General features: G+C 38.9%; 4 protein-coding genes across 4 annotated transcripts; 1 reads left to right on the top strand and 3 right to left on the bottom strand.

Moving 5' to 3' along the window:
• Positions 1-22,400: 22,400 nt before the first annotated feature.
• LOC139734041 (uncharacterized) lies at positions 22,401-33,984 on the bottom strand. Its single transcript, XM_071644848.1, has 4 exons — positions 28,500-33,984; positions 27,122-27,412; positions 23,882-24,049; positions 22,401-23,066 (listed from the first exon to the last, which is right to left on the bottom strand). The coding sequence occupies exons 1-4, from the start codon at positions 33,910-33,912 to the stop codon at positions 22,891-22,893; spliced, it is 6,048 nt and encodes a 2,015-aa protein (XP_071500949.1). The 5' UTR covers positions 33,913-33,984; the 3' UTR covers positions 22,401-22,890.
• Positions 33,985-43,945: 9,961 nt separating this feature from the next.
• On the bottom strand, positions 43,946-46,763 carry LOC139734007 (uncharacterized). Its single transcript, XM_071644814.1, has 2 exons — positions 44,921-46,763; positions 43,946-44,243 (listed from the first exon to the last, which is right to left on the bottom strand). The coding sequence occupies exons 1-2, from the start codon at positions 46,687-46,689 to the stop codon at positions 43,946-43,948; spliced, it is 2,067 nt and encodes a 688-aa protein (XP_071500915.1). The 5' UTR covers positions 46,690-46,763.
• Positions 46,764-46,780: 17 nt separating this feature from the next.
• LOC139734005 (serine protease inhibitor dipetalogastin-like) lies at positions 46,781-69,007 on the bottom strand. The gene is given in 10 exon segments (XM_071644812.1): positions 46,781-46,793; positions 46,832-46,988; positions 47,741-47,911; positions 48,585-48,627; positions 48,629-48,759; positions 49,318-49,476; positions 50,097-50,264; positions 50,713-50,805; positions 53,977-54,041; positions 68,616-69,007. Coding segments are annotated over 8 exon segments (930 nt in total). The 5' UTR covers positions 50,801-50,805; positions 53,977-54,041; positions 68,616-69,007.
• Positions 69,008-100,197: 31,190 nt separating this feature from the next.
• On the top strand, positions 100,198-129,662 carry LOC139734004 (uncharacterized). The gene is made up of 10 exons (XM_071644811.1): positions 100,198-100,318; positions 102,552-102,690; positions 114,974-115,137; positions 115,439-115,584; positions 117,802-119,878; positions 120,375-120,437; positions 125,002-125,040; positions 125,590-125,640; positions 127,999-128,094; positions 129,538-129,662. Exons 1-10 carry the CDS (start codon positions 100,198-100,200, stop codon positions 129,660-129,662), a joined length of 3,021 nt encoding a protein of 1,006 aa, XP_071500912.1.
• Positions 129,663-139,903: the final 10,241 nt, after the last annotated feature.

The raw sequence follows: 139,903 nt of genomic DNA, 5'->3' as shown, positions 1-139,903 counted from the left end.
GTTTGCGAGAGTAATACCCCCTGCATATGTAGTGCATTGCTATTAAGAGTTAGCACATCTGGAAGCCTTACTGCTGTGTTTACTAGTATAATGAATCACTGATATCCTACTACTGTAAAAGTGGTTTCTTTCGCGTTGGTTTTATTTTCGCGCTTTGAAGTTGAACCACGAATTTAACATCACGCGAAAATGTTTTGAACTCGTCGCTTGTACAATGCTATCATTACCGACCGCGAATTTAAACACACGTGAAAAAGTCCGCACCGATGGAAACCGCGAAAGTTTCTGTACGCGAAAGAAACCACTTTTACAGTATGGAGCTCCATGATCATACCTAAGTATCACAGCAAAAGTTTAACAGAGAGTTACATGACTAAGGACATTTCATATGCTGCAAACACATGTAGCTCCTTTAACTATACTGTATTGGCACTTGACTCGGTGACTATGTAATGGGCATATTAGACAACCCTACCTTGACACAAATGTCCCATCTGCAGAAGTTTTGATAACTTTCCCCCTGGTTTTTATGCCTCCGCAACGAAGTGGCCGGAGGCATTATGTTTTCGGGTCGTCCGTCCATCCGTCCGTCCGTCTGTCCGTCCGTCCCGTTTTGTTTTTGTCGATATCTCAAGAACCGTGTGGTGGTTTTACATCAAACTTGGTATGAGGGTATATCCTTGGGGGATAATACTTTGTGTGGATTTTAGGGTCACAGGGTCAAAGGTCAAAGGTCACAGGTTATCTTGTGAAAAAAAATTTGAAATTTCATGTTTTTCTCCATATCTCGCAAATGGTTCAAGGTATCTTCATGGAACTTACAGTGTAGTATATATGCTTGTACCGATGGGCATTGATTATCTAGGGAAGTTGGGGGTCATAGGTCAAAGGTCAAGGTCAACTCCTCAAAATATCACTACTTTCCTTATATTTACGCAATGAATGAAGGTTTTTTTTTTTTTTTTAACTTGATGTATACATGTATTACCCAATATATATTCTGTGGGAAGTTTCTTGCCAAAAGGTCAAAGGTCAAGTGAAAGTGCTGAATTGCCCTTTTTCCTCCATATCTCAAAAGTAACTCAAGGTATCATCACGAAACGTACATATTTATGCATGTTCAACCTAACAGTGATTCTCTTTGGAACTGTGAGGTCAAAGGTCAAAGGCCAGGTTTAGATAATGCTATTTTCCCATTTGATACTGAAATTATACTTTTTCTCAATACCTTGAAAAATTACTCAATGCATAAACTTATAAAAGGGTCAAAAGTCAAGTAAAAATCATCAGTTCCCCAAATACCTGCACTCTGACATTTTAATCATTCATCCAATTGAACCTAGTTCTAGGAAAGTGAACATTCAGCACATTTGTGTCAAACCTATCATTTTAATATTTTGCCAATTGTTTGAAACTGTCATCACACATTGTCAAGACATTGTACTATAGACCTATTAGGAGAACCATGCATTATGGCGGAGGCATATCAGTCGCCGTAACGATATATCTAGTTTATTCCCTCTGTCATGAACAGAAATTTATTCTTTTCACATGGCCCATTCCCTATAATAGATTGAAATTCCTGTACAGACCCTTCATGTTCCCATGGTCAGCAAGCAGCATGTTAATCCTTCACTTGAATGCAAAGTGTGAAAACAACCCACCTCATAAAAAAATATACAACATGTCAAACTGATGTAGCAGGGCTTTGAATGGTGGGATTGCTTAGTTCCTCTTCCCTAATACAGGCAGTTTGGTTCATCAGTGCTGATTGAAAAGAAAACTAGCCACTGGATGTGCAAAGTAGTGTTGTGAGTAGGTGTGTTCACTATTTTTTTTTTTTTTTTTTTTTTTTTGGGGGGGGGGGGGGGGGGAGGCTTCCTGTATCTTAACCCTAAAAAGACTGGGCTATTTTGGTAGCTCGAAAGACTGGGGGGGGGGGGGGGGGGCCTAAAGGGCCCCCCCTTAAGATCTCGACCGCAGATCGCGCGATAGCCGCGGAAATTTGCACAATGGTAGTGTGCGATGTAATCTACAAGAATGTATATTTGAATTTTCCAAAATAGTCTTCCTTTATTTTATTTTGATTAATTATGCTAATTTATGCGAGAAATCAGACTCTTTGATCTAAATCAGTAAATAAAGCTCCAAAAGTGCTCATTTTTGGTCTAATCATTCTTTGTGGCATTCTTGGCAAATGCACTCGAAAAAAAATTCGGTATCAAAATCAATTTCTTATTTATTTTATTGTTTTATGAATTTCTTATGTATTTCTTTTTTTTGACCTTGTGTTTTTGTTGTTTTTTTAAGCAAAATTTGTGGCAGACACTTTTTGAAGCATGATACTCCTAAAACAAATTAATTTTAGCCATTGAGAGTAAAAATAAGCATATTTATATGAACCATGTGAAAAAACTCAATTTGCATTGACTTTATACACAAAATCACATTTTTGAGCCATTTTCGGCCTCACGTGCATGTACAAAAAGTTATGTAACTTCAGAACCGTACCCTGGGGCGTCACAAATTTGGTGTCAAAATATGCGCGAAACTCGAAAGAAAAAAGTCATAGAGCATCGTGGCGAGAGCATTGCGTGTTGCAGAGTAATCGCGCGAAATGTTGAGGGGGGGGCCTTTTAGGCCCCCCCCAGTCTTTTTAGGGTTAAAGCATACCTGAGTCATCCTAGGTTGTATGAGATTGTGTGTGTGTGTGTGCGTGCGTGTGTGTGTGAGTGAGATAACACTTTTTTTTTGTAGTTGCTATGATGATGCATGTATTTTGAGGAAATCTTTAGTGTGTACCAGGTATATTGTTTTTGTTCACTTTGTGCAATACCAGATTGTGATCTGGATCAGAACATTTATGTTAAGTTAATTTTCTGCAGATGTGCATATCATTTTAACATATATGTGTGGCGCTGCGACAAAATGAGTCATAAGTCGCACGGGGAGTTTTCCCGTAATGAGCCGAAAATGAAGGGGAAGCACTGCTCGGGTGGAATTTTTTTTATGACGGATTTTGATTCCTTTATGTTTTATCTGTTTGTACAGAAAATTTCAGCGTGTAAAAATGGGTACAAGTGTCCCAAATCACCGTTTTTCTGAGACAAATTTTTTTGGTTACAATTTTTTCGAACGCTCGCCTTTGCGTTGCGTTTTGCACCTATTGTTCTTGCCAGATCGAGACTCCGCCTCCGTTGCTAGGGTGTATGCTAATGAGGCATTGCTCTTGACCCCATTGAAGACAAAACAAAGCATGTGTGCGTGGCGGCGTCGGCGGCCAAGCGGCGAGGGCTATAGAATTACGCAATAATAGTGGGCTGACCAAAGCTATTGATTGCATGACCAGCGAGTTTCGTTTGATACATGCACTCCATTTCAATGAGTGGTGATTGACATGACGCACAAATCGCACTGAAAAAATTAATTCCAATGAACGATCACGCAAAATTTATGATACTTTATCTATGAGCTAATACAATGATCACATATCGAACTCGAAACCTTTTTATGCGTGTGTGTACTTTTACAACGGTTATTAATTGGCCTCATTAATGAATTTATTCAAATAATCATAACTTTCGTTCCCTGGTATGTGGTTGCTGTTTAAAGTTCATCTCTGGAGATATAGTAGGGCCTAAGTTGTCAATTATTCTCGTTTTTATAAAGTCGACAATTTGTGTGATAATTCGCCAAATGTATGTAATGCGTACTATTATTTCCCTGGTTAATGAAACTTATTGCCTTATTTCTTATGATGGTTTGGGCCGTGACGGCATGGAGAGAAATCGGAAGACAAACATTATTAATGCCCAGATAGCTCGTGTTCCCTTTGGAGGATATTCTGACTCTTGTCATCTGTGTATTTTTTAAAAGTAGGACCTATGTGAGAAAGGGACAGAAAGCTGTGTCACTACTCAAAAGTGTGCTTCTTCATTTTGTTTTGTTTTTTAATCAGAATGTTTGTAATGATAGCTGTTTGCCGTGTATTGCGTGTAGCTGACATGTGAGAGGTCAAGTCTGCAAAGAATTAGGTTGGCTAACAGCTTTGCCAAGTAGCAGCGCTAATTGCCCATTGAATTGCGTATTCTGAGGAATTTCGAATGAAAGAATTCGGACGGCAATGTTCACGCCTTGTATCCTAGTAAACCCCGCATCAACGAAGCCTTAAACAATGAAAGGTAAACTTCCTGCTATCAAGGGGTGGATATTCACGCAACCAGTATTCTTTCTTCGCCATTGATAGCAGAATCAGTGACGGAATGGAGCAACAGTGTTGGAGGATCGCCATTATGTCTGCTAATTTGTAAAGGAATTTTTCAGTCTCTTTTTGTGTTCAGAACCACAGTCAGTGACGCTAACTTACTCTATCTCCCACAAGCTATCGTTACCATCTAAAAACGTGAATTTTATGAAAGGTTAAAAGTGATCACGGAATCAGTTCTTCCGCGTGACACATATGCAGGCTTTTATAATAGCATACCAAGCTTAAATCGTTTACCTGTATAGAAAGGGCGGGGATACACACTTATCGCAATCATCCGGATTTGAGAGTGATACACTCTACTACTTTTCTTCATCTTTCCCCCGACAAAGACCATGGTAATTCAAAACAAACAAACAAACAAACAAACAAGCAGTTGATTTATATCAGAACGTAGAGATTTTTTGTGTTTCATGTATGTATAGGTCATCTCTTGACGTATAGTAGGCATTTGTTGTCGTTTTTACAGCGTTTCCTAATAAATGCCTATAGCGAAAACCCAACAAAACTTCTATCAAGGAGGGAAGGGAACTAATAAATATCACATAGTTTACAGAAATCAGACATGTAAATAAGGCAATCATTATACATCCGCACGGCCGATTGTAATCTCTTACTTTGATTATCAAACATGATCGCCTGCATTTATGTGCTTTTTTTCTAATTTCTTGAACTTTGCCTCATTTTCTCTCTTTTTTTTAAACAATTGCTCGAAACATTTAAAAATCGTAACACAGTCTGCTATCCCACAACATAATATTCCATTTGATTTGTCACTTATTGTTGGTCGGGTGACGCAAAATGTTGGAATCTCGAGCGATGATACACGGCATTTTGTTTGTTGGTTTTCGTCTCATCGCTCAAAAGAATTTTGACTACGATTACAAGACACAACTGATGGTTTACAGAAGTGATCATCAATTCAGTAAGGATTAATCAATTCAGTAAGGATTAGTCAAGTCATGAATTCACTTTACCCATCATGTCTAATCGAACTACGACATTGTTTGGGTAACCGCGCCTTTTTATTCTCATAGTTCAAACTAATTCTTGACATAATCAAAACAAATAATTCTTTTTATAATTTCTCAAAATACTCAAAAGACGGCCTAAGTCAAAACTTTCTACAAAGATTGCCTATACGGCAATCTTTACTAGCCTAAACAAGTTTTCTAGAGCTATCAGTTCCCCCTATGACAATGACTTCGATCGCGTTTTGAACTTGTATCGAACTACTTTCAAAACAGCTATTACCTTTGTAGTTCGATTAATAAACCAGTCTTTTGAATTCATAACCAACATTCGTAATCGTAACAATACAGTAACATAGTACTGCACGTCAATAAAACTTGGAAAATGTAAATGCTATAATAGTAGCGCAAAAAAATGAGTAACGATTATCTTCATACATTCTAATTCGTAGTGATGTCGCTACGAAAATGACACATGGTTTGGTTCAAGCAAATAAAAGTAAAAAGGAATGGGATATACTTCTGATACCACGCCACGCCGTACAATGCATTTCACTGTATTTTGTAACATTTGGTTACGTTTCTGTGCGCTTTACGTACGGAAAATAAAAGGCAGATTGGTGCTATTAACATGCTAACACGCAACACATTCAAAATGTTTTTTGAAATACACCGTATACAATATAATGTTTTAGTATACGGTTTGAAACTTTGAATTTGCGAGTCCTTTATGAAATTATAAGCAGGGTTATTACATTATCAAGCAAAAATTGAAGTATTTAGGGATTCGGATTTGCGCAGGAGACTAACAGTGCTATATATGGCGATCGTTCGCAACAGAGACAATCCTCTTCAATAGATATACAATGTAATTCTGTTTTCATGAATTGAAAGAGAAACGAAAAGAAGTCAACTTTTTAACTTCATTTAGCTTTCTCACCAATTGAACTTGATTTGATCTGCCATGCATGATATCGCTGTGTGCTCTACTAATTATATCAAATCATTAAAAATCGGCGTGCTTGTTTTTTTATGCAGAATATCACAGGTAAGTTTAATTCATTGAAGTTCATAATGTTTGTACATAATGGCGTGTTCGTTGTTTTGTATTCTCATTTTTATGATATATCACGTGTCCATTATCTGATTCTGACCACGAAAATATGGCGACTGTTTAAATGCGGAGCATGTACTGGAAAACTGTAATGTCTCCTGCCAGTATAGACAAACTAATTTCTAATCTATCCCCGCTTAAAATTGAAATGAAATGAAAAAAAAAAAACGAAGTTCGACTTTCAGTAGATTTCAACCGTTTTGTATAGTGCCTGATTCATGTAATGGACACAATTCTTTAACACATAAGCAATCACACAACTTTCGTGAATAGATGTGTCTTAATGATTGCATCTCATGGAAGAAAACTCGTCTCCTTGCCTGAATTTTAGCTTCTTCCTGTTCAAGCTCGCGTGAAAGAAATAGTTGAACATCAATTGCAATCATTAAGAGAGGCACATCCTTAGAAATAAGCACAGGAGTACTGAGACACACTACGAAATAAAAACGGGCCTTTTATCACTATTGACAACGCATGACATTGAAATGCTTTTTTTCCCTTGGGGGAGGGGGGGTAATACAATTGATTATTCTGAAGGTTCGTTAATCACACAATGAAATATGGTTCGCTATTAGCTTAGGTTCGTTAACAAGAAAATTACATGCGGTTCCTTTCCGGTAGTTCCTTTACCCGAAAGTAATCAAGCAATCATTTTTTTCTGATAAGGTTTGTGAATACAAAACGAAGTGAAGAAGGCCTAAGTATTAATTCCGAATATTTTTCAGTATTATTATTTATGATCCACTTCTCAAACGCAGAAAGATTGTAACTGCACATGTGATGTAAAAAAAATAATAATAATTCCGCTTAAGCTACAAGTTAATTGTTTTTTATATGCTATGCTATTAGAAAGGTGACTGAGAATCATTGTAAACCCAACGTGAAGCTGTCAAGCCTACATCAACCTTTGCTTCTGATAATATGTGCAGCATTGGCAAGCGTGATAAGCGATAATTACTATGCACGCAACGCCTATAAAGGAAATGTGCCTTTAATATGGCGGGAATTCATAATGTTACGGCTGTATACAGCTGCAGCAGAAAAGACGCGAAAGCAGTTTTTGATGCTCTGCAACATTACGACCATGTGCATAATTTGAGGGTTTTAAGTACACGCAAAGAACACGATCTCAAAAGACGACTATCGTTAATCAACTTCATTGACTTTTTCTACCGATGCTGTCTTTTGAACCCCCGCCTAGAATAGGTTCCCAGGTTCTATTTAATAGGTATTGGTACTTGCTAAACGCATCCTCTTTAGTTTCCATTGACAACAACATGGGAAGAGACTGGAAGCGATGAACGCCCTCGCTAAAAGACGCTTCTCGTAAGACGCATTGCGTGCCCGCCTACAATAGGTTCTCAGGTTCTATAGGTATTGGTACTTGCTAAACGCATCCTCTTTAGTTTCCATTGACAACAACATGGGAGGAGAATGGAAGCGATCAACGCCCTCGCTAAAAGACGCTTCTCGTAAGACGCATTGCGTGCCTTCTTTTCTTTCTACTGTTTCCTATTGTTTGTGAGTTAAAAACTTGCGGCAAACCACAACGCGTACCGACTCATTCATGCGGCGGTAGCGGCACGGACACAAACGCGCCGAAGTTTACATTCGGGCTGCCGTATTGGTCAGAATCGTTAATGATAGACCTGTCCTGCGATTGGTTGATTATCTTACATACCCAAGCTATCGCCTTATACGGCAGTGCGTGCGATGGAGCGTAAACGCCGTCGCTAAGCAGGACAGTTGTATTGTTTCGTCCCGTGAAAGAAACAGGTTGTGAGCTTGAACATAGCCTGAACTTTGAGAGCGATTTTCTCCGTTATTTAGAAAATCAACTGACATAACAAACGTGGTTAATATTCGTTTTTATGATCTATAGGGATGTCGAAATGAGTTGTATTACATATCAGTGTAAAGCTTAGAGTCTGTAGAATTCACTTATAGGCATAACTACGATTTCATTTTTTGCGACTTTTGACTCATTCCGACGGAGCGCCACACATATGTGCTGTTTAGCAAATGTGTCCCTGTATCCATAATGTGAGATCTGATACTTCTAAAGACACCTTTCTTCATTATGAGGAAGTACACGAACTTTCAGACTGTACTTTCGATGGGTGATAACTGTGTTTAGTCATCATGGGTATCTGTTCGTAAGACACGCATGGAGCTTTCAAATGTAAATCGAGGTATGAAATGAGATTGCAACTCATAAAGTATGGTGAAGAAACATTCACTGTCACTTGAAGCCACATTGTAAAAAGGATTCGGGATGTTTAGATAGGAGACTAGAGGGTGTCCAAATGATGACATGGAACAAACGGCATCAAGAACATTTGACATTGGCAGTCAATGCTTTTCATCTCATAGACAAATGAAAGTGGCCATGTGCACGTACTATGAAAGTATGGAGGCATCTCGATTCCATATTCTCCGCCCAGATGGCAGGTTTACTAGAAGTCAGCAAATCAATCACCAGATGTTTGTGCGAGAGAGTTCATAGGATTTAGGGAGATTTGCACATATTTTCAAATATACTTCAGAGACAAAGTCTCATGTAGTTAGCAGTAATGTATATTAAAATCAGATAACAAGCATTATGATTCGATCTTTCCCTTGTGTATTATGTAATTGCACAGCTGCTCATTGTAGTCTAATACTATGGATGCACAATACTTTGTGTGTACTGCATGAATATGTCACACATGACATGGTTAGAAATAGAATGTACTGCTGGATTCTACGAGCTAAGACGTACACTGTGCCAGTATTGAATCTTTGATTTAGCACTGGGGGTTTTGCATCATTCATGGTGTTTCAAGACAAGTAATCAATTGAATGCACAATCTGAGAAGTCATACATATCTGATGTGTTTTGCCCTAAGAGGGTAAGCTGTGTAAAGTTACTATTACTATATGTTAAGACACTATGTGAATGTCCTGTTTTTGTTTTGTTCTTTTAATCAGTGCTCCTAATTTTGTATAGCATCAATGGTTTGTAGTCTTTTCTTTCTGACCGCAGTATGACATTGCTTAGCTATAGCGTGTTCAAGACTGTACAGTTTCAAGATCATTATCTGTTTTCTCTTCATCGGAATTTATACTTAGGTTAAAACATGCAGCATTATTCCCCAGAGCAGCCATTCCATGTAACTAGACACCAGGACCTTAAAATTTCAAGTTCAAGCAATCATGACAGAGTATTTGTATTTGGGTAGGTATATGTTCAAAGGGTGTAAATCTAATTTTTCACGGCTTTTCACTTTCTAACAGCTGAGTTACACCTCCCAGAACAAAGATCAAATTTACTACAAAAATTATGCCTCTTTGGTACTTTTTTTGATTTCCCTATTTAAGACATGTTCTATTATCTATAGATTCATATTTTTTCACAAAAGGCCTTATTTCATACCAATTTTACCACATCAAGTTGTTCTTTTCATTTATATGTAATGAGCTTGACAATATTTTCAATTGAAAACACCCTCGAAATGTGTCACGCGAGTCACAAATATATGTCTATATTTTAGATTGCTTAAAAAGTAGTAGACTGTATGAATTGTAGCTGATAAATAATGAGAATCTTAGAGTGCTCAATCATGCTAGAAAATAAGGTTTCCATTTGTAAACCCCTTCATTGTGAAAAACGCCAGAACAATTGTGTCACGCGAGTCACGCAAGGATTTCTTAGGGTTGTCACGCGAGTCACAGTCTACAAGTTCGACAAAATTAAAGACCAGAATGATTGAGATTTTTTTTTTTAAATGAATTCTGCCTTGATACTAAATCATGTAAAATGTTTAATTTGCCCAATTAAGGTAAATGTTTTATGTTAATTGGTGAATAAGTAGTTTTGTAATAAGTAATAAATAGCTACTAATAACTGGATTGTCAACTTCCGTTTGGTTGGTCATTTGATAGAAAAAATGATAGGAGGTGGGTGGCTGCCTCGTCAACAAAGGAACTCTTCATGAAATTTACAACTACTTGTACTGTATGTCAGCTCCACTTCTGTGAGATTCTTGGAACATTGCTTCATAAAGTGACAACAATCAGCAAGTTACATTGTATGAAGATGGCAAGAAATGGCTTCATTAATCTTCCCTCAGATTTTGCTCTCCTCCAAATTGACTTCGCTGATAATAATTCCTGCTCCAGTTAAGATAAGTCCAATCTGCCATTTGGAATCAGGTGCAAATAGCTCTCTATACATCAATAATGTGGCCCAAGGAGAAAATTATCATCATCAATGATGAGGCCTACTCAGACCATGACAAAACAGTATGATGTTGTACACTGTAGTTTTTGTGGATGAGCTTCTGTCAATGGTCATGACGGTCAGCAGTGAAGTGAATTCGACAAAATATGGTTAGATGGTCCTGCAAGCCAATTCAAAATAGATTTGTTATCAGTACCCTACCTATGCTGATGGAGAAACACAACATTGACCTACAATGTAGTGTGGAACTTCAGCGCCACAAGTCATGGAAAAGATCCAGTTGACACAGACATTGGGGCAGAGCTTCAATAAATGTGAAAAATCAAAACTTGTGCTCTATCTCCACTCCTGAGGAATTTTGTCTTGCTGTAATTTTTATTTTTTTATTTTTATTTTTTTTTACTGTTCCTCCAACTTTCATCACAAACAAAGGGAAGTTGAAGATTGTATAGAGGGTTTTTACCTGCCTATCATCTTTGGAGTATAGGTGCACCACATTATATTTGATCATCACTTCAATTGCCTACAAAGAGTGAATATCTTGTCGCAAAAAGGTTCACTTCTCAGAGAAGCAGTGTGATCTATCTGATAATGGTGATAGTGATGGTGGACATTGGGCCTGCAAGTGCAGGCCCAAAAGTCAATTGGCTGATGGTGGCAGTTGCATTCAGCAGAAAGCATCCCCAGCATCTGTATGGCACAAGCCTTCCAAGTGGTCAGAAGTGACATTTACCTTAAGTCACCTAGAGAAAAAGGAAATTATATTCCACTGGCAGGATAAAAGAGCCATGGCAGCCTGAATCAGACATCTTGACAACTATAGGAAACTTAGTTTAAGCTCATGACTGAAGAGATTGAGTCTTTAAAAAAAAATAAAACGGTCCCAACAAAGTAGGCATGAAAACTGTCTCCACGAAGCAGTGAAAAACATTCTCAAACTACAGAAAAGACACTTTGGCAAAGAAAATTGAATTATCTAGTATATATCATGTAGTTTACTAGAAAAATGAGCAAAATATGGCAATCATTCTTTACATCAGACTCAGTAATGGTATATAAGAAAGAAAAAGAGTACTAGTATCAGTATGTGTGAGCATTATTTATTATAAGAAGAAGTGAGGATTCTTTGTGCATCAAAGTAACTTTAAAGTTTTGAAAAGAGCTTGAATGGATTCAGGACTATAAATCCATAAGAAAATGTGCAAGTTAACCTGAAGAAAGTTTGAATTTGGTTCATTTTGAATAGAAGACTTGTTCATACAATTATATCAAATAAGAAAGAAAAAGAAAATTCACTGAAAAAGAATGATTTCCCGAACTCTTGATTTGACGAGGGAAAAAAAGAGGTTCAAGTGAATTTTTGCTGGATGTTTTATGTATTAAATGTGCTATGAGCTCCCATGATCCCATTGGAGAATGGAGTTAGATGCTTTCTTTGTTTTAAAGATATGTGTGATGAAACTAACCATAAATAACATGTTAGGTTAAACATTTGGCTCATTTTACTCAATAAAATCATTATAGAAGGCTCGACTTTTGGTCCTGAATGACACTTGTCACGCGAGTCACGCTCATGTGTCACGCGAGTCACATTTTTATATGCCAACTGAGTTGAGATGAAAAGTCAAGGGATGATGAAATTTTGACTTCTTGTTGCCTAATGTCTCAAAATTGAATGCAGAAAATTTTGTGTACATAGGGCAAGTACTTTCTTATGGAAATCCAGTCAAGTACAGTAAGGTCAGAAATCTTCAATAGTGTCGCGTCACGCGAGTCACAACAAAAAAAGTGAAGTATCTCTAATTAGAATGACTTCACATCAAAAATTTCTGTGTAGCAATGTGAAGGGTCGATACCTTGATTAAAATATGTAAAATAAACAGGTCTGCAAAATACATTTTTCAAGTACTCAACCATAACAAGTTGAAATTTTGTATAAATGTCACGCGAGTCACAATGGAATGGCTGAGAGGAGAGGCTATTGTTGAAGTCACAATTCAAATGGCATTAACTTTAGAAATTACCACAGGGTAAGTCAAACAATGATAGGAAATAAGGAACCACGTACATACACTGCATATCAGTGGTAGAGTTTTCATAGAAATAGTGCCATGTACATGTTAGATTAGCACTGATTGCGTATTGGTGGGTTGATTTTTTTCATGATTAGCACTAGATGCTCTTGAAAACTTATTATGTTAGGTATACCTTTACTTTGTTTTGTGAAAATCCTGCATTTTGTGAAGCCTGTTTAATTAAATCCATTTGTTTATTTCACTGTGTCCACAGATAAACTGTATGCTTAACCACTCTTCTTAACAAGTTTGTGCTTGGAGCTGTTGCATGTATAAAAGAAAAAAAAAAGGTATTGTGAAGTTGAATTCTTCAATAAATTATTATATTTTTTGTCACCACTTTATCATGTGTCTCGTATTATGTTTTATTACAAAGTCATCAATATCTGGTGGGAAAGCAGAGCTTCCAATTATAGTTACAAAATATCTCCATTTCTAGGCATTATATTTAGCGAAACTTGGTAGGAACATATTTTATGTGATTTTGTAAGCATCCATAGCACACACACACACACAGATACGAAAAAAAAAAAATGCCCTGATGTGCATTTATGTGCTTGTCAAAATTTCAAAATGCTCCAATTGACCTAGAAATCATTTTCTGTGCATTGTGGACCATATTGAACATTTAAAACTGTGCACAGAAGCCCATTGATGGGTCCTCTTTTGCACCCATGTCGCATACATAAAGCAAAATTGCATGGAATTGGTTTAGAATATCATAAGAGATTATTTTCAGCAAATTTCAGGCCTGTCAGGCTATATGTCGTACATTGCTGTCAAAGGTGAAATTCCACAAGTGCATAAATGGTGATGAATAGTGCAACTGTGTGGAAAATGTGCATTTATAATATCTGTTATAGCTAATTGTTAGAATGGATGATGACCCCCTTTTTTTGTACGTAGATTCAGAAATGTGTTATAGATGTTATTCAATGGTTCATCAGGACTGGAAAAACAAAGTATGAAATCTTTATATGAAATGAAGAACATGATATTTCAAAATGAGATCAAATTTCAAATTTGAGCATATTTCACTTATCCTTTACCAATTTCCACCCAATATTCCGTTATAGTTTCTCAAATTGGTGTTCCTTCTGGGAGCAATCGGTAGAAATATATTATTAACATTAATTTTGGGATTGTTTGTGGCAGAAAGTGATAGATAGGTTTAAGATGATACCGGTAGATCTTCGAAATTTAGAGTGGAAAGATAATCACATTGGAGGGGAGGGACAGGAGGGGATTTGTGTTTGGATTCAGAGTGGGTGCTTGCATGCAGACATGCTGTTTTTATGCCTCCGCCACGAAGTGGTGCCGGAGGCATTATGTTTTCGGGTTGTCCGTCCGTCCGTCCGTCCGTCCGTCCTTCCGTCCGTCCGTCCGTCCTTCCGTCCTTGCGTCCGTCCGTCCTTGCGTCCGTCCGTAATAAATTTTGTGGACAGGGTAACTATCAAAACCTTTTAAGGTATCCTAATGAAACTTGGCATGTATGTGTATAAGGGGGTGAAGTTGTGCCTATCAACTTTTGGGTGCACATGGTCAAGGTCAAAGGTCAAAAGGTCAAGGTCAAATACGTAAAATTTCACTATTTCCTCCATATCTATGCAATGCCCGAAGATATTTTCTTGAAACTTAGTGTATACATGTATTACCCAATTAAGATTCTCTGGTGAAAGTTTTGGGTCATGAGGTCAAAGTCAAAGGTCAAAAGGTCAAGTTAGAATATTAAAACTTCTCTTTTTTCTCCGTACCTTGGAAATTGTTCAAGGTATCTTCATGGAACATAGTATATATACACGTACTGACTGGCAGTTATTATTTAGAGAATCTAGGGTTCATAGGTCAACGGTCAGGGGTCAAAGGTCAAGTGCAACACTTCAAATTTTTACTATTTCCCTCATACATGTATTTATGTAATGCCAGCAATTTTTTTTTTTTTTTTTTTTTACACTTGGTGTATGCATGTATAACCTAGATTATCTGGAAATTTTCTTTTTCTCTTTTTCTCTTTTTTTTTTTTGGGGGGGGGGGTTTGCCTCAAAGGTCAAAAGGTCAAAGATCAAGGGAAAGTGCTGAACTAACTTTTTCCTCCATATCTCAGAAGTTGCTCAAGTTATCTTGAAACTTACTACGTATTTATGCATGTTCTGCCTGACAGTGATTATCCTATGAATTTTAAGGTCAAAGGCCAAAAGAAAATGGTAACAGTGTACTTTTCAACACAGAAATTACACTTTTTCTCCATACCTTGAAAATTACAGTATTCATACACTTATGAATGGGTCAAAGTCAAGTTAAAGTCCTTGAATCCCCAAATACATGCTCTCCTATTCATCTAATTAAGCCTAGGTAAAGGAAGGTGAACATTCAACACATTTGTGACAAACATGTAATTTCGATATTTTGCCAATATTGTGAAAATGTAATTATACATTGTCCACATGTACTATAGACCTATTAGGAGAATCATGCATTATGGCGGAGGCATAGCAGTCGCCTAAGCGACATTTCTAGTTATTCATACGGTCCATTATGTCTTATGTAATATTTGGAAGACGCTTCTTCAGGAAGGAAGGTGGTATCAGTTCGTGTGTGTGTGTGTGTGTGTGTGTATGTGGGTTCGTGGTTGTGGGTGTGTTTTTGGTTTTGGTGAGTGAGGGGGTTGGTGGGATTGGTGGGATAGAGATTTGAAGGATACACTTGTAGTTGTATATTATATGACAGATATTGGTAGGATTAAATTTTTAGGACAGATGAAGATTTGTTTTTGTTGGGAGGGGAAGAGCTGGTTGGGTTTTTATGAACGATTTCATTCTAATGGAAGAGAGATTATTTGCAGTATAAATTGAAAAATGGATTTGTTTGTGTTTTGAATTGTATTTGTATTGCTTTTGTTTATGTTACACCCAGAATGGGTTAATTCATGAATGATTTGAATGAAAACAATAAATATCAAGGATATTTATTATGTATATAATGTGTGTGTGTGTGTCAGCATGTGATTTTTTTTTCTCTGCATCGGTATATTATGTGATCTACAGACATCACAATTGGGTGTGTAGACGACAGTTGTTGCCATGGTAATGTTTACTACAAGCAACACTACTTTGACAGGGAAATATTAAAGACCAGAGGCATATTTTCAATTTTTGTCAAATCATGAATACTCTCTTTTGGAAACAAAAATATGTAGAGGCTTTGATGTGACAGTGTAATTCTAAATTTTGGTTTTGTGTTAGACAATTTTAGTGACCACATTGCAGCAGATTGTATGACCACGTGAAAATAATGTATTGATATGCATTGAGTTAATATACTGTGTTCAAATCAATCAAATGTTCAGAAAGATTATGGTTTTGTGAAATGCCAGGAGCCCATGGTAATTGCTAACATTTTGACTTGAAAGGAAGTAAGTTATTGTTCAGAATGACATCATTTCGGTATTGCCAAAAGATATGGAAGATAAAACACAGCTTTGATGATACATTACAGGCCCGTAGCCAGGATTTTTCAAGGGGGGGTGCGGTCACTAAAAAAACGGACCTTCGGTACCAATACCAATGATTACACACACACACACACACACACACACACACAATTATATATATATATATATATATATATTCTTTGGACGACCGAACTACAAAAGTTGTATAAGAATTTGCGCGCGAAGCGCGCCGCAAATTGTGAATTTTGACTGTTTTAATGACGTTTTAAGTCTCGAGGAAATTTGTATTTTTGTCTGTTGCATGCAATCGCGTTACGGTATTTCATCTAGGAAATAGTAAAAACTCATTTTGCCAGGAAGTTGCAAAGTTTAATTGTGTTCGAGACTCTGCGCGCGTAGCGCGCCGCAAAATTGAGAATAGTGATTTTCCTGGTGTTGTTTTAACTGTTATTTTTTCTATTATATACCCGCGTTAGCAGGCCTGAAGCCAGGATTTTTAAAGGAAGGGGGGATTGCGTTAATTAACAAAACGGTCCTTTGATACTGTCCCGGGAGGGGTAGCGACAATTAAAAGGTGGACACCATGCTCATACATGGACTTTCAAAATGGCCCCTAAACGAGTAATGATCATATGATTTTTTCGGGCCTTAAAAACAAGTATTCCTTAAATGTTTCCTGCACCCTAAAGAAGTACTTCATCATGATTGAACAATATACCATTTTCCCAAATTTCGGCCTTTTTGATACCCTTTGATTATTATTATACGCTCGTACATCACACTTTCCATCTAATCCGTGAGAAAAAACGACCCCTATTACGCGTTTTCTTTAGCGAGTATGGTCACGGTGTCCACCTTTCAGTTGGAGTTTTCCATCCCATTGGATGCTGTTTGGAAGATGAAACATTCACTTTACTATACAGTATATCAGCCGTTGGTATGCGAGTTTGTCAAAAACGAAAATAAATAAGAAAATTTTTAAAACAAAATGAATTGTAAATGTGAACCATTTATATCTTGCCTCCTTGTGGTAGGATATTTCCAGCATTTCCGAACTTTCAAATAATCATTTTAGATTTGATAATATTAAAGGTAGTAGATCCGATTCGCAAACATCTCCAATATCAGTCAAATGTCATATTAACCATCATGCTAAGAAGGTTTTCTTTGTGAAATTTGGAGGTCAGTGAAATTCAAAAATTAAACATCCGTTAGCCATTGGAAGAAGTTGAGTGCAAATTCAGACCTCAGGTTTAGTGCTCAGATGTTTTCCTATTTGATTTGATCTGTCTTACTGTGCACACTAAGATACATACTGGAATGGTTATTTCTTATTTATTAAATTATAGTAGCATATTTGGTTACTAGCTGTCTCTAGGCATTTTCGAATTTGGGCTGCAAAGAGATCCACTACCTTTAAGTTAGAAGAGAGATAAGTAAATAATGATAAAATAAACAAACAAAAAAGAATGAGTTTCTTTTGTAATACTATCTGACAAACTTTTTACTTTACCATTTTACTTCATAGCTCAGCACTTTCCAATCTCTCTCATACCCTCTTACCCATTACATTTAAATGAAATACAACTAAAATGAGTTTGCGTGCCTGCATAATACTCTTTGGAAATTATAAGTGAGAATGTTCTTAGGTTTTGGCTCACTTTAAAATGAGAACCAATAGAACGGTCACAACATGAGAAAATGTATAAGTAATAATCAACAGTACATTTCCGAATTTGGCCTGCAAAGAAATCCGCTACCTGTAAGTTAGAAAAGAGATTAGTAAATAATGATAAAATAAACAACAAAAAAGAATGAGTTTCTACCGCCGTATCCAGAACAGAGCCTGAAACGGTGCAGGCTCAAGAAATCGTTTGTACTAATACGTCTTGAAGTACTGTGTGATACTGTTGACTCAGACTTCTACAAAGCTGTAAGTGAGAATTTTAACCCAATCCGGCTCATTACCTGTGTTTTTTATGAAAAATATGAATAAAGAATGTAAATTAAATAACGACGCGTCACAATGCAGTCTAACGCTCTCACAATGTTATCATACATAGGGTTTTTCCCTGACTTTTTTTACTCCGGAGCTCTTGCAATATTCAGGCTTTTGTAATACTATCTGACAAACTTTTTACTTTACCATTTTACTTCATAGCTCAGCATTCTCTCTCATACCCTCTTACCCATTACATTTAAATGAAATACAACTAAAATGAGTTTGCGTGCCTGCATAATACTCTTTGGAAATTATAAGTGAGAATGTTCTTAGGTTTTGGCTCACTTTAAAATGAGAACCAATAGAACGGTCACAACATGAGAAAATGTATAAGTAATAATCAACAGTACATTTCCGAATTTGGCCTGCAAAGAAATCCGCTACCTGTAAGTTAGAAAAGAGATTAGTAAATAATGATAAAATAAACAACAAAAAAGAATGAGTTTCTACCGCCGTATCCAGAACAGAGCCTGAAACGGTGCAGGCTCAAGAAATCGTTTGTACTAATACGTCTTGAAGTACTGTGTGATACTGTTGACTCAGACTTCTACAAAGCTGTAAGTGAGAATTTTAACCCAATCCGGCTCATTACCTGTGTTTTTTATGAAAAATATGAATAAAGAATGTAAATTAAATAACGACGCGTCACAATGCAGTCTAACGCTCTCACAATGTTATCATACATAGGGTTTTTCCCTGACTTTTTTTACTCCGGAGCTCTTGCAATATTCAGGCTTTTGTAATACTATCTGACAAACTTTTTACTTTACCATTTTACTTCATAGCTCAGCATTCTCTCTCATACCCTCTTACCCATTACATTTAAATGAAATACAACTAAATTGAGTTTGCGTGCCTGCATAATACTCTTGGAAATTATAAGTGAGAATGTTCTTAGGTTTTGGCTCACTTCAAAATGAGAACCAATCGAACTGTCACAACATGAGAAAATGTATAACTAATAGAGAACTGGAGTAAGACAGGCCTTTCATTTTGTTTTGTCTCTCCTGATCGTTCGTAAGAAATGCTAATTCATGACCACCTTTTCACAATTTGATTGGAGCATGCATTCATAATGGAAAATAGTTGACATAATAATCTATCCCCAGGCATTATCATGCCAACATGTACTTATGTACTATATCTTTGTGAGACCCAGATATAAAATGTCTCAGGTTTTCGATTATAGTAATTTCGAGGAAATTTCTTTAATTTTTATCATATATGTAAACTTGAGGCTATTAGATTTTCATCCACTTACCTCTGTTCCTGTGAAAAAATGCAAGTGTCAACCTCAATGTCATCCACGAATCGCACGTACTCGGGCCGCCAGTGGAAAAAAAAAAACACCGGTCACACGCGCCAAGGGCCATGGCATGCAGTGCCAATATAATAATAGCTCGCACAAATTGATACATAACATTTGTGTTTGTGTGCATGGGGACGATCCGATGGTTCATACAACAAAAGGGTTTCGTACAATTATTTTTAACATCGTTAAACGTACTCTTCCACATTTACGTAGCATATAATGTGTCTTTATATTTATTTGGATTGTCATCTTGAGAATTGCTAAAAACCGTTATTATGAAAAAGTGGACCTTTCAGAATTGGGGGGGGGGGGGGGGGGGGGGGGGGCGTACGCTCCCGACGCACCCCCCTGGCTACGGGCCTGCATTATGTCTGCTGAAGGAGAAAAAATGTTACCTTATCAGTGACTATCTTCATACATGTATTCTATTTGTGTATTTTGTGCAGTGTGTAGGTGTGTGTGTGAGTGTGTGTAGTGTTTAACATTATTACTGTGGAGAATATAGGAAAGTAGAAAAGTAGAAAACTTATGTGTGCTGAAAAACACACCCAAAAAGTGTGTGTGTGTGTGTGTGTGTGCTCGTGTGGTGTTTAAAGGGATCATATAGATTTGGTTGAGACCTAATTTCAGGTTTGTAACATTTTTTTGTGAGATAATGAGAAACCTCTTATGAATTATGAAAGAGTATGTAATTCTATGAGGAATTCAATGTTTATTTGATGAAAATTGGTCTTGAAATGGCTAAGATATCCAAAAAGAGCAATTCTAATAAAGTGTGGGACCCACATTTTATTACAATCGCTTTGTTTTTCTTTGTTTTTGGATGTTTCAGTCATTCCAAACCCGATTTTCATAAGATAAACTTTGAATTCCTCCTAAAATGGTATGCTCTGTTCTAATATCATAAGTGTTTTCTTGGTATCTCGTAAAAAGTTAAAAGCCAAATCCCTTTAAGATTATTGCTGTGGAGAACACAGGAAAGCAGAAAGGAACTGAGATTCAAGTACTATTTCAGTAAAGATAGTTTAATCACATAAAACTTATTGAATATTATTTACATAGCTTCAAAAAAACAACACATTTTTTTTTTAGAAAAGTTTTGCCATGTGTTAGTACAAATTATTACATTCAAATAGATAAGGCACCTAACATCTCTTCATGGAGCTTAAGTCCGTTGTAGCTCCGTGGTCTCTAATTCAGAGAGAAAATCTACGGCAGTTGTGAATGATTTCATCCACAGTTAATTGTTACACAATCCAGTATTTTGGGTAACATTTTTTTTCCAGAACATTCTCCTGATACAGCTGTCATAATTCGCTTTGATTCTAAATTGTACATCTTGACAAACAAACAAGAGAACATTTGCCAAGCATTGTGAAGTGCAATGCTCCTCGCATGGTGGACTGTACGTTTGAGTGGCCTGTCAGCAAGGAAGCCTTTGATTCTTTTAAGAAAAGAAAGCAATTCACTCTCAAACTTTGCAGTTTCATTTTGACTAATTGACTCAAATAAAATCATGCCTTTCTGATTCAAAGATTGTGATGTTTCAAACTTACAGAACTTCCATTATTCGATGTATATCAGCAGAACATTTACTCAAGGTAATCATGAACATATTCAATCTGTTTTTTGAAGAGCAACATATCTCTAGCATTCATAATTTTTACAGTCTCTTTACTCCTGTCAACATTATTCAACTGACCTTGCACATACCGTGCAGATTAACATGCCTAAACGATTAGCAAAACAAATAAATAAATAATGCGCATATAATCTTAATCTACTACATTACTATCAATGACTTAAGAGGCTAGGAACATACATATGACCTGCATGAGTTTTATAAGAAGGATTTGCTATTGCAGTAGTGTTGGTTTTTTTATACTGATTTCATACATGACCAATGTGGCACATTCTTGTCATTCAATGCAGTAAAGAGTAACTTTATCATTTTGATTACTTATAGTAATTTAATCACTTTGTTCCATAATGTATGTTGCAGTTCATCACAAACCTACATTTGTAACAAGATATGATTTGTTAAGCGCAAACAAGACATTGACAATTGTCCTGTCTACTTTATCTATGTAAGTTTTTGTTTTCAGATATGAGTATTAAAGATGATAGTCTGATGATTAAAGAAACAAAACCTCTGCATATTTTTCTAATTTGTAAACATTTTGGATAGACGTCTCACCTACAAATCATGTGCCATGAGAATGGCTTCAGCGTTTTTTTTTCTGTCTTTTATCATTTCAAAAGTTATAATGAATTGTGTGCTTATCCAGCAGATACTAATCCAGCATAGTCTAATATTCCAGGCATGACTTAAGCATGAGATCATATATCAGACATAAATAGCATCATCAATGGCAGCAATTATATACAAAGATCACATACTCTTGCATAGAACATTGACTGCAGCATAGCAATCTGTTAAAAAAATATGGCAGCATCAGATCTGTGTTTTGCCTTTCTGTTTGCGTCATTTTTTTTCTTCCTTGCAATAGCTTGGCAGCAATTCAGTTTATGTAACAGTTTTTGCTTGTCCTTCTTTATTTGTTTCTTAGAAAGCCTTGTACTATAGCATGGTCTTAATTTTACAGCCATCACATTGTCATGCTGTCCATACATTGTAACATCCATTGGCACTTGTGCAGGAATGTTTACACAAGTGTAGACATGCATCTAGAAATTCATCTATCTTGTTTGATTGATGTGCCCATGAAGAAAGGGCCCTAGCTCTTGTTTGTTTTTTTGTTTTTTCTTTTTGTTACATACTCCAAATCAAATCATTTGATTTCATGGATGTAGATGAATGGATAACATTGTTTGATAAATGAGTTTTCAGTAGTTTCTATGTCTTTCTTTTGCGAGCTTGTTCAATTACTATTCAATCTCTCACTGTTCCTTCACCAGCTAGCTGATCTCGTGACCTGTCAATCATAAAATGCCTGTCAGCCATGATTGGTCACTTCTGGTTCCTTGAGTGCGTTTCCATATAGAAGCATGTGAAAGAAACTTCCTTCGTTTTTCCATAGCACAGTCGATCCAACACTACATTTCACTCAAGGACAGATGCATTGATCATTTACAGCAGCAGTAGACTAAGAAGACACACACACATTGCACTTAAACGAGATGGCGCCCTCAAGGTTGAGGTACAAAGGCAGAAGGCGAGTCTGACCTGGAGGCACTTCCATCATCTACTCATCCTCATTGGCCCTATTCCACAAAGGTAGTTTAAGTCTTATGCAAATTTCAACTGGGTAAATGCAAATGACATCACATACAACTAGAGGCATCCAACAATGAACTTGCACTAATAGGTGCACGTGAAAGGTACATCTCATATTCACGCCTTATATCATAAATAGTCCACAGACCAAATCTTACACCATCTATTTGAATTAAACTACCTTTGTATTTCCAGGCCACGAAGTACAAATTCAGACATAGCACAACTGTCTTGGTTGTCTTCATGTGTTCATGTTGCATACACCACTTGACTGCTTTTTTAGTTGGTAACCAAGATCGGAGCATAAGTTGGCTTTCTGTAGCTCGCAGCTGTTGTGGTACGTTTGATTATTGCTGCCACATACTGGGTTGTAGACCTTGGGGCAAAAGAACTCTTCACAACTGATTTCACCTCGCACTGTAATAAAGTGAGAGAGAGAGAGAAGAGGAAATCTTTTAAAAAGACAAGAATAAAAGATGGAAAGCTAATATGTTTCATGCATGATTGTAAACAAGAATACTTTTGTTATTTTGTCCATTGTTATCACTGTTTTTATGCTGTCAGAAGTATGATAATTATCTATTTGGGTATACATAATGATGTAACATGTAAACTATGTCATATGCTATATGACTGCAATACCACAATTGCACGAGTAATGACTGAATAGCATAATCAGTATGATAATGTGCTGAGGAATATGAACCTTCATACTGATGCTTGTTGAATATGAATAATCATCACTACCATATTTATATGGTGACAATCTCCCCATTGTGTTGTATTAGATCATTAATTCTTGGGTTTATTTCTGCACCACATTTAGATATCAGTTATAGTCCTCATATTAAATGCATTTATGGAGAAAGATATATATTCCTCCTCATCAGTAGGTTTCATTTGCATTTGTGTTAAATGAGTACCGTAAGGAAGATTCACATCAGTATCCATTGGTGTTTCACGTCTGTGCTGCATGCATGATAGCAGAATGTCCAGTGTTTTCCCAAGAGATTAGAGAGAGGGCTATACTCTGATAACTAGAATTATTATACAATGGGAAAGTATTGTAGAAACACCAGTGCTTAGAAAAACATATTCTTCTATCATCATCTATCCTTGCCTCCTAAGACTGGATATAATCATGCAAATGGATATTAACACAACTCATATTCATGTTCTTATCATTATCAAGTACAAGTAACAGACATGAAAAAAGTTTTCAAACATCTCACCAAGTTCGATGTATCCTGGTATACACTCCCCATCATAAAGCTTGGTCAGGTCCTCCTTCTGTCGAATACAAGCAGTCCGATTCAGGTCACACTCAGAGGAATAAGTGTATCCGTTGGATCCGCACACAGGGCATATTTCATTTCCACACTTTCCACACGCCTCCATGCCTGTGTGACAGAAAGTGGGTATAATCAAGAGTCATTATGGATGTTGATTTCACTTGTTAGCTTCTCCAAAAGCAGCTGACATGTGATAAAAAGAAGGGTACAAGTAATGACATTGTTCATGTACATTATGTATTATATGTGCTACATGACAGGCCTACATGCAGGGCTCATAACAACACAGACTTTTCTGTTTAAATCTGAAATTATAGTGATCTGATCGAGCCACCGCTAATGTCGAGCCCTGCCTGATGTATGTATATGTAGCATATACACATATGTATGTATATACAAACACACTTATATATAATGTACAATATATGTATAATCATATATCTATATATATTTAAACAGTGTTACATATATGTTTATATAATAATATATGAGTGGGAACTTGAACATGATATGATATAATAGAGTATGTAAATGCATGCCAGTGTATTTCCTGTGTAGAAGTGTAATTTGATTTCTTGTTTAAAATGTTAAAATAAAGTACCAGGTACCTGTCTGCTCTTTTTTCAACCACACTTGGGAATAAAGACAAAAAACAAAACAATCAGAGTTAATGTTGTTCAGAATTTGACAAAGTAATCATGAATACAGAGAGCATTGCCAATTTTCATTAATCATTCGAAAGTTAGGTAGATTATCTTTGTGTTTATGAGTGCATGTGAATTAGCTTTTCTGATATATTTACATTAAGATCATGTGGAAAATATTCACACCATTTTATTGTCTACAGAATCATGTAAACCTTGCCTGGTATACATGAATTTGTTCTAAGCTGCAGTGCTCTTTAAAAGATACAGGTATAGTATCATGTACGGTAATATGTTGCATGACTTGATAAGCAGTCTAGTGTGACCTTTATCTTCCTATAATATTATGCTTGAGAGGAATCATTTTTGTGAAAATTCAATGATCCATCTATGATGATAAGAGTTACACAAGGGCACTTAAATGTCTCTATCGCTGAGTTTTTGGAATGGCGGTCCTTACAGAAACCTTGCAAACACTCTCAATTTTTATCAAGATGGAGGAGTTTCTTCTTTGCAAGATGTATATCTGTCTGTGTGATAACACAGAGATAGCACAGGCTTATTCATACAACAATTTAGTTACCTCTCTCATGAACTTGTAACCAGTTAACTCTGGAGAAGGTCTGTTTTAATAATGACATCTCAGTTATGCGGGGAAACAGTCAAAGGAATATTTTGAATATAGCACATCATTTTCATAGAAACAAATATCTTAACTTCCACATCATCAGAAACTCTTAAAAGAGTCTTGAAGTGTGTGCTATGAAGAGCAAAAATAGTAATCTCTCTATGGCTTCCAAAACAATGAAACTGCAGGGGGAAAGCCATTAAAATGTCTTGTTCAGTAACCTATATAGAGGAGATAACAGTGTCCCATTAAAAGCGGTGTATGCATCATTGCACATTATTGAAGTTAGCAAGTATAGCCTGCTGTAGCAAGTGGTAAAACAACATTAATTTCATTTAAGCTTGTGTGGAGTATGACTGTCATAAAATAATTAAAAAAAAGAATTGTTTTGCGAAAGAAGTAATATTCAACATCATTCAATTAATTAACAAGTGAACTTGTGCTTTGACAAAAAAAGAAATATAATTTTCTTGATAACAGCATTGAATCTTGGACAAAATATTATCTATAAGCTGGCCTCAAATTTACGTCTTCATTCCGTGTGAAAGGTATTCTGTTGTTTTTGTTTTTTTTATTGGCCCTTAGTATCTCATAGGGTTTCTGAATTCTGGAGATTGGAAAGCTTTTTGTACATACTGGTAATACCTAAGCAGCAGCAAAGAGCACATTATAGGTATGAGCGTGTCCCACCAGTTACACACTTTTATAACGTTGAATCTATTTTGTTGACATACTGGTATATACTATACTATCATTTTGATCTTTGTCTGCATAATACAGACGTAATCATGAGAAGTAACGGAATCTGGCTTAAATTGACTGATAGGATATAAATCAAGACCATTACATAACAGGGACGAGTATTTGCTACAATGCAAAGTTCCTGTATTTTATGTTTTTCTGTGTTTGATATGTGAGTCGTACAGATTCTGAACACACAATCTTTAACGACGTGATAGACTTCGAGATCTTTTTTTTTTTTTTTAAACTTGTCTGTTTCTTACAAACAGGCCTATTACTTACTCATTGTTTAGACAGAACTGGTGAGCAGCCATTTGATCAGAAATACACACACGATGATGAGGATGATCATGATGATGACTATGGTAAATGATGATGATGATAGTCACGGGTATTGATGGTGGTGGAGGTGTTGTTGATGGGGATGATGATTTAATAAAGAAATAATTTTCATATAGTGGTATTAACATCCTATGTAAGAAACATAGTCCTCTTTTAAAATCACGATGCAATCGGTCCCTTTCAAGATCTATGGCATGACTTATTGTTTTGGAACAGAATAGAGGAAATTCAGGCAAAGGTACTAGAACATGCCAACTGGTTGTTTTTTTTTTATTATTATCATTATTATTTGTGCATATTCACCCATTTTCCATGAAATCTAGTTATACACACAGTCAAACAGTAAAAACAGAAATCTTATTTGAACAAAGGGACAATCACTAGGCGTTTTCACATCAGCCCGATGTTTCGAAATAGCGCGCTATTTTCTGACTTGGTAAGTTAAAAAATATCTCGAGCTTGGATTTTTATCGGGCTGATGTGAAAATGCCTAATGTGTGAAATATTTCAAACCGTCCAAATTACAATAACAGTTTAATACCCCTGACAACAGATCCATTGACAGCAGATACTGTAGATTCACATGCAATGTTGAGTGCCCAATAGTATCACTTTTCAATTTTCTTTGCAAAATTATAGTTCACGCACACCAACCCCCGAACAGTTAATAGCGAAATAGTCTTATGCGTAGTTTCCTTCATCTTTTTGCAATGGATCTGAGTTTTTTTGTGTGTTGTTTTTTAAGTCATGAAGATGTTAATTCAACAGAAGCTTTCTTGTCCTCCACTTCCCCGCGATGTTGCTCATGCAGATAGGCGTACTTACGGGCTAATATGCCTTGATTGAAGGGGAGAACAGAACCAGGGACTGTCGCAACTTCCTGCATATCTCCACTTGAATCTACGCCATCGGGGACATGGGTGGTTTGAAGCTTCTGTGATGGCGGCATCGAGGTAACCATGCGTGTTGTTTCCAGGATTTCAGGGGTCGTTGTGGGCGCAAGAGAACCCCTGCCAGTTTTGCCGCTGGTTGCAGCTGTCGGGCGCAGGGTTGTCAACCCTGGGTAGGTCGGCGGTGGTGGTGGTGGTGGAATCGTCGTAGACCTGACAGGTATTTCTTAAATTTTGAAAAGACACAAAAAAGTGGCAACGGCATGGCAGCTAGAATTAAGGTAGATTCGGTTTGTATTTATCTACCATCTGTCTACTGTGAAAGGTAAATCAGAAAACATCCCCGTGTAACGAGAATAAGAAAGAACAAAAGTAAAAGCTTGAAAAACGGGATACATGTATATCATACACTCTTTACAGCTGTGTACGACTGATATGCTTATCCTTAAACCTCAAATCGCCTGTCTACTCTCTAAAAAAAAAATCGAGTGAAAATATTCACTCTTATAAGAGTGAATACAAAAAAGAGTGAATTTAGAGTGAAATTGGAGTGAATTTTGAGTGAAAATGTTCATTTTCACTCGTTATAGAGTGACCTCAGGGATCACTGCAAAATCTTCGAGTGATCCCTGAGGTCACTCCAAAATGAGTGAAAATGAACATTTTCACTCAAAATTCACTCCAATTTCACTCTAAATTCACTCTTTTTTGTATTCACTCTTTTAAGAGTGAATATTTTCACTCGATTTTTTTTAGAGAGTACACTTTTAAAATTTGACAGCAATTAAGAGATATGTTTTATAGTAATTATAAGATCTTTTTTTCATAATACATATCTAGACATATGAAATGACAAGTTCACCCGAATATATGTGTAGCCGCAATCACTGGATGAGAAGATTACAACAGTTCGTGACGTCACTGCAGGACAATGGCATAGATGTAATTCAACACATTTTCATATTTCTAACAAACTGAAATAGCACTTGACTTACCTCTTTCAGAAAGAAGGGGCAAAAAAACTACCCTTAACTTTTGTGAGTTGATGGAATGTTTACCAGTTGGCATTTTATGGAATTCTTTTTATATTGTGCTTTTATAACGTTGTACACATGTAACAACAAACTAAAGTAGTGTTCTCATTCAGTGATTGCAGCACAGAATGTTCAAAATTCAGAACTGTTGAACATGGGATTGTCCGATTTTCACTGTTGCATTCTAATAAAATTGATGTATTTACTCAACATATTTGAGTGAATTTTACCTTTACTCTTTTCCCTGAAATAAAATGCATCAATTCAGTGTATGCTTACCCGTTGCATTTGCGGACTGACTTGTCATCTGTCGACCAGGCTGTGTAGTCTTGACAGGCAGTTCTGATGTTACGACCCTTGCTGACATAGCATCGGATGCAGTTGTGACACCAGTGTCCGTCTCCGATTCTATTGTGGTATTAGCTGTTTCAAAAGATGTTCTCAACGAACCACTTACTGTTGTTTCTCCTTCCCCAGTAAAAATCGTGGAGGAGTCCAATACTTTGTGAGTGGTTAGATTATAGGACTCTGTTACTTCCAGTTTAGCAGAAGTTGAATACCTGTCAGTGACACTTGGATAAATGGCAGTGACATTTGATTTCACATCTTGACCGATGCGAGCGGTACTCGCCAAAGTTGTGAACAGCTGTGCGGTGGATGAGGTTGATAGTGGCAAGCTGGACGAAGGAGATGATTTTTGCACGGGTGAAAAGGATGTCAATAATATGGCAGACCTTGACTGCATTGTTACAGGTAGGGAAGACGTACTTTCTTCGGGAATCACCGTTACACTCGAGGGTAGCCGTAATTCATCACTAGAGGAAATGCCCAGTTCTCGTACAAGAGTAAACCACGTGCTTGAAGGTCTGCCTGAAAGTGATGTTGCAGATGAAGCTGTTGTATCTGGATATGCACTCGTTGTCCCAAGAGCTTCTGTAGATAGTATACGCACACTTGTTAATGGCTCTTCTGACGTTTCACTCGACATACTCGCCCCGGGCGTGACAGTTTTGCGAGAGGAGGTGATTTCCCCTATCGGACTCGAGCGAAGTACTTCGGATGTTTGTGTCTCGGTTGATATCTGTGCTACTCCTGGTGTTGTTGATGAATGAGATAGAGAGGACAGTAAAGTATTGGTGAGGGTTATCTTGGCAGGTGATGCACTAGCTGTTATTTCACCAGAAGTCACAAGACCCACTCCAGATTCCGGTTGGTCTGTTGTGAAAAGTTCTTGTGTTGGCGATTGAGTTGTTCGTGTCAAAGTCTGAATGTCAACAGCTTCAGTTGATTCTGTAACAACGTCAGTGGCTACGAAATCAATTGGTTTTCTTGAAGTTTTTCCGTCTGACCGATCTACTGTCAGACCCGTCGTCGTCATGAAGGAAGAAGTCGAGAAAATATCTGGTTCTGTACGTGGAAACTGGCCGGATGCCTCGGTACTAAAGTCTACCAAGTCCTCCTTTTGTGTTGTTGTATCTGTAGCTGTTGATACACTCGACCCTCTTTCAGTGGCATATGTTGTGGAAGTGCCAACCACGGTTGAAGAAGTTGTGCTTGCAGATTGAAAGACTGATGCCGACTCACTTGTACGTTGTTGACTTGTCTGAGACGAAGAAATGACCTCAACTGGTACTGAGCTCTGTGATGCATCTGTTGTATCGACAGCTTCTGTAGATATTACGGGCACACTTGTTGATGGTTCTTGTGGCGCTTCGCCCGATGTAGTCACCTCGGGTGTGACAATTTCAAATGGAGTGGTGATATCCTCTGTCGGCCCCGAGTGAAGTTTTTCAGATGCTGGAGCTTCAGTTGATATCTCTGTTACTGCTGTTGATGATGATAGTTGAGAAGAAGTGGACAGTATCGTGTGACCATCAGGATACGCGCGGGATGTCACTGAGTCACTTGTATCAATTTCGTCTGACTGTGTTGTTATTCTTACTGTGGTCGAAAATACTTTCGATGTTTCTTTGCCAATAGCTGTTGTGCTTTCATCTGGAATTATCAGAGTTGCTGAGCTTCTAGTGGAGTCAGTTAGGTCAGCTGAACTTGTTTCACTTGGAATGGTAGAAGTGAGGATTATCTTACCGGGTGATGCGCTAGATGTCATTTCACCTGAAGTCACAACACTAGCTCCAGATTCTGTTTGATCTGGTGTGAAAAGTTCTTGTGTGGGCGTTTTCCTGTCTACAGATGTCGTTGATACATCTCTTGTAGATTCCAAATCGAGAGTGGTAAAACGTGTTTTAGACGGTTCTGCAGATGTTTCTACCTCGGGAATGGTTTGGCCAGGTAAGGTAGTCTTGACCCCTACAGCCTGTGGTGATTGAGTTGTTCGTGTCAAAGTCTGAACGTCAACAGCTTCAGTTGTTTCTTTAACAACGTCAGTGGCACCATCGCTTGGTTTTCTTGAAGTTTTTCCTTCTGAACGATCCGTCAGACCCGTCGTCGTCATGAAGGAAGAAGTCGAGAAACTATCAGGTTCTGTACGTGGAAACTGGCCGGATGCCTCGGTACTAAAGTCAACCGAGTCCTGCTTTGGTGTTGTTGCATCTGTAGCTGTTGATACACTTGACCCTCTTTCAGTGCCATATGTTGTGGAAGTGCCAACCACGGTTGGAGAAGTTGTGCTTGCAGCTCGAAAGACTGATGTCGACTCACTTGTACGTTGTTGACTTGTCTGAGATGAAGAAATTACTTCAACTGGCGCTGAGCTCTGTGATGCATCTGTTGTATCGACAGCTTCTGTAGATAGTAAGCGCACGCTTGTTGAAGGTTCTTCTGGCGCTTCGCCCGATGTAGTCACCTCGGATGTGACAATTTCAAATGGAGTGGTAATATCCTCTGTCGGCCGTGAGCGAAGTTCTTCGGATGCTGGAGCTTCAGTTGATATCTCTGTTACTGCTGTTGTTGATGACAACTGAGAAGACGTGGACAGTATCGTGTGACCATCAGGATATGCGCGGGATGTCACTGAGTCACTTGTATCAATTTCGTCTGTCTGTGTTGTTACTCTTACTGTGGTTGAAAATACTTTCGATGTTTCTTTGCCAATAGCTGTTGTGCTTTCATCTGGAATTATCAGAGTTGCTGAGCTTCTAGTGGTGGATTCAGTTAGGTCAGCTGAACTTGTTTCACTTGGAATGGTAGAAGTGAGGATTATCTTACCGGGTGATGCACTAGATGTCATTTCACCTGAAGTCACAACACTAGCTCCAGATTCTGTTTGATCTGGTGTGAAAAGTTCTTGTTTAGGCGTTTTCCTGTCTACGGATGTCGTTGATACATCTCTTGTAGATTCCAAATCGGGAGTGGTAAAACGTGTTTTAGACGGTTCTGCAGATGTTTCTACCTCGGGAATGGTTTGGCCAGGTAAGGTAGTTTTGACCCCTACAGCCTGTGGTGATTGAGTTGTTCGTGTCAAAGTCTGAACGTCAACAGCTTCAGTTGTTTCTTTAACAACGTCAGTGGCACCATCGCTTGGTTTTCTTGAAGTTTTTCCCTCTGAACGATCCGTCAGACCCGTCATCGTCATGAAGGAAGGAGTCGAGAAAACATCAGGTTCTGTACGTGGAAACTGGCCCGAAGCCTCGGTACTAAAGTCAACCACGTCCTCCTTTGGTGTTGTTGCATCTGTAGCTGTTGATACACTTGATTCTCTTTCAGTGGCATATGTTGTGGAAGTGCCAACCACGGTCGGAGAAGTTGTGCTTGCAGCTCGAAAGACTGATGTCGACTCACTTGTACGTTGTTGACTTGCCTGAGATGAAGAAATGACCTCGACAGGTACTGAGCTCTGTGATGCATCTGTTGTCACGACAGCTTCTGTAGATAGTATGTACACACTTGTTGATGGTTCTTCTGGCGTTTCGCCCGATGTAGTCACCTCGGGTGTGACAATTTTAAATGAAGAGGTGATATCCTCTGTCGGCCGCGAGTGGAGTTCTTCGGATGTTGGTGTTTCAGTTGATATCTCTGTTACTACTGTTGTCGACAACTGAGAAGAAGTGGACAGTACCGTGTCATCATCGGGATCTGTCCGGGATGTCACTGAGACACTTGTATCAATTTCGTCTGTCATATGTGTAGTTATTCTTACTGCGGTTGAAAATACTTTCGATGTTTCTTTGCCTAGAACTGTTGTGCTTTCATCTGCAATTACCGCAGTTGCTGAGCGTCTAGTAGTTGAGTCAGTCAGGTCAGCTGAACTTGTTACATTTGGAATGGTAGAAGTGAGGATTATCCTAGCGGGTGATGCGCTAGATGTTATTTCACCCGAAGTCACAACACCCGCTCCAGATTCGGGTTGTTCTGTTGTGAAAAGTTCTTGTCTAGACGTTTTCCTGTCTGCGGATGTCATTGATACACCTGTAGTAGATTGCAAATCAAAAGTGGTAAAACGTGTTTTGGACGTTTCTGTAGATGTTGCTAATTCGGGAATGGTTGGGGCAAGTACGGTAGTTCTGACTCCTACACCCTGTGGAGATTGAGTTGTTTGTGTCAAAGTGTGAATGTCGATAGCCTCAGTTGTTTCTTTAGCAACGTCAGTAGCACCATCGCTTGGTTCTCTTGAAGTTTTTCCCTCTGAACGATCTGTCAGACCTGTTGTCGTCATGAAGGAAGAAGTCGAGAAAATATCAGGTTCTGTCCGTGGAAACTGGCCTGATGCCTCGGTACTAAAGTCAACCAAGTCCTCCTTTGGTGTTGTTGCATCTGTAGCTGTTGATACACTCGACCCTCTTTCAGTGGCATATGTTGTGGAAGTGCCAACCACGGTTGGAGAAGTTGTGCTTGCAGATTGAAAGACTGATGCCGACTCACTTGTACGTTGTTGACTTGTCTGAGACGAAGAAATGACCTCAACAGGTACTGAGCTCTGTGATGCATCTGTTGTATCGACAGCTTCTGTAGATAGTACGTGCACACTTGTTGATGGTTCTTCTGGCGCTTCGCCCGATGTAGTCACCTCGGGTGTGACAATTTCAAATGGAGTGGTGATATCCTCTGTCGGCCCCAAGCGAAGTTTTTCAGATGCTTGAGCTTCAGTTGATATCTCTGTTACTGCTGTTGTTGATGATAATTGAGAAGAAGTGGACAGTATCGTGTGACCATCAGGATACGCGCGGGATGTCACTGAGTCACTTGTATCAATTTCGTCTGACTGTGTCGTTATTCTTACTGTGGTTGAAAATACTTTCGATGTTTCTTTGCCAATAGCTGTTGTGCTTTCATCTGGAATTATCAGAGTTGCTGAGCTTCTAGTGGAGTCAGTTAGGTCAGCTGAACTTGTTTCACTTGGAATGGTAGAAGTGAGGATTATCTTACCGGGTGATGCACTAGATGTTATTTCACCTGAAGTCACAACACTAGCTCCAGATTCTGTTTGATCTGGTGTGAAAAGTTCTTGTGTAGGTGTTTTCCTGTCTACGGATGCCGTTGATACACTCCTAGTAGATTCCAAATCGAGAGTGGTAACATGTGTTTTAGACGGTTCTGCAGATGTTTCTACCTCGGGAATAGTTGGGCCAGGTAAGGTAGTTTGGACTCCTACAGCCTGTGGTGATTGAGTTGTTCGTGTCAAAGTCTGAATGTCAACAGCTTCAGTTGTTTCTTTAACAACGTCAGTGGCACCATCGCTTGGTTTTCTTGAAGTTTGTCCCTCTGAACGATCCGTCAGACCCGTCGTCGTCATGAAGAAAGAAGTCGAGAAAACATCAGGTTCTGTACGTGGAAACTGGCCGGATGCCTCGGTACTAAAGACAACCGAGTCCTCCTTTGGTGTTTTTACATCTGTAGCTGTTGATACACTCGACCCTCTTTCAGTGGCATATGTTGTGGAAGTGCCAACCACGGTCGGAGAAGTTGTGCTTGCAGATTGAAAGACTGATGCCGGCTCACTTGTGCGTTGTTGACTTGTCTGAGACGAAGAAATGACCTCAACAGGTACTGAGCTCTGTGATGCATCTGTTGTCACGACAGCTTCTGTAGATAGTATGCGCATACTTGTCGATGGTTCTTCTGGCGTTTCACCAGATGTAGTCACCTCGGATGTGATAATTTCAAATGGAGTGGTGATATCCTCTGTTGGCCGCGAGCGAAGTTCTTCGGATGCTGGAGCTTCAGTTGATACCCATGTTACTGCTGTTGTTACAGATAACTGAGCAGAAGTGGACTGTACCGTGTCGCCATCGGGAAATGTTGGGGATGTCGCTGAGTCACTTGTATCTGCCTGTGTTGTTATTCTTACTGTTGTTGGAAATACTTTCAATGTTTCTTTACCACTAGCTCTTGTGCTTTCATCAGGAATTATCACAGTTGGTGAGCTTCTAGTGGTTGATGCAATTAGATCAGCTGAACTTGTTTCACTTGGAATGGTAGAAGTGAGGATTATCTTACCGGGTGATGCACTAGATGTTATTTCACCTGAAGTCACAACACTAGCTCCAGATTCTGTTTGATCTGGTGTGAAAAGTTCTTGTGTAGGTGTTTTCCTGTCTACGGATGCTGTTGATACACTCCTAGTAGATTCCAAATCGAGAGTGGTAAAACGTGTTTTAGACGGTTGTGCTGATGTTTCTACCGTGGGAATAGTTGGGCCAGGTAAGGTAGTTTTGACTCCTACAGCCTGTGGTGATTGAGTTGTTCGTGTCAAAGCCTGAATGTCAACAGCTTCAGTTGTTTCTTTAACAAGGTGAGTGGCACCATCGCTTGGTTTTCTTGAAGTTTTTCCCTCTGAACGATCAGTTAGACCCGTCGTCGTCATGAAGGAAGAAGTCGTGAAAACATCAGGTTCTGTACGTGGAAACTGGCCTGATGCCTCGGTACTAAAAACAACCGAGTCCTCCTTTGGTGTTGTTGCATCTGTAGCTAGTGATACACTCGACTCTCTTTCAGTGGCATATGTTGTGGAAGTGCCAACCACGGTCGGAGAAGTTGTGCTTACATCTTGAAAGACTGATGCCGGCTCACTTGTACGTTCTTGACTTGTCTGAGACGAAGAAATGACCTCAACAGGTACTGAGCTCTGTGATGCATCTGAATGCATGACAGCTTCTGTAGATAGTATGCGCACACTTGTCGATGGTTCTTCTGGCGTTTCGCCGGATGTAGTCACCTCGGGTGTGATAATTTCAAATGGAGTGGTGATATCCTCTGTTGGCCGCGAGCGAAGTTCTTCGGATGCTGGAGCTTCAGTTGATACCCCTGTTACTGCTGTTGTTACAGATAACTGAGCAGAAGTGGACAGTACCGTGTCGCCATCGGGAAATGTTGGGGATGTCGCTGAGTCACTTGTATCTGTCTTTGTTGTTATTCTTACTGTTGTTGGAAATACTTTCGATGTTTCTTTACCAATAGTTGTTTCGCTTTCATCTGGAATTATCACAGTTGGTGAGCTTCTAGTGGTTGATGCAGTTAGAACAGCTGAACTTGTTTCACTTGGAATGGTAGAAGTGAGGATTATCTTACCGGGTGATGCACTAGATGTTATTTCACCTGAAGTCACAACACTAGCTCCAGATTCTGTTTGATCTGGTGTGAAAAGTTCTTGTGGAGGTGTTTTCCTGTCTACGGACGCCGTTGATACACCTCTAGTAGATTCCAAATCGAGAGTGGTAAAACGTGTTTTAGACGGTTGTGCAGATGTTTCTACCTCGGGAATAGTTGGGGCAGGTAAGGTAGTTTTGACTCCTACAGCCTGTGGTGATTGAGTTGTTTGTGTCAAAGTCTGAATGTCAACAGCTTCAGTTGTTTCTTTAACGTCAGTGGCACCATCGCTTGGTTTTCTTGAAGTCTTTCCCTCTGAACGATCCGTTAGACCCGTCGTCGCCATGAAGGAAGAAGTCGAGAAAATATCAGGTTCTGTCCGTGGAAACTGGCCTGATGCCTCGGTACTAAAGACAACCGAGTCCTCCTTTGGTGTTGTTGCATCTGTAGCTAGTGATACACTCGACCCTCTTTCAGTGGCATATGTTGTGGAAGTGCCAACCACGGTCGGAGAAGTTGTGCTTGCAGATTGAAAGACTGATGCCGACTCGCTTGTACGTTGTTGACTTGTCTGAGATGAAGAAATGACCTCAACAGGTACTGAGCTCTGTGATGCATCTGTTGTCACGACAGCTTCTGTCGATAGTATGTGCGCACTTGTCGATGGTTCTTCTGGCGTTTCGCCGGATGTAGTCACCTCGGGTGTGAAGATTTCAAATGGAGAGGTGATATCCTCTGTCGGCCGCGAGCGAAGTTCTTCGGATGCTGGAGCTTCAGTTGATACCACTGTTTCTGCTGTTGTTAAAGATAACTGAGCAGAAGTGGACAGTACCGTGTCGCCATCGGAAATTGTTGGGGATGTCACTGAGTCACTTGTATCTGTCTGTGTTGTTATTCTTACTGTTGTTGGAAATACTTTCGATGTTTCATTGCCAATAGCTGTTGTGTTTTCGTCTGGAATTATCAAAGTTGGTGAGCTTCTAGTGGTTGATGCAGTTAGGTCAGCTGAACTTGTTACACTTGGAATGGTAGAAGTGAGGATTATCTTACCGGGTGATGCACTAGATGTCATTTCACCTAAAGTCACAACGCCCGCTCCAGATTCTGTTTGATCTAGTGTGAAAAGTTCTTGTGTAGGCGTTGTCCTGTCTACGGATGTCGTTGACACACCTCTGGTAGATTCCAAATCAAGAGTGATAAAACGTGTTCTAGACGTTTCTGTAGATGTCACTACATCGGGAATGGTTGGGGCAAGTAAAGTAGTTCTGACTCCTGCAGCCTGTGGCGATTGAGTTCCTGTCAAAGTCTGAATGTCAATAGCTTCAGTTGTTTCTGTAACAAAGGCAGTGACAGCAAAATCGATTGGTTTTCTTGAAGTTTTGCCCTCTGAACGATCTGTCAGACTCGTTGTCATGAAGGAAGAAGTCGAGAAGATATCAGGCTCTGTATCTGGAAACTGACCTGACGCCTCAGTACTAAAGTCAACAGAGTCCCCCTTTCCTGTTGTTGCATCTGTGGCAGTTGATACACTTGACACTTTTTCAGTGGCATAAGATGTGGAAATGCCAACCACGGTTGGAGAAGTTGTGCTTACATCTTTGAAGACTGATGCTGACTCACTTGTACGTTGCTGACTTGTCTGAGATGAAGAAATGACTTCAACTGGTACTTTGCTCTGTGATGCATCTGTTGTAACGACAGTTTCTGTAGATAGTACGTGCACACTTGTTGATGGTGCTTCCGGCGTTTCGCCTGAGGTAGTCACATCTGACGTGACAATTCCAAATGGAGACGTGATATCCTCTGTCGGCCTTGAGCGAAGTTCTTCGGACACTGGCCCTTTAGTTGACATCTCTATTACTTCTGTTGTTGACAACTGAGAAGTAGTGGACAGTACCTTGTCGCCATCGGGATATGCTCGGGACGTTTCTGAGTACCTTGCATCAATTTGGTCTGTCGTCTGAGTGATTATTCTTACTGTGGTTGGAAATACTTTTGATGTTTCTTTGCCTATACCTGTAGTTTTTTCATCTGCAATTATCTCAGTTTCTAAACTTGTAGTAGTTGAGTCATATAGGCCTGTTGAAGTTGTTGCACCTGGAATGGTAGAAGTGAGGATTATCTTAGCGGGTGATGCGCTAGATGTTATATCACCTGAAGTCACAACACCCGTTCCAGATTCTGATTGGTCTGGTGTGAAAAGTTCTTGTGTAGGCGTTTTCCTCTCTGCGGATGTCGTTGATACACCTCTAGTAGATTGCAAATCGAGAGTAGTAAAATGTGTTTTGGACGTTTGTGTAGATCTTACTCCTTCTGGAATGGTTTGGGCAGGTGAGGTTGTTATTACTTTGCTAGTGGGTGGGGCAGGTGAGGTTGTTCCGACTCCTGCAGCCTGTGGCGATTGAGTGGTACCTGTCAAAGTCTGAATGTCAACAATTTCAGTTGTTTCTGTGACAACGTCAGTGGCAACGAAATCTATTGGTTTTCTTGAAGTATTACTCTCTGAACGATCCGTTGAACCCGTCGTCTTCAAGAAGGAAGAACTCGAGAAAACATCAGGTTCTGTACGTAGAAACTGGCCTGATGCCTCAGTACTGAATTCAAGCAAGTCCCCCTTTGCTGTTGTTGCATCTGTGGGTGTTGATACAGTCAACACTTTTCCAGTGGCATAAGTTGTGGAAGTGCCAACCACCACAGTTGGAGTAGTTGTTGAAGCTTCAAGGCTTGATGCGGACTCACTTTTTTGTTGCTTACTTGTCTGAGATAAAGAAATAACTTCAACTGGTACTGAGCTCTGTGGTGCATCTGTTGTCACAACAGCTTCTGTAGATAATACGCGCACGCTTGTTGATGGTTTTTCTGGCGCTTCGCCCGATGTAGTCACCTCGGGTGTGACAATCTCAAATGGAGATGTGATATCCTCTGTCGGCCTAGAGCGAAGTTCTTCGGATGTTGGTGCTTCAGTTGACAGCTCTGTTACTGCTGCTGTTGATGACTTAGAAGCAGTGGACGGTACTGTGTCCCCTTCGGGATCTGCTCGGGATGTTACTGAGTCACTCGTATCAACTTCGTCCGTCGTTTGTGTTTTTATTCTTACTGTGGTTGGTAATACTTTCGGTGTGTCTTTGCCTATAGCTGTTGTGCTTTCATATGCAATTATCTCAGTTTCTAAGCTTTCAGTAGTTGAGTCAGTTAGGTCTGTTGAACTTGTTACACTTGGAATGGTAGAAGTGAAGATTATCTTAGCGGGTGATGCGCTAGATGTTATATCACCTGAAGTCACAACACCCGTTCCAGATTCTGATTGGTCTGGTGTGAAAAGTTCTTGTGTAGGCGTTTTCTTCTCTGCGGGTGTCGTTGATACACCTCTAGTAGATTGCAAATCGAGAGTGGTAAAACGTCTTTTGGATGTTTGTGTAGATGTTACTACTTCGGGAATGGTTCGGGTAGGAAGAGTTGTTCCGACTCCTGCAGTCTGTGGCAATTGAGTTGTTCCTGTCAACGTCTTAATGTCAACAGTTTCAGTTTCTGTAACAACGTCAGTGGCAGCGAAATCGCTCGGTTTTCTTGAAGTTTTACCCTCTGGACGATCTGTCAGACCCGTCGTCGTCATGAAGGGAGAAGTCGAGAAAATATCAGGTTCTGTACGTGGAAACTGGCCTGATGCCTCGGTACTAAAGTCAACCAAGTCCTGCTTTGGTGTTGTTGTGACTGTGGCTGTTGATATACTTGACCCTCTTTCAGTGGCATATGTTGTGGAAGTGCCAACCACGGTTGGAGAAGTTGTGCTTACATCTTGAAAGACTGATGCCGACTCACTTGTACGTTGTTGACTTGTCTGAGATGAAGAAATAACTTCAACTGGCACTGAGCTCTGTGATGCATCTGCTGTCACGACAGCTTCTGTAGATAGTACATGCGCTCTTGTTGATGGTTCTTCTGGCGCCTCGCCCGATGCAGTCACCTCGGGTGTGACAATCTCAAATGGAGAGGTGATATCCTCTGTCGGCCTAGGGCGAAGTTCTTCGGATGTTGGTGCTTCAGTTGACAGCTCTGTTACTGCTGCTGTTGATGACTTAGAAGCAGTGGACGGTATTGTGTCCCCTTCGGGATCTGCTCGGGACGTTACTGAGTCACTCGTATCAACTTCGTCCGTCGTCTGTGTTGTTATTCTTACTGTGGTTGGTAATACTTTCGGTGTGTCTTTGCCTATAGCTGTTGTGCTTTCATATGCAATTATCTCAGTTTCTAAGCTTTCAGTAGTTGAGTCAGTTAGGTCTGTTGAACGTGTTACACTTGGAACGATAGAAGTGAGGATTAACCTAGCGGGTGACTGGCTAGATGTTATTTCACCCGAAGTCACAACGCCTGCTCCAGATTCGGGTTGGTCTGTTGTGAAAAGTTCTTGTGCAGGCGTTTTCCTCTCTGCGGATGTCATTGATACACCTGCAGTAGATTGCAAATCAAGAGTGGTAAAACGTGTTTTCAATGTTTGTGTAGATGTTACTACTTCGGGAATGGTTCGGGTAGGAAGAGTTGTTCCGACTCCTGCAGTCTGTGGCGATTGAGTTGTTCCTGTCGACGCCTTAATATCAACAGTTTCAGTTTCTGTAACAACGTCAGTGGCAGCGAAATCGCTCGGTTTTCTTGAAGTTTTACCCTCTGGACGATCTGTCAGACCCGTCGTCGTCATGAAGGGAGAAGTCGAGAAAATATCAGGTTCTGTACGTGGAAACTGGCCTGATGCCTCGGTACTAAAGTCAACCAAGTCCTGCTTTGGTGTTGTTGCGACTGTGGCTGTTGATATACTTGACCCTTTTTCAGTGGCATATGTTGTGGAAGTGCCAACCACGGTTGGAGAAGTTGTGCTTACATCTTGAAAGACTGATGCCGACTCACTTGTACGTTGTTGACTTGTCTGAGACGAAGAAATGACTTCATTTGGCGCTGAGCTCTGTGATGCCTCTGTTGTCACGACAGCTTCTGTAGATAGTACATGCACTCTTGTTGATGGTTCGTCTGGCGCTTCACCCGATGTAGTCACCTCGGGTGTGACAATCTCAAATGGAGAGGTGATATCCTCTGTCGGCCTAGGGCGAAGTTCTTCGGATGTTGGTGCGTCAGTTGACAGCTCTGTTACTGCTGCTGTTGATGACTTAGAAGCAGTGGACGGTACTGTGTCCCCTTTGGGATCTGCACGGGACGTTACTGAGTCACTCGTATCAACTTCGTCCGTCGTCTCTGTTGTTATTCTTACTGAGGTTGGAAATACTTTCGGTGTGTCTTTGCCTATAGCTGTTGTGCTTTCATATGCAATTATCTCAGTTTCTAAGCTTTCAGTAGTTGAGTCAGTTAGGTCTGTTGAACTTGTTACACTTGCAATGGTAGAAGTGAGGATTATCTTAGCGGGTGACTGGCTAGATGTTATTTCACCCGAAGTCACAACGCCCGCTCCAGATTCGGGTTGGTCTGTTGTGAAAAGTTCTTGTGCAGGCGTTTTCCTCTCTGCGGATGTCATTGATACACCTGCAGTAGATTGCAAATCGAGAGTGGTAAAACGTGTTTTGGATGTTTGTGTAGATGTTACTACTTCGGGAATGGTTCGGGTAGGAAGAGTTGTTCCGTCTCCTGCAGTCTGTGGCGATTGAGTTGTTCCTGTCAACGTCTTAATGTCAACAGTTTCAGTTTCTGTAACAACGTCAGTGGCAGCGAAATCGCTCGGTTTTCTTGAAGTTTTACCCTCTGGACGATCTGTCAGACCCGTCGTCGTCATGAAGAGAGAAGTCGAGAAAATATCAGGTTCTGTACGTGGAAACTGGCCTGATGCCTCGGTACTAAAGTCAACCAAGTCCTGCTTTGGTGTTGTTGCGACTGTGGCTGTTGATATAGTTGACCCTTTTTCAGTGGCATATGTTGTGGAAGTGCCAACCACGGTTGGAGAAGTTGTGCTTACATCTTGAAAGACTGATGCCGACTCACTTGTACGTTGTTGACTTGTCTGAGATGAAGAAATGACCTCAACAGGTACTGAGCTCTGTGATGCATCTGTTGTCACGACAGCTTCTGTAGACAGTATGTGCACGCTTGTTGATGGTTCTTCTGGCGCTTCGCCCGATGTAGTCACCTCGGGTGTGACAATCTCAAATGGAGATGTGATATCCTCTGTCGGCCTAGGGCGAAGTTCTTCGGATGTTGGTGCTTCAGTTGACAGCTCTGTTACTGCTGCTGTTGATGACTTAGAAGCAGTGGACGGTAATGTGTCCCCTTCGGGATCTACTCGGGACGTTACTGAGTCACTTGTATCAACTTCTTCTGTTGTCTGTGTTGTTATTCTTACTGTGGTTGGAAATACTTTCGGTGTGTCTTTGCCTATAGCTGTTGTGCTTTCATATGCAATTATCTCAGTTTCTAAGCTTTCAGTAGTTGAGTCAGTTAGGTCTGTCGAACGTGTTACACTTGGAACGGTAGAAGTGAGGATTAACCTAGCGGGTGACTGGCTAGATGTTATTTCACCCGAAGTCACAACGCCCGCTCCAGATTCGGGTTGGTCTGTTGTGAAAAGTTCTTGTGTAGGCGTTTTCCTCTCTGCGGATGTCATTGATACACCTGCAGTAGATTGCAAATCGAGAGTGGTAAAACGTGTTTTGGATGTTTGTGTAGATGTTACTACTTCGGGAATGGTTCGGGTAGGAAGAGTTGTTCCGACTCCTGCAGTCTGTGGCGATTGAGTTGTTCCTGTCAACGTCTTAATATCAACAGTTTCAGTTTCTTTAACAACGTCAGTAGCAGCAAAATCGCTTGGTTGTCTTGAAGTTTTACCCTCTGGACGATCTGTCAGACTCGTCGTCGTCATGAAGGGAGAAGTCGAGAAAATATTAGGTTCTGTCCGTAGGAACTGGCCTGACGATTCAGTAGTAACGTTGATTCTGTCTCGCTTTACTGTTATTGTTTCAGCTGTGGTTGTTAAAACACCTGTCACTCTTTCACTGGCATCTCTTGTGGAAGCGTCAACCACGGTCGAAGATGTGTCTTTTGTTTGAAAGACTGTTACTAACTTACTTGTTCCTCTCTGACTTGTCTGAGATAAAGAAACTACTTCAGCTGGTACTGCACTTGATGATGCTGTACGTGTTGTCACATGAGCTTCTGTAGATAGTACTGGCACACCTGTTGATGGTTCTTCTGGCGTTTCGCCCGATGTAGTCACCTCAGGCGTGACGATTTCGAATGGTGAAGTGATATCCCCTGTTGGCCTCGAAAAAAGTACTTCGGATGTGGGTTTCTCTGTTGATATCTCTGCTACTGCTGTTGATGTTGATGACTGAGAAGTAGCGGATAGTAAGATGTCGGTATCGGAAATTCCTCCGGACGTTATGTATTCACTTGTATCAACTTCGTCTGTTGTCTGTGTTGTTGTCCTTACTGTGGTTGATTCATCGGGTGATAGTGTACTTGCAGTTGATGGAGATGAAGGAATCCTGTATTCTGTTGTTTGACGAGAAGTACCTTTCGGGGTAACTGATGCATGTGTCGTCGTTGGTGAATATGTTAAATCAGAAGATGGTGATGAAATATTAAGTGAAGGAGATATTGAAATTGAATCCTGTGTTACTGAGAATGATGTTTGATTTTCCTTTACATCAGATGATGCTGATGAAATGTCTGTTGTTGGAGAAACTGATATTGCATCCTCTTTCACTGACACTGAAGTTAGATTTGCCTGTGATGTAATAGAAGTTGGAGATGAAGGAGTTACGTATTCCGTTGCTTGACTCGGAGAAGTTCCTTCCAGGATGACCGTTGCAGATGCTATCGTTGGTAAAGATGTTGATGAAACGTCCGTTGTGGAAAATTTCTCCGTAGTTTCAATGGATGGCGCATCTTCCTGCGTCACAACTCTAGATGTTCTTGATGGCAAAGTTGTTGCAAGAGAGGATGTTGCTAAAATAACCTTTGTTGGAGATAATGAAATTGCACCCTGCGTTATCAAGATTGATGTTTTATTTTCCACTGGTAAAGACGTGCTTGGAGTTGACGTCTGTTCATGCTCAGTGGCTTGAATGGATGAAGTATCTGCCTGTATTTTTGATGTAGATGATCTCGTTGATGAAAGCGTTGCATCAAGTGATGCCGATGAAATGTCTTTTGTCGGATAGATCGAGATCGCATCCTTTGTTACTGACACTGAAGCTAAACTTGCCCTTGATAAGGTAGAGGTTTGAGATGAAGGAGGTACGTGTTCAGATGTTTGACTTGGAGAAGTCCTTTCCGCGGTTATCGTTACAGACGTTCTCACGGACGCTGTAGTTGAAGTGGATGGCGTATCTTCTTGCGTTACAACTGTAAATGCTGTCGTTGGCAACGTTGTTGCAATAGATGTCGGGGAAATATCTTTTGTTGGAGATATTGAAATCACATCCTGTGTTACAGACATAGATGTTGGGTTTGCCGGTGGTGATGACAAGTTTGGAGTTGAAGGGCGCGCGTGCTCCGTAGTCTGAATGGATGGCGTATCTTCCTGCGTCACAACTGTAGATGCTGTTGTTGCAATAGATGTAGGGGAAATATCTTTTGTTTGAGATATTGAAATTACATCTTGTGTCACAGACATAGATGTTTGATTTGCCAGTGGTGAAGACAAGCTTGGAGTTGAAGGGCGCGCGTGCTCCGTAGTTTGAACGGATGACGTATCTTCTTGCGTCACAACTGTAGATGCTGTTGTTGACAACGTTGTTGCAATAGAAGATGATTGGTAAATATCTTTTGTTGGAGATATTGAAATCGCATCCTGTGTTATAGATATAGATGTTTGATTTGTCAATGGTAAAGGCGTGTCTGGAATTGATGGACGCGAGTGCTCCGTAGTTGGAATGGATGTCTCTTTCTGCGTTACCGATGTAGATGTTTCCCTCGGTGATATTGTGACATCAGTTAATGCTGATGAAATGTCTGTTGTCTGGGAAACTGAGGCTGCGTCCTCTGTTACTGCCACCGAAGTTAGATTTGCCTGCGATATAATAGAAGTTGGAGATGAAGAAGATACGTATCCTGTCGCATGACTGGGAGAAATTCTTTCTGAGATGACGGTTACAGATGCTATGGTTGGTGAACTTGTTGAATCAGAAGATGTTGATGAAATGTCCGTTGTTGGAGATATTGAAATCGCATCCTGTGTTACAGAGATAGATGTTTGATTTGCCAGTGGTGAAGACGACCTTGGAATTGAAGGGCGCGCGTGCTCCGTAGTCCGAACGGATGACGTATCCTCTGGCGTCACAACTGTAGATGCTATCGTTGGGAACTTTGTTGCATTAGATGTTGGTGAAATATCAGTTCTTGGAGATATTGAAATCGCATCCCGTGATACAGAGATAGATGTTTGATTTGTCAATGGTAAAGGCGTGTCTGGAGTTGAAGGGCGCGAGAGCTCCTTAGTTGGAATGGATGACGTCTCTTCCTGCGTTACCGATGTAGATCTTCCCGTTGGTGAAATTGTTGCAGTAGATGTTGATGAAATGTCTGCTGTCGGAGAAACTGAGATAGCATCCTTTGTTATTGACACTGAAGTTATATTTGTCTGTAGTACGATAGAGGTTGGAGATGAAGGAGGTTGCTGTTCTGATGTTGTACTGGATGAAGCCCTTTCTGGGGTCACCGTTACAGTTGTCGCTGGTAAAGTTTTCGAATCAGGAAATGTTGATGAAATGTCCGTTGTTGGAGATATTGAAATCGCATCCTGTGTTACAGAGATAGATGTTTGATTTGCCAATGGTGAAGACGACCTTGGAATCGAAGGGCGTGCGTGCTCCGTAGTTTGAACGGATGATGTATCCCCTGGCGTCACAACTGTAGATGCTATCGTTGGGAACTTTGTTGCATTAGATGTTGGTGAAATATCAGCTGTTGGAGATATTGAAATTGCATCCTGTGTTACAGAGATAGATGTTTGATTTGTCAATGGTTTGGGCGTGTCTGGAGTTGAAGGGCGCAAGTGCTCCTGAGTTGGAATGGATGGTGTCTTTTCCCGCGTTACCGATGTAGATCTCCCCGTTGGTGAAATTGTTGCAGGAGATGTTGATGAAATGTCTGCTGTCGGAGAAACTGAGATAGCATCCTTTGTTACTGACACTGAAGTTATATTTGTCTGTAGTACGATAGAGGTTGGAGATGAGGGAGGTTGTTGTTCTGATGTTTCACTGGGTGAAGCCCTTTCTAGGGTCACCGTTACAGTTGTTGACGCTGGTAAAGTTGTTGATTCAAAAAATGTTGGTGGAATGTCCGTTAATGTAGATATCGAAATCGGATCCTGCGTTACTGATATTGATGTTTGATTTGCCAGTGGTGAAGACGTGCTAAGAGTTGAAGAGCGAGAGGGCTCCGTAGTCCAACCAGATAAAATATCTTCCCTTGTCACCAATGTAGATGTTTTCGTTGGTAAAGTTCTTGAATCTGGAGATGTTGATGAAATGTCTGTTGTAGGAGATATCGCATCCTGTGCTTCTGAGACTGATGTTAGATTTTCCAATGGTAAAGGAGTGCGTTGCGTTGAAGTCCGTGCGTGATGCTCCGTAATTTGACTGGACGATGTCTCTTCCTGGATAGTCGATCTAGATATTTTTGTTGGTAAGGTTGTTGTTGAATCAGAGGATGGTGACGAAATTTCGGTCGTGGGATATATTGAAACCGCATCCTGTGTTACTGAGATCGGTGTTGATTTTGCTAGTGTTGAATAAAAGCTTGATGTTAAAGTTCGTTTGTACTCCGTAGATTGACTGAACGAAGTATCTCCCTGAGTCAAGGTTACAGATGCTGTCGTTGGTACAGTTGTTGAGTCAGAAGATGTCGATGAAACGTCTGTTGTAGGTGATACTGAAATTGCTCCCTGTGTTACTGATATTGATGTTTGATTTGCTACAGGCGAAGTAGTGCTTGGAAATGAAGGGTGGTCTTGGTCTGTTGTTTGACCTGCAGATGTTCCTTCCATGGACACTGGTGTTGATGTTTTAGTTCTGAATACTGTCAAATCAGAAGAAATTGGTGAAACTCCTGTTGTCGGAGATATTGAGATGTCATCTTCAGTAGAAAAGACTGGGGTTGGAGAGGATAGTAGAGTCTCTGGAGTGGACAGGTGTTTCGATGTTCGACTTGATGGAATCCCTTCCGGGGCCACCGATGCAGTTGTTCTTGTTGGTGTCGTTGCTGCTTGCCTACTCGAATCTGTCGCCTCAATCGTTTGAGTTGTCAATATCGGTGATCGCGTAGGCTTCGTGGGAATGACGACGACTAGTGTGAAGGTGACAAATAAAGATGTGACAATAATTTAATAATTTTAAATGTATTGGTTGAACATTAGCAGTTTTACATGACATTCACTAAAAGAAATAAAAAAGCATATTTCTCTTTTTATGTCATTACATGAAACTTTCTGCTTCATCCAAGTTTGAGATGTGTACAAAACGACACACAAACTAGTTGGTGGTTTTACTAGGTAGAGAGATGTAAAACAATACGCATAACTATGCGGGTACACACACACACACACACACACACCCACACACACACACACACACACACACACGAATCCATAGCATAGTAATGTGTTTGACTGCATGTATTCATACATCCCACTGTAAGCAAAATCATGATGTATCTACATGTAAATGTGCATAATAGATACAATATATGTATATATTTACATATATTACATACAAACGTATGTTTGTATAATTATTCGGTCTAATCTGTCTGAGCCCACCCATTGGTCAAACAACAGCAATAGCAGGAGAACAGAGAAATTACCCCGGAAACATATCACGCTGATCGGATACCTTGCCTGAAAATCACTTGACAAAACCGTCAATCATTGTGAGAAAGGGTGAGGTCCCGAAAATTTGTGGATAGAATAAACTGCTGGTGTACAGCATGACAAGTTTCCGGAGCAATTTCTTTTTTCTCCTAACTTTTTATACATTATATATATTCATATTTATGTATAAATGCAAGCGTGTTTTAGAAGCCTGTTAATTTTTACTCACCCTCTTCTCTGCAGACTCCAGGGTAGAGCAATCTCATGGAATCTGTATTCCTCACACAGGCGAAGTAGTCCATGAAGCATTTATTGAAGTATGTCTTGCCATCTGTCCCGCAAACTGGGTCGTATACAGTATCACAGGCCATCCTGCGGCATTTCCTCTTTTTCCGCCTCCCTTTCAAGAAAACGAAGAGATTGGAATCCTAATTTTTACGTGCAAACATTCCCTATTTTTTCACACTGCGTTGAGAAATGTCACACGGTACATCTTCACTTAATAATGGTATTAAGTAATATGTTCTTTTTGATATGAAGGGGATTATGCAAGTATGGTGATGTAAGGCCTGATACACCTTTTCGGCATGGTAAAAGGAAAAATCGCAACCATCTTTCAAGGGTTTTGACATCAAGCGTAAGCCCCCTTTCGAATCACTACTTGACAGAATTTTTGATCGAAAATCCGATTTTTTTTTTTTTTGCTTAATATAACAAACAGATGTTTACTAGGCCATCTTAAGCTATGGCAATTAAACCACGGGGCTACATGCAAATACCTAGTTTTTGAGCCTTTATACAAGCCTTTTCCGATCGACGACCTCTCGCGTGCGTGAAACAAGTTCTGTTCATACTGAGTCAGTAACAGAAATATCTCGAAATCATTATCTCACGTCCATCACACAGCAACATCAATCAATAGAAAGGACAAAACGACGTGAACTGTTGTGACCTTCACTTCTGTCCAGGATTATGAACTTGGTTCATAATTCTTATCATCAGTGGAAGATGAGGAAACAGTTCGAAAAAAGGGAGCAGTGTGCCACCGAATAGTCTCGAAACTCGCCACTCACCGAAACTCACCTTCGAATTCACATTCTCCCCTGTGTCTGGCCCGGGCAAGGTTGGGGTCATTGAGCAGACAAGCTGTGATCTGCAAGATTCCCTGATTGAGGTATGTCTTACCATCCTCACCGCACACCGGCTTGTAGGTGGCCCGGAAACTCAGCGCACAACTACTTGCTTGCTCTGGAGACGGAAAGGACGAAACAGAAAGATGAGTAGCAGTCACCCAGATGGGTGACTCAGTCTTTTGCTTGTTTATGTTGATATAGGCCTATATTTGCAAAAAAAAACAAACAAACAAACAACAACAACAACACACACACAAACAAAACTGTAATGGAAAGACTTTACATGTTTAAGAACACATGGCATGATGTGCATCTCATGAAAAGCCAGTGAGTCTTCTTTTTTTAAATTTTGGTACAAAGACTCCGACGTCATTCATACTTTAAGCGGAGAAATTATTTCTTTCTTGAAACAGTTGTTACGGTGCCAATGAGTCTGTGTTGAGGAGTAACCTTATCATTATTATTTTTTCATTCATAGTGTCTTGCTCTTCACAAATGCTGTTCACTTGTCTAGGCAATGTTTGGCGGCGAGTAAGCCTTGCTTGGATTGTTTATCTCTTTCATTCTTTGACGCCGTGGCTCGTCACCGCCGTGATCGTCTGGCGCAACACATTTTGAGTCTTGAGTTTACTGCTAATCCACCACAAGTGTAATCTGATTAATATGCACTTACGAGTAGGTTCGCAGAATTCATCAGCTATTTTGCTGAGGGTGCTAATTCGCTTCTCACAGGCGTTTTTCTGAAGGAAGCATTCATTGTCGTAGGTGATTCCATCACTGCCACACACTGGGAAGAAAATGTCCGGGCACTCTCGAGGACACGCAGCCTGCACTGCAGACGTGGGAGGGAACAAACAAACCAAAAATCGTAAGGACGTTACAAGTTACACATAATAATGGTTGCAGTTGTTCCAAACACAAGTAGTAAAAAAGAATGGGGCAGGTCGCAGTAACAACAGCAGCAACATCAGATCTAGCGTTGAAGAATTGCCCCAAGGTAAAGGAATGCATCCTTGTCTGCCTTTGTGGGGGTGGAGAAATTTTGTCAGAGTAACAAACGGTCAATGGTTCCCTTATAAAGGCCTTTGATCAGCTCCCGAAATGACCCTTTCTTAGATCGTAAGATTGTTGAAATTGAAATTAATTAATAGTATGTAAAAGAAAAGGAAATGACAGTTGGTTTCTGCATGCTGTCTTTAGCTACACTATATTCTTCAATACTGCAACACTAAATGGCCGTAACAATATGTCAATATTACATTTCTACAATATTCGATTTGTCTTTTCTATCTGTGATTATCTATAAATCTGCCAGATGCATTTATCACTTCGGTGTATTTCGCTGAGAGAAGCCTTTATGGAGTGTGCTCGTGTGAATGAGTGGCATAGGTTTCATTGTTAAAATAAGAAAAGGTCTGTCCAATAGGAACATTAAGATGAAACGAGGCTTACTAGATGGGTGTTGAATCCTGCATCGTCCCTCATAGGCCACCTGCAAGTTGGGGTCCTTCCTATGACACTTGATGGAGTACAGTACGCAGATGCTGTAGTAAGTCTCCCCATCCGACCCACACACCGGCGCGTAGTAGCGCGTGCATCTTCTGAAGCAAGGGTCGTTTGCTGCAGAATAAAGTTGGGATTAACCTCAACAGTAAGGCCTATAGATTTTGGGACTTTTAATACGAAATACACAAATCTTTAGAGTGGTACTTCGGAGGTAATGGAAGAGAGATGGATAATATATTTAAAGTAGTCTTCTTAAAGAGTATCTCAAAGTGAGTGAAGAAACAATTTTTCAAAGGTTTTTTTTTTTCAAAAACACGAGGGTTATGTGACGTTGGGTTCCTCATATCAGGACTTGACTATGTAATTTATGAAAAAAAGTCAAACAGCAACATTTTCTTAGAATCGTTCCTCCTCCTTCTGTTACCTAACGATGATCACAATAGAATCCACACTTCAGTCCCATATTATGCGTGCTGAACCAAATCCACGTTTTTGTCAGCGTGCGCGTTTGTGTCTTTTCTTTTTAACTTTTTGCCGAATTTGAGTTCGAAATTTCACTTACGATCATAGACGAAAGGGTCGAAGGCCTCACTGAGTACCACGAGCCAAGCCAGCAGGATGAATGGCGCCACCATGCGGTCGACACCCATGACCACTACCGTGACAGAGAAAGACATACGGAGATTGAGGAGGAGAGAGGGAAGGAATCATCAGCACATGGACGTATGTGCACGAAATGTGGTGGACGGGAGGAGAAGGAAAAAGATAGACGAAGATTAGTGGAGGGGAAGAAAATTGATGACGTGGTAGACTCAAGTTGTAACAGTACTGCATGTAATATGACAAGAAAGGGAAAGATATAACGATCACAAGGATTTCATTGAGAGGAGGAAACATAGTTTGCAAGTAGAGTTCTAAATAAGAATCATTGTGGGGAATGATAATTGATAAGCTTCGACCTAGATATTCATAATCATTGTTACTTTTTGTATATGGTGTATCTTTCTTTACAAATACATTTCCCTGTAAGTTATTAACGGGTGGGAGGAATAGCAGTTCGTAATACATCATTGTATTCATTTCTAAAACAAAACAATGGAGAGAAACAAGTTCATTTACAAGTTCACCAAAGTAACAATTTCAGCATCCTCATTCCGTTTAGAAACATTTACACGTGTGAAATGTCTTACAAATCAGAAAATCATTTCTGAGTGTTCATCATCTTATTTTGCACCGTCTGTTTCTTTTTTTTTTTGTCTCGATAATCTCAGGAATATTTAGGACGTGTGCTCTCAAAATATTGGCATCCGTCACGTTGAACATGACGTGGTAAGTTCTTAAGACATTGATAACGGGTGAGGACTTGCTGTCAAGACAGATGGATTTCGTCATTTGCTTCCTTTGGCCACAGGAGGGAAGTGCATTGATGAACATAGCCAGAGAGCCAGCTATACCTTACAAATATGTCATGTAAAATTCATCTAACTTCAGTAAGGACGATTTCAGGCCCCAGCCTGGTCTCATATATACGCGTGATCGTGGACACCTCTTGCCATCCCTATCCGATCGACATTCCGCCAGCAATCCGCGTCTGAGTTCCGACGTAATCCAGCTGATGACATCAAACCCCGGATGGGGTGGATTCGGGTGAAAATATCAACCTTTGCTCCAGTTTTACCTGCCTTGCTAGATTTTCGTAGATCCAAGTCTTAGTTCGCATACATGCGAACAATTTACAACAGGAGGGCTATCAAACTGCAGCATTTTTATTCATCTTCTTGCATACTAGTCTTTTTACCAACACGTTAAGAGGAAAAATCTATGATAACAACCATTTTAATCATAATGACAGAAATGATATGAAATGTAAACAAGAAGAAAAAAAATGACAGAGAAACAACCAATGGATACGTCGCCTGCCTTCTAATATCCCTTATTTCTTGGAGGCGTCTTCCCTCCCGTGTCACGAATTGACCGCTTGTGACGGCATCGATTTCTGGAAATGCCCGGCGAACTTATATAGATTACGATAAAATTGCAATCATCACCCCGGTGTGAATGTCGCGAGAGTGCGAGCTGACCTGTTTGCCATCTGGTTAATATGGTAAACCATATTGTACGGCAGCAACAGCCGGTTTCCACATTTTTCTCTGGTAATTTTCGTGCCCTGGTTCTTTAACCTTTCTTGTTTCGTTTCTATCGAATTACTTGTGTGCGAGTCGGACGCAGATACTATAATTCGTGCAAAAGCACGGGAGATGATTGCTTGTCGCAGCTAAAGCCCGCCGTCTTGAAAGATGGTCGGAACAAGGAGCTACAGTAGCTCCGTCGTCGGAAGAAGACGGATTCTTATCTACAGTGCCAGTCAGAATATATTCCTTGCTAAGTACTAGATATGTGTCTCTTAAAGTTTACGTACAACGGGGGGGGGGGGGGGGGGGGGGGGGGGGGTCCACCTTCCTAACATCAGTGCCGAGAGCGACAGCGCTTAATTTTTAATTCGCAATCAGTTTGAAGTTGACATTTTAACAAATGTATAACATTTGTTTTTCTACACCCTCAAAAGCAATTATTGCTCTTGGTATGCTCTTTGTCCAATCCATGACAATGTATTGACTCCATGAAATTACGCGAAAGACCGTCACTCCAAGCTCGGCATCTATTTCATGCACTGCACTTCTTTTTAAACCTGTACTGGATGACATTCAGTCCTAGCGGTGATCATCATCATTACCACTGATTACTTCGTTTACTTTTCATCTTTCTGAACTTAATTTATTGCAAGACGCATTTCTCTCACAGCGGAAAAAAAATCACGTCGCGTTTTGCTTTGTTTTTTTTTTCTTTCTCGTCTTTCACAAAGATTTGGGCAAACTTGATGTGTACAGGAATATTTCCCCCAGAAATGAAAGTACGACAAACACAATCGTCTTTGTAACAGTCTTCATTATTTGTTACACATTTCAGACATTTCAACACCTAATAATTTAGCGTTTTTCTCTTTTTTTTATCAAGCAGTAGGCCCCTAAACGACGACCGTAGGAGTAGCATTATCTTTGTACTTGCCTCATTTCTGAATACCCTTGGAGACTCTACATAACATATCTTTGTCCACTGCAATTGTTATTGTATAACGTTGCAGATGTTGCAGTTGTTTGCTTCATGTGGACGAATCACGTGCATTTTAAAGCAAATGAATAACTTGTATACGCACCGTTCCAATAATTATTATTCGAATTAAAGGTGCTTAATTGGTATAAGTAGGTGCTACAATACGGTTACGCCTGTCTTTTCGCAAATTGAATCAGCGCGAAAATCCTCTGATGTGTGAAAAGTGTAACCTTACCAGATCAGTGCTGACAAAATAATATTACATTTCATTGACTTACTTCTTTTCTGATTTACACATGGAAAATATTTCCAAAATTTTAATTCTTGAAAGACGTCTTCCATTATCGATGTATAAAGGCCTACATATATATATATATATATATATTTTTTTTTTTTAGAGAGAGAGAGGGAGAGAGAGGGAGGGGGAGAGGGAGAGAATGGAACGTAGAATTTCATGAAAAAGATACGTATCAGACTATCGTTTCTGATGCAAAGTGCCAGCAACAATAATTGTCAATAAAGTGACAGCAACAATACAGTAATTGTCAATAAAGTACCAGAATCGAAACCGTTAACCGCTATCTTTTAAATTTGTCCGATAAGTTCAGTTTTCAACAAATGTTACATGCGTATTCGCTTTATACCGTGGAGTTACCATGGTTTGACCAATATCTCTGACTGTTCTGAAAAAGAAAAACAACTAACATTGTCTTACCTTTCTTGCAAGACGGGGCTCATATCACTCAAACACCTTGCATCGGGAAGCGTCTACCCAATCGTCTGCCAAGAGGAAAGAAAGAGAAAGAGCGGGAGATCTGATTAGAAAGCTATTAACACTTTCACAGACAGGAAGCTTGTGATGCTCCTGGTCACAACAATTAGTCAATCAACACAATATCAGGACACCATGAGAGCCAATTCCTCTTGCTATAATGCATTAGTTTCCTGGAAATTGTCTGTTTGTTGAATAACCCACACCAGTCATCTACGGCGAACGGAGTGATGGAGAAATCGCTTTTGAACGACTATGTAAAAATCGTCCACTTCAGCCTCAATTTTCTGTAATCGCATGGTTACATTAACTTTAGATGATGCTAGGTATTTTAAGATTGCCAAACGCAATCAAGCGTCATAAAAACACATGGTTTTTCGGGGCTTTTTCTACTTCTTTGTTTTCAATCGGAAGTACGTTGATCTATGTTAAGAATCATCGCTCAATTATTGTCACCGTTACTAAGCTATATAGGGTCTCTCTCCACGATGACTCACGTAGGGCAAAGGATCGGCGGTAGAGAGGAATCTTGTCGGTCACTAACCCGACTCTAGCCGCTGACCAAACACATCAAAATGTCAAATTTTAGCGACCACAACATCATTGTCCCCAGTCACATCACAACAATACTATAGGCAGAGATCCGCCCCGACCCCGCTACCCCTCTTCGAAAATGATAACACTGTGGCCTTTTTAACACGCTATGTGAAATTCTGAGACATGATTGGCTGTTCCACTTCCTCTCTTCCCACATTGTCTGTCGTGCATGCCGCCTATACAGTTCACAGTCACAACTCGCAGCCTGACTGCCGCGGCGAGGGGTTAATGACCTCGCCAGCGGATCGTGTACGCCCATACGCTGCGATGATTATATTACAGCAATGTTTGCCTTTTTTCTGCCTGAACGAAATATTCAACATTGCATCGATTCGAATCCGACGAGGAATTCAAGCACTTATCGAGGAATATGTCGAGACTCTAAACGGAGAGTATTTCCCTTCGGTATTTTTACCAAAACAAAATGACGTCATACCTACCCACGATATCAAAACCCACATACGATTCCCATATATTTTATGAATGTGGGAACAGCATATACTGGAGCCATCCCGTGTTGGAAACTCGGTTTCGGCGCTTGCAAGCGTCTCAATTTTTCACAAAATCCACTGGTAATGCCCCAATCTTCAATGAAGGTCTTGGTGAGATATCAGATGTGCAAAGTATATTTTGCAGTGAATAAAACTTTGTTTTTAATTCACTTTATGAATCACGGTGCCTCCTGTCTTAACGCTAAAGCAATTAAAGCATGTTTCTTCCATTCTTATATTTTATCGGATATAGTAGCTCGAGGCACCTTCGGTTACCTTTACAAAGATAAGTTACATTTGGATTTCTCGTGCTTTTTTATTTTTAACTGTCATAATCACTACTGAACACAGGTAAATGAGACATCTTGGCATTTATAGAACGAGCCAACTATACTCCCTGACAGAGTAAAGACGCTGATAGAAGAATATGAATTCTGGTCATGAAAAAGAAGTTACTAGGGCACCGTTTCATGAAAGTTGTCAGTCTCTGACTATCACTATAGTAACAGTCAGTGACCAGAGCTTCTCAGCCAATCAAAGCCAAGGATTTGCTTGTCAGTGTCGTATCGCATTTTGGGAAGCATTGTATCATGACAAAGTGGGGCTGATATTGTAGCATAGCTTTCCGATGCGGTGAGAAATAAAAAATAATTGGTTGTCTAATATTAGAACACCGGTTATTTTGAAACTTCGATTTCCTCTCCTAGTTTCTCATTACAGTATTAAGTGTAATACAGCACTATGGTTCTCATCAGCAGTGCTTTGAGAAAAACTCGTACAGATATGGATATAGGGAATTACTCCAAGGAATTCAAATTGACGTTGCAGGTTTTGCTCATACCAACACGAACACACATTTTGCATTCGGCCCAGGTTCTCACGAGAGAAAACTTCCCTAACCCATTTCACAAAAACATTGTAGCAACATTATACATTGATATCAAATAAGGTGACTGCTGTAGTGGCGTCATCGTCCCCAACCGATCTACATGATTATAAATCTTAACAAAATTTGCTTTCTTGGCATGAAATGAACGCGAATATTGGACACTTTCGCCTAAATCTGAATGTTGCAGTGATCTAGCAATGATAACTATTTAGGTAAAGTAGTTATGATTGCTGAATTATCATTTAAACATTGTTCCTATAATGATTGTTACCTGAATAGGCCTGAGCCTATTGGAGAATTATGATTTAATGACATCATTTCAGGTAATGAGCATAATCATGTGGTTTTTAACAAACATTAATTCTGGTATAACGATTGGAACATTATTCGTGGGACCATGGAGGTACAGTTGGACCATATACATTTTGCATTTGAAGGGCGAGTTTAGATGAAACCGATTTTACTGGAATATGTGTCCATACAATAACAACAAAGAAAAAGAAACAGAACAAACAGCTACTGAATGAAAACATTATATGCTCATTTACGTATACACAAACAATGACAAAATACGTATTACGTATGATATAGCATACAGTAAACATTAACGCATAACTACAAATAATGAAAAAAAATCGCAACTTGTATATCAGTAAAAATAAAACCACACAGTAATAATGAGAATGAATGTTGTATTGATACAACACTGCTTCCCCTTCCAACATCCATTTAAAAACAATTTAATCTTAGATACAAAGACTAAAGATGTATGCCGTTTTTATTCGACATCACACGCACACACAAACATGCACACATAGGCCTACATGATTGTGTGCATGCATGTGTGTGTTTAGATAGATGAGAGAGAGAGAGAGGGAGAGAGAAATCACAGATCTTAGCTGAATTAGGAAAGTATCAACTGAGGTTTATACCACGATCATCCCCAGTTTAGATCACCCGAACAGTTGTGTGCAGTCAAGCTTTAAAAAAAATGCTGCTTCATGCGATGCGGCAGGCGGATTCAGTCGAGGAGGACAAGGAGCTTCAGCATTTAAGGCGCAATTAATACCGATTGATGACTAATAATTACACTCGCCTGCTTTGTCTCGTCTACCCCTGCAGGTAGTTCCAATTATCACCTTTTCCTGACGGAAGAAATGAGCTTGGTCACACCAGCAAGCCGGCTGGATTGGAAATCTCCGTAAGAAGACGCCCGCGCCTGTCCGCCTCAAAATGAATCTATGCTTTCCGCTACCGTAGGATAAAGGGGAGTCGCGAATGGATCTTTTGCATCTCACTTCCTTTACTAAACCATACACTCTCGCAGAACCTTTTTTTAAAGGAGGGAGGGGGAGGGCTGCATTTTGACCAAAAAACAAAAAAAAAAAAACAAAAAAAAACCAAAACCGAAAAAACCCAATCTTGATGAATAATGATTTTGCATCATGGTGAGTTTCAGCAAGATCACCTGTGGCAGTGAAGTATGACTTCCCTTACAATAAACCAGTTCGTAATTCCACTTTGAGCATGAGCAGAAAAAGGTCATTTGTACCAACAGGCATTTTGGTTTGTAAATTCATTGAGATAAGCATCTGTGATGCAATGATTATTCATGTGATCCTTATCTAGATGGTGCTTGCCAGCACATCCACATGACAGCAAGAATGGTATTTCGTAATAAGAAAGGAAATAGGCTGTTATTGCATTCAATACAAAACAATGAAATGGATGCCTGCTAAATTTACAACTGATGGAGTATTCTGATCACCTGATCTCAACGCAAGTTCATTCTTTGTTTGAACATGAATTCCATAAATTGTTACGTCGGACAAGCTTATGCATTATGCCGCTTTGAAAGCGAGTTAAGTGCCTAACCAACTGAGAAAAAAGAAAGGTCATTTTGTACCAATGTGTACATGAGCTAATTACGGACTGGCTTATACCTAACTAACATTAGTGCTGGGGTGGAAGTATTTGAGCTCTGTCAAAAGCACCGGCTGCTTACAATATCGGTATATGTATAATGATTTGTATTTGTTCGTTTGTTTGCATGTGTGTGTGTGTGTGTGTGTGTGTGCTGCATTTACTGAAAAAAAAAACCCGATGATGTACACAAATTCATAGACTATGAAAACGTGATGACAGCCTAACAAAGAACACAACAGATTATTCTGTCAAATCTTAGGACCGCGCTGTTCTCTCAGCGAGATGCTGACGCGCAAACAGAAGCGGGCATCCGAGAAACCTTGGTGGGCTTCCTGATACACGAGCCTTGCTTTTTCGGTTTGGAATATCTTACTATCACCGATTCATCGCTGTAATGTTGATGTTGGCATCTTGAAGCTGATTTTCCCATATCTGTCCAAACAGCAGCCGACGGTGCATGACTCTCGGGTTTGTTACGCTCTGCATTTGTTAGACAAACGCGTGTTTGATGACACGGAGATGTCATGACAGATGGTGTCTTGCAGACGACGCCTGGCCATGGTTAGACTTAGGTCGGGCCACCTGATCAAAATGAAATCCGGTCAGTTTCCACGATCATCGCATCTCTTCGACTGCAGGCTTCCAAAGTATTAGCGCCTTTTTCAAATCATTTTTCATACCCTTCCATACTTCCAATATGTCCATTGCAAAATGATACGAGCAAATGCAGAAAAAAGAAAAAAGAAAAACCTATGCATGCACACATGCGTAGCTCAGCTTCTTGCATTATGTCCAGGTCCTCACCGTGTCTGCACTCAGTATACCCATAAGATACATTGTGTGGCATAGTGCAGAATGCCTGACTGATTTTTTTCCCATTTTGAATATCAAGCCAGACTATATTACGGTAAATCATTAGTCAACGTCCTCTTCTTAACAGTCGTGGAGCGATAGAGCTTTTCCCTAGCCTTATACCACTATGTAATACCACTATGTAAGAATTTCGGATGCGGTTAAAACAATCAGAGTAATGCTGTAACTCTATCGGTTTCCAACAAGCATGAATACGCTGAAAATTGTTATGGCAAAGGATTTTTTGTTTTTGTTTTTGCTTTTTGGTTTTTGGTTTTATGTATAGAAAGCTATTTCAAACTAGATTACGTCTAGACTAAAAATACTTTGGCGTATTGTTGTATAAAGGAAACGTGAAGTGTAATGAATAGTGAAACATTAGTTTACATCTCTAATAAGTAGTTTTCAATCCTAACTAAATACAGATATTTCATTGGCGTCTCGTGAATCAGACTTTCCAAGATCTCTCTTTTCAGAGATGTGATCAAGAGACCCTTGGAGAGACTTGTAACAAGACTAGTCAAGTTATATCGTTGTTTAAACGGAGAAAGAGTCATCCGTCCGCTCAACGCTTCGTGTGAACTGGAGGTCGAATCCTGCTAACACAAATATACGATGGCCCTCGTCTTGATGAGCACAAAGTTATGGCGCCTTGTTACGTGTACTTAGCTCTCTGTGTACATTCCATATGTCAGATGAAGTGCTCCGCCAGAGAATGAGCTTTGGTCATAGCACATGGGTGTTAAGTCAGAATATATTACTTCATGGACTTAGGGAAAGGGAGGGATGAGGTGGTAACAGAGAGAGGAGGCAAATGTTGAGGGCACTACCATAATAGGTATAACGCGACAGCAGTCCGACCAACTCACATCTACGTTAGATAATTTGCCAGATACTCATGCTGCATGCGTCGGCATTGAAACCACCACTGCTTTAGTGGTTGGGTTGGAAATAGATGAAATCCTAATGGAAGGGGATAATCAATGTGACGTATATTCCTCCTTCAAGCTTACGATTTGATAACGCACGTAGACATTTTGTGTAGTCCTTATTTAGGCATCTGAGTTAATGACTTCGGATGAAAACAAAACTCACAGAAAACCTGCAAGAATTAACATTGATCGAGAAGAAGCGAGAGAGGGGAACATCTTGAACGCATTCTGCTAAGCAGTTCTAACTGGGTCTGATACACAGTGCAGGGTAATGTATTTCACATTTTATACCACGAACCGTTATGAAAATACAGAGTATAGATCATGTAGATAACGGCAACCAATAGGCACTGATCGACTCTGGCAAACACATGTGGTTACCCTCCCGTTAACCTGACTCGGGCCTGCCTCGGCAGGAGCTCTTCAGGTCCGCCTGCATGAGCGGACGTGGGATTACGAGATTGACCCTGACTTTCACTTTACTGGATGTGATCCATTATGCGCCAGATTAATAATATCTTAAATTTGTTATGCACCAACCTCAATCGGTGGTGATAAATCCACTATCGAGCGTCAGCGAACAAAGATGCCCACATCTTGCCACGCGCGAAATGCAGATTGACAAATTTTTGTATGGTGATGACTTTGCGGATGCCCACGTTGATGATACTTACGTAACAATCAATTACTTGTTGTTGTTTTTTTTTCACTAGGGTAAGTCGTCACGTCTCTAGAGGAATTATAGAGTAGTCTGAGCGGATTACAATGAATCTTTCGCTTTGTATTAGGTGGCTTGCTCTAGATCAGAGTGACCTCTGAGATGGGGATACAGTCATTGGGTTTAGGGCTCTTCCTTGTGACACATCCAGACAGGCCCACAAGAAAGGTCGGAAGGGTGGACAGGATAGGATGTATCTTGCCCCATTAAAAAAAAAGAAGAAGGATGAAATAAGATGAAAAATTAGATAACTAAAACACAAGCAAGTCATGATTCCTTCAGGAACGAAACGGTCCATCTAGTACAAGCACCCTCTATATGTTTCGACTCGTCCTAGCTGATGGTGGTCTATGCTTATCCTCAGCGTGTATCCAATTACATTGTACTATTATTCATCCTTTCAAATTTCTCTCAGGTATGAAATATAGCGCTTGCGTTAAAGAAAAAAAAATACAAAACTACCCCAATAGAATAATGATTCGGCCAATGACAAATGTCTGTCACGATTTGTTGAGAAAACTGGTATTTCATGATTCCCAGCCGGCTTATCTCTCCTATACATCGGCGTTAATGTACAGTGGTATATGACGCATCTTCCGCTTAGTTCGCGAAATGAGAAGCGACACGTTCCCTGCCATGATACTGTCGTTTCTCATGGATCAACGTCGATTTTCATTTTCTTGCTGTTCGTCATGTTTGTGTCTGGCATCTTTTTCGATATTAGTGGGGAACAGATTGTCTCAAGAAAATAATCTATTCTTCAAGGATATGAGAATTTCTTTATCATAAAAATCAATCCACTATATTAATCTCCATCATATCCACATGGTGGTGAGCAAAGAAAATAGGTTCAACTTTGCACCTTTACGGGTGCAACATTGCACCTTTCTGGTCTGAAAGGTGCAAAATTGCACAAGCACAGGTGCTACATTTGTATCACACATAAAAGTGGAAAGTTGAACATATTTCTAGAAGAATGTATCAGATGTAACACACTTTCTTTTCACTTATCTGTCATTTAAAACACACAAACACACACACACACACATGAAAAAAAGAAACAAGTAAATATGTGAATATAACCGCCAGAGCAACCAGGTAGCAGGTGGTCAGCTTGGCAAATATTTCTCCGTTCACGAGGTTGTGCGACCTAATTCTCGAGGCAAAAGAGAGGGAGAGATCTACTTTAAGTGATTAAGGTCTATTATTAGGATTATTATATATTGGTCCACCTTCTGACGTTGCGCTAATACATTTATAGTGTGGTTAATCAGATCATGCAGTGAATTTACCAACTGGAAGTATCGGATAATGTCTTTAGGAATGAAAATAACCACTGTTACGTTCTGAGCTCGCATGAGTCACACACCTTATTTTGTAGAGGCAGACGACAACATTTGTAGCCAAGTTCAGACGATCCCGCCATCATAGTTGAAAGCTAATTGCAAGTTGGTTGAAACGACATGGTATTTCGATTTTAGACAAAGAATGGAATCGCTGCTAAAATATCATCTGCAGATTGATCACCGAAGAAATTGCATCAGTTGGGAGGGGGGGGGGGAGAAGATTGATTAATGCGTTGTAATGGATCTCCTGGATAACTGCCATTATGTCTTACTAGTCTGTTGGGGAATTTGCTCTGATGGAAGTTGTTTTTGTTTTTGTTTTTTAGCTTGACTAAATTAGAATTAATTACAGGCGATTCAACAATATTCAAAGAGGTATACTTCGACACAACTGCCCCATCAGAGAATGAATCTTATTTCAGATCAAGCTTTGCTGCAAGTTGACTTTGATAAATATGAAGAAATCAGACAGAAGGGTATAATTTCAACGAAATCTACCACGATATCAGAAAAGTATAAAAATATTTTTCCCTTCTTATCAACGGATATAATATACGTACATTGCATATTACTTATACCTCCCCCATTGGTTTCTAAGCACGGTATTTTTGAAATCATGTTTTTGGTCGATGATTTCTTTCCTCATAGTAATCGTTTTTAGGTTTTTAGAACACCGCAACAATTTCATGCAAAGGATGTTTCTATTTCTTATTGATTTCATGTCATCAACTACAACAAACAGTGAGGATCAAGAATTATGTACACTTCAATAGGAGACTTATGGTGTAATGACATGTTTGTTTTTCTTTAATTTCGAGTATGTGCACACGGTTTCGACTAATATAATTATTGATGAACAGTTAAAACGAAACGAAGGGAAATTTAAACTCTATACAGCGTGTTTTTGTTTTCGACACTGTTCTACTAATGTTTCCCTCCAGGAGCCAAATTTGCACATGGTGCTGACTTGCATTCTCCGAGGCACATGCCATGTGACTGTGCATGGCTCGCAATCAACTTGGCCACATAACACTAGAGTCTATTCTGGGACCGGCTGTCAGGATTTACACACGTGGCACTGAGCGCTATGAAGTGCTGGCATTGAGCTATTTTCGCGTACTTTCTCAAACACACACACACACACAGGCACACGGACATTCTCGTAAGAGACTTCGATCGGACATATTATGCTAATTTGTTCAGGGTAACTGGGTATATTTCATTATTTGTTTCTGACAAACGTATTTTGTTTTGTTTTGATGAATTTATTACTTGGCACTGGTCTTAACAATGAGTGTAAAAAAGATGAGCTGATCATAACTACTATCATTACCTCACAAGTCTACAATTGGTTTCTGCACAAACATACCTCGGCAACTACACTTTCTCTCTACACACTGAAAAGTCTTTATTGCTATAGATTATTATAACAACCATGTGATGCGAAGATGCAAAATTGTTTGTTTGTTTGCTTGCTTGCTTGTTTTACTTTGGCTCTAAAAAATAATAATGTTAGTGAAAATTCGTTGTATATAAAAGGGAGAAAGATTATGAGACGATAACATCATCTTCTCATCTAATTTGCATATCATGTGATTGTGGCTATGACATCATTGTTGCTTGACATTTTCTTCAGGATACTTGAAATTTTCTTGACATTTTGTGTCTGATTTTGATCGGCAAAAACATGCCATTCTCTTTGTTCAGTTTTTTACCCTATTATACACATCACGACCAACTTGTAACATGAAGTGTAAGGTGCACTTTAATCTGTGGCGCATTGAGCAAACATGCGTTCCGGGGGTGGGGAAGGGGTGTTGATGTGAAATACACGACAGTGTTGAGGCGCCGCCGCGCGCCGTCTTGATGAGCTCGTGAAAGAGGATGGGGAGGGGGTGTGGGTGACCTGTGGTACGCGAATCATACTGAATGATTTTTATTGTTTGTCTGTTTTTACCACAATCCGACTACATCGATCAGACTTGACCCATCATGAACTGCACGACTCGCGGTATGTTGTCACATCAAACGCGTATCCAGACGAGAATTACTGCAGCATTTAGAGTATTGCGTCTGACCCGGCAAAGTACGAGCTAGCCATCATTTTGTGTCATTCATCGGGAAGGGGCAAGCCTTCTAAGTAGTACGTGTCTACGCTGCAGAAACCAATTCTTGCTCTATATAGTGTCTACCGCCAGCTATTGCTTTGAAAAGCTAATTGATTGATTTTTGTTTTTTTTTTTTTAAGCAGCAATATCAGAGGACTTTCATGTTGTTGTTTTTGTTTTGTGTGTTTTTTTAACTCATTTGAAACTTTGCTTGAGGTACTCTATGTAGAAGCAGTTGTTACTTCGGATCTATGCTAAACGTTATTAATTTTGTATGATCTTATTGAGGAGAATTAAGTCCTATTATACGCCTTATGGATACCCCCTTCTAACTTGTGCATATCACTTTTTCCTTGTGCCAACGTATGATAATGATGACGACGACGATGACGACGACGATGACGATGATGATGAACGAATGAATAAAGGTATGACGAATGAAGATAGGATTAGCATTTCAGCAAGTAGTCTTTGTCCAGCCCTCCAGATTTAACGTAAGTTCATCAGTAGGTGAACTCGAACGCGAAAAAGGAGATCGTGTTACGAAGTAGATTATAGGCCATCTTCATGGTCGATGCCGGAATATCAATGGTATAATAGTATTCAATTTCCTTTTATGATGGTGTCATTTAGGGCATATTATTTTGGATGTAATTGTTCCATCTCATAAAAGTCATTGAAAGTTTTAACTGTTCTATGTGATTTTTTTTTTAATGTCTCTATTTAGACTACAAAAAGCAATACACAAACTGGTCAAGACTCCGCGCTATGCCGTGCAGCATGATGGCGTTCTCTCGAGAAGATGGTCATACATGTACTTATTACGATTTCATTTTAATGGTGTCGTTTATCACACGATGTTTTTCATAGTATATGTCATTGGATGGACTTCGTGAGAAAATGAAACATTTTCAAAATTCTTGTGAGTGATGTGGACAGTTTTAAACAGTCTCATCGTGAAATACTATGTATAATAAAACCATTGAACAGTTCCCGTGCCGCGACCCATTTCCCTTGCCTCTACTTTTTGGTCAAGGATGATGACAATTACAGCCTTCGTGCACGGAAACATCTCACGAGTTATGGAACGAAAGATGAAAATGTGTTTGCGATATAATGCGGTTTGCACCAATTACGCTGCTCCGACAGTGTACCGGAAGCACCACTCAGTTGGGTGATGCCAAAACATCGACACAACAAAAAAGTGAGACTGACGGAAGAGAACTTCGCTGACACCTCCCTCCCTGTGCCTATATAGTGCAGTAGCTTCCGGGCCTGCAACCCGCCGTGCATGGCCTTGAGCGGAACCTTCGTTAAGATTAATCAATTTTGCGAAACATTCTCCTTCCGCTATTGCCCCATTCGCCCATGGTAACTGACTTTGTTTCACGAGGAACTCATTATTAGCATGATTTCAATCTCCCTCAGGGCGGCGGAGAGGGTGTGGTGTCCGTACGAGAAAAAAAAAGACAAAACACTGCCCCAACCTAATTCTGTCTTGCACTACCATGACCTTTCGTTTCATTACATTGTGGCAAGATCTTGGGCATACCGACTTGATATTCAATCTCAGGACTCGAGTTCGAATCCCGTCTAGTGCTTACTTCCAATTGAACAGTGCCAACACTGAAGAAGCTACCTTGCATGGAGAAGACCCTTGTAATATATCTCCCCACCTCATTATACCTCGTAAGTTCTTATATTGTCATCGTTATTTCTACCCCATCAATCCAAAGTACTTTTAAATTCTTCTATTGTTCTTCCTCCGCAGTCATCAAGCGATTGCATTTTGAGATATCCATCATAAAGGGAATATCATGCTGAACACTAACAGCATGCATATGGGGAGATGCTACAAAGGCATCTGTCTGCTACGGTGACACATTTTGCTCCTGTGACAATTGCTCCGACCTTCTTTTCTCCAAGGACTTAGGGTTAGGGTTAGGGTTGTGATAGGGTTTTAGATTTAGTTTGATGTGAAGATTAGGATTAGGGCAGGGAGGACCTCCTTGATTATGGTTAGGGTTGTCTCTGTGGGTAAAATCTATGTTTGGCTTATAGCGTTCAGATATTTCATGGGAGCAATTGTCGCAAGAGCTAATGCCATGAAACCTGTACTACACCTCTCTTATTAAATCAATCCCAGTTGGCTGGAGCTTCAGACTGATTTGCCCCACCCTAATATGGGGCTTGTCGGCCCAGGCTAGTCGTTCGCAGTTAGCTTGGTTCTGCAGGCGATGAGGGAGTGGTCGTGAGGACCAAGGTGACGCGGGGTGAGAGGGTTCCATGTAGCGTTGGCATGGATACCGACTGCGGATACCAGGGCGGTTAAGATGTGATGCGTACGTCAGGTGTAAAAGAAGCACCGGCGTGGGAATAGAATGTGTCAATGCGAATGTCGAAGTCAATCTTCAGCAGGAAATATTCTGCATAATGTTTCATATTTTGCTGCAAGATGCACGGGCAAGTGGTTAGTTAGTCTTGGTAAATTGTCTAGAGCTTCTGTGATTTGTTTTCTCGTCAAGCTTATTAACGTCAAGGAACCTTTTTCGAGTCCATGACAAGGCGGGCTTTATCATCAATTACGTTTTTGTTTGTTTGTTTCTTTGTTTGTTTGTTGTGGTTTTTTCTCTTTTATCGCGGGAGAAATTGTTATGGCATGTCAATCCTACGAAACTTAACCTTATTCACCATATCATCCGAGTGTAGCTCGTCCCTAAAGATAGTTCATGACGTTACACTCTTACCACTGACAGACGTTTGCGAGTACCCTTTATCAAAATGTGTGGTACATCTTCTTTTTTTCCCCACAGAACCCGTGTTTGAATTCGCGTTCATAAAGACATGATACCAAGTTGGCATGGTGGATAAAGAGCACTATTCAATGCAGAGAGGGGTGAAACTCAACCCATTTGTTCATGATCGTATATAAGATAATTATCGTTAACCTGCTCACAAGACACGAAAGTTGAGATCAAAACGAAATGAGATGCCGTCTGTATGACTTCACGAAAGGACAGGAGTAAATGATGCGTCTTTCTTTGCTTAATTCACGGCATCTTGACAAGAACCTTGCCATGAACATCAATGAGGCTTAATCATTCATCGATGGCGGAAACATCAAGAAACGTTAATGCGACTTCAAAGAACTGAAGGTAGACTATTATTAACACTCGCTACCAAATCTAACATCTGGAAATGCTTAAGTCTCTCGAGACGTTTTCTGCCTCCTAAGTTGGGCTCGTTTTCCACCAACCTCACTTCCTCCGTCAAACGATCTCATTTCTCGCTTGTCAAACACCCCCTCCTCCCCCCCCCCCCACCCGGTCGTCACACTTGATATCGTCCATTACATCCCACATGATTTCATACCGAAACTGATCCATAATTATCCATTTTAAATGATATCATTTATCTTGCAAGGACGCCACAGTGCCTTGCTAACCCTCGAAGAAGTTTTGCGGTTTTAGTCCTGTCTAAGAGTATTAAATTGTCCTTTGTTTATTTCTAAGCTCTCTTATTCAATTGAAATGTGTTTTTATCAACTGATTTGTTTTATTTTACCTTTTGTCCATTCCTACATTGAATTGAACTAATTTCTTCATCTTTTGAAACCTAACATCCTTTCAACTTTGCGAATGAGTATGGAAAATGCGTGGAAATGCGCACGAGATGCAACTTTTTTTTTTTTTCAAAAGATGCTACTGAGTATTCTCAAAACTGACAGTTATGCCCCATTGAAGGAGAATCATCTTGTTTAGAAAGCAAAAATCTGAAGTAATCATGATCACAATACATAATTCCTTCCTTCTGTTTGTTTAAAAATATCGTAATACCAAGTACGAAATCTAACAACAGGTGGTATCGACGCGACATCGGGTCACGCGATGAGAGGAGTCCTGAAACCAACCAGCAAACGTGTTCACCAGACGTGTCTCCATGGTTTCCATCCTACTTTCTATAGCTCTTCAAACAGCGAAAGTTTGTCAGAGATTTAGGGTCGAGAGTTTCAGGAGGAAATTTCGCACCTTGTGACGTTTGTCTTTGTGTTTGTTGTTGTTAATGTACGTTATCATAAAATTATGTGTCATGGTCTTGTGTGTACATGCTTGTTTTACAATTTATAACAAATGCAATGATATCGCAAAATGGTTATAGAATCTAATCGGTCCCTGACATGTATTCATCCTCTTTCATCATTTTTGTCATAAACTTTTTAACTCATTTTTTTTTTAGACCGACGTCATAGTCAACATCATCATCTCCACTATTAATATCACCATTGCCGTTAGCGTAATCATCGTCAGTATCACCTGATTGTTCCTTTTCTCCATATTAATGATACTTTATCAAGTCCTACAGGGTATGTTAATTCCATCACTATCATCAGCATCATCATCGTCATCACCACAGTACAATATAACTTCGATACAGTGAAAAAGTGATTACATCCAATCCCTGAAAAGAGTTCTGAACGTTTGGTATGAATCTTAGAGTTGGCATGGACAAAACTCATCAAACTCTAGTCAACGAAGAGAAAACCTGGCATTTTACATTGATGTGACGACCTTGGTCAGCTCTTCAATCTGCCTTCTTGCGCAAGACAAGCTAAAGGGTATATTGTCATCTCTGGTACACTCTTTCTGAAAGATTGGTCTTGTAATCGTAGGGGAAAAGAAGAAAGAGATAGAAAATGAATTCTGTCTCAAATTGCATTACTTACTAGGTATGGAAGAAGTTGCTCCGAATTGATGGTGGGCCTACTTGTTTGACTTTTGTTTCAAACAAACAAGGCACTGAAGGTAATGCTCCTTGGTGTGCAAAGGATAATTCCAGTACGTATTGGTCACGATATTAAATCCAATTTCCTTCTGGTTGGAGAAAGGATGCACGATGGTCCAAAAGTGATCACAAGAAAGTCTGCAGTGAGTGGTGTACGAGATTTTTTTTCCGCTTGAATATTTATACGTGGTGCTGATGTCAAACAAAGGAACCAGGAACACTACCAACATCAGCAGGAGAGTTTCTCGATGTGATTAAGACTGACAAGTGCCTTGATGTAGGTTTACTGTCTGTCCAAAATTGTGGACGGCAATGTTCCTGCAGCCGACGAAACCCCAGTCTCTCCGTGGACTACAGTTCAGAGGCGAAAGAACGACTTCATCAATTAAAAGCTTGCCTTTAGCGGAAGGAGAGAAAGGCCGCCATCGACCAATCCGGCCTTCGCTGAGAGACTTGAGAAAACTTTTGCGGTGCGGAGGCGTGGTCTACGACAGAGAGTTGACACTGTTGGCCAATCATTCGCTTTTCCTTTGAGCATGCGCAGTGCTGTACATTTCTCTTCGCAGTCAATGGGAGCTCGCTGGAATAGTAAAGTGCGTAACAGCACTGTCATTCATGATACAGTATACAAGGTACGCACGCATCAAAGAGATCAGTCGAACAACTCTACTGAGATTACGGATGTCCCATTGCGTTCATGCACACGACGTACACACGCACTCCACTTACACATACGCACACTAACACTCTCTCTTAAAACGATTTGAAATTAAACCATCAGATTAAATCTATTCTAGGGTAATCATTTCTATGCGAATTTGTGTAACCTGTTCTAGCGTAATGAAAGAGCACCTGACACATTAGTGTTACTTCAAAAAGTATAAAGAATAATATTACCATAACCACACGTCATCAACAAATCGAGGGAATGTGTACGTTTCATTAAGATATCTCTATAATATATTTGTGGAATTCTATTGATATTTTCTTTATATAGTTATACTACTGTGACATCATGCCAAACCATAAAAATTCATAACTTTTGAATGGGTTCCGACTCTCTTCACACTTCAGTGGTGCGTTCCATCAATATTTATTTTCTTAATTTGCTGAACCCACGTGTATATGTCTTGGGTTAATTTCCCCTTTGATGAGACCCACTGCACTCTCTGTAGAATCGTGAACGTACATGACGTAGGGTCGCCTCTTGCAACTCAGAAAGAGAAAGTAAGCTAAGCGAGAGTTTTGATGGCATTTCCATCTGCCAATATCAGATTGTGTTTATCTTATTTTTTTCCACCGAGGTTTGCGGTAGTGAAACTCGCAAAGAAACATATAATTTCCTAGATTACGATCATAACGCTGCTAGATACATTTTGCGTGCTGTTTCAGAGTTTTGCATATTTCCCATTTCTTTGTGCACACCCCAATTGCACTGCTGATGGAAAAAAAAGAAAGATGTCGATGTTCATGCATTTCACGTTGTTGGAAAATCAATTTCTAGGTTATTCATATAATCACTTGGGAAGATTGTATTCATTTTAAAAGACACATGACACACTTACAGACACACACACGAACACACAAGAAAGAAAGAAAGCAGGCATTCGCGACATCACGTCTTTGCAGTTACGTCAAGAATTCATTCCGTGGTTGATTATATTCACTGTAGTATATAGCCACCCTCACACAAACGAGAGAAAACAATGTATCTATAAAGAAGACATGGACAGCAGGGTTCTTGTGTCCGAAGATTCAACTCATTGGATTTGCCAAAGGTTATTGGGTTATTAGGGCTATCATAATATATAAAGCTGTGGTCGAGAATCAAAGTTCATATTTATAATAAATGAGGTTAGGAAACTTATTATCAACATTTGAATTTAGATAAATATGCATATTGTTTGTATGTATATGTATATGATGTGTACGTGACATTGTATTTATATGTATATGCTATGTATGTTTATAATATGCATATGTATACGTTTTGTATGTGTATGTATATATATGTATGTGTATATGTATATGTATAATTATTATGTGTGTATATGATTATGACATATATTATAATATATATGAGTGTATGTATAGTTTTGTATGTAAATGTGTGTGAGTGCGTGTTTATAGCTGCTGAATGTCTATGTAAACGCCATCGTTGTACTGGTTAGGCCATTCATAAATCGCTAAAAGTAATTGATATTGTCAATATAAACACAAAACGTTGTACGCAGGCCTAAATGACAATAAAATACACCAATAATCACATCGTCAGAGACTCCAACTCTCCCATTTTCGACGGGAGATCTCCCGCCGAAAGCCCATTTTTGCACAATCTCCCGTTCTCCCGTTTGAGATTTGATTTCTCCCGCCCTGGCTCTGTGTCTCCCGGTGGAAAGGATTTCTTATTTATTTCTGTCGTAATTTCAAAAAATAAGCCTTAGATAGCACCAGAGAACATCTAGAATCCTAAGAACTTCGCGCTTCGCACACATCAACTTGGAGTCTCCCGTTTGTTAGGGGTTTCGGGCGGGAGAATCTCCAGATCAGAAGGTGCTTGGGGTTGGAGTCTCTGCATCGTTGGTTTTGAAACAATGCTTTTGTGAACTACACTATAAAAGGCCAAAAGAAATATAACCATACAAACGAATTAAAACAAAATAAATGAAGATGGGTTCAAATATCACTGAAAGCCCGAAATAACTTGCCAGCTCGAATTCGTGGATATAGCCTGCATATCCGAACAGTGACGTTGGGAAGTGTAAGCTGAAGGTTTAAAGTTCCTGTCAGTTTCTTACAGTTTTTCCTACCCTACCTCCACAATTCCACCCTTGATCTTCCCACTGGCGTGCATTGATGCCGTCGTTAATCCAATCACGAGGCAGGGATGTGGACTCGGTTAAACGCGAGAGAATTACCCTGGCCTAAACGCTGGAGTCTCCTGGGGAGGTTTGCCCGAAGTTCAACCGCGATTTCCCGCAACAAATCGAAGACATTTCCCCCTACCAATGACTTACAAGGGTGACACAGACTCACGGAGGACGGGCTTGCGGTGATATGCTGGTATCTCGTGTTCATCACCATGTGAAACGCCCGTATTACTACATCAAAGCATCCCTGTGAATGGGAATGTAAGATATCTCTCGCCAGTTTCTTAAAGGTCATCGGACTTCTTTTAACTACTGACTTCTATTGATGTAGATGGGACTACCAATTAGAAATGGTAGAGGTTTTTTTTTTTCAGAGCTAAACATGTACCGCGGTTGTTTATCATTTCATATTTAATTTTTGCTGCATTTACTAACTTTCGTTCCTGAATAGCAACTCTCGTATACATTTCGTGATGTCAGGTGAAATAAGCATCATAAGCCCTTTTACGCCATGCTCCTTAATACCTTGACAAATGCACAAACGCATGGTCGGTTATTAGCGAAGACGGGTCCCGTTTATCACACTTCAGAACCTTCCAATTATGGTGGACATTGCCATAAAATGCTCCAAGATAGAAGGTACAGCGAGAACGATGTGATGGAAGTATATTGTATGACGTCTTTCTTGATATTGAGAGCTGGTGCACCTGATTATGGTAAAGTGCATACCATTAATTTAGTCTATCTTTCCCGTTGATGACATCATAATAGATAAGAAAGATTTATGAGATTATGATTAAAAGCGTTTGAAGCATACTTAAATCAAGTAATTCCTGAATTTGTGTTCAGAACTATAGCAGTCCTCATGAACACGGGACCAGATATATAATAGGATATCAAGGGCCTTTAAAGCTCCAAAAACTCTTAGACAAAGAAGAACTGTATTATTGTATTTTCTGTCAAAATATAGCTGAAAAAAAGGAAAAAAACTTGACTCAAACAGACAAACTCTGTTTGAGTATGGAATATTCCACCATTCATAATAACATCTTGAATTTGCTTGTGTATATGCTCGTCTTTATGCTTACACATCACTTGTAAGCCTTCAATTGTTTATCGTTCCAAATTAATGCATTTTGAATATTTTCACATCGCAGACAGATGGGTGAGAAGCCGTTTACGCGAAGACATGGCAGGAAGAAAAAACAACGAAGCTTTTCATCGACAATCATCACCGGGTGGGGTGAAATATTTGCTATGTCTGGATTGATCTTCAACCTTGATGTATACGTACTTGGTGACATATAGAATGCATAACGACGGCTTACGACTGAAGATAACAAATACCGACCCTTTGATAGGTCAAAAAAAAAATCAACTACATGAGTGGGTGGAGAGAGTGTTGTAAGTAGTCTGGGGTAGACCTTACTGTAAATTATAAGGAGACATGAATTTAAAACGATTGGAAATCATGCACTATTAAATTGTGGTAGACGGTCTCAAAGATACATAGTCTTAGATCCAGCCACACCTTTTTTTTTCACTCGGCACTTGGGGAATGTTACAACATTTTGATATATTAAGCTCCTGATTGGCCACGACAACAATTAAAATTTGACTTGTTTTATACCTTGACAATCATGACTTTTATCTAAAAATTCAATTCTTATCACACACCTATTTCCTAGACAAGATAAGGCATCGGACAGCCTTTAAAAAAAGTTATGGAGTTTTGGTTAAATCCAAGTACTATCATCGCTGGATGGGATAGCTGCAAGTGATGGTAGTACTACAAAACAAAGAGACATTAATATTTAGAGAATTTAGAAAAAAAAAAATAACACACGTAAAACCTCGCATGTGCCGTTCCCTCGAATTCTTTTTACGTATGTTAAAGGGATCGTATAGTTTTGGTTTAGACCTACAGCACTTGGAACTTCAGGTTTCTAACATTTTTGGATAAGACAATGAGAAACCTATTATGAAATATGAAAGAGCATGAAATTATGGGGAATTCAATATTTGTTGAATGAAAATTGGTTTTAAAATGGCTGAGATACCCAAAATAGAGCAATCCTAATAAAAGGTGGGACTCATCTTTTATTACGATCGCTTAGTTTTACTTTTTTTTTTTTTTTTGGTATCTCAGCCATTCCACAACGGATTTTCATCAAATAAACTTTGAATTCCTCTTAATATGGCATGCTCCGTACTCTTTCACAAATGGTTTCTTAATATCTCACAAAACGTTAAAAGACAAATCCTCATCCTCATCCTATGTATGGCCTACCATTCCTTTAAGGATGATTTTTCTCGTTGTCAAGAGCAACCGCGTTATACAGACATTTTTATATAGAGTTGAGCGCAGAATTTGTGTTAGTATAAAACCTGTCCTATTGTCATATCATTGAGATTGTCACCTCGTGCCTGTGGACGGTGTCTGTGTGGAATGCGACAAGAATCGATACAACCTCTAAAAGTGTCACTGACATCCTATAACACAAACAGGTTACTGTTAGTAACGACCATGTTAAGCCTCACGTATCACAACATTGGTAATGAGTTGGTCTTTCTTCTTGGGGCAGATCGGAAGTATTCCAGAAGACGTGACAATTAATCTCCATCACAGTCCTTGCGGTAGTTTGGGGCCAGACAGCGTCCTCGTTGCAGTGGCTTTAGTTCTTAGAATTATTTCCGGACTTTGCATTCCTGATATAGAAGGAGACTGGTCAAAGGGTTAACTGGTCGACGAAACCATCTTTAAAGAAGGAATCCACTCCAAAATTTGTTCGTTGTCATAAAAAAGAGGAAAAAATCCTTGCAGAACAATGCAAAAAAAAAATGATCAAAATGGTATAAAGAAATATGGAAGTTAGGACATTTTTGAAATTTCAAAATTTTTCGGAAAACACTTCTTGAACAGTCGTTATGAATATTCAAATCAGCAAATTGATGATGTCATGATCTCACAATTTCTTATTCATTTCTCGTACAGAAATAACAAAATCTCATATTTCAGCTATATGAATACAAACTCTTATCAGAATTTCACATACACGAAAAATTGTGAGGGCATAACTTCATCAACTCGCTCATTTGATTACTCATAAGGACTTGTCAAGAAATGCTTTCCGAAAAATGAAAATGACATTTCGAAAAGTCGTATCTGCCTTACTTCTTATCCGTTTTTTGTCATTTTTGGAACGTTCTGTAAAGATATTTTTTCTCTTTCTTTTGGAGTTTATTTACTTTGGAGATGAATTTCCTCTTTAAGACATAAGGTCAAACTCTGATCCCTGACTTCAAAAATACCGAGTAAAACTCAATCCGTCTGAGCAGTGAAAGTGTTACTTCAATCGGCAGAGCAGATTAAAGTCGAATTGAGAAAAAAAAGAGAGCATGTTAGGCATTTTAAGATCTCACATGGTTCATAAAACATTGATAAGATTCCACTTGCAAACTGAGCAAGGCTCGTCTCATTTATCTCACCAACATGCACAGAAATCTAAATATCCCCCTTTCGTTTCCTTTTTCAAAACGACTCTTCCACTCGAGTTATCTTATAGTTGAAACAATGTGATATGTTGGCTTTTTTTTTGGGGGGGGGGAGGGGGAGGGGGTGATTGTACTTTGTGATATGTTTTATAATACAAGAAATTGTCTTTAGAAATATACATACACAAACACACCCACGTGTTTGATAACAGCCTGCTGCTACTCCTCCTACTACTTCTTGTGCCGTTTCTAAATCTTCTTGGTCAGTTTTTATCCTCCCGTGTCTTCTTCCTCCGTGTCTGTTTTCTTTATTGTTATGATTTGATTCATACCTCTCTCTTGTTTTTTTTTCTCGCGATTTCATTGATAATCAAAGCATCAGTCTTTTCTGACCTTGCTCAGCATAACTGTTGATCCAGTGATCGCCTCGTGCGTGCAAGGATGCGTGGTTATGTTTTATTTCTGGATGAGTTTGTGGAAGTGGCAATTGGGGCGAACTTCCTTGATGCGCTTCTAAAATGTTTGTCGATATTCTTGGCAGACTCCTGAATGTGTTGTATCTCATCCAATCAACGTCACCCCGCAACATTCCTGCCTGCAACAACAACGTGTATTAGCCAAGCGCTGGTTAATCATACGATTTGTGATTAAAGGGCTATATACTACCTCTCCCAACAATTTGTCTACCCATCAGTTTAACTGTTACGTCATCATGGCTATTCCCTGTGACGGGGTCCAACATGCGTGACATCGCCCAATCATGCTTCCTTCTGGGCTACTTCCCACGTCTAATAGTTGATTCGCTAGAGTTATAAAAGTATATAACGTGAGCCGACAAAACGCCCACGTGAAATTATTGTGCTATACGTCTGTTGCTTGCCGCTGTCGTTCTTTTTGACGATTCCTTGATGGAATAGGACACAAGTGCCTCCGCAGTCCCCCCCCCCCCCCCGCACGCCAGTCAAAGTAATGCATCTCCAACTCTTTTGTAATGTAAAATCAGGGAGGTGGGACCCACCCCCCTGGGAAAATCATGGAGGTAAAAGGCGCCTGTAGTATATCTCTTTGATAGATAATATTCTCAAGATACCAAGTACCAGAGTGATCACCTTGATAGTATATGTATCTTGTAACGACTATGCTGTAACCAGGGAGATGGCATGTTAGGAGATATACTAAAACTAATTTTTCTCCAATCCCAATCATATAAATGGGTATCTCATGCACGTAATCGTCCATCAGGTATTTTTGACGTCACCAGTATGTCTGTTCGAGCTTCTAAGATGTGCGTGTTGAAGTCACTCCTATAGCTGGGTCCTAGTCTAACTGCTGAACTGCTCGGTGGAAGCACGGAAGCACGATGATTATGAGACAAGTTGCGAGTGATCCACTACCCATTGCAGATTGTAACAGTACTCGCGTAATTTTCTGCGAATCGTTCACTTGACATGAAGTAAACGTATATTGTAGGAACAGGCACTAGACTAAGCATGATTAGTTATGCAACACCGTGATGTGTATGAAATAATGGTCATCGACCGAACGTGCGTCGGATTTCACAAAACGACGACCATAACGCTAAAATGATTGAGAAGTCCTTCGACATTTTTGAAAATTACTGGTGCCCGTAATTAATCCACCGACCCTCCTTCAGAAGCATGGTTAGCCTATTAAGCCAAGTGTATGCTATACAACTAGATGAAAAATGTGGGATTTGTTTTTCTTGTGCCGTTCGGCAGGGGTCCATATCTTCGGGTTTTACTTTATCTATTTCTAATTATTTTTATACTATCTTTTTTTTTTTTTTTTGGGGGGGGGGGTCGTTGTTATTGCGGTTTTTTTTTTAATACTCACTATGGGTCCTGTCCTAGAAAATGTGTTTTTGCAATGTTCCTCCTTCATTTTTTTCTTCTGGTTTCGTTATTGCTGCAATATCGAAAACATTTCAGAATCATCACGTGATTGGGTCGCACATAACAGAACTTGTTCATATTCATAACTCTAGAACGGATTGTTCGATTTTCATCATACTTTACAGAATGTTTTTTCTCAGTGACGTCACAAGTCCTGTTGCATATGAGTTTTGGGACCGTAAGGGCAGTCTCGATCTCTCGCTGAGCACAACAGTCTGTGACTGGACACCTGAGCCTAATTGAGGAAAAAAGAAAAACAATGTATACTACACTATTGAGCAAATAGTCATGGCTTAACCTACATTTTCGTCACACAACATCAAATGTGCCGCACACCACATCTTGTTTGTAAGTCGCGGGGTTCCATGTACTTATCGAGTTGCCCCGAACGGACAGTGTCATTCATGTTCTGATATTTGAAGCTCTTACCTCATTTGTCTCAATGTTCTTTTTTTTTTCGTCTCCTTTCAGTCAAGTGGAGGTCTGCAAACTTTGGCGGGAATTTCGCTCGCCCGCAAATGTATCGATTTCATCTATGTTAGGAAACAAGTCGCATATCAAACCACTCACAAAACCTCGGCTGAGGAAAAATAGTCTGTAAACCTCATTTTGTGGCTGGAAAGCCGGAGTTTGTTAGTGTTTGTTTATCATGTTTGTCTCCTTTTTTTTTTGGGGGGGGGGGGGGGGGGGAGGAGGAGTGAGTGCAGGAACATGTAGTAATGTCAGCGACCAGCAAGTACGAGAGGGAAAAAAATATCTGCATGCTAACACAAAGACAGCGACAACATGTCTTCCCCCATCTACTTACAATTGTGTGATATGCGCTCTCTGAGGAAGAAAGATTATGACAGAAAAGTTGTCAAAATAGAGAGGATAACTGCCTGCTCTAGAATATGGTAAAAGAGTCAAACCTGTCCATAGACACCACCTGCCGTACGCGACCACTAAACACAATTCCGCAAGGAGAAAATCCATGTAAACGACCCTGTCTTTAGCGGCCATCTGTCTACAACAGCCACTTTCGCTCGAATCCCTTGGGTGGCTGTTATAGACAGGTTTGACTGCATTCTATCTGAAGACATCCGTCGACGAGAAGTACTAGAGTATTCCAAAGATAAAATGGAGCATTTTACGACAGATATGTGGAGCGATTTCGCCTTGGTGTTTTGATTGTGTATTTGTTTGTTTGTTTTTGTTTTGTTGTTGTTGTTTTTTTTTTTTTTTCAGATGGGGTGTCCTGGTTAGATTTCAGAACCATATACAATTTGAACGTTGCGATGTGTACATGCCCTCATCATTGGTACCGGTATGTGTGTTGTGTGAAAGAAATTTATTTTTTTTTTCATGTATTCCATGTATGTTGACGTCTGTATCTATGCCCAAAGAGAGGGGCATACACTTTTTGTCAAGGACACTAGTTTGTGGGCGAGTTATCGAAGGAAACCATCTACTGATGATATCTCTAAACGTAGTCCCCTTTGAAGTAATATGAAACAGTATTCCCGCAGGGCTAGTGTATCTACGAGTCGGTAAAATAATCATCCCGAAATAGATAAGTTTTCCAAACTCTTTTCCATTACTTTACAAGCTCTATGCTCTGATTGCTAATTTCCTTCAATTTGTGGAACTTGATATTTTGACTGTGGGAGCCTACACGTGTACTCATTGAAGAAAATACATTTTCTGTCTCATAATCTTATTAATCACTCACTTCTGGGAGTTGAAAATAATTTGGCGAGAGAAAATACGAAGCAGACGACTCTCATGAACAGGGATGAAAATAAATACAACACCTTTCGTTCCTGATTTCACACATTTTGAGCAGTGGCACTGTAGAAATAAAAAAAAACTGATGGAAGTATAGCAGTGACAGTGATAGCAAAGCAGTTGTAACTATGAGTGAAAATTAATCAAAAATAATTTACAGATTCACTTTGGCAATTACTTAATTACGATTAATTTTATGAGTAGGGACTACTCTTGCTCGTAAATTATGAATACATTGGACCATCCCCCTGTTTTTCATCACACCATAAAGGACATTATTATATTTGATTTAATCCTCCTCTACTACACTTCTTTTCTCTGGTTTCCTGTTTTTCTTTGTTTGTTTGTTTGTTTGTTTTCGGTACGTACTATAAACTGTAACAATTCTCAATTCTTACAGTCAAAAGACGATTCAGTACTCAAGGTCAACGAATTCAGAAGTGAATAAAACATACATGACAATTTGCGAGAGGTAAAACTATACTAGTAGGTTTCAAGATTTTATGAGCTCCTATCAAATTATCCTAATCTGTATAATTTGTTATTACACAATACTCAATTTAATTTCTCATCAGTCGATTTTATGGTCAGATACAACCAAAACATACAAAACAATATAATACTCGACTGACTTCGACAGTAGTTTGTCTGAAAGTGGGCGGCTAGTAAAATCAATGTATTTATCTACAATATAGATACATTGCCGGTACGTGCAGTTCTATTATCATTTTCATCTGTTTGCTTGTTTTATTCTTTTTTATTAATTCAACTTCGATTTTTTACTTATCTATCTATTCATTTCCGATTTTTTTTTCTCATTCTTAATCTTTTTTTCTTTCTGCTTTCTCGGAAAAAATCGTGCAATTCAACAGTGAGTTGAAAACAAGATCTGAGTGACGTCCCAGTGCACACCATCAGTGACGCCTGTTTAAACAATCGTCTGCAAAATAAAGAATCTGTTCTTGTTACAAACAAACAAACAAACAAACGCCACATGATGAAAAGAAATTGCACGATTCTTCCGGGAAAACCAGAAAAAAAAGGAGATGAAAATGATATAAAAAAAAGTAAAATAGTTAAATAACGAATATAGATGCAGAGACACAAACAGGCAAAACAGTGGTAGAACCACACGTATCGGTGTTTTATGTTCATGAAAACACATTTCATTTTTATCTTTTTTTTCCTGACTTTCCCAGAATCGTGCGATGAAACAGTTCGCTGAAAACATCTAAGTCCCTGTGCACAAGCAAGTGACGCGTGCATAAGCGTTCGTCTGCAAAATAGAGAAACTCCCCTTGTAACAAAACACTACTAGTGAAAAGAAATGGGTTTCCACTGAAATACAAACCGATACGTGCAGTTCTGTCACTGTTTTGTATCGATATTTTAGACATTTATTTTTTTTTAAATTTATTTATGTATAACGTTAATTTGTTGTTTTGTGTCGTTGGTTTTTTTTTGTGTTTTTTGTGTTTTTTTTTTTTTTTTGCCTTCCCGGAAAAATCGTGCCATGTATATAATGGTGATCTGGAAACAAGATCTGCGCAAAGTGTCAGTGCGCAATGCTGTGATAACTGTTTAAACATTCGTCTGCAAAAAAAAAAAAAAAAAATAATAATAATAATACACTCAGAAACATCGTTCAGTGAAAGAAATAGGTTTCCATCATCATAGAAAGCAATACATGTAATTCTACCACTGTTTTTTCCACCTGTTTGTTTCTGTGTTCTTTATTTCATTATTCTATTTTCTTTATCTATCGATTTTCAATTCTTTTCAAGTTATTTTTCATTTACTTTATTACTATCATTATCATTATTACTAATTGCTTTAGCGGAAAATCTATGCATTCTTTAAAGGGGAAGGCTAGTAACTGATCAGTGGGAATCAGTGGAAATGCTGGGAGATGATTGTTCCAATCCTTATGGGATTCATTCAAGAGTTCATTGTATATCTATTGTTGTGTGAAAATGATTTGCTTCAGAACGGTCTCATATTCAAGTAATGTGCAGATTAATGTTCCGTCACTGACCAGGGACGCTATACCTGGAAGCATTTCCACTGATTCCCACTGATCAGTTACTAGCCTTCCCCTTTAAACAGTGAGCGTAAACAGGATCTGAGTGAAGTTTCAGTGCACAGTTCAATGACTGATATCCACACATTCGTCCGCAAAATAAAATGCTCTTCCTGTTACAAAACACCACATAGTGAACGTGCAGCTCTAACGCAGTTTTTCGCCTGTTTGTTTGTTTGTTTTTATTTGGTATATCAGGTCTTTTTCATTGTCATATATGTGTGTATGTCTGTCTGTCTGTCTGTCTGTATGTATGTATGTATTTATCTATTTATGTATTTATTTCAATTTTATTGTTTATGGTATTCTATTTTTTTATCTATTGCTTTCCAGAAAGATTTGTGCAATGTAACATTGAGCTGAAACAAGATCTGAGTACAGTTCCAGTGCATCAGTGATGGCTGTTTAAACATTCATCTACAAAAAAAAAAAAAAAAAAATCTTCCGGTTCAAAAACCCCACACATACAGTAAAAGGAAGTGGATTTCCATGAAAATACACAATATGATAATTCTTTAAAAGGACAATGTGGCTGTGTTGCGCCTGTGACTATGCTTTACAAAGATCCTAATATCTCTGTGACCACTGAAGCAAATGAAACGGAGTTTTCTGCAGGATGTAGGTAATGCATCAGTTTCATACTCTAAAATTGCATTTTGATTGATTCACTACTTTTGAGGTTATCATTGCAGAAAGTCCAATTGTATTATCATTATCTTTTTTTTTTGGGGGGGGAGGGGTGGGGTGGACATGGTTCTTGGATCAACACATATTTAAACACATTTCAAGCTTCTATTGTTTATATATTCATTGCATTACTGCATACTGCTTCATGATATTACTCTTTATTTCTATGTGGTTGGGAGAGGTCAAATTTTGACAAAATAAGTTACAAAAATGAAATGAATTGAAAAAAAAGAAGAAGCAAAAACTTCCAAGTTCCTGTACAACTGATCCCTCACGAGAGGTCATGAGATATACCTGGGGCTACTTTATGTAACACTGTCTATTCTTGTCACTCCCAAGGACAATGCCCAGAGCACCAATTGTGTATGTGCGGCAGGTTTATTGGATTCTCCACAATGAACTTGTCTAACATTGCACACTCCACTTTGTCATGTGCGTGTGTGTGTGTGTATGCATGTGTGTGTGTGTGTGTGTGTGTGTGTGTTTGTGTACAGCTCGACAGCACTAGAAGTCTTTGACACATGACAATGCCTCACAGGAAGTATCAAATTGATTATTCACTGACAGCAATTTTGGATGCTGTCGCTAAATTCTCTCTCCATCTAACTCCCTCTCTCTCTCTCTCTTTCTTCAAATAATTTTGCAAACGTATAATACACAAAAGTGCGAGTAAGTACCTGATCACCAGATGCTCTGAAAAAACAATTACTAATTTTATGCAACATAATTTGGGGGGTATCACATTATTTGTGAGGATTCCAGTCAGCATATGGGCCCATAATAGAAAACAGGTCTCTTGAATAATCATAATTTATCAATAAATGAGTGAAAAAAAAATTTGCTCACTTAAGATCCAACAGCTTAAAGCAACAATATACTACTCATGGAAAAAAAAGTGACCACCCAAGGGAGACGAAAAAAATACAAGTTGCCATTATAGATAGGTTCTTTAAAATGCTTTTCTCTCAAAGGGAATTGTTTTTGATGGTCAATTATGGCAGGTGACCACTAAAAGACAGGTGGCTACTAAGACAGGTTTGACTGTATTTCACAGTATGTTGATACAGGAGGAACTGTTTGCTATTATTTGAAAAATGTTTTTCATTTGCTTCCCTAACCTTATGACATGAATCATGTGCATCATTCATGATAAACCTGCTGGTAAGTCTGATCTGAGAGATAAGAGTTCTTTATTGGTTTCATATTGGCAGCTTTGTAAATGGATCAAATTCTACAATCTTTCCTTACAGTGCAATGGTGTGTTCAAACATTGTACTCTCTGTTAGTTGATTTTTATATATAAGTGTGTGCGATAGATATAATACATTTAACACTTTGAGATCCTGTTCTGCAAAGAGCCATGTACTATTTCAAAGCAGACTCAAATATTAAACATGTATCCTAAATGTAAAACTTTAACTGGATGAAATTTTTTCCCATCCGTAGAAGGTATGTATGATGTCCAACAGTGCTCCATTCAACAAGACAAAGGACTATCTGAATTTCCACTTTACCTATTAAAGTAGAATGTCTACTCATACAGTTATGGCTTCATTCACACACGGTAGGATCTCGATTAACCGGCCATCAATTATCTGGATGCTCTGTTATCTGGACTGGCTGACATTTTTCTCTTTTTTTTTTGGTCATGTTTTCATGTATTTTCAGTGCCGAATCTCACTCAAAACAGACATACATTATTCAAAACAAATACATGATGGGACATATTTTAATCACCGCAGAAAAACTGCAGTTGTGAGATGATATGTCAATGACTGGTGTCGTGCTTCTCAAAAATATATTTCGTTTTATTTCTGCATCATATGAAGTATGAAACATAACAATGCCATGCAGATAATCATAATATTAGTCAATTGGTAATAACATGTGTATACCCCTAGCAAGATATGCTAGAAAGTGTTGTATTAGACATATCTCTCTCGTCCAGCCAAATCGATTATCCGGAGGCCCGCTGGTCCCAATGTGGCCGTATGATCAAGGTCCTACTGTGATGCTAAAATTTCTATGCACACATCACTCTAAGGGTATAGAATCAAAGAAAAACACATTCCATATTCAAATCAATTTCAATAAATTCTTTAATTACATCACAATGACAAAAGTTGTGCATTCTCAGTTTCATGTCTTCCCAAAATAGTGAAATTGGTGACAATAGCACAGCTTAAATTAGATGAACCGTGTCAACACCACCTAACAAGTCTTCCACTGGTTTACACACAAATCTTTACTAAATACCTTTTTTTTTTTCACTAAATACCCAATTACTTCTAGGTAAATACATTTGAAGGAGCAGTTTAATCCTCTATAGCACATTTGTCTATAGCTGTGAAGATTAATGACACATTACTGTGCTTTGAAAGGGGGGATTATTACCCCTTTCAGAAACTCTGCTGGCTCAGGTCAGACCCGAGCTAAGTCATAAAATTTTAAGTTTACGAATGGGTCAGGCTATCTTGGCGGTGCTGTAAGCTAGCATCAAGGGCGGGCCAGGCTCGGGCCTGGCACCGCTCAGAGATTATGAACAATAGCAGCCGTGGCCGTGCCTCCGCCGGAGCGCAGCATTCAGTTACCATGGTAGTTATCCCTTACATGGCTGAGTTCGTGAATGGGTCATCGTAAAAGTAGCGCGGCTCTGCTATAGTTACTGAAAGGAATTTTTACTGCTTGGCACGGGCAAATTTAGCTCGGAGCAGTAGCTGGCCAAAAATGCATGAGTTACTGAAAGGGGCATAATAATGCATGTATCTGATAACTTTATGTACGATCGGGCCATACAGAGATAAGAAAAATCAATGTTTATTACTAATTTTGTATTTCTAGTAAAAGCAATCTCAAGATTCATTGGTGTCAAATAGTACACTGATGTTTCAAGTGTTCTGGGGAGGATTTAGACAGTACAAATGATTTCTGCAGGATTAAACAGAAGAAACATTTCTATCAACTTTATGGAGATAAATGAAGAGTTGTGGACTAACTAGATGGAAAAACTGTGGTCTGACATTTATAGTCCAAGTAAGATGAGCATGGGTGTCTCTGACAATCATAATTACAATGTTTCACATTTGCCATGTATACTTTTCAAACGAAAATTGATATCATATCATACTGTAGTCAACATTAAAGGTCTTGAAACAATGGACATGGTAAAATTTGAAAAAATGTAAATTCCTTTCATTTTGTAACAAGATCAACATTTGACATCATGCTATAGGTGGGGAAACATATTCTCTTCAAAGATTTTCAACCATTAATTTTTCATTTCTAGTTGATACGAGGTCTCTGCTTTTACAGGCTGGACACATGGAAGCTCAGTTTGGGATTGGCAGCTTATGCACATAACCACTGTTACAGTTATCGTTATGCTTGTACACATTGCATGTGCTCCACACCACTGTATTACAACTCACACCATAGAGTGTCTCTACATATCTGAGGCCAAGAGGCACTGGTATCTTTGTAGCTTCTGCAATGCTGATCACAATAATTATGTATATCTATTGCCATTCTCATGACAAGCATCGAAGCACACAAGGATGAAGCACATCCTGGAAAGTCTAGCAGTAAATGCAAAGAGTCTCCAATATTGTTAGTTATAAGGTGATGATTTTGCTGCAGTAACATGATGCAAATCTCAATGTTCTGTTTCTTCATTCCACCTCCGTGATCCTGCCTTTTCTTCCCTTTTTCTCTCCCTTTTATATCCCCTATCCCTTCTCTCTCTGATGTCCTCTCTACATCTGTCTGTCTGTATATCTGTCTGTCTGTCTGTCTGTCTGTCTCTGTCTGTCTCACCCCCCCCCCCCCCACCCCATCTCACCCTGGCAGTACCAAGTCCTGATGCCTTCATCGGTGTCTGGCCCGTCTCCTCTTCCTGGTTCCAGCTCTCTGAGGTTTGGTATCTCTTGACTCCCCTTCATCCTCAACCTGCTTCTCCTTCTCCTCCTCCTCCTCCTCCTCCTCCCTGTGCTCCGGATGTTGCAAGGACTGATTCTCCTCCGCCACCTCCTCTTCATCGTGGTGGTGGTGGTGGTGGTGCTGAAGCGTCTCCAGCTGGCTGGGGGACCCCATCAGGTTGTGCTCCTCTCCCTGGGACTGCAGGACAGGCAGGGGACCTGGCAAGAAACGAGAAGAGGATTCAAGAGTAAACTACAGTGTACTTAGAACTGTAGGGTAAGACCAGAAAAGAATACAACAGGAATGTGGCTTTTAGGCCTCACAACTATTGACAGTCCCTTGAAGGAGCTTTGTTGAGAAATTAATAAAAAACAACAATTGAAACAAGAAACAAAGAAACAACTTTCATACTTCAACAAAAGCTGAAATCTAGAGGAAATGTGGATTTTGTGGTGTAGTTCACCCATATCAACCAGCATTCTTTGCTCAAGCAACTTTGCTTTTTCCAGCCCATTTCAATGTGTGTATCTAGTACTCATAGTTTTCTACTCTGTTTCTGCTGCTGTGAAAACCTTTCATTCCACTCAGCCTAACAAATGGCTGGAGAGCCCCTATTTACACAAAGAGATCATCTCTCATTCACTGTACGTAAAACAATAACTGTATAGGTAGCAACAACTATTTGAATGTTCACTGCTGACTAGTGTGGGGCATCTAATACCATGGTAGTTGCCATTGCTGCCAATGCTTTGTGAAAGAACATGGGCCATGTTGGCAGTGGAATGGTCAATTTGAACATTTTTTGTTTAAATCATCTGACTGGAGGGGGTCTAGCTACATACGAAAAGTAGAGAAGCAAGAAGAGGAACAAAGATAATTGGACCCAACCCAATTAGGTAAATTGGCAAGTGGGGGTCCTAGTGGGAGCTGATGGTCATGGACTGAAGTGGGAGGATGATCAATCAGGGCTGGCACATTCAATGCAAACTGAAAGAGAGCAGGGGCCCAGTCTGTTCGACTCAATATCAATTCACGTCACTATTCATTTGTCTGAAACCAGTGTCTATTTGTTCAATCCAGCCTTGTTATTTTAATAGTATGGTTCAGAACTTGCCCAGAACAAAAAGTTGCTGATTATCTGTTATTTGCTGAGGGATAATGACATATTTGGACTTAAAATCAGTTTCTAGTTTTAGGATGGCTGGGACTATTCCTGATTCTTAAGCACTGTGCAGTAAAGGAAGAGAAGGCAGTGTACTCATGGTAGAGACACATAAAGAGAATGCATCATGTGGAGACTTTGTACTGTGAAGGTCGGCTGACTAAGGCCCCCTTTTATCAAAAGATATAATCGATTGTAAATTCCCTTACCACACAGGCTGCCATACATTTATGATAGATATCAACTATATACTTAATCATAACTCTTCATAAAACAGGGCCTAGGTATGTTTTCGGGAAATTCCATAGTAATGTTTTGGAAAATGCTTACAAACAGATCCTAGCAAGAGACCCCACATCGGTGTGAAATATCGAGCGGTTATGGACTTCGTTTGGCCAACCGAGATCCTAGTTTTATGTGTAGGATTCATAGAGTAATTCGCTTCGGTGCAAGTATTCACTGATGGACAATGCTATTCCAGCAGGCCTACATTAGTTGTGGTTTTCAAAAGTATCGAAAAAGTTGGCCAGCAAATGAAGATCAGATCAACAAAAGTACTATGATATCTGCAGATCCGTTCCCTCTAAAGGCTTCATCTGATAAGCTTATGCAGTGCCAGAAACTTTTGGCCTTCTTTCTATGTCACAGCAGCTTTCCCTACCGTTTTGTGATTCCATGTGTGAATAATTAAAGACCTTGACAGAGTCACAGTATAGATGAGAACAAATACTCTGTGCTTTGTGCTGCATTGAGAAAAATATTAAAATTTCAATTTAAGAATTCTGTTTTTGATACTTCCATATTTGTGTGTATTTCTACATAATGTACTCTCCTAAGAAAAGATTAAGATCAACATTCCAAGTCATTCTCTAACAGTAAAAGCCAGCAATTCGGAATGATGCACATTATAGAAAAATCATACTTCAGGGCTCCGTCTTATAAAGACTTGTGATTGATTCAAATCAATCGCAACTTTACGATTACGTGCAAATCCATCTTATAAAAAAAGTTATTATTGAAATTAAGACGGAGAACTGCAATCAATCAATCACAGGTTGCGATTGATTGCAGCTTTCAAGAGATTTGTGATTGATTGATTTCCATCACAAGTTTTATAAGACAGGGCCCACGTTGTTTTTTCCAAGAAAAAGTGAGAGAGAGAAAAAAAAAAAAGCCACACAAATAAAATTTTTAAAGCGAGAGATATCACTGTTAGCTCACCAACATACACATTCTTTTGAACATCTTGTCATGTGAAGTAGAATCTATTGACAGCCTGACAGGGATGACTTTGTCGTCATCTGAATTCATTTAGATTTTTGTCACAAATAACATTGCTTTATTCTCATTTCCTTCAATTTACTTGAACTCTCTCTTTGGTCAACATTTACCTTTGGTGTAGTAATACAAGGCAGACATGCCATAATGTGTACCTGGTATGGCACTGAGGAATCATTATGAAAAAACCACAAAGTATCATGTAGAGGTCACACCAGGACCTTCCTGTAAAATCTAGAGTATTGAAATCTACTACATGATACCCGAACATGGTAATCGCTTGGCTGGGAATTAATTTGCTTCAGACCCCACAACGATATGCGAATGAGGGATACTTCCTCGAAGCGGACGTGACATTTAAAAATGTGTGGCCGGCTGAGCTGGCAATACATTCAATCTACCCCTGACCTACATGTCCCTTGACCATTTAAGAATGTCTCATGCTGGGATCGGGACTTTCTGATGATCCTGAAAACCTCTTCAGGCTATTCCTGTTTGTGCCACGATGATATGTCCTCCGCGTCCTTCAAGAATGCAACGATAAAGCGATTTCGCTGATTTCATCACAGGATGCATGCATTCATTTCCTGCCATCCTCCCGCACCAAGGGAGATGCTTTGGTCAGAACAGGACCACACTCTCTATCTGTCTATCTATCTATCTATCTATCGGTCTGTCTGTCTGTCTGTCTATCTATCTATCCACTTTCTTTCTCTCTGTCAATCAACCCCTCTTCTATCTCCCTCATTCTCTCTTCTTCATCTCTTTCTCCCACCTACTCACTAGTTCCTTCTCCTTCTTTCCTGACCAACCAGCATCCTCCTTGGAGATTCCATAAGGTGACAGCCGGAGAATCTTTGCACTCATCTCCCCGCCTACAGCCTGCCAGTATACATCTTCCTAATTCAGTATCATCAGGAGATCGAGGTTTCAACCAACGCGCCGGACAGGGATCCTCCTCCACAGAGCTGTATGGAAGCTTGTAAGTGGCAATAAGAAGACAGGATAATTCATCGCCCTTTCAATCTTTTCAGGTCTTTAGAAGGCGTGATGTCACGTCTTGTCTTCTCGACTCCCTGAGTGTCAGAACGCGAGACCGTGAATCTTCCTTTCTCAACTTCTTAGACTGAAAAAGGCCAAAAGATGAAATTTTATGTAATGCCTTCTTGCATTCTCAGACCCAAGAAGTCAAGAAGATGTGATCTTGGACCTTGCCTTCTCAGCCCCGAACTGGCGAGGAGGCGAGGATCTATTTTGTCTCCTTGCATGGTGGACACATATAAGCTTCAGAAGAGCTGTGTGGCTGGTACCGCAGGCATCACTTGCAAATAGTCGACCCAGCTTGCACAAAGATCTACGTTCTCATAGACAGCGTGGGATCACTGTTTGCAAATCACAGACCATTTTCAGAAAATAAAAATATGCTACTTGCAATCATGTTTGTGACATGCAATTCCACTTGAGCTTAGAGTCACAGAGCTATTGAGATGCTGACACAAGCCTTCTTGCTTACTGCACACCACAAACATTACTCCATTCAGCACCTGTTTAACAATTTTCAGGGCTTGCACATCAAACACACTAACTCTAAATATGCACGAGACACATACAAGAGTATGAGCCTGTAGCTGACAGTTTGAAGAGTGACATTTTGTCAGCAGAAACGAATGCGAGGTTAATCTACGGTTCACCATCAGAAGCATGTTTGAGAGGTCAGGTGGTTCAGACAAGTAACATGCACAGAAAAGGAGCAAACTTTTTGAAAAAGCAAAAGTGGGCATTGTGGGATAGTGGATAAGACTCTCAACTCCCAATTGGAGGACTCGGGTTCGATTCCTGCCAAGTGTTTAAAAAAAAAAGGGGAAAAAGGTGCATGTTTCATCAACAATGACAGTGTTCATTGTTATTGACAAAGTGGTGAATCCTAATGATGTGAGAATTTTATTCATGTCATGTTGGTCAGCACTTATGTCATTTTGCTCAGCAATTTATACTATTTTACACAGCACTAACAGTTATTCACAATAGTTATGCCACTGTGGAGACTCACAAGTTTTCATCAAACTGGTGAATTTCTACTTTCATGTACAGGAGAACCTTTGTAGATATCCTCACATAGCTGATAAGAGTCTGCCCTTTATAGGTAACAAAATCCACTGAGGTACTTAATCATCCCTGCAGTGGGTGGTAGTGAAGGGGTTTATTTAGGAGCCAAATGTGTGATGATCTTGAGCCCTCTGCTACCCACGAGGAGGCTGCGCTGGATATGACAGAACATCATAGGTAGGGGTCTGAGCACCTGTCATCTCGCAGTCTGCGCAGACTAACTCATGGAGGAATGCCCGTGCGTCTCAACCAAGAAGGCTGGTAAATCTCTCTTTGATCCAGGGAATGCGTGATCAATGCCCAGGTAAGGTAACTCCCGAGCGCGGTGTGAGTTGATGTCTTTCAGCTAGTCCACCAAATGGCGCCGATGGGATTTCCCTGCCTGTGCATGATCCCTGCCCATTTGGGAAGGCTCATTCACAGATCATTCTTGATATACTGTCAGAATCATTTGTGGCAGTGTGGGCGCCCAAATGATGTGTGGTAGAAGGGGGGGGGGGGGTGTTAATATGTAACTCTGCTAAGATTGACTTCATAACAGGTTGAAAGGGAGTTGGAAATATACAGCAAAAGGTGTGTGCTTCTTGAGATCTCTCTCACCGGTGAGACTTTTACAGTGTGAAGGATTTCTCTCAAGGCAGTCAGAGTGACAACAATAAAACCTCACTTAAATCCACCCCAAAAATAAATAAACTTCACAAGAAAGAAAAAACATTCCCTACAAATTGATATAAGAAAGACAAAAATTGGATAAGAAGTAAGGAAGATATGACATTTTGAAATTTCATGCTTTTTCTGAAAACATTTCTTGACCAGTGCTTGTGTATATTTAAATGAGCGAATTGATGATGTCATGCTCTAACAATTTCTCATTCATTTCTTACACAGAAATGACAAAAATCTCATATTTCAGCTAGATGAGCCCTCTCTACCGGTGAGAGAGATTTTTACAGTGTGAATGAGTCCTCTCAAGGCATTAGGATTAAGTGAAGGGGTCATCTCCAATAATTTAACCTCTTGACCAATGGTAATGCAATTTTTTTTTTTCGTAGGCTGTTTCTACTCCTCATGCTATCTAGTAGGTTCAATTATGACTCCGTGGATAAGTTATAGGTCTGGGACAACTCTGAGGTCTGATCTGCTTTACCTCAGGTATGTCTAACTTGAACTTCAATAATTAGGGAAGTCCACCGTACAGATATGTTTGTTGAACAGACGCAGAAAAATGAGAGAAACAAATAATTGGCAGATCTTTGCTGTAACATGTAAGCTCACCTTCCATTTGCTCTGTGCATTTATATGTCTTACACAAAATTATTCCCCCAATCAACTGGTATATGTGACCCTGCACCTCAAAGCAAACAAAAAGTCGCCTGACATGAATTTTTAGTTATGACCATATTCTGAAAGAGCAGACTTTAAGCTTTAAAATGATGTATAACTCAAATAAAATGGACTCTCCTAACCTATCTAAATATTGGAAAGAAAGCACAAACTCAGGAAAAGTGTGAACTGAGAAAAGAGGCTCTGAAGTACAGTGTCTATTCAAGCGCTCAATCTTTACCAAACCGTGCTGGCTGTGCGATGAATGGGACAAAAAACAGGAAGTAAACCACCAGAGTAATAACAATGAAGGGATTATCAGATTTAACTGAAATTAAGCATGCCTCATTAACACATTCTGTCCATAAATCATTAATGACAACTTTCAAAGCAGTAGCACTATCCTTTCAAAAGTTATTAGAGTTGAAAGTGAAGAGTGTGGACAAGGTTTTTCAGGAATGAAAAAGGGATTCTAAAGACACACCTAATCACACTATTCTACCAAAAATGCTAAAAACTGCTAAAAAAACACACTTTCCTGCCCGTTTTATGATACCAAATTTTAGCTTAATGTAAAAGAAGACCCGCTCTTTCAGAAAATATGAAAAAGTCAAGTTCGGCTAGGTTGACCCATTTCACTTATTTTCAGTCCTCATGCAAAATCAGTGTGTGCGACTTTATGTTCGTTTTGAGGTGCACAGTCACTTATAAGGCAACTTTAAACATTCAACCACAGCTAAACATCATCACAGGTTTGTCTTTGATTTGCTTCACTTTGGGTGAGAGTGTTTGCAGCGGGACCCTAGCTGCCATGGCCTTCCAACAATTTTATGTCTGTTGGCCATGCAAGCAGCAGAAGCAGCAAGCGCCCACCCCACCATACTGCAGAGACCTTGGTTGCGACTGCCACTCCACATCTCCCCGTGTAGTCCCAATTTTGATCTCACCTCTCCTCGCACAGTCTGAGATGTCGAACGGAAGTTTGGGGAGAGGTGATAGTGCTGGTAAGATAACTAGCTTTCATTGGGAGTTTGAATGGTACCTCTGGTTCACATCAGAGTAAAGAGCTGCCCTACATCCACTGCTTATTATCACCTAACCTATACCATCACTCATCTAGATACAAATTCTTGATTTCAGTAGATCTGACCTGCTTATATATATCTGATTTCTTTTCCCAATGACAAGAAATTATGCATGAGTGACAGTTACACTCCCATCACTGAGGAAAATCACCTAGAAGATAATGAAGACGAACTCCTGAACTATGTGAAGAGGAAGGCACCCTGAGGATCAATGCTGGGAAGGGGCTTCTAACAATCTATTGCCATGGAGGCATATCATTCCTCATGCCCCGGATAAGCGATATCAAAATTAAGCACTGACTGGCATGCCAAGGTACTGGGCCATCAATGTCCATCTCTCAAATGTAATCTTCTCTGCTCATATCCTGCAGGCTATATTTAGTCAGCTGAAAGTCAGCACCCAAATTGCACCACTACACCAGCATTTCACACCCCTGCATTTCTTGTGTACAAACAGCATCCATTTGAAGTTAATCAATCTTTTTATTTGTTTGGGTTTAACTCAATTCTGCATTAATTTACTAAGTTTAATCCTACATAATTGTTCAGCATGGGTCAATAGATTTGTCAAGTAAAGTACAGACAGTTTTCTTTGATTTAACCAAGTCTGCTGGCCTTGATGTTCACTGATTTCTTTTAGCAACTGACAATTCAGGTTTTCTGCTTACCAGTACTTTATGAGACTCTGTAAAAAACAAAACAAAACAAAAAAAAACTATTACAATCAAAGGTTTTTGGGACATTTTTCAAAATGTTTCAAAATCCTTATGATAACAGTTTAATATGTACCTTCTGCAAAAAGTAAAATGCAATGAAATAGCAATGCAATTCAATGAATAGTTTCCCAGTTCCATGATTGTAAAATTATATACAAGATACGAGAAATGACAGTCCTGGTGTGTTGAAACAGGCATGCGTACACAGCTATCTAATTAGTTTAGGATGTAACAAACCCATTACACTGTGACTCACAAGGGCACATTGTACTGAAATAAAGTGAGGAAGGCGCTTCTGTTTCTGATATCAGGTGTAGATCACTGGGATGATCCTGGGTTAAAAGGCAGTCTTGGTGAAAGACAGACCCAGTTCTGCCTCTCCTATTCAGTCTCTATACCACAGTCAGTTCTCATAGGACAGTGGCATATTCAAACTGCCCGGCCTTTTGTGCCTTCCAGATTGCTCATGACAGTGGGGAACTGTCTTAATGCAGCACATCCATTTTTGTTCCCACTTTTTATTATTATTATTTTTTTTTTTATGAGCAGCAAAGGGTTGCTTTGATTTGTGTGTTTTTTTCATATATATTTCTTCTCTTTTTTCTGAGACTGCAATAGAAAAGCTTAAAGGGATCGTATAGTTTTGGTTGAGACCTAATTTCAGGTTTCTAACATCTTTTGGTGAGATAATGAGAAACCTCTTATGGGTATGAAAGAGCATGTAATTCTATGAGGAATTCAAAGCTTATTTGATGAAAATTGGTTTTGAAATGGCTGAGATATCCAAAAAAGAGCGATTCTAATAAAGTGTGGGACCCACACTTGATTACTATTGCTTTGTTTTACTTTGTTTTTGGATGTTTCAGTCATTCCAAACCCGATTTTCATCAAATAAACTTTGCATTCCTCTTAAAATGGTATGCTCTGTACTATATCATAAGTGTTTTCTTGGTATCTCGCAAAAAGTTAAAAGCCAAATTCTCATCTCCACCAATACTGTACCATCCCTTTAACTTTTCAGCAGTTCCTTCCATTTCCACCAGCCTACCTAATTATCCATTGATTAATGCATCGTTGATTAATTCCATATGTCATATTTCTAATTTTGCTACCTTTATCACATACAATTCACATACAGGTGCAAATATTTGAACAAATTTTGTTATTCAGATAATCATGTTGTGGTCATTCATTTTTGATTGTAAGTAATTTTTGTTAGGAATGGAAAAAAAGAAGAAATCATATCAACTGGACATTCAAAGATGAGATTATGGCTTAAAAGCATACAATTCCCCGCCCCCCAAAGTTCAGTGGCTTTTGACTAATAAGGATTGTGCTAAAACATCTGCCAAAAGCACACACTACATGTATTTAGCATACTTTGACCAGATACCAAAAAAAAAAGGTTTTTTTTTTAATCGTTATGGTGGATGTGAGAATGGATGGACAGATGGAGGAATAGATAGAGAGAGGGACAAACAAACTGATGGATGGAGGAATGGATGGATTGACAGACAACATACAACCCAAAAACATAATGCCTCTGGCATCCTTTGAGGAAGATCAAGCTTAAAATCCCAATTGTTCAATGGAAATTCATCTTTAGATAAAGATGTAATGCCGAAATAGTTATGTATACAAATTAACACAGTAAATACATGCACACACACACACACACACACACACACACATACACATAAAGCTCCCTTTTTACAATACAGACAATGACCACACACTCATATATATGGCTCCAAACTAATCAAATGTCTCCATGTGGTCCCTTCCATGTTGTCTCCCATAGCTATACACTCATGGACTTCCTTCCGCCATCCTTGCAGGAATCCGTGGGAGATGGGAGATGTGGACAGGGCGTAATTCGGGCAGTCGTCATCGCAAAGGAGAATCTTGATCATCGGCAGATGGACTTTGACAAAACAGGACAAGCGAGGCCCCTTCGGCTCATCAAAAATAAACCAATAACGATGGCCAGGGATCGACGGAAAGGACAGTAAGCAAAGACAGCACTGTGTGATTCGCATCGTCCACAGTGTATCAACACAGTATCTCGATCCAGAATGAGAACCACTCTTTTCAATTCAGATGGTTACGGACAGCGGCTGGCCGGAGAAGTCCCACCAGCTGTCGAAAGTAAACTAGGAAACACAGAAGAAAACGGGTGTTAATCACCGTGAGCTGCCATCAAATTCACAGTATCACTCAGTCCCACACGGAGAGATTGACTCCATAAAAACTGGCCAGACATGTGCGATTCATTTTCATTCCCCCAGATACTGCTCCCAGAGAGGTAAACCGCATCCTGATGTCTCAAGAATTGGGTGTCCATCCTGCAGTTGTGGATGGTTTTGAGTTGACCCCTTATGATATGTGCATGCATCTGCTATTAAAAAAAGTCATTTCATCCCTATTTTGATGGACCAAAACATAAGATTTTTCTGTATATTAAAAAAGATTTGCAACAAATCAGGAGAACAAAACTCACTCTGCTCAGACAGTAAACTGTACTTCCTCTTTTTGCTCTTCTCATTCTTTTTGAGATTTGCTATTACAGGCTTTTTTTTTGCTAGTGCTAACATTCAAATCCAAACTTAAAGGGACTGTACAGTACTGGCTGAGGTGGGGATTCATGTTTTGAACAATCATAAGTGAGATAATGAGAAACCTCTCATGAAACATGAAAGAGCATGTAATTTTAAGAAGGATTCAACACTTATTTGATGAAAATTGGTTTTCAAATGACTGAGATATCCAAAAAAGTGATAATGATAAAAGGCAAAAGGCCACACCTATTATTAGGATCTCCTTGTTTCACCTTGTTTTGGGATATCTCAGCCATTTCAAAACCGATTTTCATCAAATAAACGTTTGATTACCCTTAGAATTGCATGCTCTTTGACATCTCATAGAGTCTTTTTTAAATATCTCGCAAAACGATAAAAGCTAAATCCTCACCTTGACCAGAACTGTACACACTCTTTAACCCGTTGAGGACGAGTTCCGAGTATACTCAGGCAGGTGTCTACGGGAAATGCGTGTTGAAGCAAAATCAGTCTGTCCTCAACAGGTTAAAATGTATCTATTCCTTTCACACTGAGGATTATATAATTGCCATCTATAATGTTAAAAACAATTGCGTTTTTTATCTATGTGCTTGTTTGTTGTTTATTTTCATCTCTGTTGTCATATGTTTGTACATTTACTTTATGTATATTCATATCATTTTTCTTTTTTTTTGTTGTTGAAGCACCATGAGCACCGAAAGGTGAACCTGTGTGCTATATATAGCAAGTAGCCATTATCATTATTATTATCATTATCATTACTACTACTACTCCTACTACTATAGTCCAGTCAAAATATGAAATGACCCACAACTAATTGCAACAGAAACGATTCCACTTGCATTTGACCCGGAAGAGCTATCAAAATAACATATTAAAAGTTCCCTAAAATTCGAGTGGTGGATCAGTGTCTAATTTGCATAAATTCAAGATGGCCGCCGTACAACCTATTTATGCCTACCGGGGATATGTAACCCACAGAAAGTAAATTCCGGTGTCTAATCCTATGTTTTTTAGGTCAAGGAATACAAATATGTTATGTATAGCAACTTTCAAACATCCTTTTATATAGTTTTTGCATATATTTGCATATAATTACATGCAAAATGGTCGCCATATTGCCTGCGCAAGCCCGTATCTTCGTATATCATTAATGTAGTACACTCAGGAATAAGTCGCTATAGACCTATATCTGGACATAAAACCGCAGAAAATAAATTCTGGTGTCTAAACCTATAGATGTTTTTTAGGTCAGGGAATACAATTATGATATAAGCAGTAACTTTCAAACTTCCCTTTATACATTTTTTTGCATATATTTCCATTCAATTAAATGCAAAATGACCGCCGTAGTGCCACTACAGGCTTATATTTCTATCTGTAAAAGGTACCTAGTGATGGTGTCTGTGGTCTTAATTTTACTACTGAGAATCACTGATGTAGAATACGTTCCACTCAGCAATAGTTACCTATATTTCACTAAAAATTTGCATATATTTATACATAAATCTATTCAAATTACTACCGTGAATATGATTTCAGATATACGAATACAAGCTGCAGAAGGTTGATTGTACTGTAATGTCTCATCCAAGATATCAAGGGAAAATTGTTATACCATTTAAAACCTTGATGATTATCCTACACCTAGTGTGTATATTCTTGCATTTATTAAAAGTATTGTATTACATTGTACTCACATTTTCTTGAGATACAGCCTCAAAACAGAGAACAACTGTAAGTAGCATCGAATAGAACATATCTTTATTAACTGTAGATTCAACTTATCTTCCAAAGTGTGCTCAATAGGTACACAAATATTAAAGTCTAAAATTATGTAGTAGGAATCGTTAAAATATTTCATGATTGCATGATATCTAATGTATTATGTTTTGTAATTTGCCCTCATGTTTACTGCTTATTACTTGTGTCTATGTTGCAATTCTTTATTTCTTCTCTCTTTTTTTTTTGCCAAGGGGGGGGGGGGCATGTCATCAAGTTCATGATTATCCATAAGCTACTCTACAAAAGTTTAATGAGTTTGGACATATCTCATATAGCTTTCAAAGTGTGCTTACGGTACACAAAAATTGGTCTTAAATCATTCAGCAGGTTTTTTTTTTTTTTCAAACATCTTTTTTCTTACCTACGATGATTTACATCCATGTTTAGTTGATACTTGTGTCCTTTGTTGCAAAACTTTTGGTAAAGGCATGTTTATCAATGAGCAACATATGACCGTGATAATTTGTATGGAAGTGGATTTTGTCATATTTTTGCACGGTTTCACCCAGTGACTCACTGAAAATGTAAAACATTGTGATTTACAGCCAGATACAAAGAAAAAGAAAAAAAAAGGAAATGCCTTAACATTTCTATTACTAGTACTCTGGATTCATCAGTCGATCAATACAAACAGCATCCTTCTCATTGGCTTCAAGCTCATACAACACATATAAATTCTTATACGTCTTGCTTTCACCATTTTTCATGTTGTATCTGCAGCTTTATTAAAAGAAATGTTTCCTATTGCATTGAGGCTTCGCACTAATAACATTTTCACCAACACACAGTTGTTGTTTTTTAGAAATGCGAGCAGCATGAAGGCTGAATTCAATTTTGCTGGCGAAAAAGCAGTCTTAAGTCAGATAAAAAACAAAATACATAACATCATTTTCTGTTCCTAACCCTTCCAAAAGGTCCCTTCCCTCCAGCTTTTCTTCAAGTTAAACAGTGGAAGGGAAATGACATACAATCATTGGAATTGGGACGATTTTAGGAAGATGTTTAATCAAAAATATGTTCTGATCACTACAGACACAGTGCAGCTATTAAGAACTCCTGAAGAAAGTCTGATGCAACTGCAAGACAGGATGTTAGCAACTGGCAGTGTATAGTTGCAGGGCAAGCAGATTTGACTGCACACAACCCATACCAGTGTCAGATGCGGGCCATTATATATCAGACACTTGTAATGTTGTATTTCTAAAATATGTGAGGAGTGAGATTATGCTGTTCTAATTGGTGACTAGGGATAAGAAGCATTCTCGAAAGACATCGACACAGTTTACAACAAACGTGAGACTTACCACGCTTCAGTATGAAATAGAGCCGAGATCCTGTTTGCTTTAAATCAATCAACTGCAATTTCACACCATCCTAGTCCAGAATTTGTGGTAAACACATAAAACACTGTGAGTGTAAGCTATAGTTTTGTATACTCGTGTTTCTATTTTGAGAGATCACATTACATACCTTAGTATCTGTATTATCACAAGCTAGAAAATGAAAATGATGTACAGGAAACGAAAGTTTTCTTGAAATCAAGTGACTCATCTTAGCCAAAGGTTCAAGACAGCAAAAAAGATTCAAGCTAATATTGCAAATAGCCATCATTTATATTCTACTGTCCGGTCGTCGGTCATGCATACATTTTCAAAAACCATTTCCAGCTAGGTTCTCTTTAAAAAAAACCCATGTAATGACAGATTTTCAACAAACTAGGCAAGTAGCATCCCAAGGATGATAGGCTTTCAAGGTGTTCAAATAGACACCATATTCCGAAAGGTCCCAGAACCCCGAAATTAAGGAATCTATTATAAAAAAAAAAACTCCCGTCACACACACACACCCTCACACACACACACACACAAAAGTAGAACCAAGTGTAACAGAGCTAGGTATAATGTACAAAGTTGAATATCTTGGAGATTGCATATAGATTTAAGTTTACTTTCACAGTTTAACTTATTTTCGAAATATTACACATTATATATATATATATATATATATATATATATATATATATATATATTTATAAATTGGACCATAGGGGGAATATACGTCCGAAAACGAGGTATCTTAAGGGGAATTCGTTCTAAAGGGGAATTTTTCAGTTCCCCGTTAGACTTTGACAGTGTTTTTCAGCGCCTTGCCATTGACCTGCACACTTCAGACTGTTCCATTTTGGAGAAAAGAGGTCGGAGTACACGTAGACCGAAGACTGGACCATTCATCCTAATTTAGGGGAGATTAACATCAATGCAAAATACCGGTGTATATATTCGGTTGTATGGAAAAACGGATCCTTGGGGGAATGTGGGTTTTTTCCATTTTTCTTCAGTAAAGTATATATATGTTTGTATTATCTCACTGCCATAAAGAACTTCGGAGAAAAATACATATTTTGTGCTGATATGAAATATGAATATAATCTAGTTTTTTGTCAGGAAGAAATATATGAAAAACACCCCCTCAAAACCAAATCGCTTGAAATGTGGGAGTCCCCCTTGTCTACGTGGGAGCCATTATGCCAGCACATGCGCATGCGTGCATGAGGAGCGTGGGCGCTGTACTAAGACCAGAGGCGTGGCGCGCGTGGCCATATGCTAGCTTACCAGGCTCTACACGGAGACTAGGCCCAGCGCTCTCGGCCGCCCTACAGGCGCGCGCCGGGCGGGGTGCCGACCCGCTTGCTCCGGGTTTTGCTGCCATCTGTGCATTGGAAGTGTGATCTGACACTCGGGCAGGAAAATGATGTCTCGATAATGACCATGAAGCGGAGCAGGCGAAAACCCCGGATTTCCCCAAAAGATGAGGCCAATAAATGGTGCGAAATGGGATCAGACCAGGAAGGATTTGAAGTAAAGTTCTTGAATAAATCTATAGGTAAGTCCAGCTAAACTTTAAGTTTATTTGTAACACGTTAGGTAGATTACGTTAGCTAGCGCCAGCCTTACAGGCTCGGCTATGCATAACGTTATCATACACGGACATGCATGTAGCTATAGGACTAAAGGATATGTCCAGTGTAGGCTACACGTAGACGTGCAGACGAAAGGATTTAAAGTTAGACGTCTAGTTCTGTACCATAGCCTAGTTGTACTACATATACTTTAATATTAACATGTTATATTAATACTAGAATCTATATTGTAGACTAATCTTTGGTGTCTTTGCAACCTTTCGAATTTCTCATGAAATAGGCCACTGTCTCAGTTCTACTCAAAATGAAATTCTCCATCACATCAGACTCCAGCCTCACAGTGACAGGGCCAGGGCAGGGGCCGGAATTCACAAAGCCTAGGCTGCCGGTCAAGTGTCAAAGCCTGTCAAGTGTTAGAACTCTACAGTGTTAGTGTTAGTGTTAGGACGACTAATTGTAAACGTTAACATGTTAGGTGATAGACCACTTCTACATGCATGCATACCTTGTTATTAATAAAGGCCTATAGATCTACAACACAAATGCACCAAGCACGATACGAGGATCTATGCGCACCGGCATGACCACGTCTATAAAATTTCAACAAACTGACATAAAAATTGCCCACAATAGGCCTACATGATAACTGTAAACAGTGACAAGTGTTATATGTCAAAAACATTTATTTTGATTTGAAGGAAAATACTTTAGCTGTGTATAAACCAATACTTCTGAACAAAAACGCAGCATAAACCTTGATCACAGTTCTCAAAATGAACACTCGGCTTTGACTGTCGGTTGTCTCCTGTTGAAATGGCGTGCGTAAATGCATGCATGATTATAGGCTGGACACCGGCACCAGCTCGCATATGGCCGGCTATGTAGGTGGTCTACAGACTACAGGCATAGTCTACAGTGAAGGGCTTTATGCTAGTGTGTTGCCGAGTCCCGTGGTGACCTAATTTTACCACGAATGCACAATAAGCAATAACTGCCCAATGCAGTGGTTTATGCAGATTTCATTGCGTAAGTGCACCTGTTCAGGGCATACACTTAAAAAGGTCAAATAATCAGTGACAGTGATAATAGGGTGGTCCTGATAATTTTCAAAAATGTTTACAAAGTTGTCTGCAAAAGATTCTTAATACTTCAGAGCTAAGTGTGCATGTGATAGTCTTAACTTCAAAAGTCTTAAAGTACATTGAAAGAAATGAAATTTTCTGCAGATGACAATTAGTCACCGAATTGGAAATATTTCTCGTTTTAGACCCAGAAAAATTTGTCACAAGTTGACACAACTGTCTATTCTCTCAGTTAGCTTAAAAGTACATAAAATTTCAGATGCCTGGTTATGGACAAATGTCTAAATTGTATTATTATAACCGTCACTTATGGAATCAATGCTGAAATTAGGAAATTGAATAACGATTACATGAGCGTTCCTATTTCATTTCCAATTACATCTTTCGGAACTTAACCCCATCTTGACCTCATTCATGTTTGCAATCCTGCAATGCTAACACGAAGGATTTCACAGGATTTAACACTAGAAGGTACTGTTATGGGGTATAAGATCTGTTGGTTTTTTTTTTTAAATGAGCATATTGTTTGATTGTACCTTTAATGTGGTAGTCAAATGGAAGCTCATAATAATAATGATAATAATGATAGAATAGTAATAATAATGATGATGGTGATGAATCATAATGCGCATTCACCACCAGGAGGTGCTCTAGGCGCTTAAGTTAACAACTCACACCTAACATACTTTCTAAACGTGTAATAATCCAATATATCCTACATTGGACATGTACTACTTTATAAAAATGTATATTTGTATGTTCAACTAGTCCAGATCTACAAAGCTCATAAAATGCAATCAACTATTGATAAACTGAGGTAAAAGGGAGTTTACTTTATTGATATGCCTACACATCCACAAAAACTAGGGGAAAGCTAAGTAAATTACGATCATTTTCATAATAACTTTACCATGTTTTTATCACAACAAACATTTCTCTTTCCATCAAGTTTTCTGTAAGAAAATGTGATAGGCCATGTTTTACTTGTGGAACTTAATTTACATGCATGTAAGTTATTTTCAGAGAATTTCATAACCCTTGCCAATACTTAATAATGGCTTATACTCATTTGAACTGGATGAGTAGTAATTTTTCTTTTGTATTTGTACTGTAGGCTATGGACTTTACACAACAAAGCAGTTTGAGAAGGACAGCTTTCTCCTAGAGTATAGGGGTGTGCTAAGTGCAGCATCTGAGGACACTCAAAATGAAGAATACACCTTTCATTTCAAGCATCAGGGTGCTGACTTTAGGTAAGTTCCATTTTAAAAATATACATGGGTATTTACAACTTTAATATATGACTTTATTTGATTATATTATAAGGCATTATAGGGAGAAATATTATATGGCATGCTTTGTCGAATAAGGGCAACAAAAGGATAAATTTGGTCTTGAAAAATGTTGCTCACGAATGGAAAACACATTTCCGTACTGAATTCGTGGGAATGACTGGATTATAAAATTAGAGGCCTAAAAAGTATCTAAGGGAATTTCAAAACATTAAGCATCTACCTTTAATAGGGAGAGATATTATCGTCTACGTGTAGTGGCAATAAGTAATTGGTAATGAAACAAATATTAAGCTATCTATGAGGAGGAAAACATAATAGTTTGAGAACAGTTAAGGCATTTGAATTTTCTGAGATTGGCAAACTGATGCAATTTGTACATAATGTATTTAATAACTTGACTTGTGTGTACATACAGTGTACATGCAAGCAATTATAACTTCTCTTTTTAGCTCACCTCAGCCAAAGACTCAATTGAGCTAGGATGAAATATGGGATCAGTGTGAGCCAAGAAATATGAATGTGCATATATATATACGAAGAGCCTTTTTCTGGAGACGAAAAATTGTGTTTTGCTTTAGATATTGCTGTTATTACATTCTTGGCATGAGCATTCCAAGTTAGATTGCTATGTAGGGTCACTCCTTGGAACTTGGTTGAATGTTTTTCAGCAATGTTTGTATCATCAATAGAAATACTTTGAGGAAGGGTAGGCTGGGGTTGAAGCGTATGGAAGTGTGAGTGTTATGATCTGTGAAAGTGTAAAAGTGGCATAAAGGAATTTAAAAACATAAAGCAACTATAGGGAGAAATATATTTCTCAAGGGGCATTGATTTACTAAATCTTTACTGAAATTGATATTCAGCTACCTACTCTACGAAGAGGAAAACATGTTAGTTTGAGAACAGTTAAGGTATTTGAATTTTCTGAGATTGGCACTGAAGCAGTTTGTACAAGTATTGATAACAAGACTTGTGTATCATACATGCAAACAATTCTAACTTCTTTTTAGCTCACTCGAGCAAAAGGCTGGGATGAGCTAGGATAAACTTGGTGGTGGAAAATGTTGCTAGGGAATGGAAAACACATTTGTGTACTGAATTTGTGGGAATGACTGGATTAAAACATGAGAAGCCCAAATAGTATTTAAGGGAATTTCAAAACATAAAGCATCTATAGGGAGAAATATTTTACTCTAGGGGCAATAAACAACTAAATTGCAATTGAAAGTAGTATTTAGCTACCTACATTGTATGAGGAGGGAAACATGTTAGTTTGAGGACAGTTAAAGGCATTTGAATTTTCTGAGATTGACAAATGGACCAATTTTTATGTATTAATAACAAGACTTGTGTATCGTACGAAGTACATGCCAGTAGTTATAACTTCTCTTTTTAACTCACCTGAGCCCAAGGCTCGAGTGACTAGGATCAATATGGTCTTGAAAAATGTTGCAAGGTGATGGAAAACACATCTGTTAACTGATCGAATTTGTGGCAGTGACTGGATTAAAAAATGAAAGGCCTAAACAGTATTGAAGGGAATTTCAAAACATATACATGTAGCATATGTAGGGAGAAATATCATTCTCTAGGAGCAATGAATAACTAAATTGTTAGTGAAACAAATATTCAGCTACCTATGAGGAGGAAAACATGAAAAGAAATTCTGAGATTTTGCATACTGTAGCAATTTGTACATTATCAATAAACAGACTTGTGTATCATACATGCAAGCAATTATAACTTCTATGTTTAGCTCACCTGAGCCAAGATAAAATATGGGATCAGTGTGAGCCAAGAAATTTGAATGCGTGCAAATACGAAGAGCCTTTTTCTGGAGAAGAAAATTGTGTTTTGGTCTAGATATTGCTGTTGTAATATTGTCATGAGTATTCCAAGTTAGATTGCTATGTAGGGTCACTCCTATGAACTTGGTTGAATGTTTCTCAGCAATGTGTGTATCATCAATAGAAATACTTTGAGGAAAGGTGGGTTGGGATCGAAGCAAAAATGAAAGTGTGAGTGTTGGGCAAGTCCAAGATAACACGCGCGTTACGTATGGGACATTCAGAGACTTTTATGACCTGAAAAAGAGTGTTAATGGCTTTTGATCATATTGAACTTTATCATGGTGATTGATATCTAGGAGAAGTATAATCATGCAAAAAATGGAGAAAAATGACCTTCACAATTATATTCTAGAAGAGAAAATATGTGCCGTTACGTATGGGACCAGAAAAATTTTATTTTTTTGAACATTTTTTTCAACCTCAAAACTCTCTGAAAGTATTTCATTCTACAACTTGTAACTCACTGTGATGAAAGTCACAACACTCAAGATTATCACAGGTAAGTTTCGTGTCATTAGGCAAAAAGCTCTAATTACAGGTTCTAATTAAAGACAGACATGACGTGTTACGTATGGGACAGTTACGTATGGGACAGTTTGTCCCCCATTCATTTAGTGTGTGAAGAACCATGTTTATGGGTATTTTGCATAATTATTGACGTAAAATCAGTTGAAACTACTCAAATACTCATCCAGATTGTCAAAGAAACAATATTCCCCAAATATTCACCATCCTAATCATATTCAATCATATTTTTACATTTTTATGACCAACCTGAGTATGCATGCCCTTTGTCCCCCATTCGTTTAGTGTGTGGAGAGACATGTTTATGGGTATTTTGCAAAGTAATTTTGCAAAATACCCATAAACAAATTTTTGCATAATTATTGAAATTGAATCAGTTGAAACTACTCAAATACTGATCCAGATTGACAAGGGAACAGTATTCCCAAAATATTTACCATCATAATCATATTTAATCATATTCTATATTTTTATGACCGACCTGAGTATGTATGCCCTATTTTTATCAGGATAGTTACTACTGAAAAATTGAATAGTTTAAAGTGTTTACTTCCATTGATGAAGGGCAGTTTGCCATTTCGTTTTAATAAAACACAATTTGACACAAGAAATATTAATTTTTATAAATAAGCAATACCTGCTGCGTGGAACCCAAGTGATCGAGTAGATATGATGTCTGTCTAGCAGTCAGGTCATTGATTCGAGTCACACCTCAGTGTGTATACTCATGAATTTTGTCGTGGCTATTATTGAAACCTGAATAAGGACAATTTGTGTATCACTTGCAATCAAAAAAAAAATCATTTTACTTTATATTTTTTTTTAATATTTATATTACAACCATTTCAAATTGGATCTCCATCACTAAACTTTGAATTCCTCTAGTCTTAGGATTGTATGCTCTTTAGTAATTCATATAATTGGTTTCCAATCATCTCATCTAATGTTGAAAGCTGAATCCCCATTTCTGCAAAAAACTATTCATACCATCCCTTTAATGCTGATTTTTCATTCTGTATTTTGCCATTTTCCCCTCCCCCTTTCTGAAAATTGTTCAGTCAAGTACGTGTATTGTTTAAAGTGTCTATAACTCAAAAAGTAGCCACAATGTTGGGATGCTTTCTTCAGGATGATTGACCATTTGTGTACTGAGAGACCTTCCCAGCTAGCTACATGCATTCACATGCATTATGTATGAGGATGTCCCATACGTAACGCATTTGTCCCATACGTAACATTATTTCAATGCCTAATAAAAAATATTCCTTTTACTGTTTTTTCTTTTTTCTATGGTATTTAATTTCTCTAAACAATAAATTAGAACTTTCCAAAAGGGCATTAACATAACCTTAGCAATTTCAGAAAAAACCTAAAAAAATGACCTCAATTTGTTACGTATGGGACATCTCATGATAGGACACGAGCTAATTTGCATAATCATTTGCATAATCCCTAAATTTTCATACCAAGTTAAACTATTTGATGAACTTCTTATGTCCATATATCAATCAAATATCATTTGCTTTCCTTTGAATTAATATGAATTTTTATAAATGTCCCATACGTAACGCTGTGTTTCACATTTATGCAAATGAAGCCCTTGAAATTTGCATAAATTTATGTAATATAATTTTTTCCTCCATGGAAATCAAAACTTCAACTTATAAGCTTCAAAATGATACCAAACATATCAATATTGAGCAAAGATGAAATTTTGCCTTCTGAGGGGACCTTATCTTGGACTTGCCCTGTTGCGATCCACGAAAGTATAAAAGGGCCATCAAGGAATTTAAAAACATAAAGCATCTATAGGGAGAAATATGTTTCTCTCGGGGCAATGAATAACTAAATTTTTACTGAAATGTTAGCTACCTACTCTATGAAGAGGAACACCTGTTAGTTTGAGAACAGTAAAGGCATTTGAATTTTCTGAGATTGGCACTGAAGTAGTTTGTATTTAATCATAAGTATTAATATCAAGACTCGTGTATCATACATGCAAGCAATTACAATTTTGTATGACTTCTTTTTAGCTCTGGCACTTGAGCCAAAGGCTTAATTGGATGAGCTAGGATGGATTTGGTCTTGAAAAATGTTGCTAGGGAATGGTAAACAATTTTGTGTACTGAATTTGTGGGAGTGACTGGGTTAAAAAAATGAGAGCCCTAAAAAGTATTGAAGGGAATTTCAAAACATAAAGTGTCTATGGGAGAAATATTATAATCTGGGGCAATAAATATCTAAATTGTTAGTGAAACTAATATCTAGCTACCTGTATGAGGAGGCATTATAAGGCATTGTAGGAAGAGTATTATGGAGCACGCTCTGTAGAATAGGGCCACAAAAGGATCAACTTGGTCTTGAAAAACGTTGCTAGGGAATGGAAAATGCATTCGTGTACTGAATTTGTGGGAATGACTGGATTAAAACATGAGAGGCCCAAATAGTATTTAAGGGAATTTTAAAACATAAAGCATCTATAGGGAGAAATATTTTACTCTAGGGGCAATAAATTAAATTGCAATTGAAAGTAGCATTTAGCCACCTATGAGGAGGGAAACATGTTAGTTTGAGAACAGTTAAGTGATCCAAATTTTCTGAGATTGGCAAACTGGACCAATTTCTACATATTATAATAACAAGACTTGTGTATCATACAAAGTACATGCCAGCAGTTATAACTTCTCTTTTTAACTCACCTGAGCCCAAGGCTCGAGTGACTGGGATCAACATGGTCTTGAAAAATGTTGCAAGGGAATGGAAAAGACATCTGTGAACTGGATTTGTGGCAGTGACTAGATTTAAAAAAAAATGAAAGGCCTATATAAGGGAATTTCAAAACATACATGTATGGTTGTAAAGCATCTATAGGGAGAAATATTGTTCTCTGGGAGCAATGAATAACTAAATTGTTATTGAAACAAATATTTAGCTACAGGGAGGAGGAAAACATGAAAAAGAAATTCTGAGATTTTGCAATTAGCTGTAGCAATTTGTAAGGTATTAATAAATAGACTTGTGTATCATAGTACATGCAAGCAATCATAACTTCTCGTTTTAGCTCACCTGAACCAAAGGCTCAAGTGAGCTATAGGATAACATGGGATCAGTGTGAGCCAAGAAATTTGAATGTGTGCAAATATGAAGAACCTTTTTCTGGAGAAGAAAAAATGTGTTTTGCTTTTAGATATTGCTGTTGTAATATTCTTGACATGAGTATTCCAAGTTAGATTGCTATGTAGGGTCACTCCTATGAACTTGGTTGAATGTTTCTCAGCAATGTGTGTATCATCAATAGAAATACTTTGAGGAAAGGTGGGTTGGGATCGAAGCAAAAATGAAAGTGTGAGTGTTGCGATCCATGAAAGTATAAAAGGGCATAAGGGAATTTAAGAACATAAAGCATCTATAGGGAGAAATATGTTTCTCTAGGGGCAATGAATAACTAAATATTTACTGAAATGTTAGCTACCTACTCTATGAAGAGGAACACCTGTTAGTTTGAGAACAGTAAAAGCATTTGAATTTACTGAGTTTGGCCCTGAAGCAGTTTGTACTCATGTATAAATAACAAGACTTGTGTATCATACCTACAAGCAATTATGACTTCTTTTTAGCTCCGGCACTTGAGCCAAAGGCTTGGATGAGCTAGGATAGACTTGGTCTTGAAAAATGTTGGTAGGGAATGGAAAACACATTTGTGTGCTGAATTTGTGAGAGTGACTGGATTGAAAAATGAGAGCCCTATAAATAGTATTGAAGAGAATTTCAAAAACATAAAGTGTCTGTGGGAGAAAGATTATATTCTGGGGCAGTGAATAACTAAATTGTCAATGAAACTAATATTTACCTACCTGTATGAGGAGGCATTATAAGGCATTGTAGGAAGAGTATTATGGAGCATGCTCTGTAGAATAGGGCCACAAAAGGATCAACTTGGTCTTGAAAAATGTTGCTATGGAATGGAAAACACATTCGTGTACTGAATTTGCGGGAATGACTGGATTAAAACATGAGAGGCCTAAATAGTATCTAAGGGAATTTCAAAAGAAAAAGCATCTATAGGGAGAAATATTACACTTTAGGGGCAATGATAGCTACATATGAGGAGGGAAACATGTTAGTTTGAGAACAGTTAAGTCATTTGAATTATCTGAGATTTGCAAACTGGACCAATTTCTAAATGTATTAATAACAAGACTTGTGTATCGTACAAAATACATGCCAGTAGTTATAACTTTTCTTTTTAACTCACCTGAGCCCAAGGCTCGAGTGACTAGGATCATCTTGGTCTTGAAAAAAATGTTGCAAGGGAATGGAAAACATATCTGTGAACTGAATTTGTGGCAGGGTTGAGGAAGGGTGGGTTTGGATTGAAGCGTATGAAAGTGTTAGTGATGCGATCCATGAAAGTGTAAAAGGGGCATAAGGGAATTTAAAAACATAAAGCATATCATACGGAATAATATTTCAGGGCAATGAATAAAACTAAATTGCAATTGAAACAAGTATTTAGCTACCTATGAGGAGGGAAACATGTTAGTTTGAGAACAGTTAAGTCGTTTGAATTTTCTGAGATTGGCACTGAAGCAGTTTGTACTGTATAAGTATTGATAACAAGACTTGTGTATCGGACATGCAAGCAATTATAACTTCTTTTTAGCTCACTCGAGCCAAAGGCTGGGATGAGCTAGGTTAAACTTGGTCTTGAAAAATGTTGCTAGGGAATGGAAAACACATTTGTGTACTGAATTTGCAGGAATGACAGAGCTGCCAAGTTTCCCTTATTCTGTAGTGAGTCTCCCTGAAAATGTCAAAATCTGTTCATGTCTGAATATAAGGAGAAATATTATTCTCTAGGGGCAGTGATTAACTAAATTTTTATTGAAATAGATATTTAGCTACCTACTATATGAAGAGGAAAACATGTTAGTTTGAGAACAGTTAAGGCATTTGAATTTTCTGAGATTGGCACTGAAGCAGTTTGTACAAGTATTGATAACAAGACTTGTGTATCATACATGCAAGCAATTATAACTTCTTTTTAGCTCACTCGAGCCAAAGGCTGGGATGAGCTAGGTTAAACTTGGTCTTGAAAAATGTTGGTAGGGAATGGAAAACACATTTGTGTACTGAATTTGCAGGAATGACAGAGCTGCCAAGTCTCCCTGATTCTGCAGTGAGTCTCCCTGAAAATATCAAAATCTGTTTATGTCTGAATAAGAGAATATTGAAATACATGTATCCGTGATTTGGGAATCATTTTTACCCATGGAAATGCATGTAACACACAGATACAATGTATCTCACTGATTGCTGAGTGGTATCTCCCTGATTTGGATACATGTGGGTATGTTTGCAGACCTGGAATGACTGGTTTAAAATATGAGAGGCCTAATTAGTATCTACAGGAATGTCAAAACATAAAGCATCTATAGGGAGAAATATTTTACTCTCAGGGCAATAAATAACTAAATTGCAATTGAAACAAGTATTTAGCTACACATGAGGAGGGAAACATGTTAGTTTTGAGAACAGCTAAGTCATTTGAATTATCTGAGATTGGCAAGCTGGACCAATTTCTAAATGTATTAATAACAAGACTTGTGTACCATACAAAGTACATGCCAGCAGATATAACCTCTCTTTTTAACTCACCTGAGCCCAAGGCTCGAGTGACTAGGATCAACTTGGTCTTGAAAAATGTTGCAAGGGAATGGAAAGCACATGTGAACTGAGTTTGTGGCAGTGACTGGATTAAAAAATGAAAGGCCTAAACAGTATTGAATGGAATTTCAAAACATAAAGCATCAATAGGGAGAAATGTTATTCTCTAGGAGCAATGAATAACTTAATTGTTATTGAAACAAATGTTCAGCTACCTATGAGGAGGAAAACATGAAAAAATCTCAGATTTGCACACTGAAACAATTTGTACAGTATTGATAATTAGACTTGTGTATCATACATGCAAGCAATTATAACTTCTATGTTTAGCTCACCCAAGATGAAGGCTTTAGTGAGCTAGGATGAACTTGGTCTTAAAAAATGATGCTGGGGAATGGAAATTGCATTTGTGTACTGAATTTGGGGGAGTGACTGGATTAAGAAAATACAGGACTAAACAGTATTGAAGGGAATTTCAAAACATTAAGAATATATAGTAGGAAGAAATATTATTCTCTAGGGGCAATGAATAACTAAATTTTTACTGAAATAAATATTTAGCTACCTACCGTATGAGGAGGAAAGCATGTTAAGTTGCGAACAGTTAATACATTTGAATTTTTGAGATTGATGGCACTAAAGAAATTTGTACATGTTTTAATAAAGTTCTATACTTGTGTATTATACATGTAGGCCTACATGCATGCAAGCAATTATAACTTCCCTATTTAGCTCACCTGAGCCAAATGCTCAATTGAACTAGGATAAACTTGGTCTTAAAAAATGTTTCTAGGGAATGGAAAACACATTTGTGTACTTAATTTGTGGGAATGGCTGGATTAAAACATGAGAGGCCTAAATAGTATCTGAGGGAATTTCAAAACATAAAGTATCTTTAGGGAGAAATATTATTCTTTACGGGCAATGGATAACAAAATTGCAGTTGAAACAAATATTTAGCTACCTGTGTGGAGGAAAATGTGTGAATTTGAGAACAATTAAGTCATTGGAATTTTCTGACTGAGATTGGCTATTTTAAAGTTCAGAGTCAGTTTTATTGTTTATACTTTTACAGTATTTAGAATAAGGCCAGCTTCTGTTAATGAGTTATCATACATATTATCATTCTCTCATTGTGAGCATACAATATATAAACTTGTACTTACAACATTTCAGCCCTCTGGCTGCTGCATGTAGGCCTACATCTTATTTGTTTCTCTGCTTTGAAATGTGTAAACCTTAAGTCTAATTGAAATTATTTTACTGAATGATCCCGGCAGCCACTGCAGCCCTGTTTGTTTGAAATGTGGTGCGCCATGGGATTTTAGCCATTGTTTCTCCTTGGTGAAGTGCTATTTCTTGCTAAGTATTCTCACAGACTGCCATGGTATGATGGGCTGTGAGGATAAGGAGCTGCAGAGTTCCATCGCACAAAAAAAAAAATAGAAAAAAGAATTGCAGTATAACTTAGAGGCAGCCATGACAAAAACCTCTATTAAACAAAAGTGGAGGCAGAACATGACAAAACTTGACCCTGAGATGCTGGTGAATACACATATGCTTCCTGTTCCACTACAGACTGTTTCCAAGTTTTTGTTAAGGCCTATTACTGTACGGGCTATCTACATTGTAGGTTTCTCATTCCCACTGTGACTGCCATGCAAAATTTATGACAGTTAAACCCACTGAAGACCAAGCTCGCATATGCGAGCTGGGGTCTATGGGAAATGCATGTTATAGTAAAATTTGACAGTCTTCAACAGGTTAAAAAGTCTGGCCAGGCATACACAACAAATACAACTTTTGCCCATCCCATCTACCTGCGGTGCCTCGATGTCTGTCCTGCCTTGTTCAAAGTAGCCAGAAACGTAATTGCCATGGCTTCCAGGAACATGTGTAAACCTACAACTGTAGCACTGTTGTTATTTTCAGAATTGATGCATCAGATCCAACGAGTCCAAGTTGTGGCCTTGCCCGCTGGGTAAATGACGAACACAAACACCCAAACTGCGTTATGAGAAAGATCATCTTAAAGAAGGACTCAAGTCCACACTTATGCCTCTTTGCACTTCAACATCTACATGCGGGAACAGAGCTAAGATATGACTATAACATCAAAAATCTTCCTTGGAGGCAGGTAAGTTCATGAACTTAAAAGCGGGAGGTTGTGATTGCTATGGATTCTTTGTTCATGTGAATAATTACCTCTTAAACCCTTCAGGTATGTTGACCCTAATATCATGAAATGGGGGGAGGGGCACCCCCTGCCAAATTTTGAGATTTTTTAGCTATTGCGATCACTATTCGTCCAGCGTGCGTAAACTTTTCACATTTTCATCTTCTTCTTGACCAATTTCCACCAAACTTTAATTGGCATGTAGCATCCCTAGGGAGATAGGATCTCAATTTGTTCAAGTGGGCACCATACCCCACCTGGGGGGCCCCCAGAGGGGCCCCAAACCCCCCAAAATTAAGGAATCTTAAAAAATCTTCTTCTCTAGAACCAGAAGTGGTATAGAGCTAAGTTAATAGTACGAATTAGTACATTGATAACTGTAGTTTCAAGTTTGTTCATGGCGGAATCAGGGGTGCCCTCCTTGGCACCCAGGGGAGGGGGGTGGGGAGGGTTCCTAATGGGGCCCAAATTGTACATTTTCATCTTTTTCTTGAAAATGCCACTATGAATTTTCACCATGCCAGGTAGCATCCCTACGGGGAAAGAATCACATTCCCATCAAATGGACACTATGCCCCACCTGGGGGCCTCTAGGGGACCTCAATTTGGACTGAAATTGTAAATGTTCATATTTTTCTTGAAGACCCTACCACAAATTTTCACCAAACTTGACAGGTAGCATCTCTAGGGGGATACATTGTAGAATCTCAATTCCATCAAATGGGCACCATGCTCCACCTGGGGGGCCCCAGGGGCCTCAATTGGGACCAAAATTGTAAATTTTCATCTTTTTGAATTGTGAAGACATTGTACCATACACCTATTGGGAGAATCATGTATTGGTGGAGGCATCAGTCCCCATAGCGACATTTCTAGTCTATTAATGCAATTAAAAGCTTATATATTCCTTCTGAGCTGCTGAACCTGGTCGTTGATGACTCAATAAGAGCCAAATAATGTGTTTTGGTGAGGCATGTGTGTAAAATTTTGGATGTGTACAGATTTAAATGTCAGAGAAATGCTAAACATATTGAGAACAGGAGAAACCAATATATATGCAGAGACTCCAACCCCAAGCACCTTCTGATCTGGAGATTTTCCCGCCCGAAACCCGTGGCAAACGGGAGACTCCAAGTTGATGTGTGCGAAGCGCGAAGTTCCTAGGATTCTAGATGTTCTCTGGTGCTATCTAAGGCTTATTTTTTCAACATACGATAGAAATAAGTAAGAAATCCTTTCCACCGGGAGACACAGAGCCAGGGCGGGAGAAATCAATTCTCAAACGGGAGAGCGGGAGATTGTGCAAAAATGAGCTTTCGGCGGGAGATCTCCCGTCGAAAACGGGAGAGTTGGAGTCCCTGTATATGACTCATATGCTATATCTAAAGAGTTGTGTGCGGCTGTACGGCCATGATGTAGCAAGTGGCAGCCTGTTATGTGCCAACATTGGATCTGTCTTTCGCCGGCAGTTGCAACCATGTGCACAGCTGTTTCGCAACCAGTGTCTCTGTTTTGAGACCTGTGGTGCTGCCAGTGGCAAAATGCCCTTTCCAATGTTCTGTGCCAGTAAAATGCCTCACCACTGATGCTATGAATGCATCCTACCAAAATTCACATTGTCATACCATGTACAACTGTAGGCCTACATTTACAATGTATCGTAGCCTGGAATAATTTCACATTTCTGTATTAACAAGGATGTGGCAAAGTTATTGAATTCCTGTTTTAAGCTTTCTCTGCACTTGACATTGCCCAAATATTTACTGTTCAAAATGCCTTTATTGATTCTGTTTTATTGTATTTCTTTCTCTCAAAGTTTCTTGTTTTCGTTGGAATGTAGTTGATGACTAATACCTTCTAAGAAGTCTTGATTGAACTAACTAAAATGTATGAATGTCCCCTACAGCATAGTAAGGTAGTTGCGTAGCAGAGATGATGCGACAGAAGTTGATGAAATCATTTTGATAAATGCCATTGTACCATGCTACTGACTTGCTCAATCACCACTTCTATTGTGATGCAGCATCAGCAACAAGCAGGCATGGGTCATTCACCTCATCCGCAACAACAGCCACATGGTACCCCACAGTCACAACCTTCCCATCAGGGCAGCCAACCACCACATTCTGCATCTGGACCTGCTCAGCCTCAGCAAACTCCACCTGTGCAGCAGCAGCAGCAACAGCAGCAACGACAGCAGCAACAACAGCAGCAGCAGCAGCAGCAGCAGCAACAATCTTCTCAAGCTCAAACTCAGCCCCAGCAGAACCAGAACCAGCCACCATCGACCCAGCAACAACAACAGCAACAACAGCAACAGCAGCAGCAACAACAGCAGCAGCAGCAGCAATCTTCTCAAGCTCAAACTCAGCCACAGCAGAACCAGAACCAGCCACCATCGACCCAGCAACAACAGCAGCAACAACAGCAACAGTGGCAACAACAGCAGCAGCAGCAGCAACAGCAATCTTCTCAAGCTCAAACTCAGCCACAGCAGAACCAGAACCAGCCACCATTGACCCAGCAACAGCAGCAGCAACAACAGCAGCAGCAGCAACCGCAATCTTCTCAAGCTCAAACTCAGCCGCAGCAGAACCAGAACCAGCCACCATTGACCCAGCAACAGCAGCAGCAGCAAACTCAGCAGCAGCAGCAACAACAGCAACAACAAAACTTCTCTGGTGGCAGAAGTGGCAGCCAACAGGCACCTGGGGCTCCAAATTCATCCAGCAAATCTTCTTCACAGCAACAGAATGGATCCATGAATAGACCACCCAGTTTGCCAGTAAGTGCATTTCTGTATGTGTACATGACTGTGTGTGTGTATGGGTGTGGGAACGCATTTCATCTGATGTGGACTACATGTACTAGCTAGTATGCCATGAAGCACACCTGGATGTATTTGAGGTGGGTCCATAATTTTAGGGCTATGCATGCAAGAGCAAGAATCATGGACTAAGTGTATGAGGCTCATATAGTCTCAATAGATTGGAAAAAAATCTTGCCCTGGAGTACCCATTTTACAGATAGCCCCCTTCTGCCCCCAGAAAGTAAGAACTAAACCGACCAACCAACAACAAAAAATCAACAACATCATGCATATAAAATGGAAGAGGCATGTAATCGTGTGATGGTATAGCCAGTATGAATGTGTGTGTACATGAATGTATGGTTTTCAACTGCTGTGTCCGATATCGATAATGTGCATGTACAATATGAACATGCTAGTGCATGAGAATATGAGGGATGAAATATGCCTGGGTTTCGGTTATCAACATTCAAAGGTCCAGAAGCAAAACGGCAAATTTCATTGAATTAACTGAGCATTCTTGTTTTCAGCTGACAATTTGTGTTTTGGAGGTATCCTTTCAGTTAGGTGATTTCTGGCTTGTTTTAAACTTGTCTATTTTTTATATTCATTTGGATGCTTTAATTGTTACTCAAGATAGAGGCATTGTTTACTGTAAAGTTCAGGCAATCTTCCCACCCCACTCCCCTCCCCTCCCCCCCCCAAAAAAAAAAAAAAATGAAACCCACAGCAAAAGATACAGTAGGTCAAACTAATTTTAAAGCAAAATTTTCAGTACATCGTTAATTCACAGTAAAATGATCTGTCAGAATCCAGATATTGGATGGAAGTGGTTTAAGAATGTGATGGCAACCCTCTCCAGTTCCACAGATTTTATTTGAAAACGAAAAATTGGCCATATGATTATGCGATCAAACTGCATTAATCATATGAAATGAGGAGTGGAATCGGAACTCAAGTTTTTCTCCTTATTTTTTTCTTACAAATTACTGTAAAAGTAGATATTTTTGCATGAGTAATTTTTCCCACTTGGCCGGGTAAGATGAGTTTCGTGTGTTTTTAATTTCACAGAACAAAGACATGAACTACTTGAACATAGCAAACTAAGATATTTGCACGCTTTTATTTTCGCACTGGTTTTTGGTTTGCGCAAATGCGCGAAAATTTCAACACTGCAAACATTGCCACTTTTACAGTATGTGATAAGGTGGCGAGCATGCTAGGATTTATCTTGTGCTGCCTTTGCCACTCCCTTGGCAGACCAGGGTTCTGTTTCATAAAACTTGTTATCAGTGACAACTGCCACATTTCTGTGACAAATTTGCTCTTATAGCCAATCAGATGTAAGGATTTCAGTAGCCCTGCACTATCTATAGCCCCTTTTCTCTCTTGCATATTTAATACCATACTATTGAGGCAACCAGGGCTAAGAAAAATTGCACATGGTCTCATTTGCTATTGCTATCCCCGGACTATCAAGGCCTTGAGAGAAATCAGTTGGGCAAAAGAATGACGGTCCAAAAACAGAAGACGTGAAGGTAGCAAGCTACTGCGACGGTATTGTGTGTGATGAGTCAAAGAATAAGAAGAGATATCACAAAGCGCTTTTCAGCCATCTACGTGTACTAGTACTTGTTGTACCAATGGTTTATTGTCTTGTTATTTTCAGTAATATTAATGTGCAGCATTGTACATCAAAAGTATGTTTTATTGTTGTTTCGCTCTTCTTCTTTTTTTCGCTGATATTGAAATGGCTTGCTCCTGTGATAATTGACAAATTAAGAAATTGAATCTTGGCTCATGCAGACATATGGGAGTGACTATGATGTGGTTTGGTTATTAGAGGTTTTTCGAAAAATTCACAGTAATGTGTGATATATGATATTCAATATCTGGAAATGGTGAAGGCATTTATTTTGACTGCATGCATTCGAGAAACTCTCAAGTTTTCGTTTCAATGCAATAGTATGATTTATTGCAATGGAAGGCATATTTTTTTTCAAATTTTGATTTCTTTTTCATTTCTTTTTGCCATTACCCAGCCTATGTCACCCATCCAGTCAGCAGAAGCCTCTTCAAGAGTGGCTCTAACCCAGCCTCAGTCTTCTTGCCTATCGCAAGAAGACTCTGCTGTGCCAATGGAAGAATTTAGTGATTCTAGTGTTTTGTCTGCTAGTTGTGAAAGCGACAGTGGAGAGGATGAGGATGATGCACTGTTTGTAACCAGAGGGAGGCGAGTCTCTCCCACATACACCACTAATGATGATGACAGTGATCCGGACTACTTGCCATCTGATCCCGATTTATATAATGAAGGAAGTGAGGTTTTCCCTTTGACAGATACAGCTACTGATGATAAGAAGTCACATGTCAGCATTGAAGAGAAAGCACTGGTGAAGCAAACTTGTATGGTCACTAGTTGTGTAACAGCCAACTCTACGGAACAAGAAGAAGTGTGCAGTGAGAAGGGGGGAACCTATAAGAAACCATACAGATTCTGTATGTATTGCAAACAGTTCAAATCTAAATTGTCCGATCATCTTGCGAAAAAGCATATGAATGAAGAAAGAGTGAAAAATGCCCTTCGCCTCCCTAAGAAGCAAAGAATAGAAGAATTTGATCGCATACGGAAAGAGGGAACATTTGAAGTTAATAAGGAGAGAGCAAGAGATGATGAACCATCCTATGAAAGAGAAAGGAAGTCCTCTTCTAAGGGGAATCTTGTTATCTGTGGATCATGTTCGGGGGCCTATGCTGCAGGTTACATGAAGAAACATAAGCGCACATGTGTAATCTCCTCAGAAAGCAGCAGTCCTAGCTTGAACATTAAAGCATCCCTTCTTCAATTGGCACAAAGTTTGGATGGCCAGTTCCTCAGTGAGGTGTTGGGTAGGTTTCGGACTGATGAAATAGGCCTTCTGTGTCAGCAAGATGAAGTACTCATTGATATCGGACGAAGATTGTGGAATAAGCAGAAAAAGAAAATGGATAAACGAGCAGGAGTGCGTAAGTCTGTGATGACGGACATGAGGCGGCTAGCTGGGCTTTATCTTGCATTGAAGGATACCCAGGAGAAGCTTGGACCTCTTCCAGTGCATGCACAAAATGTGTCAGACTTGATGCAGAGGTCTAATTTCAGACATCTCGAAGAGGCGATTGAGAAGTTCACTGAGCGTGAAGAGAGTACAGAAGGTGGTGGCATCAAGGCAGGGCTCAAGGTGGGTCTGTTTTATTTGCTGAAGTCATCAAGCAAGATCCTGAAGGCAACGTTTCTCATGGCTGACCAGGATGGAGAGGCGGAACAAATAGACAGATTCATAGCTGTCCTGGACTTGCAATACAATAATGTGTTTGGGGATGCGACTTACCATCTGAACCGCAACCGAGAGGAAAAGCTGAGGAAGCCTAGTGGCCAGTCGTTGGAATCAGATATCAAGGTTATCAGGGAGTATACAACCACCAAGATCAGTGAGCTTGTAGGAAACGAGCTGGAATTCTTTGACAAGCATCGGTTTGTAGAACTCCGTGACTGCACAGTGGCACGCCTCACACTGTTCAACGCGAGACGAGGCGGGGAACCGAGCAGACTGTTTATCAAATGCTGGGAGGATGCAAAATCGGGAGTGTGGCTTGATAAACAGCAGCTGGAAAACTTGGATCCTATTGATAAAATCCTTGCAAAGGATATCCGAGTTGGATACCAGACGGGCAAAGGTAGACACCTTGTACCGGTTTTGTTCCCCAAGGACACTCATAAGGCTTTGGATATATTGGTGGACAAAGAAGTTCGTTCAACTGCAGCAGTACTCAGCGACAACACATATCTGTTCCCAACAACAACTGGGACAGATTCGCACGTGTCAGGTTGGCATGCATTGGACAATATCTGTGACAAGGTGGCCCTAACAGATCGACGATCGGTAACAGCCACCAAGAATAGACATAGAGTGAGTGTCCTCTTCGCTCTAGAAGATGTCCCAGAAGCTGATCGAGGATATATCTTCAAGCACCTTGGTCATTCCGAGGAGACGAACTGCCATGTGTATCAAGCTCCACTCGCAATAAAAGAAATCACCGTAGTAGGCAAACGACTGCAGTGCATGGATAAAGGTACATCAGGTGAGTTTTTGGTCATCACTGTTAGACTACTCTAAGAAATGTTTACTGATAGCTAGGAATATCTTATTGCAGTTTTTTTTTCTTGCAAATATGTGCAACCTGTAGGCATGCATGACTTATATATCACTGAAAAATTTTCAGTTCATAAGGAAATGAACCAAATATTTCATTGATCGTTAATCTAAATTTGATTGATCTCACCGGAAAGAAGGCCTATTTAAGAAGGAGATATTAATGTCATCAGTGCATTGCCATGTTTTTTCTCTCTTTTTTTGTGAGAATCAATGTTATCAAAAGCAGACTTAGGTTTACTTAAAGTTCTTCAAGATTCTATAACTTCCCTATTTTTGCCCAATTTCATGGCTCTTTCACAATTCATCAGAACATTCTGTGAAACTTACTAATATTTTGAAAGTCTTCTAGACCTGTTATGAGTTACATTAGTTTGATGAAACTCATGTTTTCCCTTTGTCTTCTCCTCTCTGTTCAATTGTAGATGATCATGCTGCTCATTCAGATGCTGATGATGATGCAAGTGGGCCCTCACTTACCCATGCAAGTAAGGATAATAACATATGTCATTGTAATACAATTCAGTGTCATTTTTGTTGAGCCCATCGGAGGTGAGGGGAGACTAAGGGATCGCCCGCGGTGTCTGTCCGTCCGTCGTCTGTCCACAATGCTACAAAACGTAAATAACTATGTACTGAGTGCTTCAATCTCAATGAAACATGGAGAGAAGATTTTTATGCAATGTTACACATGTTCCTCTGCAGGAAGCCATCATAAGGTCAAAGGTCATGGGCATAGGGTCAATGAACTTTTAACCCTAAAAAGACTGGACTATTTTGACACCTAGAAAGCTTGGGTGGGGAGTTGGGGGGGGGGACTTATTCAGCGCGATCGAAACAAAAATTGGTATAAGTGTTACAATCAATGTAATCACAGAACTGAGTAGGTAATTATTTGGCAAGTATTCAAATTCATTTTTAATTATTTTGGCTTATCTATGCATAAAATTACAAAATTTGCCATAAATCTGTAAGTAAAGGTCCAAAACTGCTAAGTTTTGGTCTAGACACTCCTTTCTGGATTCTTATTGAATGTTATTTTGAAAAATTGCAGTATTAAATATTTTTCTTACAGTATGTATCTTGTATTATGCCTCCGCCACGAAGTGGTGCCGGAGGCATTATGTTTTCGGGTTGTCCGTCCGTCCATACGTCCGTACGTCCGTCCGCTTTCGTTTACGTGATAACTTGAGTAATATTTACTGGAATTTTACCAAACTTGGTCCAAGTATGAAGTATGATGGGTCAATTATTTGATAAGATTTTGGGTGAAATCGGCAGAAGGTCAAAGTTCAAGGTCAAATCATGAAATTGTATCCGTTTACGCGATAACTCAAGACTAGATGGAGCAAATTTCATCAAACTTTGTTGGAGGATGATGTATGATGGGATAATTACTTGATTTGTTTTTCAGTGAAATCGGACAGAGGTCAAAGATCAAGGTCAAATCCTAAAATTTATCTGTTTACGTGATAACTCAAAACTGGATGAAGCAGCTTTCACCAAACTTGGTCCAAGGATGATGTATGATAGGACAATTAGTTGAGTAGATTTAGGACATTGGCAAGAGGTCAGAGGTCAAAAGGTCAAGGTCAAATGCTACAAATGTTGCAATTTTCCCCATATCTATGCAATGCCAGAAGGTATTTTCTTGAAACTTGGTGTGGACATGTACTACTGCGTAAAGATTCTCTAGAGAGAGTTTCATGTCAAGGTCATTTATTCATAGTTTTTTCGATGGAACTCATTGATAACACGATTCAGATCATAACACAACTTGAAATTGATTGATTTTAATCAGTTAAAATTACAAATAATGATACATTTATGAATTTTGGCTAGAAACAGAATTATCATTTGATTTGTATAATGAACTCGCCTTTTTGAGTAGTTTTGGGTCCAACATGCACTCACAAAATATTGCGTAACTTTGGAACCCTGTACCTGGGCATCTCAAATTTGGTCTCAAAATTTATGCAAGAATTGTAAGAAAAAAAGTCATAAATGTCGCAATGCAGTATTTTTACATTACCTACTTATCATGAAAAATGTCGGGGGGGGGGGGGGCTCCCCCCCCCCCCCCCCCCAGTCTTAGGGTTAAGGGAAATGTTAAGTGTTTATGGCACATTTCGATTAAGGCTCAAAACTTTTGATTGGTATGTCCATTTGTGACCAAACTTGAATGGTACAGCTTAGGCATCCTTTGAGGAGCTGAAGATCACCATAAGGTCAAAGGTCACAAACAGTCAATGAACTTTTAGGGGCCAATGTTAAGTTTTTACGGCAAGTTTCGATTATGGCTCATTTTTGGGTGAGACACATTTTGGCACTTGCCTTGATGTATAGTACATCTTTGATCATGATTTCTGTTCGTTGCATTTTTTTCAAAGAAAGATAAATCTTTTAATCGCTCAGTCTGCAATAATATTTCTTTGTTTTCAAATGATTAGATAAAATCAGGACTTTTAGCTGCAATAAGTTTGGAAGGATAAAGCTTAAATGATGCCACTTTGAAAGAATTTTGAGCAATTATCCATTTCCTTATTACAAAATTTCCATTTTATTTTATTTCTTTTGTTGGTGTAGGAGTTTTCCAGATAAAAAAGCTTGGTGAAGTCCATATCCCATTTGCCCTATTATCTTTCTCCTTTTAACTGTATCTGTAGATGGGACCTCTGGTGGTAAACAGAATATGACATCTCCTTCAAGAAAAGTACAGAAATTTAAAACAAAAACCTTTTTATAACACAGTATTGTTCTTTCATCTTTTGTTGTTTTTTTCCTCTACAAATATTTAGTCCTTTATCGAGTGGTACACATTTGTGAGGGTCACTTCTGCTTGGGATCTTTTCTTCAATATCAGCAAGTTGAATGCACTGAAGAATATCAGTGCTTATTGTATTCTGTCTTCAGGGGTATAGCACTGTAAAGGGTTTCAGAAATGTCTAAATAGTTATTATGGTATAGGAACCATCTTTGTGTTTTAATTGCAGTTGCATGTTTTAACCTACACATTGTGTGAGGTTGAAGGGCAAATCTAGAACTTTTAAATAACATTTATGTCATTACAGTTGAAAGAATAGAATCAAACAAAATCAACAGCACATTGTACTGAAATTAGGCATAAAAAGTTAAAGAAAAAAGAAAGTTTTGATTCTCTATGTGTTTGATAGCTTTTTACAAATCAGTTATAATTGTGTAAGTTATTGCTGCATGTATGTGCCCCTGACAAATTGATGGCCTATACTCACTGTTATCCCTGCATCAATCCTAGAACCACTCTAATCATTGTGAAACAGGTCCCAGTAAAGAAAACATCATTTTTTTTTCTCTTTTTGATGTAGAAGATATGTGACAAACTTGTGCAGCCTACTAGAATCATGACTTTATGTATCACTGAAAATTTCATAAGGGATGAAGTGAACCAAACCCTTTTTTGGTTGTTAATCTAAATATGATTTATGTCACAGGAAAGATGGGCAAATAATGAAGGAGCTATTAATGTCATCAGTTGCCATGGTTTTCCTTTAGGGGAATTAATTTTATTGAAAGCAGTGGCTTTACTCTCAAAGAAATGTAGAAGATCTTTAACATTTTATAACTTTCTTTATTTCGTGTCCAATTTTATGGCACTATTACAATTCATCAGAACATTCTGTGATTCTTCTGATTTTCTAAAAGTCCTAAATAGGACGACCCAAATGTTTGGAAACAAACAAAAACACATATTTTAGTTTATTGTATTCTATTTTGACCAATCAATGACTAAGATACAATCACTTGAGTCTCAGTACTACACAACATATTCACTTTTCAAAATGGTCCCCTTTGTGTTGGATGCAGGGGCGCAAAACGTGACCTCCCCTCTGTGACAGTGTGGTTTTTTTAAGTGGTTTCCTTGAAAATACATTACCATTCATGTTTAAGTAACCGCTTCAAACTGGCCAGAAAGTGACAAGGATGAGAGTTGACCCTTGCCCCTAACAGTCCCCAGATGCTGTAGTCCAATGGATTTAAATCCGGGCTCCTAGCAGGGCGTTCTTCTTTGGTGATGAACTGAGGACAATGCTCTCTCAACCAGGTCTGAGTGACATTCGCAGTATGGGCTTGCCCACCATCTTGCTGAAAGATCCAATCATCATCTGAATACAGTCTGCATGCTTCAGGAAGCAAGATCAACTCGAGAACTTCATTTATGTAGTACTCCTTGTCCCTGGATCAACAAATTTCAATTGCAACGCGACTGCAGATAGCCCCCAAACCATGATTTTTGCAGGGAATTCAGCTATCCTGACTTTCAAACTTGCAGGATCTGCATCTGCACGGCTTGTAGCGTACATACAGCTATTCTTTTGGCAGTTCAGTTTTGGCTTTGGATACGTCATCTTCTTCACATCATCCTCCGTGAAATGTCCACATAACTTTTTGCACTTAGTGACCCTAGTGGCTTTATGAGCAGCTGAAAGTATCTGGACTTGCAACAGATGGGGAGCTTTGAGACCCAGCTTGACTGCCAAAACATGTTGCATGGTCGAGCTGCTCATGTGCATGTTCATGCCATCTTTCTCCCCGATCGAATTGGATTCTGACGGATTCAGGGGCAGACATTTTGGATCAGCCGTCTGGTGCCAACGGAGCATGGTCTGCCTGACTTTGGCCTGTCATCTGAAGATCCAGTCTCCTGGTATTTTTGATGGTGTGTTAGATAAAACTGTGTGTTACCCTTCCATAGAGAGTACGGTAAATTTCACATTGACATTGACCTGCACAGTGCAGTTCAACCTCAGCATCCCTTTTCCCATGTACCCTGGTCATTTTCTAGGATAGAATGAATTACATTCAAGTTAGACCTCAGGCCTAGTCAACTATGACATAACAAAGCAAGGGGCATAATTCAATTGAACCCAATCATCATAGATTATTAAAGTACAGTGTTCTACCAAAGTTTGTTTCCAGACATAGGGGTCGCCCTGTAGACCTGTTATAATGAGTTACATTAGTTTGATGAAACTCATGTTTTCCCTTTGTCTTCTCCTCTCTGTTCAATTGTAGATGATCATGCTGCTCATTCAGATGCTGATGATGATGCAAGTGGGTCTTCACTTTTCCCTTCAAGTGAGGATAATAACATATTATAATTGTGTATGTGTAATTGTAATACAATTCATTTTCATTTCTGTATAGTACATCTTTGAAAATGGTTTTTGTTGGTTGTGTTATTTTCAAAGAAATAAAGTTATCTGTTTTTGTTTTGTTTTGTTTTGTTTTGTTTTGTTTTGTGCTATTTACAATGTATCAGAGGAGTGATGTTGATCAGTGTACATAAAGGTATTAACATGGTAGAAATTGGAAGATACATATATATATGTATATAATACGAATGTTCACTTTGTATAACAATGGTTACATTGAGCATTTCCATCTGTCATGATATCTATTTGGTTTCAAACTGATTAGGAGATAAAATAAGGCCTTGTATGTTGTAATGACTTTGGCAGATAATGCCTAGATTATGCCACTTTGAAATGTTTGAAGCAATAATCTGCTTATGTACATTTCATTTTTAGTTGCTTTGTAGGTTTTGGTACAATCTGTATATCTTATGTGTCACTATCTTTCCCCATTAAACTTTATCTGTAGATAGTGCCTCTCGTGGTAAACAGAAGATGACATCTACCCTTCCCAGAAAAGGTAATTATGGTGTACTATTGATTTATAAAGACGTGCACTTAATGATATTTCATGAAATCCTCTGTTATAAAACAATACTTTTCCATATCTGCCAACTGTTCAAATCAAACAGGAATATTGCTATTTCGGTGAAAAGAAAATTGTCATTTTAAGCTGTGTTCCTTGATGTACAGTATATGTTGTATGTTTGCACAAATAAGCCTGATGTATTCAATAGGAAATTTACAAATGTTTCTGTTTTTGACATTTTTTAGCAGTTCTTAATTCTTGATTGTCAAGGTTGGCAGGTAGAGTGTTCCTTTCTGAAAATAATATTGTTTGTGCAACCGTTATTCAATGGAAAAAAATCAAAACAACGTATAGATGGGGTCTCTAACTTTGTCTTTGTTGACTTTAGGTAATCTTTATTTTGTATTTCTATTCCACTTTTAATGGATATTTCAAAGAGAAGGAAACAAGTGTAAATGTGATAGAGTAAGATCATGGTTCAAACTTATCACTTGTTATTTATGTATAATGAAATAATTTATTTTAGCTGTATTTTTTTGCATGAAACATCAGTAAAACGATTCTAGGGGAAGTTTTGTGAGATTTACAGAAATGCATGACTCTTGTTGATATGGCATCTTACAGTCAAGAAATGATTCATTTGGAGAGATATACACCTGTAATCAAGGGGCACATTTGATAGTATTGGTTAATTGTGTGTGATTGTTTCTTTCCCATGAACTATTATTTCATATGGTAACAGGCTGATTTTCTCTACTAAAAGTATTTACTATATTTTCAATATATTTTTTGACATTCATCATGGCCATTCAAAGGAAATGCCGACACTTCAGAAAGATTTTTATATTTTTAGTAGGGATAACAAAAGCAATGGATAGCAAAATGCAGTTCCAAGCTACAGAACAGTTTTTGTAATGAATCTACTTACTTCATAATATATATTTGGTGGGGAAAGGTGGAAAATACTAAAAGATTTATGAGTTATGCTCATTAATACCTTCTGTAACATCGAGTCACAGAAAAGGTATGCATTTGAGCTCACAGCTGAAGACTCAAGTGAGCTATTGCAATCGCTTTTCATTCGTCGTCCGGGACGACATACGTCATGCGTAAACTTTTTACATTTCCATCTTCTCCAAAGTGCATCGTTGGATTTTAACCAAACTTTGTAGGAATCATCCCGAGGGGTATACAGGGAATTCATAGTTGCTATTGATGGTTCATGTGCCCCCAGGGGGGTTAAGGGGGAGGAGCCCCAATGGTAAAAACTGTGTAGATATCAAACATCTACTCCAGATCTGGCCGTAGGACAGACCTGGTATGTTTTGTGTACTAACCTAGCTGTCTAGATAGAGATTGAAAGTTGTGCATGGCATTTCCACGGGTGGCGCTATGGGGGCCCTGTGGTTGACATAGTGGGGGGGGGGGGGGCAGCTGCCAAGGAAATGTTTGTTTCAGTCTTCTTCCAAAGACCTATTCAGATTGGATCAATCAAACATTCTAGGAATCATCCTTTTATGCAAAGTTACTACTATGGTATATATTCTTCCTGGTATGTTGTGTATAATTAATCTACATGAAGAATGCAAATTGTTCATGGCATTTCCATGGGGGCCTGTAGGGAGTCACGTACTTGGGTGGTGGAAGGGGAGGGCCCCGAGGGGAAAAAATACCAAATGTTCAAATATCAAGCATCATCTCTTATTGTGAAAGTAAGACAGACCTCGTAGACTGTGTCTTGTTACCTGTTGAAGTGAAGAATGGAAGTTGCATGTTTCTGGCTTTTCCTTAAGGGGGGGGGGGGGGGGGGGGGGGGGGGGGGGGGGGGGGGAGAGAGCATGTGGGACCTGTGGGGGGGGGGACTGCCAATGAAATGCTTTTGTTTTCTTTTCAGAGGAAGTGATCAGGTTTCAACCAAACTTGGTAAGGGATCTTCCTTAGGCGTTGCATCGAAATCACCCAGCAAGATTCTGCTTGATGAACCAGGATCCAGAGGGAGCTTATTGTCCTTAGGGATCCTAAATGGGTGATAATTTTGATGCAATGCCTTAGGGGTAGGGTGTCCATGTGGGAATCCCTAACGTAAATGTCCGTGAAGCCAGGGGGTTACCTGAGGGTTTTTTTTTTTTTTTTTTTTCAAACAACACATCCAGATTCTCCAAGTTCAGTTTTGATAAAATTGACTCAAACAACTTGTGACAGAAGAGAATTGATCGACTTCAGGTGAGCGTTGCGCCCCCTGGGGCTCTTGTTTACCTTTCCTGGGTGTTCACAATTCTGTGAACTTTATAGGGCAAGTTCATCAGTTTCTATTCATTTAGTAGACTTTTCTTCGTCTTCCACTCGTAGTTCACAAGTACACCAAGTGGCGGAGATGTGACGAGCAGGAACTGTTCAGGCACTTTGACAACTATCTGAAGGGAAAGGGTGGCAAGAAGCTGCCAGGTAGGTCCTATATACAGGGTGGTCAAAAAAACAAAAACAAACACAGACATGCATTATTTCATGCCCTAAAACCAAATTTCTTGATTTCAGATGATGCGGTATCTTTCTAGAAGAAAAACGATACCAAATTTGTCTCATTTGGTAAAGTAGTTTTCATTTTAGAGCTGTTTTTTTTTGCGAAGCAATGCCAGATCAAATTTCTCAGTTTCTTCAAAATAACTCATAATCCAACGAAAAGTCATCGCCCAGTCAATAGGCGTTTTCACGTCAGCCCGATGTTTCGATATAGCGCGCTATTTTCTGACTTGGGAACTTAAAAAATATCTCGAGCTTGGATTTTTATCGGGCTGATGTGAAAACGCCTAATGTGAGTAATGCTGAATAAGAATGTGTCCCTTCACATAATCCTGCTTTTGAATGGGACCACTGCGTTTAAATGAGCATTCCGTCAGACAATCACAAAGCTGCAAAATCCTTTTGTGTCCACTCCGCTGAGCAAGACCGGGCTGGGCTGTGACTGTCTGACGAAATATTCATTAAATGCAGTTGTCCCGTGGAAAGGAGGATGATGTGATGGGACACATTTTTATCTCATTATTCACAATGACTGGCTCCTTCCACCGTGCATTCTTTTTGCAGAAATTGAAAAATTTCTGATCTTGCATTGCTTCGCAAAAAAAAACAGCTCTAAAATGAAAACTACATTACTAAATGAGACAAATTTGGTATTACTTTTCTTCTAGAAAGATACCGCATCAATTGAAATCAATGAATTTGGCTTTTAGGGTTTGAAATATTGCTTGTCCATTTTATTTGGACATCCCTATAATTTATGGGTATATTTCTGCCATGGGAATTTGTAGTTCTCTAAGTACTCATTTGTAGTTCTCCAAGCACTGATGCTTTGAAAACAGGCTTCAGACGAGTAACATATTGTCAATTTGTTTATGGTCATGCATCATAAGATCGCCTACTGTTGCATGGTGATTCTACCTGACTTGTAACTTTAAAAACAGATATCCCATCATGTATCACTTTTGTTGAGGTATTGTATTTAGTATTCCATTATTTCCATGGTAGTGAGGTCTATTCTTCTGACTAGAGTATAATTTTTTTTTTATTTTGAACAAAGATGTAGACTTGTCATAGGCTTTGACCAAAATGTGGACATTTTCCCCAAATTGTTCAAAAATATAAATTCTGTATTGACTTTGTACAGGCAATGCCAATTTCACCCCCGAAGAATTATGTTTATGGCAGCACTACCATTGCTCAGGCAATCACTTTGTAATCATAAAATGTAATTTGCTGTGATTCGGTACACAATATGAAGTCATGTACCAAGTGTTGACAATCCTTCTGGAGGACGACTCATGACACATGGCCTGTCAAAAGTGACATTAAATCTTAAGTGAAACAAACTCTTGTTTTTGTCATATCCAGGGAAAAAAGATATTATCGCCTTCCTGCAACGCCATCCGTCATTTCCTCATGGCATCAACACCATTCACAACAAGATGATGAATGAGGTGTACAAGAGATCGAAGAAGTGCCTTTCTGTGGTTTGATTATGAGGGGAAAGAGAGCAATGGGAAATTCAAAGCAATTACAAAGAAGAAGGCAGTCACCTTTGAAAACGGAAAAATCTGCTATATGTTAAATATTCTGCTTTATTTTCAACTCCTTGTGTACAGTGTACAATAAAATGTAGAAATGTGTGCCAAATATGGGCATTTGAAATATCAAAATTTTCATTGAATATGACACTATGTCAAACACCGTGCGAGATACTTTTCTGAACTTGTAGACAATTGGAATTGTATTCCAAGTATTGTTATTTTGTCAGAGTGACTTATGAACACATATTGCTGAGAGGAAGAATTTGAAGTCACATTGAAGGAGCAGAATTTAAATGGATGATTGTGTTTCACAAGCAAGTATAAACTTTTTTATATCCCCATCAACAAAATTTGAAGGTGTACAGTATATTGTAATTACTCTATGGGTACCGCCATTTGGACCTCTGGTCATGTAAATGTGATGTATGCTCTAACTTTCCATACTTGTTATACATGAATGTTCAATAATAACTACTTTCTGCACGGTAACACAAATTACAAACCTGGGTACAAGATATGTGGAGACATATACTCATGTTGATTTGGTTTGAGGTCAGGCATAAAAGAAGTCATTTTTGTCCACTTTGAAAAAAAGTTATGTTGTCTTCCTTTTAAGGTAGTTGCATACAAGTTGTAGAAAACTTGTGTGGAAGTGCAAATATTTCCTTGGAAAGTAGGCAGTGTTTTTCGATGTGAGGATTGTACATGAACAGTGTAAGGTACATTCCAGTAGAAAAGAATTTTCCCCACCATACCAATAGCTCTTTCCGGTTGATCCCCCACCTCTTTCTGGCTTGTAGACAACAGAAGATGCATTTTGTTTGCATCGCTGAAGAAAAGAAGTTCACTGAAAAGTACAAATCATTGTTTACAAATAATTGTGCATCCATCATTGTGAGAAATATTGAATGATAGAGAATTAGGAGAATTGATTGCAGATTGGACAGTAAGAAGGTTGAGAAACTGTTGTGGTTGCCAGACCAAAGGTTCTCTTGTGACACGTATTTTACCGCAAATGCAGTCTGCTTCTGTGTACCTGAAAACGTAATCCACTGATTTTTCTGAGTATTTTGATAGATGTGTTTGTTGCCATTGTTGTTTTTGACAGGGAAATGAAACCCTCAAGTTTCCCTCGTGTGATTATCAAATGTGTTCTGATGCACAGAGAAGAGTTTTTAACTTTCAGTGTGTTGAGAAAGTTTCTTGTTTCTTTGCTGGGCAAAGTGTTTGCTTGAGATTAAAGCAGGGAAAAAATCAATTCAAATGACTCCATTGTGATGGTTTTATGAAGAGTACGAAGAAAGAAGCAGTTGCCTTTGAAAACTGAAAAATCTGCTGTATGTTAAATATTCTGCTTTAATTTCAATTCTTTGTGCACATTACATAATCAAATGTAGAAATGTGTGCCAAATATGGGAATTTGAAATATCAAAATTTTCATTGAATATGACACTATGTCAAACGCAGTGCGAGATAATTTTCTGAACTTGTAGACAATTGGAACTGTATTCCAAGTATTGTTATTTTGTCAGAGTGACTTATGAACACATATTGCTGAGAGAAAAAATTTGAAGTCATATTGAAGGAGCAGAATTTAAACGGATGCTTGTGTTTCACAAGCAAGTATAAAGTTCTTTTATATCCCCATCAACAAAATTTGAAAGTGTACAGTATCTTGGAATTACTCTATGGGCACCGCCATTTGGACCTCTGGTCATGTGAATATGATGTAATCGTGCGCTAACTTTCCATACTTATTGTACATGAATGTTCAATAATAACTACTTTCTGCACGGTAACACAAATTACAAACCTGGGTACAAGATATGTGGAGATATACAGTTGTATATTCATGTTAATTTGTTTTGATGTCAGGCATGAAAGAAGTCATTTTGTCCACTTTGAAGAAAAGTTATGTAATCTTCCGTTTAAGGTAGTTGTAGGCCTATATAAGTTGTACAAAACTTATGTGGAAGTGCAAATATTTCTTTGGAAAGTAGGCAGTGTTTTTCGATGTGAGGATTGTACATGAACAGTGTAAGGTACATTCCAGTAGAAAAGAATTTTCCCCAGCATACCAATAGCTCTTTCTGGTTGATCCCCCACCTCTTTCTGGCTTGTAGACAACAGAAGATGCATTTTGTTTGCATCGCTGAAGAAAAGAAGTTCACTGAAAAGTACAAATCATTGTTTACAAATAATTGTGCATCCATCATTGTGAGAAATATTGAATGATAGAGAATTAGGAGAATTGATTGCAGATTGGACAGTAAGAAGGTTGAGAAACTGTTGTGTTTGCCAGACCAAAGGTTCTCTTGTGACACGTATTTTACCGCGAATGCAGTCTGCTTCTGTGTACCTGAAAACGTAATCCACTGATTTTTCTGAGTATTTTGATAGATGTGTTTGTTGCCATTGTTGTTTTTGACAGGGAAATGAAACCCTCAAGTTTCCCTCGTGTGATTATCAAATGTGTTCTGATGCACAGAGAAGAGTTTTTAACTTTCAGTGTGTTGAGAAAGTTTCTTGTTTCTTTGCTGGGCAAAGTGTTTGCTTGAGATTAAAGCAGGGAAAAAATCAATTCAAATGACTCCATTGTGATGGTTTTATGAAGAGTACGAAGAAAGAAGCAGTTGCCTTTGAAAACTGAAAAATCTGCTGTATGTTAAATATTCTGCTTTAATTTCAATTCTTTGTGCACATTACATAATCAAATGTAGAAATGTGTGCCAAATATGGGAATTTGAAATATCAAAATTTTCATTGAATATGACACTATGTCAAACGCAGTGCGAGATAATTTTCTGAACTTGTAGACAATTGGAACTGTATTCCAAGTATTGTTATTTTGTCAGAGTGACTTATGAACACATATTGCTGAGAGAAAAAATTTGAAGTCATATTGAAGGAGCAGAATTTAAACGGATGCTTGTGTTTCACAAGCAAGTATAAAGTTCTTTTATATCCCCATCAACAAAATTTGAAAGTGTACAGTATCTTGGAATTACTCTATGGGCACCGCCATTTGGACCTCTGGTCATGTGAATATGATGTAATCGTGCGCTAACTTTCCATACTTATTGTACATGAATGTTCAATAATAACTACTTTCTGCACGGTAACACAAATTACAAACCTGGGTACAAGATATGTGGAGATATACAGTTGTATATTCATGTTAATTTGTTTTGATGTCAGGCATGAAAGAAGTCATTTTGTCCACTTTGAAGAAAAGTTATGTAATCTTCCGTTTAAGGTAGTTGTAGGCCTATATAAGTTGTACAAAACTTATGTGGAAGTGCAACTATTTCTTTGGAAAGTAGGCAGTGTTTTTCGATGTGAGGATTGTACATGAACAGTGTAAGGTACATTCCAGTAGAAAAGAATTTTCCCCAGCATACCAATAGCTCTTTCTGGTTGATCCCCCACCTCTTTCTGGCTTGTAGACAACAGAAGATGCATTTTGTTTGCATCGCTGAAGAAAAGAAGTTCACTGAAAAGTACAAATCATTGTTTACAAATAATTGTGCATCCATCATTGTGAGAAATATTGAATGATAGAGAATTAGGAGAATTGATTGCAGATTGGACAGTAAGAAGGTTGACAAACTGTTGTGTTTGCCAGAACAAAGGTTCTCTTGTGACACGTATTTTACCGCGAATGCAGTCTGCTTCTGTGTACCTGAAAACGTAATCCACTGATTTTTCTGAGTATTTTGATAGATGTGTTTGTTGCCATTGTTGTTTTTGACAGGGAAATGAAACCCTCAAGTTTCCCTCGTGTGATTATCAAATGTGTTCTGATGCACAGAGAAGAGTTTTTAACTTTCAGTGTGTTGAGAAAGTTTCTTGTTTCTTTGCTGGGCAAAGTGTTTGCTTGAGATTAAAGCAGGGAAAAAATCAATTCAAATGACTCCATTGTGATGGTTTTATGAAGAGTACGAAGAAAGAAGCAGTTGCCTTTGAAAACTGAAAAATCTGCTGTATGTTAAATATTCTGCTTTAATTTCAATTCTTTGTGCACATTACATAATCAAATGTAGAAATGTGTGCCAAATATGGGAATTTGAAATATCAAAATTTTCATTGAATATGACACTATGTCAAACGCAGTGCGAGATAATTTTCTGAACTTGTAGACAATTGGAACTGTATTCCAAGTATTGTTATTTTGTCAGAGTGACTTATGAACACATATTGCTGAGAGAAAAAATTTGAAGTCATATTGAAGGAGCAGAATTTAAACGGATGCTTGTGTTTCACAAGCAAGTATAAAGTTCTTTTATATCCCCATCAACAAAATTTGAAAGTGTACAGTATCTTGGAATTACTCTATGGGCACCGCCATTTGGACCTCTGGTCATGTGAATATGATGTAATCGTGCGCTAACTTTCCATACTTATTGTACATGAATGTTCAATAATAACTACTTTCTGCACGGTAACACAAATTACAAACCTGGGTACAAGATATGTGGAGATATACAGTTGTATATTCATGTTAATTTGTTTTGATGTCAGGCATGAAAGAAGTCATTTTGTCCACTTTGAAGAAAAGTTATGTAATCTTCCGTTTAAGGTAGTTGTAGGCCTATATAAGTTGTACAAAACTTATGTGGAAGTGCAAATATTTCTTTGGAAAGTAGGCAGTGTTTTTCGATGTGAGGATTGTACATGAACAGTGTAAGGTACATTCCAGTAGAAAAGAATTTTCCCCAGCATACCAATAGCTCTTTCTGGTTGATCCCCCACCTCTTTCTGGCTTGTAGACAACAGAAGATGCATTTTGTTTGCATCGCTGAAGAAAAGAAGTTCACTGAAAAGTACAAATCATTGTTTACAAATAATTGTGCATCCATCATTGTGAGAAATATTGAATGATAGAGAATTAGGAGAATTGATTGCAGATTGGACAGTAAGAAGGTTGAGAAACTGTTGTGTTTGCCAGACCAAAGGTTCTCTTGTGACACGTATTTTACCGCGAATGCAGTCTGCTTCTGTGTACCTGAAAACGTAATCCACTGATTTTTCTGAGTATTTTGATAGATGTGTTTGTTGCCATTGTTGTTTTTGACAGGGAAATGAAACCCTCAAGTTTCCCTTGTGTGATTATCAAATGTGTTCTGATGCACAGAGAAGAGTTTTTAACTTTCAGTGTGTTGAGAAAGTTTCTTGTTTCTTTGCTGGGCAAAGTGTTTGCTTGAGATTAAAGCAGGGAAAAAATCAATTCAAATGACTCCATTGTGATGGTTTTATGAAGAGTACGAAGAAAGAAGCAGATGCCTTTGAAAACTGAAAAATCTGCTGTATGTTAAATATTCTGCTTTTTTATTATTTGCAAATTATGCAAATTCTTTAATTTGCTCAGTCGCCCTTTTAATTTTTATTCTCTGCAGGTATGCATCACCTCTTTGAAATTCATGTCAAACTGGCTCTGTAAGCGACGCATATTACACTCCCTTACTGAGTGACAACCAGACTAATATCAAGAATTATATATGCTAGTGTATTATTTAAAGAATTTGGAGCATTCTTCACAAAAGAGATCATTATTTTTGCAAACCAAAGTTCAGGCGGCAATATCATCTATGTGGGGAAGGAGTGTGTTTGCCAAGGTATTTTCCACACACGTCGAAAAGCAATTCTTCACAGTGAGCACATCTTGTCATAAGTACCTTCAAAAAGTGGGCGTGTGTAAATCATAAAAAGTAGAACAGTATTTGTGAAATAAACTACTCATGTATGAATTTGCACATTCAAAGTTAGCAAGAAATATATTACACTGTCCAGTGAAATCATTATTATGGTACAGTGGACTCCCGTTATAACGAAGTCCTCGGGACCGGCAGTTTTCTTTCGTAATAACGAAATTTCGTTATAACCGAATGAATAAACAATAAAAATACATAGAGTTGATAATGTTGCGGCCCTAAATTTTATTTCGTTGTAACCGGAATTTCGTTATAACCGTGTTCGTTATAACGGGAGTGCACTGTACATGGTCTCACCAGGGACTGTTTCAAGCAGAAATTTAAAAAAAAATAGTAATAGAGGAAAACCTTTGATTTAGACAAATCTTTTTCAGTTGCAGGCAATTAAAGTGACCATAAGATATAGATATCAATGATAATGACAATGTTGTTACATTTCATATAACAATTAAACTGTCATTGGAAATACGTAATTAGATATGCTAATCACTAATCAGGAGGTCGAAATTTGAACTCATTTAGTTTTCAAGTAGGAAATATGAGGTCGACATTTTGATTTTTACAGGAAAACTCAAAGGAGAAATATTTGAAGGGGGAAATTATGGAAATTTGGGCTTAAAGGAGAATCATTCGGTGAAGGGGGAATTAGTGAAAATTAAGGCTTAAAGGAGAATTATTCATTTGAAGGTGAAATGAATGAAATTTGGACTTCAGAAGAATCATAAAATTTTAAGGGAAATTATTGAAAGGATAATCATTCATTTTGAAGGTGAATTATTGAAAGGAGAATCATTCATTTTGAAGGGGAATTATTGAAAGGAGAATCATTCGGTTTGAAGGGGAAATTGAGAAAAAAAAATGGGCTTAAAGGGGAAACATGCAGTTTGAATATGGAAATAAATTAACTCTTGGCTTTAAAGAGATAATTTAGAGGGGCTTAACCCTAATCCCACCGGGTTTCTTGAGGGACATGAATCCACGGGGGGGGGGGGGGGGGGGGGGGGTGACGGGAGGAGGAGGGGGCTCTCCCCCCCCCCCCCCCCCCCCCCCCCCCCCTTCAGGTGGATCGCACGATATTCGTGAAAATTTCCATCACGGTAGAAGCCAATGTAATCTACAAGACTATAATAGCTTTTTCAAATTTTAGTTAAAGTATTTTATATTAGTTTATGCTAGTTTATGCCAAAAAAAAAAAGATTGCTTTATATTATAAGGCCTAGATATCTATTATTAATATTGTAATATTGTTAAAATGTCAGCGATTCTATGTCATAACAATAATGGTAATGATGATAATCACATAAAAATTATAGTTTACTTAAATCGAACATTTCCAAGCGCATAAATCTATAGTTTGCTGAAAACACGTATAAGATACTTGACACTACTACGAAGATTGCCTATCATTGGAATACCTATTTATAAGTATGCTAATCAGTGGGGGTAAATCTCTAGTGGTGGCGCAAGAAATAATTGACAAAAGGATAAACGTTTGAAGGGGGTATGACAATTTTGGCTAAAAGCAGAAACCTTGTTTGAAATTTGGATTTGGGGCTTAAAGGAGAATCATTCACTATTAGGGGAAATCAATGATATAACTTGAGCTTAGTGGAGAATCATTCATTTTAAAAGGGGAATTAATAACAATTTTGGCTCTGTGGAGAATCATTCATTTTGAAACGGAAATTATTAACAATTTCGGCTAGGAAAAAGATTTGAAGGGGTTATTAAGGAATATATGGGCTGAAAGAGCGGAAACTCCTCACTTTCCCACAGAGGCCGTAGTCCCCGACCAGACTTAGAACGTGGCATTATGTAATCTCCACGGATCCCACAGGCTGAGGAGCCAGATCGTACAAAGTGAATGGTAACTACTTAATCGTCCGTCTCTGACGTACCCGTCAATTTAAAAAAAAAAATCATAACGAATATACGTACATCTCCCGTATACAGTAGAGAACTTTTTTTTTCAGGTATTTGCGTGTAAAGATAATTCCCCATGATGTCTACCTTACATTTTTGTTTTATTTTGATTTTAGTGGTACTTCGGAGACGGAGAAGTTATTTTCATTAACTTTATCAGTCGCGCTCAGTGTTGAGATCTTTCGGCGATTACGTAACGTAACTATTCAAGTCTTTTTTCGGGGATTACATCCTCTCTTGGGAAGTCCTGACTGACTTGGGCTTAGAGAAATATTTAAAGGGGAAATTGATGACAACTTGGACTTAAGGAGAAATATATGCATTCCCCTTAGGATGATTAAAGAGGGAAATATTGAAATTCCCTTTATTACCTATGTTATAGTTAAAATCCCCAAAGGGGAATAAATCTTGCTTAGGAAATTCTTATATTTCTTATTTATCAATTTTTGTCGTTCTTTTGTTGAGGAAAGGCCTCCTCAAGTTGATCTTAAATCATGGTATATCAGAAAAGCCTAAAAACTGATTGTACGGTAAAATTATCACGCTTTTTATGAAAATTCCCCATAACTACCATTTTTTCCGCATTTCCCCGTATGGTTGGAAATAGCATTATATATATATATATATATATATATATTGACAGCAAATCTTGCACATATAGACGTGGCTGGTGTTGGGTAGCACCCCTTTAATCATCGAGTGTGGTCTTGTAGTGTTGTCTGTGTACAGACAACACTACAAGACCACACTCAGCACCAACACAATCCTGAAGAAGGGCTTTTCGCCTGAAAGCTCGATGATTAAAGGGGTGCTACCCAACACCAGCCACGTCTATATATGCAAGACTTGCTGTCAATAGATTTACTGTCCTTGCACCGCCCCGCCATGTTGTGGTTAAGTCCTTTGATGTCAGTATATATATATATATATATATATATATATATATATATATATATATATATATAATGATACTTGTAATCAATGTGTTGGTACCAGTACAGAAAGATGACAAATCAGGGTGGTAATGCATTTCAGTCCAACAGTGCTATTTAGTCAGACCGAATTTTCGACGCAAACATTCGTCTTTCTTCACAATTGTCATTGTCGATCCTGAGGAAGATGAATGTATCCGTCGAAAATTTGGTCTGAATAAATAGCACTGTTGAACTGAAATGCATTGCCACCATACTTCGTATGTATATATATATATATATATATATATATATATATACATATATCACGGGTACCATCTACCCCAACCCCCCCCCCCCCTCCACCCCAGGCCACAGGATGCCCAAAGGCACCTTAAATATTACCTATAGGTGCGGATGCCTTGGGGCTGGGACCAGTTATTGGGGGCCACTTTTGATTTTTGATCCTCTTTTTGAAAACATATGGTCAAATTTTCAACAAACTTAGTACTGTAGGTGCATTTATCGCTAGTGTCATGAATATATGAACATCATGCCTCCCTGGGCCATGGAGGTCCCTAAAGGCTTGTAGAAATGGCCCTTCCCAAAGTCTTCCAATTTCCTCTCTCCCAAGTAATAGTCTGTAAGAATGCATGGAAGGTGAACTTGAGATACTCGAGTGAGGGCTGGACCCCTGGGTCTTTTATTCAGAAAGTGAGTGAGTGACATGGTATCCTGATATGACAAGAACATTCTCTAAACAAATGTCCAAACTCACGAAGCTTTTGTAGAGTAGCTTATGGATATAAGCTACTCTTAATTTGAATAGATTTATGTATAAATATATGCAAATTTTTAGTGAAATATAGGTAATTATTCCTGATTGGAACGTTTTCTACAACAGTGACTTTCAGCAGTAAATTAAGACCATAGACACCACCACTGGGTACCTTTTACAGATAGAGATATAAGCCTGTAGAGGAATTATGGCGGCCATTTTGCATTTAGTGAATGCAAATATATTCCAAAAAATGTATAAAGGGAAGCTTGAAAGTTACTGCTAATATCATAATTGTATTCCCTGACCTAAAAAACATAGGTTTAGACACCAGAATATATTTTTTGTGGGTTTTATGTCCAGATATATAGCGACTTATTCCTGAGTGTACTACATTAATGGTATACGAAGATACGGGCTTGCACAGGCAATATGGCGGCCATTTTGCATGTAATTATATGCAAATATATGCAAAAACTATATAAAGGGATGCTTGAAAGTTGCTACAGATAACATAATTGTATTCCTTGACCTAAAAAACATAGGTTTAGACACCGGAATTTACTTTCTATTGGTTACGTATCCCGAGATATAGGCATAAACAGGTTGTATGGCGGCCATTTTGAATTTATGCAAATTAGACACTGATCCACCACTCGAATTTTAGGGAACTTTTAATATGTTATTTTGATAGCTCTTCCGGGTCAAATGCAAGTGGAATCGTTTCTGTTGCAATTAGTTGTGGGTTAACCCACTTTTTGTCGTATTTTGACTGGACTACTACTACTACTTCATCATTTGCTGTCATTTTATGTGTTATAGGGTTTTTTTTTCCTATGAGGGGGGGGGGGGGTCACAGTTTGCCAC

This window comes from Diadema antillarum, unplaced genomic scaffold (genome assembly GCF_040938485.1).
Source record: "Diadema antillarum isolate AM-2024a unplaced genomic scaffold, OU_Dant_1.0 seq00000507_RagTag, whole genome shotgun sequence".
In the NCBI taxonomy this organism is placed as follows: Eukaryota; Metazoa; Echinodermata; class Echinoidea; order Diadematoida; family Diadematidae; genus Diadema; species Diadema antillarum.
This window is presented reverse-complemented; position numbering and strand designations above follow the sequence as displayed.

What these genes read in the sequence shown, in the direction of transcription:
- LOC139734041 (XM_071644848.1), bottom strand. Translation starts at nt 33,912, where the DNA reads ATGACGACGACGGGTCTGACGGATCGTTCAGAGGGACAAACTTCAAGA. An exon ending in TCAGTCCGCAAATGCAACGG is followed by an intron (nt 27,413 to 28,499) that starts GTAAGCATACAC and finishes TCAAAATTTAAG; the next exon opens with AAATACCTGTCAGGTCTACG. An exon ending in CAATCAAGGCATATTAGCCC is followed by an intron (nt 24,050 to 27,121) that starts GTAAGTACGCCT and finishes TCTGTCACACAG; the next exon opens with GCATGGAGGCGTGTGGAAAG.
- LOC139734007 (XM_071644814.1), bottom strand. Translation starts at nt 46,689, where the DNA reads ATGGAAGGAACATCTGCAGGTCAAACAACAGACCAAGACCACCCTTCA. An exon ending in GCGCGCCCTTCAATTCCAAG is followed by an intron (nt 44,244 to 44,920) that starts GTCGTCTTCACC and finishes TTGCAACAACAG; the next exon opens with CATCTACAGTTGTGACGCAG.
- LOC139734004 (XM_071644811.1), top strand. Translation starts at nt 100,198, where the DNA reads ATGACCATGAAGCGGAGCAGGCGAAAACCCCGGATTTCCCCAAAAGAT. An exon ending in CAGCAGCAGCAGCAACAGCA is followed by an intron (nt 115,138 to 115,438) that starts GCAACGACAGCA and finishes GCTCAAACTCAG; the next exon opens with CCACAGCAGAACCAGAACCA. An exon ending in ATCTACCCTTCCCAGAAAAG is followed by an intron (nt 125,641 to 127,998) that starts GTAATTATGGTG and finishes TTCCACTCGTAG; the next exon opens with TTCACAAGTACACCAAGTGG.